Source organism: Odontesthes bonariensis, chromosome 1 (genome assembly GCF_027942865.1).
Source record: "Odontesthes bonariensis isolate fOdoBon6 chromosome 1, fOdoBon6.hap1, whole genome shotgun sequence".
Lineage (NCBI taxonomy): Eukaryota > Metazoa > Chordata > Actinopteri > Atheriniformes > Atherinopsidae > Odontesthes > Odontesthes bonariensis.
The window spans coordinates 25,637,271-25,781,449 of NC_134506.1; the positions used below are offsets into that span (position 1 = coordinate 25,637,271).

Here is a 144,179-nt window from a genome sequence, read left to right on the forward strand (position 1 = left end):
GCTCATGTGCGGTACACAAGATGAGCTGGAATATTCTCCTCCTCTCTTGACTCCGTCCTGAGACTGATTACCAGTGTGATGTTTCCGGAATATCTCCACTGGTCCTGATAACCTTAACAGTGTCCTAGAGCTTTTTCGGGTGAGAATTTTCTGCATGTTCAGTCACAATGTATAAAATTCCTTCAGAAGCACAAAATCATTGCTTTTCAACAGTTTTGGCTCTATCTTGTAAAGTCCACAAAGCTGCATGATCACTAAATAACAGATGCAAGACTCAGGCCACCAAATGGCCATTGGTTTTCTCAAACTGCTATCCACAAAAACAACAGCTTAACTGCATTTTCCTGCAGGGGATGGATTTGTCAGACTCCACATTGAGCAAGAAGGTTTTCTTTCACTTCTAAACCACATTGCCGGTCAGGAGTAAAAGTTCTCAGTAGGATTTGGGAATTGACCCCTTCAATTCAATTCAATTCAGTTTATTTATATAGCACCAAATTACAACAAAATGTCATCACAAGGCCCTTCTGGATCATTAGGACTAAGGCCAAACAAATTTTTCCCTCACTGGCCGTAACTTGTGGCTTAGATTCCCGTATGAGATCCAGGAGCAATGACAACAAAACTACTAAGTTGGAGATTCTTGAACAAATAAGAATGCATCACTAAATCGAGTCACTGATGCTGTGTGAGACGGGATGCCAACAATTACCCCAAACTGTGTTGTACAAAGAAGCTGAATACATTCACACTACAAATGCTTTAAAGACCAAAGTGGAATCTTTGCAGTAACATAAATAATACAAACGTTTTACACTTATATATTTACCCTCATCTAAACACTAATTTAAAGACTGATTGAAATCTACCAAAAAGATTGAGCATTGCAGTCTGTGTAAACTGTGAGTGAACGCCCAGTGAAAGCGTGTCAACAATTTTAGAGGAATGTAAATTATGTTGATGCGATTTTACCCTTTCACTGTTGTACTGTTTTCAGGTCCCCTAAAGTGCTAATTCCCTTTCCTTTAACCCCTAGGTGAGGAACATGTAGCTTTTTTTCAGCATTGGGTCAGGGCTGATATTTTGAGAAGGAATGACTGACAAATGAGTAAAACATGGACCCAATCCTCTAAGCCCCCATCTTAAACTCACGTCTAATTCATAGCCCTGTTGATTACCCAGGGGAATTCTTTTATCTCCCCCATTTCATCCCTGAAGCGCTTGGCGGACATTTTAATGGCTGCACTTTCATCGTCTGTCAGATATTTAAATAGAGAAGCGGGTGTGTGTATGTGAACGTGTGTGTGGCGCGGACTGAGGCAGTGTGGGGGCCAGCTCAGATTCTGCATGTCAATCTTTAATGCCTAGAGATATGGACGTGCTCTGACCTCTCACTCTGTCATTCTGCCTCTCCCTTGCATAAATTGACCTCTTGATACTCATTTCTTACTCCTATCTGCTGTAACGAGTGTTCCAGAGTACTCGACCGTCACGTGATCCGGAGAGAGCCATTAGGGTTGAGAGATTGACCCCACTGCAATGGCTTGGCCATAAAGCCTTCCTCTGACATATGGACTATGGTCGAGACTGTCACGAGAAGTGAATTTCACTCAGACTGTTATGACCATGAATATCACAGAGAGACGTGTAATAGAAGGGGGAACTATTGGTATAATAGGACTGCAAGTTTGAGCCATTTGCCATTATTGCTGTCTGTTGGTAGTTAGAGCTAAAGGAACGCATACCTAAAGAAACTGAGTGAGAGCATAAACGAAGCACAAAAGTGTGGTTTGATTCATTAGAATTTATAAGTTCACGTTGTTTGTATGTTATTGCTGAGGTATTCTGTAATATTTTGGCTAGAGTGCCACATTCCCATTAAGTAATCATCCCCTGATGTTACTGCCTGTTGAGGGCTGCTGCTTACCTACTTTAGCACCAGTTTAATGAGGCACTGGTTTCCTGTCTCCCTCCAAGGCCGCACTGCCACAGCCACGTGCATATGGCTATGCACCTGCTCCACAGCAGTGGCCGGTCACAGATGACCTGACACTTCAGACAATGTTCATGCCAGTGACTCAGCCTTTATTTCCTCTCCTGACAGAAGCCCTCTCATGTCCTTGTGTGCTCTTAGCTGTGCTCCTTTAATTTCATTTGGTTTCACGCGAGTTTTATTTCATTAGAATTTAAGAAAGACAGAAACCTTGACCCCATGGATCCTCTAATTCTTTAAATGTAAACATCCAATCACGTCCAGATGCAAATTCTGCTTAATTGGCGCACTTAATCTTTACAGGAGAAATGGCCACACACCACTGGTCCTTAAATGAGTATTTAATCCTTTTGGGGGCACCTCTAATGTTTTCATATTAAAGATAAATAATCAAATGTGCCTTTTGATCTGATTACACATGGATTTCTCTGGGGAGCTCTGAAAATTAAATGTGTTCCAAATATAGCGTCCAGTTCATATTAATGTCTTGGAGAGTTGATGAAAGTTTTAGTATTAAGCCAGAAAACTTGTTTGGTATTATTTTAGGCTTTGGGGAAATAAATTAAATGTTATATTTAGATTTTTTGACATCCTCTTTATGTTTTGTATTAATTGCTACATTTGAATGATATTTAAAAGAATACATAGATCATTATAAGAAAAAAAGAAACACTTTTGCCTAATCAGTAATGAGGTTTGTATTTGAGTCGACCCCACATAAACTTGTCAGCCATAACAATAAAACCACCAGTCTTACTTTGTGTAAGTTGTCATTGTCCTGTCAAAACATCTCTGACCTCTCAGCCATGAAACACAGGAAACTCACGATTGTCCTGTGTTGTCTCTTACCAGAATGTTCGTGGTGGATCTGTCAGGTGTGGCCTCTGTACGTTGAGCTCGTTCTTGTCTATGATTGCTCGATTGGACTGGTTTCCGGTCTATTTTTCGTGTTCCTTCCATGCTTTTCACAGCTTTCACAGTAATACATGGTAAGATGCCTTGCTAGTGCAGTCTGCTGCCATCAGAGACACCGTGTTGCCGTGAGGGTTGCGCTGGGTATGCGATAATGTTCGCTGGGTGGTACATCCAAAAATATCATGGACCTCATTGTGTTATTTTCTAGTTAATTTAAGTAATGATATTACGAAGTTTCTTTTTGCATGCAATATGGAGAATTTCATAGATTGTGTTTGAAAAAGAAATTTGACTGCATCTCGTTCGGCCACGATTAGTTAGTTGCAATATAAATTATAATCATTGTGCAATTTCTAGGGTGTGACAAAGTGAATCATCCAACGTTTTGTCATAGAAATGAAAAGCTTTGTGCACGTTTTCACTTAAGCAGCAACAAAACAACAAAAAAAATTGAGTACAAATCTCTGAACCCAGTTTGCTTACATTGTGTGTAAAATGATATTGTTGATAATTGATCTATACAGTTGGCACAATGAAACCTGGGGGTTATAAACAGTTGAAAAAGCACTGAGAAAATGTATCAAATTTCTTTCAAAAGTTATTCCTGGTCTTACCACGAGAATGTCAGTCTTCTCAGTCATTTATAGTTGTGTCTTTCACTTTGTTTTATAGTTTGTTTAACAGGTTTTACCGTCTTTCTTTTTCAGACTGCTTCTTTTACCTTTGACCTCATGAGATTATTGTTTTGACATTTGAATAAGAGTGAATTGTAAACTTAGAACGTTTACATCAGATTCATGTTCATAAGGCTCAGTGCGTCCTTCTTCATGTAGAATTTGTTCACATTCTGATACACAAACTTGTATTAATGTGGGACATAGAAATTATGTTTTATTTTAAAGGTAAAGTTAGTTTAACTAAGCCGCAAAATATTTAGTAAATTGAGAAAGGGCCCGTGTTTTGTGCCCTCGGTGGTAAGTGGTGCGCTAGACTGGAAAATGTAATTGGTTTGGTTTATTTTGTGTGGAAATGCAGTTTTGTGCTTATGTAAGTGTAACCTTTTTTTTTTTTGACAAATATGTACCCCAACTTGGGTGGCTCAAAGGAATACCGCAGCTGTGTTTTGAAAAAATAGATGCTTGATAGTCGCTGAGTAAGAAATATGTGGAGGCCAACCTGAAATCTTTTTAGATAACAGAGCAAGAGAGCAGAACACAGCTATTTGTATCAAGTTAGCGACATTAGAGTTTAAAATGAACTCCTTTTTTTTTCTAATTCACAGTCATCAGATCTGATTTTTGTTTCCTGTTATGTTATTAAGTATGTGTTTTTTACTTGTGGTTATCTCAGAGGTGAACTTGTGTGCTGTTATGACTTGTATTATCAAAGAAGACCACAGGGCTGAGGCGTGCTGGGAGTCTGCAAAGATAGAACAAACAGCACTGCGAGAGATATTTAGGTTTGTAGTGAAAGCAGTAAACAACTTTCTTTCTTATTGGCATGACGTCATGCCATATTGATGCTTCTCTATCTGACAACCACACCACTGACAGTTAAACAAAGCCCTGACACACAGCAGCATTGTAGAATCCAGAATATGATACTGATTCTATGGATTTATTTTTTTTTGCTGCAGATTCTGATATACTTGGCAGTTACATACATATTCTACATTTTAATAAAACATTAAAAAAGGCATAAATATACTCAACATATTTTGTATGTTTAAGTTTATTTGAGCAAAATCAATATTATAGGATATTTAGTTTTTTTTAACTGGTAATTGTCTTTTTCATAATACACAGTGGTTAGAAATAAATGAACTGGCATTTTTGACATATTTGGACAATTTGAACCGCTCGTTAAATGTGGCCTGCCGATAAAAGTTCCATGATGTGAAACAACAGTGTAATTTCGGTCATTTTATCCAGGACTAACTGTCTCAGCAAATTTATCTCACAAGCAAAGACTTTGATTTAAGAAATAAGAGGAGGAAATAAAAGAATAAAAAGTCTTTGACCCAAAGATGTCATCGCAGGAGCTGATTCTAACTTTTAAAATCGGGAAGACATTCCACAAATTTTAACTCCACGGGTTGAGGGCCAGGAAAAAGAGCTTCAATTTGCCATGACGGACAAAGACCAGGCCTTTTGAAATACTGTGGACTTTGAAGTGGACAAATGAATCAAGAATAAACTCATTTGGTCACAATAAACACAATAAAAGTAGAAGTGTTTGATGCAGAACATATTGGTTTTGAGGGGAAATTACAAGTTTTTTCTTTGAATCATAGTGGAATTGTTTTGGCTTTGACTTGAGAGAGACCTTGGCAGCAAGCTGTGATTAACAAAACAATTCATTCTGATTCACATGAGAGACTGTTTGATGACAGTGTAAGACTTTCTGTTCGAAAGCTGGACTGACCTGGAAGTGGAAACTCTTTACAGGATAATGATCCTCGACACGCGAACAAGTCCTCAGAGGACTTTATGGGCGTTTATGGAATGGCTCGATCCAAGTGCAGATGTGAATACCATTGAAATGTTGTGGGGTGTTTTGAAACAGGCCGTATTGGCAAGAAGATCCACAAGCATCTTGCATCTGAAATATCTTTGAATTGGAGAGAGGTGATGTCAGAGACAGGTGGAAAATATCCCAAAATAAGTCATTTCTTTTCAAGTGGACACTACTAGCTTTCACATGAGATAAGCTTACTTTTCAGATGATTCTACAGTGACTGTTGTCAGCTGGCCTTGTCATCCACTTGATTCTGTCATAAAAGCCTGAAAATTTGTCACACAGCTTGGTTTACTCTCATGTATAGACATATTGAGATTGCTCAAGTCTTCCATGTCCAAGTCCCACTGTTTGCAGTAATTTTTTCTTCTGTTGACGGCAAGTTAACTCTGAAATAAATGCACTGATAGAAAAAATACTGCAAATTTATTTCCATAAAGTACCAAAATTGAAAGTAAGGCATGCTCTTAAAATAGAATAACGGTTTGCACACTTCATCACCGTGGAGTAAAGTGGATTTTAAATACAGTAAACGCGCTGAAACATACAAACTAGCATGGGCCTTTAAAGACCTCCAGGATGTTGGTTTGGTCTGATGGGAGTTCTGAGAAGTCTGCCACACTTAACTGTTGATTCCTTCTTTGAGCTCTCTGTGCCTGTTAGTGTTATCTCCTTCTCCCTGGTGGGAGGAGACATGCTCCATGGGAAGGGCTATCACCACGGGCTGGTGGGAAATCAGATTCTCCCATCACAGCTCCTGACCCCCCCCTGTTATACCGTATGATAGAATGTGAAAGTTAAGCTGGATCAGTGCCTGGGGACAGTGTCTGACTCTGTTGAAGGAATATGATGTTTCGCTGTGTTTCAAGGCTTCTCTCTCTCACATACACGTTTGGGCTTCCAGGTGTGTGCAGGAGCAGCTACACACATGAAATACTGCTTTCAAAAAGATGGAGGGCCTTTTACAACTACCTCCAGTTGCACTTCTACTTATTTGTTAAGTTACAATTCTTCTTTATCTCTGAGTTTACTCAAAAAAATGGAGATGTTTTGAAAAATGCCCATGGATAAAGAAAACACACATTGCATTAAGTCAAGAAATAGAGAGAAAGAATCTGTGCGTACATGCCTTAAACCGCTTTTTAGTCGACAGTCATGTACTTTTTTGCATTAGTGTTTCAGCTTCCAAGATGGTCACAGCTTGTGTTTCAAACATATGCAATGTTTTTTATGTCTTTATGAAGAAAAAAGTATAGGCGGGATTTTACTTCACAGCTGACTCTTTGACTGTAATTTACCACTTTCTAGATTGCGTAAACTGAATGCAAAAAAACTCGAGCGGCTAACCTTTTCGCCAAAGTATGAAATGAAAAGAAAAAAGAAAAAAAATGTAGCAGATTATCACCTTTAACTCTGAAACTGTGCAGCTGTAACTTTCAGAAGATGTGTGGGAGGACTCATTGCTTATAATCTGCTGGGAGGATCTGAACATGCACTGTTTTGTGTAAAGGTTAATGAAATTACACAGGGGGTTGGTGCCAAAGCTGCAGGTGTACTCTCTCACACACAGGCAACAGAAAGTTGGAAAGCAGAATAAGCTGCCTTTCTGGGCTGCAAATTGAATCCATACACTTTGTATTTTGCAAAATCGCCATATTCAGCGTTTAGTTTTTGCACTACTTTGTACCAGATTACGCTGATCAGTCACAACAATCATGTTAGAGTGGGCCGCTGAATGTTAACTGTATTTGGGGATGTAGTTGGTCAGTTTTTTTTTGGGGGGGGGGTTAGATGCCACTTGGATCCTGTGTCTGCTGTGGGGTTTGCCTCTGTCTGAAAGACTGTTAGTCAGCGCTGTATCTAGAAACACTTTCTCATGCTGGATAGGACAAGGGGGGGGGGGGGGGGAGGAGAGAAAGGAAAAATACCTTCTCATGCAGTGTAACCACCCACCAACCTACTTTGTCACACTGTAAGAGCCACCACATTCTCAGATGACAGAAAAAACTCTTGGCTGTGCACAGCTCTCCTAACTGGAAGAAGCAGGTCTGTTGCAGCATGGAGAAAGTTGAGCCTGCTTGATTTACAGTTAGGTCTAAGACTGTGTAGATCCCCTGCTTTCTGCCAAAGTGAGCCTGTTCCATTCCCAAAAATGATCACACGGGTCATCTCGGGAATTTTTTTATCTATAACTGTTCTCATGTGTCTATGCATGAAATATCTTTTAACTTATCTAGACTGTTGCCTGTTTTTAAATTCATTTAAATGATTTTTTTGTTTCTTTTTATATTCTTTTATGTATTTTTAATGCTTCTTGCACTCCCTGCTGCAATGCTTTTATTTTATGTAAAGCACTTTGAACTGTTTGTACATGAAATGTGCTATATAAATAAATTTGATTTGATTTGATTTATAATTAAGTTTGAAGATTAAGGAAACTCTACTGGTTGTAATTAGAGCAGTGTCAAAATGGCATGCATTCATGTGATGGTAGTGTGGTAGAAATAATCTATTTTAGCCTTGACCATCATTATTCAACAGGCCCAACCAAGAATCGGTATTGAATAAATACAAGCAGATTGCCATTTCATCAAGGCAACCAACAAAGGAACATGCATTGTTGTGCTGTTGTGAATGTATTTCAGCCATGACAATATTAGTTTTAAACCCCTAACTGTGTAGTTTGCATTTCTAGCGCTACCCAAGTCATGCTTTTGCCTTAAGTCGACCACAGAGTGGTGTTTTAGTGAAGTGTTGTCCTTGTTATTGTTTGAACGTAGTCCTGATTTAACCCTTTAGGCGCCAAGATTGTTTTTTGAAAATACTGGATTTTGACATTAATATTTCCAAAGCTGGTGGCTGAAAGGGGGTTAAAGATAGATGCCTACTGTACATTAGAAAAATGTTGCCCATGATCCATAGTTTATGTGGGGTATAAAATTATTGATCTAATTTGCATATTATGACGTCATCAGGTGGCAGCCATTTTGAATCTCATTATGTTCAGGAAATATTGGAATTGAGTGATTATGAACTTGTTTTTTTAAAACTTTTTTTTCTTTTTGTCTATTTATCATCATCTATAATGATCAGGGAACAGGAAAGCAACAATAAAACAGAATAATGTAGTAAAATATTACTATATCATCATTACCATATAGTAGGAAAACACATGCGAAAAGTTGCCTATATTTTTTCAGGAAATGGTCATCTTTTGGTGCTCTTTGTTAGCTGGCACTGGGATGTTAGAGGTGGGTTCTGCAGGTAGCTTGGCGGTGATTTTGTGGATCCAACTGCATCCTGCAGATGCATAATTAAATTAAGAGTCTGCAGTAATGCTTAGATGGGGGGGGGGGTACATTAAAAAAGGAAAGCAACATCAATAGGAATGACCGATTCCAAGGTTTATTTAGCAGAAAATATCACTGAGATGATTAATGTTATACACTTCATCTCTCTGTGGTTTTAATGTTGTGGTTGATCAGTGCAGCTTGACCTGCTATAAATGATATTGTTGCTATAATAGCTTTGTCCATTCTCCTTAGGACCCTCAGACCCCTTCTACTTTTTCTGCACCTCCTCTTGGTCTCTCAGACACTCTCAAGCATTATACGTGTCTGTGTTCTTGGCTCATTAGGAACATGTTTGCCGAGTTGCGTTGCCACAGTTACAGTCTTAAGTGCTGTTTACAACTCCACAAGGAGAACTTGAATGCAGTCATTTTGCAATATTACTGCTTCACATTATGAATTTATAAAGTTATCTGTGATTCATTTACAAAAATACAAGGCAATGGCATTTTGACATTTAGTCTTAGTTTGCTGCAGAAGGTCAAAGGTCACACAGTGATGAATACGTCTGGGGCCCTAGTGGGCAAGAGGGAGCCATGGATTAGAAGGAACTAAAATGCAAAAATGACAGAAGGACAAAGATATCCAGTTTCAATGTCTTCAGTCTGTTCTCTATTCTTACAGCTGTTTACAACTGTGTCTGATCCTACAGAACAGATGGCAGTCTCCTGCACAGCTTTTCTTTTTTTCACATGTATCACCATTTGACAGTGTTCACATGCTTGCATCGGATTTTTTTCACTGTTTTCTCTACATACTTTTTAAAGCTTCTTCCTTTTTTTTACTTACTTTATCTATTTAGAGTTTATCTGGCAAGTTTCTATCATCAGCAACTTTGCAACAAACCATAAACAGCTTTTTATAGTTTTTATAGGTGAATCTCCATGCGTAGTTTATTAGCAAAATAAAAGCATTGCACTTGGCTTCCTGGCGGTCTAAAGACGGTAAGAGTTGCTGGGCAGATGAGTAAAACAGAAAGGTTTGATATCCTACAAGCCAATTTACCAACCACGACATGACCATTAGCATCGATGATGAATTAAAGATAAAGCATGGATAATCATGGCATTGCAAGGGAAAAGAAGAAAAGAAAAGTAAAAACAAATGAGATAGAGTTGCACAGTGACATAGACTTAGAGACAGGGAGGGTTAGAGGGATACAGGCAGTGTTCTAATGACTTCACACCCCATTAGCCACTTAGTCTGATGCGTCACACCTCATTATGCTGCTGGAGCAGCAGTGCATGAACGCGTGAAACCGTCCACTCAGCCAGACCTGTCCACCCGCTCCAAACGCTCACTCACTTACAGCAATTAGAGATTGTGAGTTTGTGTTTTCTGCGTTGGCTGTGAGTGTGTGTGGAGGTACGCTCCTAATGGCCTGTCTGTTTGTGAAAACAAATGTTTGAAATTAATTGTTTTAAAACCCATTGAAGATCTTCTCAACAGAGATGTAGTGCTCCCACTAAGAGGCATTTCGACACAACTTCACCATGGCTACCCTGCAGCTGAAGCTTGAAATGCTGAGAAGAGGCAGGAGCTGCGCTTTCTTTGTAAGCCTTCATCAGAGTAGAGGACTGAGTAGCGTGCTCCAGTGGGCTTCCCTTAATCACTCTCACACAAGGGCACATGCACACTCTCTTGCCCAATGATGAACATGCACACAACCATTCACACACAAGGATAAGGACATGAAAAAGAGGGGTCTCTCCATGCCATTCCCTGCACGGGCAGCCCCAGTTGGCAGAGTATGTAGTGTTCCTCTCCAGGACAAGCCCCGCTAACTCAAATCCCTGGCTGGGAGCCACACTCCTCTCCATTACAAACACTGGACCCATTTATCCCGCTGCCCCCACCTCTTCCCTCTCCAGTCACACTGCTACCCCAGGGGGAATGCCACATAATGGCGCTGTACTGCTGTAACTGACATCTTTATTCAGATAATGTTTATTGTTTTGGTCTGTTTGCCTTGTTGATATTCGACAAAAATGAAAAGCTAAAAAAATTTTTTTTTTTTAAATAAAACAAAATGAGTAAATCATTTATATCATTGTGTCAACATTTATGTACTTCAGGGATCTCAAACAGACAAAAATGTCCCATTCAATTTGAGCAGTCTTCTATTACTGGCAAAGTTTGTCCGTATTATTATTATGCAGGAGATGAAGGAGTTTTATGCTATTTAAATGTCCCGTGACTGGCAATCTGATGTCACCGAACACAGGGATTAACTTTTATCTCAGCAGCTGACCTTTAATGATCTGTTATTTTGTCTTTACATTTATTTCTGTCATTTATTCGCTTTTGTGTGTGTGTTTTGCTCCAAATCTGAACTGTACTCTCAAATGGTTTACTCTTGAGATTTCACTCATTTGCCAATTTGATAATATTTAAGAATTGTTTTGCTGATGTCAGCAGTCTGTGCTTGCTTAGCTCATGCGGTGAGCTGAGGCTCCTTCTTCCTCAAACTCCTTCCAAGGTGACTTTCAATTTTAGCACATAGAGGTTTTGTTTGAGTTTTTATTTCTTCGATTGTTTATTCCAGCTTTTCAGATTCTTGGTGTCTTAAATAGATTATCCCCAAATGACATAGAGTTACAAATTAAATGTTATTTTAACATTTTAAGCAAATTCATTGTCTTTATTTTGATTAAAAAATTAGAAAATTGCATGCACTTAATTGGCATACGTAGCTTGTTGAACAACAGATATTGACAATCACCATTAGAAAAAGCCAGATATTCCAAATTTATAAAAACGTAATAAATCCTCTGAATCCTTCAACCATGCCCAGGCCGTGAGCTCTTCTATTTTACTGCTGAAAACCTTCATGAAGACATAGCAGACTCTGGAGTGGTGTTGGGGCTACACGATGGTTAGCACTGTCGTCTCACAGCAAGAGGGTTCCTGGTTCGGATTCCTAGCTGGGCTCTTTCTGTGTGGAGTTAGGGTTAGGAAAGGCAAGGCAAGACGAGTTTATTTGTAGAGCACAATTCGTACACAAGGCAATTCAAAGTGCAAGGGAACCTGTGTGCATGGTTGTGTGTCTCGTTTTTCTCTGTGTGGCCCTGTGATGGACTGGCGACCCGTCCAGGGTGTTCCCTGCTTCATGTCCACTGGCAGCTGAGATAGGCCCCAGCCCCCCTGTGACCCTGAAATAGATCAAGTGGGTATAAAAGATGGATGGATGGGCGGATGGGGTGGTGGTCAACTGCTATTCTCCCCTCAACTCTTTCCTGCCTCTTCACCAAACAATTAAGCGCTGGAAGTTTGTAAGCTGACATTCAAACAAGCCCGATCCAAACAGGGCCTATAGACAGATGAAATCGAAATTGAACCTTTTGGCCACAATAAGCAAATATAGGTTTTTTTTTAAAAATTATTTAATTCAAAGAACATCCTCAACTGTTTTGGCATTGGACTGATCATACTTTAAGGTTGTGTCGCTGACAATGGCTTGAGAAATAATTGACCAATGAAGGGAAGAATGGATTCAGTTAAATACAGGCAAACTCTGAAAGCATCACACCATCTGTAAAAAGAAGATGAAGCACACATCAACATCCACAGTAAACTACCTTAAAGCCCTTGAGCTGAAGGTTTTACCATTGTGACCTAAACATTTAAAATATGTAGATATACTTTAAGAGAGCAGTGCATGGAAGATGGCCTCTTTATGTGAAGAATGGCCAAAAAGCCTTCAAATAATTACTGAAAGACTCAGAAAAAATTTTCATACTGCCACCCGTCATTATAGACTGTATTCTTACATCTTGTTTTGCCTGATGTGTAGCTCCAAGCTTGAGTTTGGCTCTTGGCATCTTGGATGTTTGCTGCAGTGATATGCAAGTGACCTGTAAACTTGTGTTTTAGATCTTTCATTGGTTCAGTGAAATTAAGGTAAATGTGTGAAATAAAATGGCAGTCTTACTTGAAATATCAAATGAATTTGAACTTTACTTCTGCTTGAAATGAAATCATGTTGGCCTATCACCCAACAAGCTCACCAACTTTGAGAAATGTGATGATCCTGAATGATTGAATTTAAAGTGCTTGGTTTTCCTCTTTTTAGCTGGGGCCTCCTGTGACCTTCAGCAACACACCAAGAGATAATGTAATCATGGTCAGGGAGATGCTGCCGTCAAATACGTCTCCTCTCTGTGATGAACGCATGCTGTGTGAGCATGTCAAACATCACACACCTGAACACCTGTCTGTTGCCGTCACCAGCCCCCCCCCCATCCGCCCATTGTACAGCACAAGCATGGGGAAGGACAAAACTGGGGGAGGGGTGGCTGAAATTCTAGTAGAAAAGGAGAAAACACAGTGGTTCCTCAGAGCAAGCTGATGTCAGCACATAGGAAATTCCATCTCACAATAATTTCATTGTTGAGTTGCTGAAATACGAGTTTAATTGCAGTCTTTATCAATGTGTGGGCCGTGTGTCATCATAATTTGCCAGTGATCACACCAAGCTGATTGGCAGCTGTGTCAGTGGGCACAGCTTGGAGCGTGTTGGCCCCTGCAGTGTCCTGTTACCAGGGTCACTGAGGCCTCGCCGCGAGACCATGCGCTGCAGACAGGGGGTGGCCTTTGGTGTCAGTCTTGTGTGACCTCCCTCTTGCATCCTCCCCTCTATTCACCCTCTTCATCTCTGTGTGCTGTCCTTCTGGGTAAAGAGGGAATACCTCGTATCAGTTGGCATGCAAAACATGGCTCACATGCTGGGGTTAGAGTTCAGAGGGGGTGGAATCATTCTGGAGCATGCATAAGGATGCATGTCTACTGCTGTGCATGTTTGACAGATTGTATGTTTTGTGAGTTTAAAAAGACAAGAGAGTGAGTGATACTGCACTTTGTCATTTCCAGACAAGGGCTAGGCTGAGCACTTTCCAACTGCTGAGCTGCATCAGCAGACAGGTGATGAACATGCCCTTGCGCAACACTGATGTCAAATAATAAACATCTTTATTTTGAGGACACATGCATTGCAGGGGAAGTCTGATGACAAATTATGGTCAAATATTCTCAGTATCTGACCCCAAGCCTGCAATCTCCCTCTCTACCTCCCCGTCACTCTCTTTTGCTTTCTCGTCTCTCTCACTCCCTCATCTCCTTTGGACAGAGGTATGGATGAGATCATAATTATGTTATGACACATGGCGTTAGCCCCTAGAGTGCTAGGATTTTAACTCAAAGTGGGAGTTGTCAGCGCAACAAGCCGTGCTGTTCTTAATTGGAGGGAAGGGCCAAGAGGCCCGCCCACAGACTGAGGTGGCAGTTTTAATGAGGCTATGCTCACACAGAAAGTCAGAGTTGTGACAGGAGGAAACTGTCATTGGCCTGTTAGAGAGCGGCTGACATCTCAAAGCCGCCTGTGTTTGTCAGTGAGAGGGGGAAACCTCTCCACTCCTCTCTCCACAGGTGGAAACAGGCAATTAAAACAGCAAAGAAGAACTTAAAAAACACCCAGCGCAGCCACACCAACTTGAGTATGTCGTTAATAAACACCAATCAGAAGAGGAAAAGCTGCTGAGAGAATAAAAACAGCTAAATGAAAATCTTATTAACCTCCTTGGAGTCATTTCCCCAGGACTGGAAAATGAGCATAATCACCCCAACTAAATGGCAATTAACACGAATCAGCATGAGTATGTGTGTCTCTCTGTCTTTGCCTCAGTGTACGTATGTGTGATCTGTCCATCTTTGCATGTGCATGCACTCTGTGTGTCATTACACATGTATGTGTGTCCCTGGTTTGTGCAAGTGTACACTTAAGAGACTTTTCTCTAATGTGGTTCAGCTCCTTCTTTGGTCTCTGTAAAGGGGGAGCAAAGGTGTTGAAAGCAGAGCTGCAGACTTCTCTAGCCAAAACACTGGGCTCAGTGTTCTCCAGGTGCACCCTGTTGAGAGAGAGTGCTCCTGCCAGAGCAATGTGGCTGTTGGTAGACCGCCCTAACAAACAGGCAGTGCGCAACCTTTGATCTGCACCACCCTCAAAGTGAGTTCCCACTTCTACGAAAAGGCCATTTGCGAAATGTATTCCTTTTCTTTCTCTCTGTTATAACCAAATCCAAAATATTGGTCCAGCATTTGATTTCAAACGGCGTTTATTTGGAGTGGGGGCTGTGTTTATTTTCCTAAGTAGATTTTGAACAGGTTTGAGTTTCGCTGATGCTTTTAAACACACACGCGATGTGTTTCAACGTCCAACGAAAATCATCACAGAGATCGTAGCCATTTCCTGTCGGTGTGTCCCTCCATGGACCTCTGCATGTTTCAGGCACACCAGCTTGTTTTGAAGACTACCTTTGCCGGCCAGGAATTCTGTGGGATGAAGAAAAAGATTCTAATTTAAGAAAAAAAAAAGATGGCTCAGCAGTTTTGAACTTGGCAAAATGCTTCACCTTGTAGGTATTTTGTTGAGCTTAGTTTAATGTGTAAGGGAGATGCTGTCCTTCAGGTGTTTAAGGAAAAAATACATAGTGCGTCTAAACAATTTGTTTACAAATTTGTATGACATGTGTGCCTATGTGTAGAGCTGATGACAGATGGCCTGGCCTCCAGATGTCACCGCCTTTAGTTTGCTTCACCTGGACCTTATAGCATGAGTTTAATAGACTCTCTTTGTCCGCTGTGACAATATGTGGCTTCACACAATTAGAGAGGTCTCCTTGCTGCCATGCTGTAGATAAGCATCACCTGCTGGCTGTATAGATTGGAACAGGCTCTCCAAGGTTGTCTGGAGGTCTTTCTGTGTTCAGCACCTTATTCACACACATACTACTGAGCTGGCTTCTCTGAGGATGTGGGAAGGAGTGAGAGGGGATCTGTCATGACCTTGTGTGGCATGGGGCATGAGGAGTAAGATTGGGATGAGGGAAAGTATTTGGTCCCAAGCAGAGAGAAAAAAGATCAACGTGTTTCGGTGGGCCGGAGGAGGCTATTTAATAAGTTGACAAGGGCCGCAGCAAATGGGCTTATCAGGATATGTGGACACCAAGGTGAGAAGGGGCAAAGTCCCATTTAAATCCAATCTGAATTTAATGCTATGGTAAACATGATTCGTCCCCATGTAGTGCCTCAATGGCTCCTGTTAGGGTTTTCTTGTGATTTGATCTGAAAAACAAGCAGGCAATAAGCTTTTATACTGCAGCTCCATCGGGATTTCTAAGATCTCACAAGTGTAGAGAGTGGCTTCTCTCCTCAGGCGCGCTGATTCATGTGATACCATTCAGCTCATGGCCACTGCTCTGCTGTCAGCCTCATCTGTGAGAACTGTGGAGATGTGACATCTGAGATGAAACTGCTTCTGGAGCAAGAGGCAAGAGGTGGGTTGTGTGTATAAGTTGAACGTGTGTGCGTGTGAAGGTTCGGCTCAAAGCTGAACTCGTCCCACCTACGAGGCATTCGCAAGTCTTCTGTGATCAGGTCTGACTGTAATCTCACCACAGCTCTGGCTCGCTCTGCTTATGTTCACTCGCGGAAAATTGTCATGAGTTTCGGTGGAGAGCACTATTGCCTAACTAATGCGCTTTGTGAGAGCTACCAGATCGTGAGAACTTACATGCTAATGTTGTTGAACATCACTTCCTCAGCATGTTATGGATGGAAACAAACGGGCCTGAAAAGTGCACAGATCACGTGGAAAGTTCTGAATTTATTTCGCAACCTGTGGAAAAAAACCACGATTCTCACCTTTTTCCGTTGCATTTTAATGTTTGCCACAATTAAGAAACATTTTAAAAGGTCATCAAATATGACAAAGTGTCACTAAAGCTTAAAGTTGAATCATAGCACCTTAATTAGTCTGAAGGTTTCCAGGAAATCCTTCTGTCACAATGTCGTAGAATCTCATTGCAGCACTGAAACTTTGCGAGTCTCAACAGCGATCACCTCTGGTTAGACCCAGATTCTGTAATGCTCCGAGGTCCACTTAACTGGGCTTCTCTTGCATTAATAATGCAGAACATTTTCCTAATGAAGGAACACATTTTTTCTTTTCCATTTTTCTTTCAACATGTTGAATAACTGTGTTAATCAAGGCTTTACTTTCAGATTTGCTCTCTAATGGCATATCCAGGGAAGGGAAAAGGTCATGGTGGTAATAGACTGATCTGTAGTCCTCAGGGAGATTCTCGCTTTATACTCAGCCCCAGACAGACAGTCTTAGTCCCAGACATACTCATCTGCCTCCTGCTGCGCTAAGCCCAGGATTTCAATCACAGGGCCAAATGAAATTATTAAGAGGTGTTAAACTTATTAATCATTATATTAGCTAAATGATCCTCCGCATACAGCCCAGATGAATGACATGTCATTCTCTAATGCAATTAAATGCCTCCCCACCTCTCCAGCAGGTGAAGGTCAGGAGAGGGTCAGCAGCACGGCAGTTGATGACTTTTCCCTATTTTATCTCTTTCTTTCTTTGTGTCCTACTTAGAGCTTTCTATTAGCTATGAGAGGGAGACCGAGAATAGCTGGAAAAACTTAAAAGGCTTGAACGATACATGATGTGGCTGCACACAAACTGACGGAAACAAAAAGTAACTTAGCAGAACGATTTGAAGAAAGAAATCAAATTAACCTGACACTTCCTGTCATCATTTCTCCTTTGGTGATAGACACGTACCAAACCCGCGCTCAGGTTTTGGTTTCCTTCCTATCTTGATTTGATTGGTGGGAAAGTAGGTGAGCTTTTATGTGAAACATACCTCCTACATAACACTTAGGTTCTCTGTGCTAAACATGCAGTGACATTCTGTTGATATCATGTGAGAACTAGAGTGCAGATACCACTGGAGTTGATATGAGTTATCTCCATATGGCTGATTCACCTTTCAGGAACTGCTAAGTGTCACAACCCCATGATGTAGGTTTACGTGGTTTTGATAGACAGAAAATATGAACGATTTAAAGACTCACCTACGTATTTTGATCGTCGTGACTTGCATTTTTTTTTCTGGCTCCTTTACCATCCGAGTGTTTGACATTTACGCAGTGAGATAATGTGCCTCTTCTCCTCTCAGTGCCAGCTTTCCTTCCCTCTGATTTATCTTCAGTGGAACATAACAGAGCTGTTTGAAATGCGACAGTGCCAGGTAATCAGTGAGGTTATTACAGGATTTACAGAAGGCTAACAAAGCGTACCTACGGTCCACCAATTATTGCTGTAGTTAAGGTCAGTGCTGTGGATGAGCAAGCTGAGTGGATGGGGGTTTGAGGAGGCAAAGACAAGGTCAAAGCAGCTAGGATTTTCATTTAAAAACCAATGCAACAAATCATAACATTTTTCAGAGTATCCGCTGCAGGCTGGATGTAATTTTCTCTGCACATTCTGATTCTTTGTGATTTTTCTCTGTGATTTGCTCATACACGTTTCTGCCTACCATCGCCATCCATTCCTGTGCAATGTTTGTCGCCATACCTGCACACGTGTGTGTGTGACATATATGCCAGTATTTCAGATTTCAGTCCTTAGGGATTTAAATATCATTTTAATTAATCTGTTCACCTGAATTTAATGAGACATGTCCAGGGGTCTGCATGCATGTTTGAATATGTGCATGCATGTGTCCATATACGAATATGAATGAAGGTGTGTGTGCAGCTTGTGCTTCTGTATGTTCAAGTGTGCATGCCTGTGACTAATGAAGTTGCTTGCGGGATCTCAAATTGTCTTTTTCATCGAGTCCTTCCAGAAATTTGCATAATTATATTAACTGAATTTTAGCCAAAAAGACTGAGACAAGGAGACTTTATCTGTTCACCTTTTAAGTGTGAGTTGCTTCTGTTTTCCAAAAGGCCATCTAGAAATAAACCCCATTTGTTATTAATACAAATATGATCATATAATTAGTCTGTGATCAATAGAACATTGATTCCAATACAAACAAGGGATTAGAGTTCCCTGTGTTCTCTGGACAGTTCAGCAGACATGATGTGGACATGTTCGACAAGCTGACCAACAGGCCAGTGCAACCTTGACCGAGTTTACATCGATATGTGATTGAACAGAACACAGAGGTTATGGGAAAATGCAGAGTTAGTTGTTGCCAAAAGCAAATGTATTTTAACATCATGTCAATATACATTCAGAGTTTGGCATAATCATGTAACTTTTACTGATTGGCTGCCTTCTCATCACACACTCTTTGCAAAAGTGGTCATAACAGGTGAGTAGTGGAGGTTGCAGCTCAGATCAGTGCTTGTATCTGAAAATGATCGTGACTACAAAAATGCAACATTTTAAGATGTGCTTTGTGCTAATGCATAGTTGCAGATCACCACACCATCATTTTTTCACCATAGCATAATGCCAGAGTAACTCTTTTGTAGATACATGTAGCTGGTGTTTTTGAAAATAAAAAGTCATGAAGATAAGTGGTTACCATTTGAAATTTCATCAAGGGTTATGTGAAGCAATAACTTTAATGTGTATGCTGTTTCGTACAGTGTATATAGGTATATATAAAGTGTATTGATGTAAATAATGGGCTGAATTTCCTGTCCTATTTCCATGCCTGACATGCTTTTTCTGCGTGTGCCTCGCTGTTGTCAGAATGTGGTTGTCAGTGTGAGAGACGACAACCAACATGCGAGTGCGTATGCCAGACGTTACACAATAGGCCGACACAAAACGCTCCCTCCCTCTACCACAATTGCCTGTTTCTCTCTGTTCTGCTTTTGTTTTGTCCAGCCTCATTTGTGATGGTATTTATCTCAGTAAAGGATACAAAAAACCCCGCTCTTGTCTGAAAGAAGAGTCATTTACAATCGTTTACATTAACAAAAACTGTATTTTACCATTACAATAACTGCAGACAATGGAATATATCCCCCTCGTTCATTTTACGCAAAAAAAATGAACAGAGGTGCACACACTCCCATTGTTCTGGTTAAAATGTGCCATAGCAGAATAATCTCCCCCTCTGTTGGTATATTAGATAATGAGAAGATGCAGATAAGTTCCCCAATACAATCTACTCCCCGCTGGCTAATCCACATCGTTCGGTATTGTGAGGATCACAATGATGGTTTATCATTGCTCATTCAGAGCTCAACAATGATTTAAATGTTTGCAGTATAGGAAGAAACACACTGCTTCAGATCACTCATCCATTTAAGAGGATGCCAGTTCTGCTTAGTAGCGGCTGTCGGTTTGCTTGGATTGTTTTGTTTGTTGTTATTCTAAAAGCTCCACAGTTGATGCAGTTGAAAAGCTGCACGTTTGACCGAGAGAAAATACACCCAGGGCGGCGGATGTGCACCAGGTTTGCCCATGAAAAGACATTCGGGACACTTAATTATGCACATACAGATAATGTGGGTTTAAAGGGAAAGACTGAAAATGAATCGAGAGTGGAATTTCGCTGTGGCCACAGTAAATGTTCCCATTTCCTCAGGATCTTATAAAGGCGAGGGCATCCTTCTGTTTAGCTCATCTATCCCTCAGCTGCCTGTCAGGCACCTGCAGTGTCGAGTTTCACTGACACTGGCCCTTCATGAGAAGCAGAGTGACACCTTCGTGTTATAGGTAGTGCCCCTACCTCTCTCCATTTCTATGACTTGCTTTAATAAATTACAGTCCAATAAGAACTTTTATGATCTTGGCATATGTTGCCTTTTATAGGTGAAAATAATTGCGTTCCCGGATCCCCCTACCCGTTTTGAACATGAGAATGAGACTACCGGAGCCTACAAAATGAGATAGTTTCACAGTGTCTGCACAAGTCCTTCTCATTTGGGTCGCTGCCCCCTCCCCCTCCTTCTTTCTTGGTTTCCTGGCTTACCTTCACAACCAGCCCCCCCCCCCATTCTTCGCCACTCTCAACTCCACTCATGCCTAAAGAGGCCCGCGCTTGCATGCCAACAGGCACTCTTAAACCCACAGCCCCATCCCCCATTTGACTTCACTCACTCACTGTCACACACACACACACACACACACACACACACACACACACACACACACACACACACAAGGAGTCTTGTTTTTGAGTTCCCACTGAAGTGTGACAGAAGCCACTTGACAGGTGACACACACACTTGATGTTATCGGGTCAGGGCCAGAGACTCAGTCTCTTGAGTGATGAGAGACTGTCACTCGCATTGTTTATCTTTGCTGCTAGAAGGGCGGGAAAAAAACGACAGAGAGAAAGCCTGCACTTCTTTCTGTCTTTGCCATATATCACTCAAGACGAAAGGGGAGCTAAGACAGAGCAATGCTTGCTGCAGAAGACAGAGACTACATGTGGAATTTGTGGCCACAACCACTGACTCAAATAACTCAACATTCTCATGGTATACATGAGAATATGGTCAATTATATGGGTGCCTGCTAAAGTGTCACAGCAAACAAAGACTTACAGGGGCCTGAAATAGAAGTGCTCCTCAGTCATTTAGAGAAATGCGCTGGAGTCGGCTCACAAATTGATGTGGCTTTCTTATCGGCATTGTCAATTGATTACACCTCGGGCGATAATGAAATAACTAATTGAATGTGTCCTCTTGTAAACAATTTGTTGAAATGTGCAAAACACAAACTCGCCTCACTCTGTGCAAGTGGCTTTAATTAATTTCCGTCTGATTCTGATAACCTTCACAGATCTATTAGTCATGCCTTTGGTGGTGGAAGAGGATGGTGTTTGTAAAAAAAAGTCCCTGACATCACAAATTTTATCTGAGTAATAATATGTATTGTGTTATAGTTGGTGGTTTCGTCACAAAAGTCGTCTACAATGACCAATGCTGGTCTTGTTTATCAGGGCTGGGGCAAAGGGAAACTTAACCTTTCTGCTCTATTGTACATGTAGTAGCTGGGAGTCAAAGGTCATTTTGTGTGAGACTTCACTTTGTATGTCATTGAGAATATAGTGAGTAAAAATAAATAGCCAGGCTTCCGGCTCCATTACCGAAAAGAGCAGCTTATCTGGACACAAGTCTTCCGAAACATACTTTAAAACTAAACCCTTTCATTCTCTTGCCATCAGTGATTCTATCCTTTAGGTCTGGATTATATCATCATATTCACAAGGTGAAGACATAGTTCAGAAACTGACACAACTTGACATGATTTCTTGTTACAATATTTATTTATTAAATTTAAAATATCTTTAGCACAGGTTAAAAATTAGACACTTCCATCTACCATGAGCGCCTTGGGATTTAACACGGTTCTAACATGGTTGAAAATAAACACTCTTAGAAATAAACAAACAACAAAAAAAACAAACAAAAGTATTCTCATTTCCTCCATTGCTGCATCCATAAAATGTCACATTAGAGCTGCTAGGGCAGAGGCAAATTTGGCATTTAGATTATTTTTTTTTTCCTTGGATATTGTATTAGAAATGCAGAAAAAAAAAAAGAAAAACTGTTAAACATTTCTGAAATCCCTTTCCCTTGCAAGTCATGGTTTGGAAACTTTTGAATGAGTCAAAATTTTTCTCCAGCTTTCGTAGTATGCATTCATCTATCAGAAACAAATGTGTGCCCTTTTAAAAGGGCGCACGTTAAAGCTGGTGATGCAACTTTTTTTGGTGAGATAACTTAAGTGGCAGCCCAGTTTTGACCACTTTTTTCGCTAAATGGTTTTGCCACAACATTTTATTGGTTGTGTTTCACACTCAGCATGTGTAATTATCATTAAGTGTATGCATGTGAGCGTGCAGTGGCAATGAAAAAGCAGCAAACAGTACAGTTAGACCGCCAGCCTTCTCCTCATCTTCTTATTCCCCCACCCCGACTTTTCCACAGACCTGTGATTAATGGTCATGTTTTGCCTCAGCCCTACCTTATGGAACATAAGAAAGATAACAAGTAACATGAGCAGAGCACTGTAGTAAATGACAGGCCAATGCATTAGTTATCAGTAAGAAAACATGAAGAGCAAAGACTTTTCTTTTCTGTTTTTGAATTTGTTTACAAATCAAATCTTTGCCTCACAATTTATTACATTTTTCGATGTTTTTTCTTTTTTTTTGTTCTTTTTTTTCTTTTTTTAATTTTTCTGTCTTTACATGCCATATGAGAAGTCTGGATTACAAAAGTACCTGAACAAATTGCTTGTATATTAGCATGCATAGCTGTTTGGTATTTACATGCTATTTACAGGCTTGAACTAGGAAGAGAAGGATCTACAACACATTTTCTTTCATGTGTTTCATTTACATTTCTGGGATGGAGAACAAAAAGCAGCCGCATTACGGATTCTCAGAGTACGCAGAACATGCACATAGAATGTTTGCTTGACTGAACAAAGTCTGTTGTTTCATCCCCTATCACTGAAAAAGGAATAGTTCAATTCTGTAACAGGCTAGGCCTCTGACCAGCACAGCCGCATTGCATAACACGGATCTATTTTTTTCCCTTTGTCTGTATTGCACACCAGTCTCTGAGCACAGGGGGGGTTTGGAAAGGTTAATTTACGATGTTAACCGTGCCGTGAAGGGAAAAGCAAATAGGAAAGAGCATGCACAGCACCAGAGAAGGACATTAAGCTGTGGCTACATCTTTCTCTTTTCTTCTCCCTCTATCTGTCCAGTGACAACAGTAGGACCCCCCTGTTGTGTACAAAGACACGGGGCTATCACCATCCATCATTGCAGACATGCTGAGAGGATCTTACACCAATGATCAGGTTGTAAGCAGGCACATTGACACTTTCATTTTTTATGCATTATGCCTTTCATACCCACAGCAAAATGACCATATCAGAATAACGCACGTGCATGGAAATAAAGAAAACACCTGCTGGACATTTTAGCTGATAAAGTCAGTGTAACACAAAGGAGGAAATGGTAAAAGAAGATCCTGTTACTTACAGTATACAACAGTGCAAACAGAATAACTCCAAAATATTACATTACATTGTATTTATAAGGATGTTTCATGAGTTTTTTTTTTTTTTTTTAAAGAATGGAAGACATGGATATATTTCGACTGCCAACAGTATATGTAATTCAGGGGGCAGGTATCCTGCTCATGGGATGTTGCAAGCAGTAAAGATATTGCTCATTTAACGAAAAGAATATCAGCATCACATCCTCAATTGTCCTCACCACTACAAGTCCTTTGTCCACCTTTGGCTCATTTACAGTCAACCTCTAATATAGGCAATCAGCAGCACCATGCCCTCACTGGGGGTCCATAAACACTTGATTTCACAGAACTGCCTTTGATAAAGGAGGGAGGTGACTGCCAGAGCATGTTAATGTGCTTTCCCATAAAGCTTATCTCTGACTGGGGTCAGGAAAGGCCAAGTGGCAAGGGGCTGATCACCATAGCAATAAGACCCTAGAAGCGGTTACTGCGGCTTACGACCCCTCTGACAATAACACAGCCAACCACGGTCTACATTTTGATAATCTAACCCCTCATTCAGGCCCATGTGGGAAATAATGTGGACATTTACTGCAGAACAATTGAAATGAGGGGTGAGCACAAATTAACCTCTGGTAAGAGTAAAGGGTCTCATTGTGATAGGAATCATAAACTTTTAATTGTTCACAGGCAGCAGTATTTTAAAAGCATGTAAAAACACAATGATGATCTGACCCTGGCTACGGGTGCGCACCCACAGTTGAAACAGTTACAAAAAAAAACTTAAAACCCTTTATCGTTCAAACCCAACACATTTCTTAAAATGTATTTTTCATATTTGCCCATTGATCCGCACTTTTATGTTTTTCTCCATTTTTGTCAGGTATGTGTGATGATACTGTATATTTCAGTGAACAAAAAGATGGGAGCTTTAAACATCACTTTGATAGCATATGGTTACCCCCTGCAGTCTCCCACTCTCTGCTCTCTAGGGGGCCCAGAAGGAATGTGTTCATAACTTTCTGGACTCCGCAAACTTTTAACTTCTCTCAGACTGAAGGATTACACCCCGTTCACAGCAGGGAGAACAGCATGCATCCAAGAAAGAACTTTAGCCGTGGTAATCTCCCTTTTAACACCCGAAAGACGAACCCGAATGTCTCTACAAAACATGCCTAGGCTGAGGTGGAAGAGAAAGAGTAAATTAAATCAGTGCTGCTACCTTTTTTATTCATCCCATGTATTTGTCCCTCAGGTAGTGTACACAGTTCACAATCTGCTAAATGCATGATCACAGTAAGCTTGTCACAGATACCTGTAAGTCCATTCTTTGTTTTCCATGTGCATTAGCTACATCAATTGTGTTTCAGAGCAGGCAAATTAGAATCTAGTTAAGCTGCTTTTCTTGCCGTTAGAGTTCTTTCTGCTTCCTGGCTCAGGTGCAGGAGACTAAATCAAGCTGTCAGAAACCAGACTGCACCGTTAAACGGTGCAGTCTGAAATGCCACCTGTCCACAGCTTCTGGCAATTTATTACTTCCCTATTCATTTGTCTCTGGAGTAGCAAATAGAGCATTAGAAGTCCCTACACATTTAAACATTGATATAGAGCGTGTATGTACAGCTTTGAGTGACTTCACGACAGTTAAGAGTTGTGATTACCTACATTCCCTAATCAAAAGTTAAATATTTGGTTGACAGCATTTGTCAGTGGTATCACACTGAGGTCAGCTCAGAGCATTTCTTTCAATTTATAGGCATTTTGGTTAATCCGATTCTCTCCACTCATGCTCCCACCCCAATCTTCTTGGGAACCCATCTTATCTCAGCAAGGGTCTTGGTGGCTAACTGCCCACATAGAGCTCAGGCTTATGTGCAGGGCAGAATGAGGTGGGACAACAGCTTTAAAAGCTCTATTATTCATCCCTGTCATTAGCTCTGTGACATAAGGCGGTTTGCTCTGTCTTTGCTGCGGTCTGGCTATTACAACAGGCCTCATCCCCACTATCTCTACATCAAGATCCATGCCACTTTAAATGTGTCTTTTGAAGCTCTTTTAGCTTAAGTACCCGAATGAGTTAGATTTCTCTGAGTAATGTGGCGACACACCCACACTATGTTGAGCTCGCATTAGTGAATGATTTCTTTTCCAAGTCTCACGTCAGCCTGGAGGTGTGGATTAGAGCAGAGCAGTTCACACTGTAATCTTTTCACCTTTGACCCCACACCCACCACCCCAGCCTTGTGTAGCTCGAGGTCACTGCTAATCATGACACTCAAAAAGAAATAAATACTCAGTCATTGAGCGTGACTGTGTGTCTGAGGGCTTGCATATACGAGTGAAAAAAAACAGTTTGAATGTGTATGTTCCTGTATGTTTTCAAATATTGTATAAATTAATTGTGATGAGCTGCTGTGAAGTCCCTTTTTGTCCCTAGTTACATAATCCTTCTTCAATATGTTTTAACAATATTTGAATTGGTCCTTAGCACAGACAATGCTTGTCATGTTAAAATCTTACAGCAATTCATAAAACTCTCATAAAACATGATTTATTGATTGTCTAACCGTATAGTATATTAAGGATGGACATAGTCATTCAGTGTCAGAAGTAAAAAGTACCACTACATGCAGTAGCAGTGATGGCTGCTAGGCACTGTATGTCTCTGGCTTCAATTGATACTAATTTAAAAGATATGGGAAAAAGAATGGCAATTTCAGTACTAGTACTCTAGCAAACAGTAAAAAAGAGAGAATAAACCATCATCACTGTTCCATTTAGATATGCTCCTGAGCGGCAAAACATTTGACATGGCTGCCACTGCCAGTTGTATGATCAGGAGTGCAACAAGTAAGTATCACCTCAAAATAAAGGTTGTTGGTCTCGAAACAGGGATCCATGTGTCTTATGAGAGAATCAGTGGACCATGGACATGACTGTCTGGCCAAAATTCGGGGTTTCCTAATTTCTCTGTTTTCCTCATTTCTACACTGGGAAAATGAACAAAGCCATCCCTGAAAGCCCGTAAATGTCTGCATACCTGGTTGCACTTAAAAAGTGGGATTTGTACTGGATATGAAGGCAAACAAAGAGCCCGATGGATGCCCTGGTTGTGTACAGGCTGGTTCGTACTAACGGTTTGTATTTTCAGTGAGCCAGCAGCGCTGATTTTTGACTAACACTGTCACGTGGTAGCGTCATCTGGGTTGTGCAGGTCAAATCAAGGTAAAGAGTGAATTGCACAAAGGATCGTCCCTAATTAAGGTGCGTTTTCTGTGGGGTTTTTTTGAGTCTCGACAATGCAAAAACAAATCAAATGCAAGATCTGCTACTCTTGTCATTCTGTCATTGGATTACATGCTTTTGTAATGCAATGTAAATGTAACTGTATCTGAAAATAGTTTTCTGAACCTTCCCTGGTTAAGGATAGCCTACTGTGGTCCTCATTGCCAGTTTGCCTAATCAGAGTTTGAGCCAACAAAATCTCTCTACCCTATTTACTCTATACATGTAAATTCAACATTATCCTGGTATTGAAATGATTCATTTGCATTAAATTTGCATGCTGACTTCAGTTGCCAACTGGTATTGAGCACCTGCTGTTAGAAAGAGATGTGGGTTGGCTGAATACCAGTGACATGCTGCTGTAGAATCGGAGACTTTTTGATGATGGCGCTGTTGATTTTGTATCTGTTCTCTATACAGGAGCCTTTAACCATATCTTAAGTGAGACATCAATGAGGCAGATACTTGCCTGGAGTTTTAAGTGTCTTCCAAATTGTTTTTCTCCCCAGTGTTCTGCTTCCATGTTTACTCTGTCTCCTGGCCCCAGTGTGTGTCAGCCTCAGTGGTCCACAGACACACAAAGTGCACACAAGTTAGCCATTAATGACACTAATGAAGTGTTTTGTTGTGCAGACATGGACTTATTAACCAGTTGAGAGACTGAACTAGATGATAATCAAATAAAGTGGAGATACTGTAAGTTAATAAGCTGTGAGCTTATAGAGTAAGCTATTCACGAATTATCCTGACTGACATGGCACTTGATTGTTGCTACTTGTTGAGACGCACAAGCCCACTTCTTTGAGCGCGGTTAAGTTTAGATCCATCTCTATTAGCTGCTCGGTTTATCAATTTGTTTGTGAAACTATAGATATTAATAGATTTCTCTAAGGTGGCACCACGAAATACTGTCTTTCTGCCTCTACATTGTTCTTTACTCGCTCTTGTTTATGAATTATAGCTGACATGGGTGAAGTAAATCAAATAGCCCAATGTCACTCAGCCCTCTCTTTGCTTAATCCAAAAACAGGATTGTGGAGCTGCTTTACCCTGACACCCCACTGACTACAGAGATGGATTTGCTGAAGCAGATTATATCTGTCCAGAACAGAAGGGAGATGGGAAAGCGGTGAAATGAAATTAAGATGTTTCAGGTGAAGACATAAATGTGGTACTAGAGGAAAGCTATGGTAATAAAAAAAGGGAGAAACCCATTGTCTAGGAAAATGTGGATAAATGGGGCAAGGAGCAAGCGGGGAAAACGGAAGACTGATTAAGTGCGGCCTGAGTAGGGAGGGAGAGGAGAGAAAGGCAGCGGACAAGGCTCAGTAGGGGGTAAATCTGAATCAGTATGGCTCTATATTTCTCATTTCCCTGCCCCCCCCCACGCCTCTCACATATCCATCATGTTAATATACATACAGCGTGGCCCTCTGGGCAATATATCTTTGACCCGTGATTACGCTAACAGCTTATTGTTTGCACACCGAACAATCCCATTATGTCGGCGATCTGTTTACATACAGCCTTGGTATTTAGATTAGTGTGGTCTGCGTGTATGTGTGTATCACAAGGAAAGACCAGGGATGTCCTATGTGTTTGTGTGCACCGACGGCTGTTTTGCATGTAAACACGTGTTCTGATCCCAGTCAGGATTATTACTAGATAAAAAGCTTGATTTCTGTCTGACTGTGAGGGCTGAGCTACTTCGTGCTGTACTTCAGTGCTGCACTCAAACAACATAGAAAAGCAAATCAACCCATAATACATTGCTACATCTGTGAGGATACGGGGCTTTGTTTCACTTCTAAGAGAGTGGAAAGTCTTGAGTCTCAAGGTAGCATTCGCTCGGTGTCTTGTTTATACATCTCCCATTTGAGTGACATCTTCATCCTTTCTGTTTCTTAAATCTTCTTTGACTAATCACTGTTAAGTCCTAAGTCCAAATTTTAAGTTTGTTTACGTGTTGACTCTAAATACCTTCTCGTGATTCAGTGTGCAAAATTTGATTTAAGAAGATTTTCTCATTGGCTGTACAGTCGGGTATCCAAAGCAGGTACCGCATGTATTCTGCCAGAAAATCTTTCAGAATTTGTGCACACAACAGATTTTAATCAGTCTTTAATCATTTTTTGTCTTAGAAGAGAGACATTTGTTTCTCAATACTCAACATCATTTTTCATACGGTGAAGTTGTTCTGCAGCTGTATCCAGAAAGAGTACAGATGCAGTGGGCAGGCATTTAAGTATCACAGAAGGTAACAGGTATTTAACCACAAGGCTGAACATCTGGTCGAGCTGAGGGCTCTGCTCATTAAAACAAAGTTAACCTTAGACAGGACGTGAGGTCATGACAGACCTGAGAGCTGCTTGAGGGTGAAACAGTTTGAGTTCAAGGAGTTATTGAGCTCTCCAAAGAGACCAGAAGAGAAAATATCATGTAGGTCGTCTGACCAGTAAAATACTTTAACATAGGCTTTGTAAATTTTGCTCAAAAGTAGTCTCCTTTTCACTCCATCCTTTCTGCCAAGCCTTGCCTCCTCCCTCCCACTGCTCTCCTCTGCTCTGCTCTTGGATTTCTCTGTCAGTGCGTAGACTCATTGAGATGTGCAAATCCCTTTGACACGGGATGAATGGACAGTTGCTGGCAGGACGCCCCATGCCACTTTGTGTGCTGCCACTTAATTGGAACGCCCCAGTTTTCCTTCCCTTTTCTCTTCTCCTCATTCTTGCTGTGGCCAGGTTCAGTCTGACGGGAGGGTGTGGGTCCCTTCAAAGTAGTGATGCTCCGATCAGCATTTTTTGGACCGATCACCGATCACCAAAATCATGATCTGCCCGATTGCCGATCACTGCCGATCAAGGAAGGAATCTGACATTTCCATGCCTTTCATCTCGCAGAGAGTGCACCATTTATAGAAATTAAACCGCCAGAGATAGCTGGGGACATGTAAAACATGAATCTGGTGGAGTTTGCAGAAAACAATTGTTTTTTTTATTTTCTATTAATATTTTAATCTGCCCATATACACCATTTATTGGGTATGATTTCAACATCAGATTATTAAACAATGATGCAGTGAAATGACTTGAAAATCACCACAGAGGTAGCTGGGGACATGTAGAACATGAATCTGGTGGAGTCGGCAGAGAACATTTTGATTTGGTTCTAAATGAAGTTTTCAAATCTGACTGTGCAGAAATGAGTTTGATTCTGTATATGCTTCAATAATTTTGTTCTATCATTTTGTTTTAATCATTAAAAAGAATGTAGTAAAAAAAAAAAACAAGTGATGACAGGTGTATGTATTCCAACAAATGAAAAATCAACTTCGATATAGATTTCTGAGTTTACGGGGTGCACTTGAATGCACCATTAATCCGCTCACACGCTTTACCGTACACCGCGATGTAAACGGGCACTCGATTTTCAAGTGTAGCTAGCGCGACCGTGCCTCTCCGAAGCGCAGATGGCGTGACCGCAGTAAGTTTGACATCTTTCTGACACACTTTGAAGAAATTCCAGACAGGAGAGGTCATGTTGTCGAGATGCACTGTAGAGGTTTTGCCTGTTCGGTTCTGTACACACGTCACGTACCACATTAGAAAGTGGTCGCTAGTAATTTACGTCAAAAAAAAAAAAAAAAGCTAGTAATTTACGTCACGTGATCGGTTTTTTGATCGGCATATTTTTCAGATCGCCGATCAGGCTATTTTTGGGCATTATCGGCCGATCATGATCGACAGCCGATCGATCGGAGCATCACTACTTCAAAGTCTTTAAACCCTGTAAGCACAGCTGTTTGGCCGAAGACGACCTTTTACAACGAGGGAAATCAACCTGTTTCTATCAAGCCACGGTTACATTTTTAGAAATCAAAGTATGGAAATGTGAAGCGGATAAGGAGCTTGCTTTAGTTTTGAGAGTCAGTCAAATCACTACCTGTATGTCCTCATCTATGAATAGTTGCCATGTTCCACCTACAAGTTTAACATGCAGAGTGTAGCATCTGAGACTATACATACTGGTCATACTGTACATATATACAGCAACAAGCAGAGAGCGTATTTGTTTCAAAATGAGCATTTCTTATGTTTTACCCATTACCATGTAGCTTTCAATGCTGAACTCTCCTCATGAGGCGTGGAAGGGACATGCAGCAGAAAAGTGGACCGTGGGGATAATAGAGGGAGTCACTGATAAGACACTGTCTCAATGCACAGTGCACGCTGAGAGGTAGAGGATGCGCGGTGGTGGAGATGAGGTGTTCGACAAGCTAGTATTTTCCCCGTTGTCCATGCAAAGGTTTTCTGTCTTCACCAGTCCGGGGCCAACCTTTGAAATCGTCTGTTCATTGGCTGGGCCTGTTATCTGTCCGTCCATTTGGTTATTTTTAAAGTCCATGGAAGACGGTCATCATGTCTACATTGCAGTCAATGAGGTGGAGTTCTTCTTTTTTTTCCCCCATGTGTACCAACAACAGCTTTGCTACAGCAGCTAATATGTCTGCATTGAGAGGGTTGGGGTTGTTATTGCAACGGGAAAGACCTGTAATACTGGAAGAATTGTTTAAATAGTGATGTGAAATCATATATAGAATGTTAAAAGTATTTCTTGAGGGTGCTATTTCAAGCTCATGGCTTGTCTGCTTTTCCTGCTCAGTTTGACTGTTCTCAAATAGAACTGAGTGAGAGAAAACAAAGGAATTGCTGTCTTGCCACCCTATCAGGTGGTAAAATAATTAGATCTATAGCTAATGCCTTTATGCATCTATTCAAACACACAGGGGAAATGTCCAGACACCTATGCCTATATCTTTAACTATCATAAAACAAATTAAGAATTTTAAACTTTTCAAAGGTTGCCTGGAATATTAACGTATTGAGATTTGTGGTCTTACAGGGTGGTAAATATACGCTATAGTCTGGTCCATGCTGTTGCCTTCATTCACATATTTACATGAACTAATGTGGATACTGGAGAGGAAGACCAGGCTGTTACATAAAGAGAATAAGAAGTGTAAGAAGTACAATTTTTACAGTTGAAATAACTCCATAGCTACAGAAATGGTCTTTGAAATGATCATTTTATGGGTCCTGAATATTTAAGAATACTGACATGTAAAATACTGAACCATGACTTTTTTATCCACGGAAACGAGGGTTTATGAATTTTGGTGATAGCAACTTGGTATGTTTCCATATTAGGAATAAGAATAGGGCATTATAATGATCTATTTACAGAAGCATGCATAATTGATCTTCCCGCCAAAGACAAAATAGTCTCTCCAATGTGTCTATCTGGTATTGTCAATCATCTCGTGAATAAGAGTCTTTTTTTTTTCTTCTTTTTTTCTCATGTTTTGTAGAAAAAAGCTGGAGGTAAAGTACCAAGGAAGGAAACTGGAGTAATAAGAGGCTTTCAGGAATTTCACTGTGGGGATTTTGAGGGATTCTAGCGGATCTTGTCTGTTGTTCTTCATTTTGAATGTTGTGCTTTGTAGGTATCTTGGTTCAACTGGTCGGCCGCTCTGATGTCACCGCTGCTCAGTCGGTAGCTTATCTGTTAAACAAAAAGTAAAAGAGAAGGAAGAGAATAGGAGGGGGAGGGACAAGGAAGGAGAAATAGTCATTAAAGTGTGACTCAGACCACAACTCTCTCATGCACTTTAATACCGTCCTTCCATGTGTACATATATGTACACACTCATGAAATGATCCGTGAGACTGTGGGTGAGGACTACATTGTGAGCTATGCAGGACCCTTGTCTAAACTCTGTGTCCTTGTCCAGGGTTTATGGTGACACACAGTGAGTCACATTCCGTATATTTGGAGAGTGGGGTGGGATCTGCTGTCACGGGTGCCAGTTTAAAAACAAAGACAGAGTGACCACCCTGTGAGTGTACACGGCAAGCCTACTTGGCAGAGATTCAGACTGACAGTAGAGTCAGCATGGGGGGTGACTCTATAATCAGCTTCAATTAAGGCCAAGGGGAGATGAGCAAATTCACAACCAGCACGTCTACTTCATGTCTTCTCCATGTTATTCAATCTGTTTGTGGTAGAACCATTATAACACAAAAATACTGCTCTTTATTCTGTTTCATGTCTGGAACCACACAAAGTTTGGTGAGACCCATCGTGCACTATGTGAGAATGAATAATGTTGCAAGGAGGAGCGCTTTGTGGGTGGGCCATTAGACACAAAGACTACTGTGGAATTCAGCTTCTATCTACTGGAGATCCAATTACATGACCCAACTTTAAAGGTGCTGCCTGTACCCATTATAAATCACCATAAACAAAGGAACTATTGACATTGCATTGCATGCTGTTACAACACCTCACATTTCTGCAAAACATTACGGTTTACACTTGTATATTATGCATGTTGTATACATGCATAATATACCCATACATTTTGTTTTTTGGCAATTGATTTCTTTTATTTGATAATTTCTTATGTTTAGTTGTTCCACGCACTTAACATTACTGTTTTCACATGAATTAAGCAGAAGATTTGTATATGCCTGTATACAGCTGTTTCTTATTTAGCTGTTTCTGTATTTGTTGTCATACATTAGGGTTGAGTTATTGGTCTCTTGTAAGGATTATTTGGTTGATTTTTTTTTTTCCCCCCATTTTACTTTAAAAGTATTCCTTCTTGAGAAGGAACTGTACCCTTGCTGTACAGTACAATTCAAAGCGTACACTAATAAGAATTGAATGACTTGCTGCTACCTGTTCTGTTTTGCCTTTGTGTGCTCTGTCAGTGTCCTTTTTCTGAATCACAAATCCATTTATCACTGCATGAGAATATGAATTTGTGGCATAAGAACATGTGAAAAAAATCAATTACTCGCATCCCCCACTTAATGCAAGTGCAACCTGATCTCATGAGACTGTGAAATTGGTACATTGGTCCACACTACAAAACATTGTAGTTTCACAAAAGCGGCAAAAAAAATTGTGTAATTTATACAAATTCATAACTCTGTTCGCGACACAGATAAGGCTTGAGTTTTGATCTATCAGCAGGTCAATGTCCTATGTCTCCATACATGTTCCTACGTGATGATGCAAACTTCCAATGCCTTACTAAGCAGTCCCTCCGTGCATTAGATCCCTGGTTTGAGACCTATTCAGGACAATGTTTTCAACAGTGATTGTACTTTTCTACTTCGTTCCATTTGCAATTCCTCACTTTTCTACCACGCTCTCATCCATGAACTGTTTTTTTTCGGCTTTAAATTTACATGGTTAGAGCTTGAATTGATGTGTATGGTTAAGTCCACAAAACACATGGTCTGACATGGTTACAAAATATTTCTTAAAAGCTGTCAGGCAGAGATAAACAGCCTAGGGATATCTGGATACATTGACAATTGTATGCATTGCATGGTTTCTGGTGAGAGTGGGTTGGCAAGAGAGTTGGCAGCCCAATGGCAAATATAACCGCACCTGTTTGTTCATGGAAGCTCCAAGTGGAGGCATTCTTCATTTGATGCTATCTGATTCTGTAGTCAGAAGTATAACCTTAGATTAGGCAATTTTCTATTCCTCAGTACAACAAGCTCTTCTATGACTGAATTTGTAGAAAATAAAATGTGGGGCACCCTCAGGATTTGCACTGCCTACAGACCTCCTACAACATATCAGCCATTGGGCAGTTGTTGGATAGAGTGGCTGTTAGAAAAATTTTACATATCGTCCAACACTAACAGATATACAGAGAAGTGCACAAGATTCAGATGTTGTATCTGTTGGGTGTCCTTATGCCTTTTGTCCACCTTTTCTACACAGCATTGGACCGCGTTCTGTTAGCTATTTTCTTCCCAACTGAGATCAGAGCCATCGCCCCTGGGCATGTTACATCCACTCTCAACAGCAACTGTCAAAGACTCCAGCCCTTCAAGTCAGAATGTGGTCCCAGGGTGTGTGATAACAGTGTGATGGGAATGCAGGGCCATTTGGACCTCCAAAGCCAGGTGTTAGCACTTCAGCACACTGCCTCATCAATAATTGACAGAGGCAAACCAATCAGAACAATTTGCTCCCCACAGCGAAGTGCTAGAGCAGCCTAACACCAGTGAATCATTAATGAGGCAATTAGCTGAAATGGTTAGACAGTTAGCCCTCACTGGCAGCACTCCTGTGACTTTACTGCGATGGTTCTCCTTATACGGGGACTGTGCGAGATGAAGTGATGTACAGGCCAACACAAGCTGAGAGAGAGAGAGAGAGAGAGAGAGAGAGAGAGAGAGAGAGAGAGAGAGAGAGAGAGAGAGAGAGAGAGAGAGAGAGAGAGATGGGGAAAGGGAGAGAGAGAGAGAGAGAGAGAGAGAGAGAGAGAAGTCACACAGCAGTGCTTGGATACAGAGCTCAGTCTCCTTAAGGCTGGAGTGCAGTTTGGTTCAGTGATGCCAGCTCTCCATCTGTTGACCACAACTCAGAGGGCCAATAATGGGAACAAACCCAATTGGCCATTACCATGGGAGATTGACCTTTATTGGTTGTTGTTACCATTGCACAGACCGACAGAAGCTGTCTCCTGGGTGATTCAAGTGTGGGAGAGCCTTTATGGACATGGATGAAATCGACCTCAGTGACATCACTCAAACATGGGGAAAGCAACAACAATAACAGCAAAGATGGAGTTTGCCTTTGAAGAGCAGAGATCTTGGATTGTTGTTTGAGAGGAAAATCAAAGCCTCAAGGGAGCTGCTCACAAAGCCTCATCGATTGGTCATATTGGAACCATTTCATAGTTTATCGATGCTCCTCTGCCTGCTCTCCCAGCCCTGGGTACAGTACAGGCTCAATTAAACCAGCCACCTTGATCTCAGGAACAAACCAAGCACATACTACATTGTGCATGGATTGTTCCCAAACACACACTCTTCCACCCTCCCTTTGAAAGTAAATCTTTTTTTCACACTGTCCATTTAATTTAAAATGAGTAGGATTAAAATGATGTTATTTACTGATCCTTTTCCACAGTTTTTTCCTACAAAAACCTCACTGTTCCCCTCTAATTTTTCAGCTGCCCAATTATCCTAATGCACTCCAAGTTTCAATATATCTTTGTGATGGACAGATCTGGAATGAAAGTAAAAGAAGCAGAAGAACAGGAGGGAGGAAGAATGACAGAGAGAAGAGGCAAAAATGCATAAAACCCTTTTAAGGTTCATTGCGCTGTTATTGCCAAATAGGAGGCAGTAGGGGTGTGCAGGGGTGGCCAAAAAACATGCAATTTTCATTTAAAAAAAGAATATAAAGTTTTATTTTACCAAATGCATCACTGATAATATTTAGTCAGACATGATAGTAATGTGCAGATGAATTACACATGTAATATTGCTGTTACTATTTCTTCATATCTCTCAATGAAACATTGGAGATTTCTCAAAGAGCACATGATATTTTAGTGCAGATTCATATTGTTTTCTTTAAAACTGCAAAATAGTGCATCATCTTTGGTGGAGAACTACTCTGTCTGAGCTTTCATTGGAGTTTTTCTACCTCGGTCCGGTTATTTTTTTTATTTCATTACTGCGCACTTAAATTAGTTAAAATAACAGTAAAGTGAGTTCTAAGTAACAATGGGGGCAACTGCCTCATGCAGTCTTTTGATGGAGTGAAATCCTGCAAAATCCGGAGCCTGGTCATACTTCCCACCTTTTAAATGCCTCCGGTGTCAGAGTGTAAAGCTGGGCATACACTGTGCGATTTTTTCAATCGCGTGATTCAGCTGCTGCTCATACTGTACGAGTGAATCGCAAGGGATAAAACGTCACAGCTCACGATTCCTGTTCTCACACTGTACGACCCGATGGTCTGATGCGATCTGGCTGCTCACACTACACGACACGTCGGACTCGGTCGCCGGTCGCTGCCATGCTGTTCTGTTGTCTTTTTCTTCTTCTGTTGACATTTTTCTCTTCCGTACCTATGTGCGCGCATGCGTAGTGTGACAGGATGAGGTCAATCGGCTCGTCCAGCTGCTTCAACTGTGCGAGAGCCTCACGAGGAGAGACCAGGATTTCAAACAAGTTTGATTTTCATCCGATCGATCGGGAGGTGGTCGGGAGGGCTTAATCGTTTGTCGTTACCCCATGTATACTACACGATGCGAGACGCACGATTGAGCCAAAACTCGGCCCGATCTCCAAATTAGTCGCACGAGTAAAAATCTTGTCGAAATCGGGCCAGAAATCGCACAGTGTATGTCCAGCTTAAGTCATTTTGTATATAGCGTCTCTTTCAACATACGGGATTAACATGTAAAAGCACATATTTCAAGCCAAGCTGGCAACATTTTTTAAAACAAACTAATTAGAAAAAAAAACAACCCCCCCCCAAAAAAAAAACGGTCTCACACAGGAGATGAAGTCAGGACAAAAGTTCTGTGCTGTAATCTACCGCCACTACTCCTGCCGTCTAATGTGCCCTTTGTCACTCCTTCATAGGAGGCTTTACCTCCTATCACATATTGCTGTCGCAGAATGACACCAACATCCAAGTGCACTTTGTGCATATCTCCGAAAGACCGCGATATTTGACAAAACTTTAGGATTTGATATGTTGGTTCTGAGACTTTGTTGAGTTTTAAGTGTTTATGTCAACACAGTTTGTCCAGAGAGATCTTTTTTAAAAAAAAAGGCTTATTACTTTGCTCTTTGGTATTCTGCCATCTAATTAGTTTAGCTTTAATGACATATTTTAAAATAAGGCCACAGAGAGATAAAAATAGCTCCACTGCACACCATTATTTGCCCCCATTTCAATTTCCTATATAGTCTGAGGAATTCCCTGCGGTGACATAGCACTGTAAGTCATGCTTCACAAAGCAATCAGTTTAGAAAATAATTCAATTTGGTGATAGCAAAAATTCCAATGCCGCTTTAGAGCATAGCTAACAGACGTACCATAAGTTTGGATACACCTTTTATCCCCCCTATGGCCACTATTATATATCAACCAGAATTTTTCTCAAAACATTGTTGAAATGATTCTTAATTCTCTAAGTGGCTAGATTAATAAAAAAAATTGCCAATTTTCAACAGCTTGTCAAGAAAAGTTTTGTTCAGGCAAAAGAGAAAGATGCATGAAATAGTTTTTCTAATTTCAGAGCAGATAAAAACAGTGTGTATGTGTGTTCCCTGTTAGGTGTTGCTTATGGGGAAAAGCTGGATCAGCCTGCGTTTCAGATATTGACACTTGTGCAGATAGCTATTCTCTGTTTAATGATTGCTATTCACTTTTATAGCCCTCTCAGGACGCCATCCTCAATAAATATTTGCAAACAGGAAATTTGCAGTGCTGCTTGGGAGAGTCATAACCCTGGCACCTCTGTGTTTTGCGATTAACATGTAATTAAAATAGTAAATCAATATTTATTAAGCAGTAATGCAAACAAATAGGAGACGTAGTCAGGCCATATACTGTAATGTGTCACTGAGCAGAGGAAGAACCCTTTAAAGTACATTTCTGCAATGCAAGGATTTATATGTAGGCCTTCAGACTTTTTTTAATCATGAAAGACACACACATATCGTACACACTATCACACCTAAGTTGAGACCCCCTTCCTTTCCTGACCACATTTTTTTAATGTAGAGTCTACACTTCTTCCTTTGCTCACCACAGGTTCCCCACAGGTATTATTTAAAGAGTATTGTAATCACAGTAGCTACAACTACACACATAGCTTCACCTGAAAGCACCTATTGCTCACATCGTTGCGCACAAAGAGCGAAACAGGCCACAGGCCACCATCCATACTTTCCACCATCTTCAGGAGTGGGAACAAGAGAAGATGTTAAAAGCTTAATGGACTACTCTGATTATTGTTTAAGAATTGCTCATCATAAAAATGGCTTAAGAAAGAAAGAGCAACCATCATTGGTTTGCCTCAATTATGCATTGAAAATAAAGTTATGAGCTAGTGGCTGAATTATTGATGCTGGCACCGGGAACAAGAGCATGTTGGCAGTGTGTCACGGCTTTTTTTTTTTTTGCTGATGCTTCATCTTGTATTGATAATTTTTCATCTAAAAAGCCCATGAAGTCTTGATCTGTGAAAGATGGAAAAACACACCGTGAATATTGGAAATTTAATGCAATTTTCCTGGAAGAAGGAAACGGATAACATCGAGTAACATTATGGAAAAATACACACAACAAAATGTACCTTTAAGACTTTTTTTATCTTATAGTTTTCTCCAGTTTCAGACTCGAGACCAATCATTTCATCTCATCTGTGAAAGAGGTGTTGAGTTGACGTCACAATTTCTCAACAGTTTGTCCTTATACTGCCTCATTACAAAAAAAGGCGAAAAAGTTGTAATGCTCAAGATCCAGGGACTGTCCCTTATATGGATGACACATTTTCCGAAATGCAAATGTTTGCGGTTCATCTGCCAATAGCCTCTCTCTATCCTATATGTCTCACTGAGTCACTCAGGTATGCTGCGCGCACTCACACGTGCAAGAACATCAAAAAAGAACATGACGAAAAAGTGCTCTCATAGTCATATCTATTTTTCGAGTACAAGTTCGAAATAATTGTGAAAATGAAGCTTTTCTCTTGTTGACTCCAGCACATTTAAAAAAAAGAGGAAAAAAGACAAAGGCTGTGGAGTAATGAGAAACAAAAAAAGATGTATGTGGACTCGTTTATTTTTCTCTGGAAAATCAATAACATCCGTTTTCAGCCAGGTTAGATAAGAAGATTATCTGAAGTGCGAAAAAGTTCAAATTATCTTCCACTTATAATCTCACTCAAATGCAGTTGTCCACGTCGATGCGCTTCTTTTTTTTTTTTTATCCAACTCTGCATGGAGATAACTATAATGCTGTATGTTGTGGTTTCAAATTTGGTAAAGAGAAAAGTGTTCTTATTTTCAGGTCTGATAGCAGTTTTGCAGTTCATGAGGTCAGTAGAGGGTTACTTCACAACACTGCCGTGAGCAGGGCCTGACAATCGCCATTTTTCTAAGAACGCCATCCTTCTTTCACTTCAGAGTGAAGCATATTGTCAGACAAAACTCTCCTCATACTCACAAATCAGAAGCGGTTATAATTACTTATCATGATGGACTTTAGCGTGGAAATTCCCCATTAATATTAGTAATGAGTCAAGGAGCACTTAGCTCTTATCGCAGTAGATGTTTTCAGCATCATCCTTGCAAGCACTCTGTAGTTTAAAGATAGTTGAGTAGAGACAAAGATTACTCAATCGGATGATGCGTTTTAGGAGGAATAAGCCGAAAATGAGAGCAACGCTGCACTGATGAAAGGGTTTCACAATCTGTGGCTGGCCAGAGCTGAAGAGCTCAAACACGACTAATATTTTGTCTATTTTTGTGCTTTTGCTTGGTTGCATTCCGTTTTTTTGTTTTGTTTTGTGTAAAATTTGACTCAATATGGCTTTTTTTTGTGTTTTCTTTTTTTTTTTTTTTTACTAAAGAAATCACATACTTTTTCCAGTTTATCTGGTAATTATGTATATAACAAAAACCACTCTTTTCTTTCGGTTCAGTTTAAAAATGTACTGGGCAGATATCAATCTATTGTCAAAAAGTCCACTTTAATTCACAAGAATAAGTGTTATCTGCAAATTAAGAAAAATCTTACTTTTTTTTGTTTTTATTTTTTTTTGGGGGGGGGTTCTTGTGCATCAATGTTAATACTGTGAAAATTCAGTCAAAAATATTCCAGGAAACATTCACCAGGAGTATAATATTTTAAACATAGTTTTGTTTTAAAAATATTTTTGAGTCAAAAAACTTTGTGTTATTTCTAGAAAAACAGACATTATATATATATATATATATATGTATATATTATATTAGATATATATTAGACATTGTATAGGTGGCTGACATTTTCAGCAGGTATTTAAAAATCTCAATGAATCATCTGTCACCGTTTTCACACATAGTGTGAGGGAGGTTGATGAAGAGATCAAAAGAACAAAAACACAGAATTGAAACTCAGCTAAGAGGCAAGTGCCTGTGATATTTCTCACAAGGCATTCTAACTGACCTGAGCCCACAGCCGAGTTTAGGCCAGTTACAATCTCCCTGCATGATTCATTGAGCAGCTACGGAGAAAAACTTGTTGTAGTGGATGTTTGAGTCAAATAACCACAGGTCACGTCCACACTTCAGTTATGCATGGCTGTATCTCTCCAGCCTACTCACGAGGGCCTTTGGGTGTGCAACACAGGCTTAAAAGAGGGCATGTGGACGTTTTTTTTTCAACTATGCTGCCGTGACTCAGCTTCTGTGGTGCTTCGGTCTTTCATATCCGCAGCAGCAACTGCTGAGATGCTCTTACTTTTATTTCCGATAAATGACTGATTTTATGTTAAAAAGGCTGTCAGAGGCCACCGTTAACCTTCCCACACCTCCACAACGAGGGTTTTTTCACCTCATTTGTGAGGTGTGAGATAGGATGTTCAGTCTGTTCCCTTCCAAGCTGCTGTAATGTTAACCTGTGGTGGAGCCATTGAGGAAATCAATACCCATCAGACTGCTAAAATAAATACATTTATCACACCCTGATACTAGCTACGCCATGCTTCCACAGCCTGTTACATCTGATTGGAGGCAGAGATACTGAGGATTATCCACCAGCTGCACAAGCTACTATCAAATGGTGCTTTACTGCTTCTTTTCCAAACCAAAAGCAAATTTACACATTTTTATTTTCTAAGGTTTTAAACAGAAAGGTGAGTGGCTCAAAAAGAAACAATACTTGGGACCTTCATCTTTTGCTTTTGGTTGAGAAAGCTCTGTGGGTTTTAAAATCTCATCTGAGGAAAATGATCCTTCTGTCCTCCCTCTGCTGCAGATAAAGAACAGGCGTTTGAGTAATTATGGTGCATTATCGCCAAGGAACATTTCATTGCTACATTTTAAGCTGTGTAGTGAGCGGTGACAAACGAACGACCATTTTAATTTCTATCAGGAGGATAAACACATGGCTGGAGCCAATGAAGTCAGCTCTCTCATTCTGCCACTGACTGAGACCATCTGGACCGAATAAAGTTTTTCTCTTTGAATCAACAGCTGTTGGAAATTACATGGGGAACGTTCCCTGTCTTTATATCCGTGTTGTTTTTTCTTTTTTCTTTTTTCTTTGCGCTCTCTTTAAAACCCAACAATGTTTGTTTTATGGTTTTAGTGCAGTGCCAGATTTGATCTGTGCTCAAAGAAGAAAGAAAATAAAACATGACTTTTCTAAATGCACCTGTTTCCTTTGATTTTTTCCTAATTTCCGCATTTCTTTTGCTCTGCATCTTTTTCCTCTTCGACCCAGCCTGCTCTGTGGTGGTAATCGAAGGGTTGACCGTGTCAGTCAATCTGTCAGCAACTGACAGTTTTACAGCATAGGCACTACACTGATGGGTACCATCACTCAAGTAACGATTGCCCTCCATGTGGAAATCAAAAGACAAGATAAAGTGAGAGGGTTGGAGAGGACTGAACAAACGGAAGTAAAGGCAGCTGAGTAAAACCAACGGTTTACACAATCACTTACACAATCAGTGAGAGAAAAAAAGTTAAAAAAAAGTGTTTTATCTCAGTTTCATCTATGAAACTGTATAGTCTTCTGTTTGTCTGTCAAGATTTTGAACTGTGCTGCAGAGATGGAATCGTGGTGGTTTTCTCTTTCCATTGGCCAGAGATGACTTTGTTCCACTCTACTGGCAGATAGGACTTTTTTTAACACTTAATTTTGTACTGGCCAAGTCATTAACAAAGTTTTTCTTTCTTCTTCTTCTTATTTTCTAATTAAACCATCAGATATGTGTTCCCATTACCAAAGAACGCTTTTGTTATGCACAGGGAAAATATGCTCAAACATTAACTATATTTCCATTCACATGTAAATGTACTTTATTTATACAGCCCTTTACAGACAATCCTTACGGTGTACCAAAGTGCTTTACAGCAGGTAATAAATAAAGAGAAGAATAAGTAAAAACAAATAAAAACAATAAAAGAACAGTGAAAGCAATAAAATATAACAAAATCAATTAAGATAAAATAAGATAAAAGTGCCATTATACTACTGGGTATTAAACACATTTCAACAGTAATTTGAACCTTTCTTTTCACATTCTTGTCAACATAAACAGTCGCAGGAAACACAAGCAAAAAGTTCTTGAAATGAACAAGAATAAACCTGGGCGGCACACAAATATGCACCTTTGAGCCTGGAGTTTTACTTACAATTTAGCCAATTAGAAGATAAAAATGACCTGGCAGTTTCAGTCAAAACATGAGCAGAACAGTTTATAGATTGATTTTTTTAATTACAAAAATCAACATTTAATATGCTCAAGAGAGGAAACACACCTATTTAAAGAGAAATTCTTTATCTAAACATGTTTTATTTCAGTTTATTAGTTTCAGTTACAGCTACTAATACACTAAACAGGGTTAAGATGTTCTTTGAAACAGGACTTACTTTTGACAGAGTTCTTGATCAATTAAAAGAATACTGTAATTTGAAACAGAGCACAGGCAGTTGTCTGTCTGGAGGCCCATGGGGGAGGGAACGTCCTAAGTGTTCCCCTGAAAGCAGGATGCACAAGCTGCCCAGAGGAGAGAGGCAATTGTGCCAATCTGTTTGTCTGTTTATGGGGAAAGAAGCAGAAGCATCTTGCCACTCCACACTGTCATATGGGAGCCAGGCTCCCACAACCACATGCTTAATGACTCGATTTATTCACTCCGTCACCATCTCTTTCTGTCTTTTCTAATGATTTGGCCCGTATGTGCTTCCACTTTTCTGTCCCCACTGGTATATTCAGGTTATGGGTGAAAATCTAACATCTCGCATCTATTCTGAAAGCGTTGCGTTGGCAACCATTTAACCAGTCACCAGTAAAGTAAAACAATGCCATTTTACATTTTTGAAAATCTGTCTACAGTTCAACATTATGGTTCTTAGCAATTTCTTTTCTCCCTCTCTCTGTCCAAGTGTTGAAAGACTGTATACATGATTATTGCGTTTTCACAACTCTAATCAGGGCTGTCAATTCTCATGAACTGAGCATAAGACACGTGCAGTTCATACCGAAAACAAATTCAAAGCTGAAAATATGATATGACACCGCCAGCGTTTCCAACTTTGTGATTTTCGTCACCAGATTTAGCAACTTTTCAGAGCATTTCAACAACTGTTTTCAAAACCATGCTCATATAAAATCAGATTTTTATCAGAGCAGTCTAGAAATATCACATTGGTGATTGCAGGCTGAAATGTAGTCTTTACAGGCAGCTTTGCAGTCAGAATTTCAGACTTATTTCACTATCTGACAGCAGAAACAGACAGATCTGAATGAAACTAGCTCCATTGGGAATTTGCCACATTAGTCCACAGTTTATGCGAGCACAGCAAGTAAGAGAGAAGCTAACAGATGTAAAAGGCTAGAACAAAGCAGAACACAAATGTGAGGACTCTCACCAAGCTGCTGCGGTCAACATGAGAGCTCTGCTTGAATCAATCATTTTAAACTTTCCAGTTTAGTGGCAACAAACAAAACCAAACAGTGACTTAGAGTTGATGTATTGTTTGAAAAAAACTCAACACAATCTCTCTCCAGAGGAAAAAAACGATGGTAAAACTTCATGATCCTCAGAAAATTCATGGATATCTTTTCATCTGTGAAGCTCTTACTGGGTGCTTACCATGTTACTTGTCAGCATTACACAATGATGGATTTTATCAGACTTGCTTGACTGACTTGCTTTTTACTTAATAGTGAAGCAATAGTAGACTGATTGGACATATACAACATAAATGACCTGTAGAATAAGTGCTACATTCTATTACCAACTTGGAGTAGGGGTAGAGGGATAGTACCCAGTCATTTGGCCACGAAGGGTCAATTGTGTTTTGAGAGAGCGTGCGATGCAAGTCAGTGACATCTGGGCCAACACTGCCAGGACATTGATCAGACAGTATCTCTGGAAGGTCTCTCAAAAGCTTTATTCCTAAATCTATGCTGACAGGCGATGACATGATGGAGATGGGGTTGCTGAATTGATTGTGTGCCCTCTCTCCTTCCCTTGCCTCTTTGTCCCATCTCTCTGCCGCTCTACCGCTTCCGTTTTTTGCTTTATATGTTGAACACAAGATGTCAGATTATTTCCCAGCAGGCACTGGGTTGTGTGACAGAGGACCGGAGCTGCATCCCCCTCTCTCTGCAGACAACATCAACAATCGCCAAGCTTTTTTGATCACTTAAAAGGCTCGTATTAAGAAAGGAGTTGGTGCTTAAACAAAAGCAAACAACGTGTTTCATCTGTTGTGTTTGCCAGTGGGCCATATGTGCGGTGTGACAGTTTTTCTTGTCAGAAAGGTAGTAAACCACACAACATTAAAAACGGTTAAACTCAGCTCAGATACTCGGCAATGCCAAAAGAGGCAGGATGGCCGTGCTTTTGTGAGCACCAATGTGCAAAGTTTTCTGAAATACAGCTAAAACCTAAATTTCTAAATAGTTCATTTGTTTGAACCTTTATTCAAGAGACACGTTTTTAAAAGGAAATTATTTTCATTGTCCAACTTCAATGTATTTAGAAAATATATGGAAAGGCCAGGTTAGAAGAGAGGCCAAGGAAGACAGAAAATATTATGGAATGTATAACTAACACTGTTCCAGAAGATTCTACAATCGGCAGGTGAATTGGAGACAGGTGAGGGTGGCAGGACTGCCTATACATGGAACATCCACCAAAGACCAACTCAACTAATTTATAAGTTCATGAGAGACTATCATGTCGCCATGATTAATATAATCACACTCGGTCAGGAGTATCTTGGAAAACCTTGGAAAATTAACTTGAACAATGGACAGATGCCAGTCCTTTATATCTTTTATTACAACTGACTTTAAAAGTCCTGTGTTTCCCTGTTTCACCTTTTTTGAAACCTGTTGCTGGCATCACATTAAAAATATGCACATATTAAAAGTTAAAAAGGAACATTTTCCATTTTAAACTTATAATGTTACCTTTATACTATTATCAAGTAAAGATGGAAACAGAAATGTGTAATATATGTCATTTCACATTTTAAGCAGCATCCTAACTGGGTTTCATATAAAGCAGAAAAGCCTTTTGAAAAGCTATTCTTCAGTCTTAACTTGTTGGATAAAACATAAAATGATCCCTTTCATTGTCATTTAAAAAAAAAAAAAAAAAAAGTTTTCTAAGCTGGGTTTCAGTTCACATTTTGCAGCTTTAATTGGATGCAGTGAAGGCTTTTTCACAGGTGGTGTCAACCCAGTATCCGAGTCAGTTGCTCAGCATTTTCTTTCTGTGACATCTGCCCCCCCCCCCCCCCCCCGCCCCTACCCTCACACACACACACACACACACACACACACACAGATTAATAACTTCAAGGTCTGTTCTGGGCGAAGCATGCATGGATACCAGAAATTACAATACTAATTCAGCACTAGGGATTTATACACCAGCCTCTCTCAGGATTTATGATGAAAGAGAGCTGGGCAGAGAGGAAGAGGAAGAGAGACTAATAATGCTGGCAAAAGTGATTAGCTCAATGGGAGAAATCGTGCATTTGTAGTTCTGCTATTATTGTTGTGTTTCTCATCACATAATGAGTTTGAACAATGCAGTTAATGGTATAATTGGCAGGCCACCAGAAACAGGGTGTATATAAGCTTGATAGCACTTTTTCATCGGTAAATCACTCCAGTGCACATGGCAATATTTAAATCTATGTTATTAAAATTGTTGGAACAACACTATCAGATTTCTTGTTGTGTTATTTTATTATAGATTGATTATCATCATCGCAGGCATATCTGATTTGCGTGGAGGCAGCTGGAGCGTGGTTGGTTTTATCCATTTTGATTGCTCTGCAGAGGAATACAACTGCTGTGCTTGAGTGGACAATGACTTGCTGTGTACCCCTGATGATTAGCTGAGAGTCTTTTTCCTTCTCTTTTTTGTTCCTTCGTGTTTGCTGCATTTGTTTCCACAAACAGTTATGTTAACCTGATATAAAAAGAAAACCTGTAATATCTCTGCTCTTTGTCTTGTAACCAACTCCAGAAAAATAAATGAAAACATGAAAAAAACAAGGAGCATCATCTGCTATTATTACTTCCTCTTTTACTGTATTCCAGATCATTTATCTTGGTAAGGCTTCAGACGCAGGGAGTGTTTAGGATCATTACTAGTTTGATGAAGGCATTATGAATCACTTCAATCTAAAAGCCAATTGTATTTTGAGGATGAAGACAAATGAAAAAGAGTTTCATAAAAGGCATACTGAATTGTGAGGTAATTTTAGATGCACTGAAATGGAAAAGAGACGGGGAGGAAATGTGTTAAACCAAACGGAGGGGATCAGGACTGTGACCGCTTTATAGACACAAACCCTGCTCTCTGTTTGCAAAATAGCCTGATGTGAGTCTAATTATAATCAGGTTGTTTACTTGATTCAAGATGAATGTAAAGTCAGGCTGCACGGTGAGAGAAGGTATTAGTTTTCAGCACAGAAAAGCAGTCTTGTACATGACCTCACTGGTATGGCAGCAGAATTATGGGCTCTCAGAACTGTGACAGCCATGAAATTAGAATTGAGATTCACTCTTTCCTGCCATCACACCTTCCTTGTTCTCCCTCCTCAAATCTCTTTTTCTCACTCTTTCTTTCTCTGACGGCTCAATAACAGGTGCCACGCTAAGAGAGCTGTTACAGCCGTCCCTGAGTGGTTGTGTCAGCAGCAATGTTCGGGCTGTGCTTTCCAACCTGCTCACCATGCAGGAAAAAGGAAAGAAAGAATGAGGGGGAAAAAAAATCCCTGGTCCCCAAATGATGCCCGCTGGGAGCCATGGTGTGCTAAATTTCACCGGGTGGTTCTCCCTTTTCTGTCTTGTGGCCCCCGGACTCCGATTTACAGACAGAGCCATATTGGGGCTTTCTGCATGGCAGGGCCCAAGCAGCTGCGATCAGCAGGAAAAAAAAATGACAGCGACAAAATAAAGAAATAAAGAAAGAAATCAACAAACACATAAAAAAGCTTATTTCTTTGCTAATGCTCGAATAAGGGCTTTTTTGTGTGCCATCTGCAGAAAATTAACCATATAGTTGGATTCGGACTGCTGTTAGACAGGTTTGGTCTTGCTATTTCAAGAAAAAAGGAAAAGTTGTTGGAAATCCTCCCCTACACTTCAAAACAGTTTCACAAAGACTTGTTTGCACTCCCTGATTTCAAGAGCCAATTTACTGTATGCACCTGAGCTGATACTGATATTGCCTTAATCGAACACAAACTAGGTGATCTGTCATCATGATTGCTCTTCCGTAAGCACACTCCTAAAGATTTGAGAGGTTCTTGGCAAAATCTATGCAAATGGAGCTGCTTAGTGAAAAGACGCATCGCTGTGGATGAAGCCTGAAGCGGGCAATAATCACAGACGGATTGTGTGCAAACAAGAGATGCTAAGCACCTCAAACCTAGGCAAGCGACAGAAACACAGAGATGAAAACACACTACAGAGTGAAAGAGATAAGTCAAAGACTCAACTGATTGTTCTTTTTTTTCTGCTGATGAGCAACAAATCAGTTTCATGTTTAAAACTTTCTGTTTCAGCGCATTTACTTTTAAACAAACGTGCATGATTTTGCTTTTGAAATTTAAAATTCACTCCTATATACTGAGAAAAATAGGATGTCAAGTTTCTGAGATCGTACCTTTTGAAACCACATGTATACAGTATTGGTATATGTATGGTCTCAGCATAATTCATAAGCCTTTTTTTCTTTCTTTTTTTTTTCTTTTTGAGGGGAAGGAGGGGCAGAGATATGTTAGCATATAGGTAATCTAAATTTAGCTTCCATACCATCAAGGGGAGTTTCATTTTACGCAGACAAAAAATGATAAATTTCAAAGGTGACCTGATGGGTTTCATTACAGCTGATTGATCGGCTTATGTGAGGGTGTCACGAAATGGACAGGGCAGACATAGTACACCTTCAGGATCCAACATAGGACACATAGGCCATCAAACATTGGCACCTATGTAAGCCAGTGATATACAGTGAATCATCTAAATAAGATGTCTGACAGCTGACATTTTACTGTTCAAAAAGGCTTGAACTGAAAGTTCAACCGATATTTTAAAATGATCGTAAGAATTTAAAGCGTTCGAAAATTAGAAAAACCTAAAATGTTCATCACAAGTCAGGGAAAATAACAGTACAGAACAGAGTAGATCTTTATTCAAAATCTGTTATAACGGCATGAATTCTTACATGCTTGTTTTTTTATGACAACACTTATTCCTTTAGACCTTTCAAAAAGAGCGAATTTATGACAAGATGATAAATTTGAATAGGTTTAGCATTTTTCACCAGCATTCGTGCTATTTAGAAAAAAAAAAAAAACTACTTTTCCAATTAGGAAAGTTCCAGAGCAGTTACGTTTATGGATGTCTCTGCATTCCTTGTGATTGTTTGGGAACAAAGCAGGGATCTGTGCTTCTCTCCTATGAACTAGTAAATAACCCCGGCAATTCATCATAAGAACAAGAATGAAATGTCAAGGGCACAGGAGTCCCGTTTTTTTGTCGAGGTCACACACACACACACACACACACACACACACACACACATAACGTAAACAGTGGCACATATGCAAAAAACACGCTCATATTCACATGCTGCATTATGACCACACTGCGCCACATAGAAGTTGAGGCATTGACAAATCACTGAAACCTGAAAGTGGGGCCGAGGTGGGACTAATTGAAATGAACTTTAGAAAGGGAGGGGGGGGGTACCTAATTAAAGATGAACTTTCTTGTCTGTTTTTGTGTTGATATCATGGGGCCTAAATTTAATCTCATCTTTGTTTGGCCGAACCTTGCGATGAAGGCAAACTGTGTGTGAACATGGGAGAAGGAATAAGGTCATTGCTTTTCCTCAGTGGAAACATATTTTCCTTCAAGTCACATGCGACACTTTTCTGGAATGTGTGAGGGGCCCATTCATTATCTACTGCTTTTCCTCAGAGAGACTGTAGCGCATCTGGTATCTCTGGCTGTGTGAGTTTACGTGTTCATCTGTGCCGGTTTGAGACTGCTGTCCAGAGTTCTGTGCTTATTGGTATACATACTTTACAGCATGTCTTCATGCACCTGTGTATGTGTGAGTGACTGTGGGTGTACCGGTGGTATTGCTGCACATAAGCACGCTTGAATTTGTTTGTTGCTGTTTATTGCCTGCTCTATTTTCTGTATAACTCAGTCGGGGACATGGTCCAGTACAAAAGCTGTGAAGTTTTCCAGTAACAGGCCAATTCCTCAGTGGCTGTTTAGAGTATCTCAAGCAGGGCTTAGTGTCCCCCTCTCTGTGCCTGATCAGAAAACAGGACCACTTTAGTTAGTTTGGTTCGGGTCCCCCGAGAAGGCTCCCATGTCCTCCCACTACTCACCCCTTCCTTTTCCCTCCACCGTCTCTCTCACACACAGACAAACACACATAGTGTCCCTTTCACACTCCCTAAATTACATTAACTTCAACTTGACATCGATTGATCATGTTTTCCAAGTGTGGGCACATTTTATTATTATCCTTAATTCTTGAAAGTATTTTAGTTAAGCATTTAAGTTTCTTTTTTTAAATAAATACAGTAGATGTGAGGAAGCTGACCATGATTATTCAGTTGACTTGCATACAGATGGTGCATCCTCAAAAAGGACCGATCTCGGCACTAATGGAAAGCCATGAATAAGCACTGTGTGTTTGTGAAAATAAGAAATCCAAGTATGAGGTTACATATGAACAGACTGCAGCTAAAATTTATGCTGACGATAAATGTTTATGTTGGGTATATTAAACATTACATAAAATAATGCAGAAACCTTTTTTTTCTACTCAGTGAATTATACTCTACAGGTGCTTCTTTAACATAAATGTACCGTTAAGATGAGTTACCGTTTTGCCTCCTGTTATTGCTGCCAATTGGAGCCCAACTGCAAAACCTCATATAGAAACATTACAGTGAAGAACATTAAATGTGTCCTCCTGGCACATGTGCACGATTCTGGCGTCCCCCCCCCTCACAGATCATGCAGGATTTGTTTTTTTCAAAAATGGCTGATTTCAGGTCGTGATGAATCACGAAAAAAAGGGTTTTGTTTTTTTTTGTTCCACCTTGCAGTTTGATTAGAAATGATGCAGATCATTTTGTGAGTCTCATTGCAGCTCCTTTACATACAGTTGCTGGCTTTCATGTACGCAAAGCAACTTGTAAAATTAAATCATAATAATTGCAAATACTAATATTGCAATAATATTTATTCATTGTTTGTGCAGCATATATTGTTAATTTATTCAAACTCCTTTTTGGTTGACAGCTGAGACTGTTTCCACTACAGATTCTAGGGTAAATTCTGCATTTTCTTATTCTTTCTTTTGGAATTGAGAACAGAATATATTTGCAAGGGAAATTCTTTGCATAAGGAATTTCTCTCACAACACCAATACATATTCTATGTGTTTTCTATGGTCTGGCCTGTTCTGCTACCCTTGTGTAAAGGTGAAGTTTCTTCACGAGAGCTGACAAGTGTGAAATTACGATAGGAAGTGCTTCATACCCTGCCATTTACCTTCATTCATTACCACGCCATACACACCCACAAACCTACACATCCCCTGCAGACTGGCTGATATGGCAGCCATTTCTCTAACCAGAAGTCTACAGTAGAAATCTCCTCTGCAAAAATTGTTCAAACTTTGTTGAGCCCTCACAGGCTCCAACTTGCTTTTTGAAAGGTATTGAATGTAGAGGTACAAAGGTATAGGAAAGGAGGTTTTAGTTAGAGATGGAACTACATGGATTATAGCTCATCTATACATCTATACCACCAGCCTCCAGCCCCTGTACTAGATCCATATGATGTTCAAAGGAAAACTGGAATACAGTGTTTTTTTTGTTTTGTTTTTAAAGAGAGGTGAGGCAGGTCACAGGGCCTGCTTTGTCTTTTCAGAAAACGCTCACAGTTTTTGTCTTTCAATACACGTGATTTAATTGCAAAATTAGCTACAAAAACACAAGTGGTATTATTGGAAGGACAGGATAAAGAAAATACGACATGTATCGAGACTGATGTAAAATGTGTACCTCAGGTTCAACGTTCACCACAGTCAATTTGAAACTTCATATGATAAAACAACATTAAAATACAAATCTTGGCAAATGACAAATCTTTGAATAAGTTTACATTGATATTAAAAAAAAAAAATGTTAGAAAGATGAAGCTTAAAAAGCTTAAAATATGCTTCTTTGTCTCTATCCCCCCCACTGTAGTTAGTGTGTTCTGTCTGAAGGTTATGGCCAGAGGAAGTAAGACACCAGGCGGTCATAAGTCTTTGTCTTTGAAGACCGCACGCTGTGTCCGTATCGCTGTTGCAGCGTAATTGATACAGGCTCACGCTGTTGAGCTTAACTGAGCCCCATCATGGCCTTACGCTCAGATCTCTCACAGCTGTAAGGCTCAGAGTACTGAGCTCTCACAAAATCACACACACACATAACACCCAGCTGGCTTCTGGCGAGATCACAGCTACAGAGATCCACAGCAGAGCTGGTTAGATTAACACTAATGGAGATGAGCTGCCTGGTTAGCGCAATGGAAAATTGAGCAGTGTTGATGCTTATTTCATCCCAGCAGTGGTCCGTCCCTCGGGGAATGTACAGTCAACTTAAACTGATTTTGAATCTTCCTGAAACAAAAGAAGAAAAAAAAAGTGGTTTTCTGGTGGATCTAGTTGGCCCAGGACAGAAAAAGCTTTGTATTCTGAAGCATATGAGAAGCCACTTGTGATGGATGATTTTCTTCTAAGTAGCATGCACAAAGGATACATTTGTAAGAGCATGCTGTGCTCAATCAGTGTTCCTCCACTGACAAGAAGCTCTTCTCACTTGGCTCCTTAGTAGCAAGTGCATTAAATCATGTCACCAGTCGGCCTGATGAAATCTGGGCCACACCTGAGTGCATACGTCCTGCCCGGCAGCACTGTTGCATAGTAAAAACCACCGAGGATCACTGGCAAGCAGGAGGAGGTCCTCTGCTTTTATCCCTCTGCCTGACATTCTGTGACATTTAAGAAGTCGTTAAAGGTGTGAGCATGTGAAGAGGGAGAGCGAACCTCCTCAGGCAGAGAGAGACCCTCAGCGCTGTCACAGAATAGAAACTTGTTGGATGAAATGATTATGCTGTCCAAAAAAAGTCAGAGCATTACATGACGCTCTACTCAAAATATAATTTATTGTGTTGACAAATCACATGCAGTGGTTTGTGCTATGAAGGCAGATAGATAGTCATGGTAGTAAAGTATTGCAATTCTGCTCTGTGGCCTTTGCAGATAAGAGGATGCACTGCAATTATCAGATGGAGTGCAGTCCAGCTCTGGCCAGGACTGGCCTGGATGTGTTTCACAGTGGTCAGTCTTGGCTGTGACACTAACTCACAGGGTCCGCAGAAGAAAGGAGTCTCCTCTTTTATGAGCTTCTTCCCTTCCACAAACAAACAGCTATTAAAGTGCGTCCAGATCTGGCTCCCGCTGGTGCTGCTGACAGCTAATGTCCTGCTATTTGTCCATCTCTGGCATCCATCCCCGTAAAGGCCCGTGCTGTAAAAAAAATCCCAGCTGACCTAAATCGTTAGGGGCCAACCCTCTCTTTACAGCAGTAAATGTTTTTTTTTAGGAGCAGTCCCCCACTCTGAAGTAGCGATTAGCCTCTGGTACAGAGAGGAGCCCCCAGATTCAAAGCCCCTTCCTCCACTCAGAGGCTGTCAGTTCCAATACCAACAAAAAACACAGACAGAGAAATGCAGCGGCAGAGACAGGACAGTGATTACGAAGCCTCAGCTTTCTGCTCAGGGCCCTGTTCTGCTTCTCTTGCGGAAAAAAAAACATTGCTTTCCTCAACCCAATGAACTGACAACTGGATGTGTTCAGGCTCTGAGTGGAAGTGAAAAGAATTCTACTAGTAGAGAAGGTTGGTTTGTTTACATAAAAGCACACACTTGTGCAAGTAATGAGCATGCTGTTGAATATTTAAGATAATCTTTATGAAAAATGTTAACAGAACACAAATGTGTCACATTTTTCTCGCAACAACACAGTGGTTTGACTGCATTTCAAAGTGAAATAACTTGAACTATGAAATGTCAGACTCCCGTTTTGGGTCTTCGGTTTATCTTAAAGATATTTTTACCTCCCCTTTTCAGTACATTTTAAATCATTGTGCTCATTATATGCTTGTAAATCAGTCATCTCTGCCCCAACTTCCAAGGGACTGTGTACTCCTCTCAACTGGATTTGAGTGTTGAGAGTGAAAGTCAACTAGGTCACTGTTAGATCTCTGCACTACAATCCGACACGATATCCACACAGGAAAGTCCTGACATACCCACAACACACACAGAACCGATGGAGGCCCAGAGATGCCTGAGGGGGCACAAGTTAGAGAGAAGAGATATTGACCGGGTGACAGACAGTCTTGCTACAGATGGGTTCCCTCGGCCTCAAGCACAGGAGGTCGCTCCAGTCCCCAACCCTTCATGGTATCCAGTAATGGTGTGCTCTCAGCCACATTTCTCTTTACAACTTGAACTTAAATATGGATGTTACAAAGTTCAAAGCAGGTGGTCTGGGAGCGCAACTGTAAAATCCTGTGGGGTGAGGTCTTTCAGCTGCTATAGTACCATTTGAAATCTTTCAGCGTCTCCAGGATGACGGCTACAGGCCTACACACTGTTCTCTGAACAACGACAGATCAATCTGAGCTGCTCTCTCCCACAAAACATATATTGAAGACAGAAACCTGAAGAGACTGCGCCTCTTCACATACACTTTACTCCTTGAGACTACAGATTCAATAGTATCTTTGTACATAGCTCATACGCAGCGACACATGCTCAATAAATATCCATTGTTTCGACAGTGAAAAACTTAAAAAGAGAAATGTTAAAAAAGGACATTTAAAACAGCCATACTGAGAGCTTCCCTTGGTTTTATAGCCACTTTGAATAATAAGTAAGGTATTCATTTAAATTATTTGCATAAACTTTGTGTCATTCTGCAAAAAAAAAAATTGCCTGTTAGTGTAGCAATGTGTTAAAGTTTTATTCCCATGTTAACCAATGCTATCGTACATGCCCTCACTGTTGTCATGTTATGGTTTTCATTACTCTAACTATCTGCACCTGGGGACACTGTGACTTCCAATAGAACAAGTTGCACAATTTTCAGGAAGATAAATTTTCTTTTTTTTTTCAGGGAAATCACTCTGGCCGTCAGCCTGACCTGAACCTATTTGGGCTAAAGCCAACACTAAACAGACAGGCATCTGGTCCCTCTAATCCTCTTACAACCACCCCCCATCCCCACCTACACATAGTCCTCAATGGGATGTCTGTGACATTGTGACATGGCAATTAACTTTAACTTATGTTTATTGATTATACAAAAGTAGCTTACCCCAGCAAGGGTCAGGGAACAGACTTAGACTCTTAACACTCTACTACACTGGTAAACAGAGGGGGGGTGACTCTCATCTAAGTCGTGAGTGTGTGTCTCTGCTGTATATGTTGGTTCCTGCAATATATAATCTTTTGTACAGCAAATATTCTTCTAAAAGTAAATAAACAGAGGCCAATGAGCCAAATATGGCAAAACAAACAAACAAAAAAACATACTGACAGGGCTAGGTCAGAGTCAGGTATTTCAATCAATGCTGTGACAGTTAAATGAGAATGGGTTTACTGTTTCATTGAAAGAACAGGAATATACTGTAAGATCTGCTCCTCGGGACACTTTTTACCAAAGAAGCCAGAAAACAACTTGTTGATGCTCATTGGGCTGGTAAAAGTTATAAAAGCATCTCTGAGAAATTCAGACAGTTCCAGTCAACAGTAAGATTGACTTTGATAATTGTGACCATTGCTACGCATTGAGAGTGTGACCATCAAAGATCACTCCAAGAGTTTGTAATAGTCTGTGAGCTCACAAATGAGTTAACCACCATCAGGAGAACACTGGACAATAATGGTGTGTATGGCAGGGATGCAAGTAGAAAGCATCAGCTGTTCCATCGACTGGAAAATTCTGGAAAATGAGCTTTTTTGTTTGAATTAGATCCATTCTATTTACAGAATGTATCTCACCATCACTTCTGTGAAATCCAGCTTCTAAATCCAGCACAAACTGGGTGTTGGATGCAACAAGACCGGCCTAATTGCACATTGTTCTGCCATGGGATGGTTAAAAAAAAGCTAAAGTTCAAGATTTTGAATTACCAGGTCAAATGTTGACAGTAATATTAACCGGAGCAGGCAGTATGTTTAAAAAAATCACCATCACCACAGACTTGAAGCTGCTCTGTAGGGATAAGAGTTGGCTAAGAATTCCCCCAAGCTGATGTGAAGAACTGATTAAAAAAAAGTCACTGGACATATTTAGTTGTAGTTCTCACTGTAGAACATACTTATATCATTTGTTTTTATATGGTATTGGATAATTTTCCTCATTCGGTAAGTAAATAATTTTTGGCCCATTTGTTTAATTTGGTTTCCCCTATCTGCTTTTACAACTTGATTCACTGCCCTAAAATGATGTTCCCAAGTGAGTCTGAGCGTGAATATTTTATTTTATTTAATCATAAATGTGGTAGAAAGTGTTATTGAACTTTGAGACACAATGCCAATAAGCTGCCCGGCCTAGTCCTGTTTGGTTTCGACAAGTGATTTGTCTGCATCAAAGACTGGGTGAAAGCTTTTATTGCCAGTAATGTTACATATATAAACTGTGCAGCATAATGGAATTTCTGTAGTGAACATAATGGCCCTCACCCCTACACTGCATTTATTTCCCCACAGTATTTATAAAGAAGGGGCACAGTTGTTTCCAGTGTGAAGGAACAAGAAGGAAGAAGGTTGAGAGCAACAGGAAAGCTCAAGTAAGGGCTTTGAGATAACAAGAGGAAACTGCAGTGTCACTGCCACAGTACACGGCCCCGCTGTCAGCACTCAAGTAACATCCTCACCAAAGTTTGCATCTCGTTGATCTTAATTTATTATATGTTCCACGTGTTAAGTGCACGGACCTCCGGGGAGCAATTTCAGCTGCAGCAACCCAAAACTAACAACAAATCTTTGTTTCTGCCCCTGGCATAGTGCTTAGCAGAAGCAATAAAAGCTTTTTTGAGAGAAACAGACTGGAACAATGGTGGGGACTTTAAACGGCTTCCTGTTGAGCTGCAGCGCAAGATTGAGCACTGCTTCAGAGAGTGAGCGAGAGAGGCAGGCATTTCATACCATGAGCAAAGAGAGCTATGCGAGTGATAGTAAGGGTGAATGAAAGTGAGAGAAACAAGCAGTTTATCGACTCCGCTGGGGAGAGCTTGTGTGAAGTGAGAGTCATGCAAAGATGCATTTATGTCTACAGAGGCATATCTTTTAGTCTTCAAGTCTCTCCAAGTCCCCTCAGCCACTTAACACTGTGCCCGAGGGAGCTCAAGTAGCTGTTGTTCCAACGTCTCTGGGGTAAAAAATATGAAAGATTCAGAGGCTTTGAAAATGAAGAGAAGAATTCTTTCTTCATAGGGATCTCTATCCTTATATCAAAAGAGAAAACACACAGTTTTGCAACTGTGCCTCTTTAAGTGTTAGTTCACTCCCTATTTGTCGACACATCCATTGAGGTTAAAACTCGAAAAGATGAGAGGCAGCTGTGAAGACTTGCTAAGAAGATATCAAATCACTGCTTCCAAATACCAAGAATAATTCTTCTCTCAAACTCCCTCTTTTTGGGTTTTTAAGCACAAAACGAACTCAGGCCTTACATTGATTCTCAGATATCAAAAATATTCTTGCAGATGGTCTCCCCTAGATCTATGCAGGGCAGCGCATCTTCGAGTGCAGTCGAGCGTCCCTGTGCAGTCACATAGCCAGTCGCTGCTGCTGTGGGAGGTTATAGTAGGAAAACAAGGAGCTTCTGTTTTGACGCACCTCATTTAATGGCAGTGTGTTCTGGCCTTCGCAGATTTACATTGAAACATGCCATATCTTTGCAAGAATTTTTATCATCAGTCTGTAAAAGTATTACTATTCATCTGTTTAAAAGAATGCAGTGCGGAGGTATGAAAAATGATATAACGATATAACCAAATGTGATAAGTTAAATACAAAATATAGATCGAGCTTTTCCTATGATAAGGAGAACAAGAAATACAGCAGACAGATCTGTTGCTTAAACCAACAATGCTCTAAAAACACATCTCTTCTCCATGTCCTACTCTTCTTAAAACCCACCCCTCCGGCCCTACCCTTCCCCCCTTCTTTTCTTTTGTTAAAGCGACCTTGGGTACCTTGAAAGGCGCTATATAAGTCCAAGTTATTATTATCATTATTATTAATGCTATTGCCAGCATATTCCGCAATGCCAGCTTGTAAGCACATACTGATGTGGTGCTAGGGCTGTCACATTTGACAAAAATCAGCTGTGAAGAAATTTGAAGAAACACACAATTCTCTGATTGCATTTGAATGTCACCCACTTTCCCAGACACACACTCATGCACACACACGAATTCACAAATCTCTAAACCTAGTCCGTGGAGACAGCTATGACTGCTTCAAATGAGATGTTTAAATCTTTCAATGGACTGCTGATGCTATCTGCAACATGAACAGCTGTGTGTCTTCCTCTCAGCTCCTCACCACACCTTACTGTGAGTTATATTAGTGCTCCAGTCCTATTATAGTTTTTCCAAACCCCTTTTTCGAAAGATACCAATGGGTTGTACATTGTTAAACTGAAATTGTCCAGCATTTAAATGGTGCGTACGCTCCCTCACTGTGGCGGATGGCAAGTTAGCAGTTGAGTCCACAGATTTGTTGTCTTTGTAGAGTAAGTTTGAAAAGTCAACAAACAGCCTTTGCCAGCTACTATAGCATTTAAAGAGTAAAATCCAAAATACTTCTGAAAAGAGACCGAATGTTTGTCTGAAGTAATACAACTGCGTAATGCTTATGCCCATGGCTGCATGGACTACAGACTACCTCACCAACAGACCACAGTATGTGAGGCTACATAACTGTGTGTCTGACGTGGTGCTCTGCAGCACAGGTGCCCCTCAGGGTACGGTGCTCTCTCCTTTCCTCTTCACCCTGTATACATCGGACTTCACACACAACACCACACACTGCCACATTCAGAAGTTTTCCGATGACACAGCCATTGTTGGATGTGTTTCTGAGGATAACGAACTGGAATACAGGACGGTCATCAAGGACTTTGTCAGCTGGTGTGAGCTGAACCATCTTCAGCTTAATACCAGCAAAACAAAGGAGATGGTCGTCAACTTCAGGAGGAAAACACCCCACTTCACACCAGTGAACATCCAGGGATTGGACATTGAGATGGTGGAGAACTACAAATTCCTGGGTGTTCAACTAAACAATAAACTGGACTGGACTGACCACACACAAGCCCTCTACAAGAAGGGCCAGAGTCGCCTCCACCTGCTGAGGAGACTGAGGTCCGGTGTGTGCAGGGCTCTCCTCAGGACTTTCTACGACTGTCCCCTGGACTCCATAGAGGATGTGGGTGAGAGGAGGATGTTAGCTAAGCTGACATCCATCATGGACAACTCCTCTCACCCCCTCCATGACACTGTGGGATCCCTGTACAGCTCCTTCAGCAGCAGACTTTTACATCCACGGTGCAAGAAGGAGAGGTTCCGCAGGTCTTTCATCCTGGCAGCTGTCAGACTTTTCAACACATGATCATGTTGTTGCTTTTCCATGACAATCCAACACTCACATAGACATTTTTCTTTATCCGTATTTATTTTCATTTTATTCATTTCAACTTCATAATGTGCAATATTATTTATACTAGGTCACTTTACTTTTTGGTCACTTTACTTTTTAGTACTTGCTTTTTCTCTTTTTTTAATTTCTCTTTTTTAAATTTCTTGTTCATGTCTGTTGTTGCGTTTCTTGCTGTGTTGCTGCTGTGGCAGTATAATCTAATCTAATCTAATCTAATTTAATTTAAACATTATAAACTGCTGGTCACCGGTGTGTGTGTGTGTGTGTGTGTGTGTGTGTGTGTGTGTGTGTGTGAAAATTATTGTTTGGTTGCCCAGCCAACTACCACAAACTCCACAAATGACGTATGAAGACTTGTCACACTTGCACGACATTGGATAAAAAAACAGTGTCAGTAAAGACTATGCAAGCATTTATTATGTTTTTCCCCAAATGTTTTTAGTAAATTAGTAGTGCACAAATATTTTTTGTGGTAGACAGGGTTGAGATTAATTCTGTATAGATGTACAATAAGTAATCTAGACCCTTCCTACACACTCCCCAGACCAATTACATGTGGCAGCAGTTGCTTTGATATATTCTAACCTTGATATCTCATCCCAGTCTGGCAGTGTTCCCATGAAGGCACCCATAACTTCAAACCAAAACCTTAGTGGGGCCTCACCCAGATTTAACATTTGGTGTTCCTTATTAGAAAAAGATAGGATCATGTATGCTGGATAGGTGAGAACCCCTTCGGGCGAAAGGGGAAGGATAGATGACACTTTGGCTCTTTCCCAGGCCTATTTTGACTTTGTAGCACTTTGTCACTGTCTTGACTTGCAGATATAAAAATGGAGCTAACACGAAGAGGGCTCTATACAGCACATTTGGTTAAGGAATAAAGACAGTGCAAAATAAGAGCAAGAAAATATCAGTGTAACTTAAATCATACCCAGACACATAAACAGAAGTCTGAGCTGTAGTAATGGTAATCAGAAACAGAGTAGTCCCATCAGGAGCCAATTCACTCCCTGTTTTTCATTAAAATTCTGGCCACTGCTTCTCACATCTTGGTGTGCATCTAAATAGTTAATGGACTGCCCATCCGCTTGGCTACTGTAAGATGGGGGGTTCGAGGAGGCAGGGTGGAGTTCTTAAAAAGTTTCTCTTTCAGATCAGAAAGAGTAACTTTACAATCTTGCAATATTCATGATGTGTTTAGGAACTCTATACCCTTTCCTGGCTTTGAAGTTTAACCAATACCAGATTGCATCAGTTTCTCAGAAACCTTTGGTCCCTTGGTTAGTAATTGGGCACCAATGTAAATACACATAGTACATCTCTTTTTTTTCTCACTGTTTTTCTTCTTTGGAGTAAGGGTGGACCTTCATGTTTCTCATCATTTTCCTCATGAGAAATTTGCTTTTTGTTACACTGATCGTGTTACATTGCATGCCTGTTTGTTCGTGCCAGTGTGACTAAAACGTTTTAATGTGCTTTTCTCATATTCTATCATCTAACCCAGCTTTATGTCCGCTAAATGTGAAACGCTGGATTTCTCCTCACAAGTTCAGGTGAAATGTGCAGTCACTATTTTTGAGGAAATAGAGTAAATACTGTGAGGAAGGAGATCAGTAAAGGAGAAAAGGTAATTCTACACAAGTCCGGAATACCAGTTAGGAAGTCTGAATTCTTGCTCTGAACCCATACAGAGACTTTAGCATGGACAACAGAGTCTCTTTGAAGGAAACCATAAAATATTAAGGGGAAGTGGATACCCCACTTGGCTTAATGCGGACATGAGTCAGGCCACACACAGGCTCATAAGATAAGTCCTCTTTTTCTCTCTACCTCTTTAAGAAAAGTGTCACGGAGCCTTGAGCTACACAGACTTGAGGTGTATCTTTCTTCCATAGGTAGTGTTCCTGCAGGGATGAGTTCCTCTGCCGCTCCACTCCTCAAACATCAGCTCCACCTGCAGTTATTTGTCTCCACCTCAGCACGACCAAATATAGCTGTTTTTAAACTTAGGTATGCAATAAATAACTATTTTAACCTCTCGGTATCTACAAATCAGGTGGAATTTCTGATTTTATGTTTTTATTCTCAACTTCAACAAATGAAATAAAAGTCATAAATAATGCAAAATGTATTTCCAATAATTTTAAATAACAGCAGTCTATCACCCTTTTCCCAAAGGTTGTGTAAAATAAAAATAATAATAATAAAAAAAGAAATTGTTTTAAAGTCTTTTAAAGCCACTTTTACTTGAAAATTGAATGAAGACAACATTTCAAAAGCTGAAACTGAAAAAAAAAAACAGATTGTTCATACACTTTGTTTAGGGTTTTGACAAATTAGGCCAGAACAATTCTCCACTATTTATTTTGATATTGGAATGTGATAACAAAGTGTGGTCACATACAATTTGACATTGGTTTTCAGAAATGCCTTTTCCATTGTACACATTAATAATACTGTTAATTGTAGATAATGCAAACCTCAAATCATTTAACACTCACAGCTCTTCAGGACCCCTCTCTATGGCCCCTTTCAAACATGCACTGCTTTCCATTCATCGGGTGTCAACTGAACATGTCATTGTCACTTGTCAATTACCCCCCTGGTGCTTTTACGTAGCATTTTGGGGCAGAAATGTGTACAGGTCATAGCTAGTAACTAATCATTTTCAACATGGCACAAGTTTGCACAGCTGCAGTTACATTAATAAACATGGTTTAAAATGATCTGTGATTAGCTGTTCAGAGAAATCCAACAGTCGCTTTATTAAGTGAATACAAAAAATAAAGTGTCGTCCAAAATTTCACCTACAATAGTTAGCCGCAGCACTGAGTCATATGTTTGACATTATCTAAACCAACTAAACCAGAGAAAATGTTTAAAAATGTGTGAGCTACAGCTGAAGCTTCTGCTCTCTGTCTAACCGCATATCAATATTTTTAACAACTTCCGTGTTCTGCTGTTTTGTAAAACAAAATGCAGTGTTTGACTGGAATTTTTTTACAACATGTTGAGAGAACTCTAACTATATGAGTGCATCTAAAGCTTTATGTTGTGTTGCAGCTTCTTATCTGACAAACAGCGGTGACAGTGCAGATATAGTTTCCTCAGTTGAAGTAAAAGGTCGCGCTTTATACAGTAACTGTTCGCTTGACACGCTTATATGAATTGTTTTAGCAACAAGACATGTTGTGAGAAAACTGTGACTCTATTACACACACACAAGTTCAGCTGTTTCAGCTTCTGAAATGTTACCGAGTTCATCCATGACTAAGTTTTCGGGTTGGACAGCACCAATAAGTGACTATGATGGGAATTATTTACTCATTTATGTTGTATTCTGTGGAAAAAAATAAAAAATAAAATACTTTAATCATGAATAGAAAAGGTAATTAATCCCCAAAGAAAATTATTACTTGTGGCAATGAAATTGTGTGCTTCACCGGAAGTTGGCGTTCTTTTTTTCTATAAAAAGTACCCACTCTTAAAAAGTGTGCAGACCCTGGCCCTGTGAAACTGGCAAGTTTTACTTCACAACGCAGCAAAAGATAAAGACAGAATGAGCGAGAGCGACGGAAAGACGAGAGGATGCAGGACACATCCATCAAATTGGTGCCAATGTTCTCTGGCTGCTTTTAACCCTACAGCTATCTTCCCCTCCGTCTTCATCCATCCATCTCCCCTCTCTCTTGCAGGACTGCTCAAAGTTACTGATACACAGTATGCCAAGCCAGATGGTTAGCCGCACGGTCGAAGCATGTACCACTCGGTTTCAACACCCCTCTAACAAACCCTCCTCCTAACTCCAGATGGCATGCCATGCCTGATTCTAGTGCCATAGGGAGACTGCGACAGTAGTGGTGTGACTCAACTGCCTTGGGGCACGGTCTGTGTGAATGTCTGTGCGTATACGGGTTTGTTTCAGTATGCGTACACAAGAGTGTGTGCCTGTCCCTTAAGTGCTCTTGTTTGGGTGTGTGTTTTAGAGTGCCACAATAAAATGATTTTGTCTCATGGACTGCTGATTTCTCCCCTTTGGCCAAATTTGTCTGCTGTGGTTCAATATGTAGTTCCATCTCTAATAATTTTCCCAACTGAGCCTCACTGTTTAAGTATGTGATTTCACAGAGGAAATAAGGACCTGTGACATTGGCATTTAACACATAGATTTTGCCTAATTTTTCTGACACAAGCCAGTTTCCATCTCGGCAGGACACCAAAGTTGTGTTTCTTTTAGCCATTTAAGCTTTACAATCAGCAGCATCCTCTATCAGTTGACGAGTGGGACTGTCATGTTTTTATAAGCATATTTCACAGGGTCAGTGTCAGCCTACAGAAGTGTTTCATTTGGCTGTGTGCCACATACACTCACATTTGGGAAAAACGCATGATCTCTAGCCTTACATGAAGCAGAAACACACCAAAGTAGATGCGCTGTGGTGCTTGTGCTCTCTCCTGCTGTGTTTTTTTCCTCCTGCTTCCCACTACGTATATCAGGAGGCTTTGAAGCACAATTGAAATGGAAACCAGAGGACGGACTTTGCCTCTGATCGGGGAATATTCCCGCTGATCACCCTTCTAAATTAAAAAGCAGTTATGAATAATCCTCACTGGAGACTCTACTTAAATTAATGCCTCAATTAGATTGGGAACATTAAAGGTAGTAATGATTCCACTCCTCTGTATTGTAATTTAAGGCCTGCTTGCTCTTCCCCGGGAAAGCAGCTCTTTGCAGTGAATATATGAGAGTAGATTAATGAGGGGAGGATACGGAGGTGGCTCGTACTGCAAGCCAGGCCACCCTGCATCCACTCTTTTCACGAAACCTTAATGGCATGAGAAGAGGAGATCTATCAATCGCGCATTCTTTGTCAGTCAGTGATTGTGGGACACAACTCTTAAATGAAATTTTACATAAATGCCAACTCTACTAAACAACAGCATTGGATTAAAAAAAAAAAGACTTCCATCTGGGCAAGGGCACAATTCAGCGATGACCATCACCTCTCTGTAGTACTGTGAGTCATCCCGTGGCTCCACCTGAATGCTGGGGTGGGGTTGTAACGATCGCTGCGTGTAAGTGATCCATCCCTAATCGATCCAGACTGTCAGCATGGACTAGACATTCACCTCTGCCTGTTATCTCTATCTGTAAGGAAGCCTGCCTCAGCCACGTCAGTGACCACAGCCTAACCTCGCTAGTCAGATACAGTCACAACCTGCTGTTGTGCATATGAGTCACCTGACTTCCAGCCAGGTTCTCCGGGTTAGGATCCAGGACCCAATTCTAGTTTAACTCTGATGAAATTAACAGCAGGGGGGTGTTGGCTGGCTTATATTGTATTAATAGGTTTAATCTACGGTGTCCTTATTTTTGGTAAGGGAGCATGATAATTGGAAGTCCTGCACAACACTGGGGATTACCATGTTTATCCTCCTATAATCCCCATAAACATTAAGACACAACGAGCTACATGCTGATTAGCTTCGGGCAAAAGCAATCAATCAGACAGAGAAAAATAGCCCCCTGGCTTTCTATGCACATGGAACAAGGGTAAGTAAACAGTACTTTCTGTAGTTTTACCATGATCGCGTCTCAAATGCCCCCTTACCAGCTCTTGAAGAGGGCCAATGCATTTTTCTAATACTGCAGTAATGATTCGAATGAAGTCTGTAACTTTAAATTAAAGTGAAAAAATTCCATGGAAATAATTCTACAAATGGGCAATTATTTCCGTAACTCCCGACTGACAATCAAAAGTGTAAACATTTATCACTTGCCCCAGGCCTGGGAGAGGGATGACTCTTTTGGCAGACAGGAGGCCACTTTGCCGTGCTGCATATTTGCCTTTTCACACGGGGAATGGGCAGAACCCCTCAAGCAGAACATATTCAAGAGGTGCGTTTTGAGGACTTCATGTTTGCAAATGACTTGCAGGTACACACATAAAACCCCCTACCTGCTCTCGATAAAGAGACTTGTTGAAACCCAGACAAGCACGGCCGCTCAGCTACTCTAAGCAGATGCAGGCTGGAAGAGACAGGTTGTGTGGTGAGATGGAAGGAGGAGGGGGAAGGGGGGCATACACTCTTTCCTTGTCCGTGCGACGCCACGATAAGGAGACACTAGAGCTTGTTTACATGCAGCAATGGGGAAAACAAATTGAAAATCCCTGCCGGGATGCAGATGCATATCAAAACAGGATTATTTTAGAAATAATCGCCCATGCCACAAACTGTCACCAGCTAATCTCCACTTTGTTAGAATTCAAATTACTTTCCCATGTTTACATTGCCATTACTGCAAGGGCAGGGACTAGGGACTCTATGGGGGCCTATTTGCACAAGAGTAGCAATAAAAAAGCTGATAAAATAAACTTTCCATAAATATTCCAGACCAGAGAAAATGCTCAGGTCCCATTGGTGCAATATGAATGTTGAATAGGACAAGCTTTTGGAATAATAGAGACTGAAAGGCCTCGTTATAAAGAGTAGGCAGCAGACAGATAGAAATTCTGATGGTTCGTCTATCTGCTGTAAAAGGAAAGAGCCATTTAGAAGTGGACAAAGAAAAAAATTTCGTAATAGCCCCCACTGACCTCCACCTGGCCGGATTGTGTTAGGCTCAGCAGGAGTGAGCCAAGCATTTCTGGACTTGGCTAAGAAGAACAGAAGTGCATTAAGTTTGAGCTCTGTCGGAGGCAGAGGCGTCTCTTGTCTCTGGATCAGGTTGCTGGTGTTTATCACTTCTAGCTGCGCTGGCACTGAGGGCAGTCACACTATCCCTTATCCAGTCCTGTCAGTCATTGGGCCGAGCCATCTCAGTCATAGCAGCCACGAGCATCAGCCTGCTTCAGCGCTGGAGGGATTCATGGAAAAACACACAAGGCTTATTGCCCCGTATCCCAACCGATCAATGGGGCTTGTCCTTAAGTGAGAACGGAAGTGCAGAGCTGGGTGAAACAGTTCTCATGTGTCAGAGGCCTTGCCAAGTCATTACATTGTTAATTCTGAATATGCAGATAAAAAGACAAATACTTTACACCTCTCAAACTTAAAGGCGGGGTAGGGGATCTTTTTCTGGAACATTTTTTTACATATTGCTTGAAATACTCTTCACACCCTCATTGCAACCAATTAATTAAAAGTTTTGACACAAATATGAAAAGTTTTAGTGGCCTCTAGAACGTACAATCTAGGAAAAACAGTATCCAATCATTGTGAACGGACCGTTCACAATGATTGGATACTGATGCCGTCTATCAAACTGCAATCTGCTCCTCCCTCCCCCTCCTTCCCCCTGTGCGCGTACCCTGCTCCGTGAACGAAGCTTGGCAGGAAGCTAAACTAGAGCCAGCTTGGCTAGCACCTAGCATTATTAAACGTATAGTTAGCATAAACTAAATACTAAATACGGCAACGATCGATGCTTGCTGTCAGAACAGCGCTCGTGCACCTTCGTGCTCGTGCGCGTTCATGTACTCTAGAGGCGTGCCTTCGGGGGAAAAGTGAAGAAAAGGGTTGGGACTTTTTACCTGTGTATTTTCAAAATGCAGCTTCGCTGGACTCAAAATCCAGGATCTCCTACCCTACCTTTAACTGATTTTTAAGAAAAAGTCACCCGAAAAAAGAAGGAGTGGATGTTGACAGAAGCAGTCCCTTCTTAAGCAGAATAAGAAATACTATTTTTCTTGAGAAAAACTCCTTTCTGGTGGTCAGAGTCTCGTTGCTATTCATTTGGTGCTTTGCCGTGCTGTCACAGAGGTTTGCCTTATGGTTCCCAGAAGGATAAGAGATGTGTCTTGTGGTGAATACCACACTGTGTGACAGACACAGAGGAGACACGAGAAAAGCAGTTCTCATCCATGTTCACTGCAGCAGTGGTCACATCAAAGACTATTAACTTGTTTTCCTTTGGTTTTCCAAAAGGCTCCGACATTCTTGTTGTGAAAATCTTGACAAATTCACAAACAAATTCATTTTTAGGCCTAATTATTGGGTGACCGAACACACATTGGCAAGTTAGCTCAAAGTTTTGAGCCTGCCTTTGTGAAACAAAGCATGCAGTCTGAGAGACACTGTGGTGATGACTTGAATCTGTGACTCTGCTCTGACTTTGCTCTTATGTTCCCAGCCCTTGCCCGAGGCAGCGAACGGCTTTGCCTAGCTAAAGAAGGGAGGATTGAGAGTGTGGAGCAGGATGGGAGGGGGGAGCAGACATAGGTAAGTTAGATTAGGTTTGACAGGGTAATGCTTTGAAAAGGCCCCTCTTAGATGATTTATTCTCAAACACCTATCCATAATGGGTTGGTGCATGTTTCTATTAAGGCTGATGGAGATGGTGTCACACTCAAATTCTTAGACACTCAGTGGTCTACCATGCTGCGTGTCCTTCCTTAAATCTTCAGCCCCTTCATCTCTTCAGATGGCCCGTATGCACTCCCACTGAGATGCACTCATTAAAGTTCTTGCCACTTCTCTCTTCTCTTCTCTTCTTTCAGATGTAGCACTGACTGTCCTCGTAACTAAACCAAGAGAGGTCTGACTTTTTTACTTGACATCTTACCCTCCTGCTCTCTGGCTGCAGCACATTATGTGGGAGTGTAGCGGTTTAGAGTATGCCAGTAATGGAGTAATGGAGACTTCAAAAGTGATGGAAACCTCCAGTTGTTTGTTTAATCAACATGAGAAAAGCACTGCAATACTCTGACTGCACAGTAAAATATCAACAAAAAAGCTCTTTATTTTTTGTAATGCAAGTTGCAAGTTTCATCAACCAAAAGTATTTCCAAAATGTCTGTTCGTATGAACTTTTGACTTTTTAAAAATCTTTTTTAAACCATCTCTGAGGCCATGAGTTCAGCGCAGTTCCGACTGAAGCAAATCAAGCTAAGAATAGTGGTTTCAGTCAAGTTGGGTCAAATTTGAGTAGGAACAGATCTGTCCGTAAAAGTGTTGACATTGCTTGGACAAACCAAACAGGAAGCAGCATTTTACTCTGCGAGGTTGACAAAGATACGGGCCGAGAGAAAACTATGATGAGGTTATGGTAAGATATGGATGCCTGCTCTAAGCCGTGGCAGGAAGGAGCCGAAATAGACACCACTCACTTCACAGTGCTGTGAAGGTGCACCTCGTATCGGTTTAATCACATTACAAAAAAAGCAAACGCAAATGTAAGACAAGAAATTACACATTTGATGAGGCACTGTTGTGTCACAATAAGATATGCAACATGTTCTTCATAGAGGAATTGGACATAAAAACACTTCCTTTAAAAGTGAGCATATATTTATCTTTATCTCTGAGGCCTGTGACAGATGAAGTCCAGCAGCAGAGACTGAGTCTGTAGTCGTCATTGGCCATCTGCTGTAATATTTGGGAGTGGGGGTCCTAATTTATTCCATGTGAATTGATGTTTGATTTTACAGATATTTGGCCAGTCTTCTCTGTCTTTGTTATTTTGTTTTCGTCCATCACACTTGTGTATTTCCTCATCTCTCACTCACCTTCACACATATTCCTGTTAACTGGTACTTAACCGCAGTTGCTACTGGATGAAATGCGTTGGAACAGCATTAGTGTACACGGTGCCAAAATTGACTTTTTTCCCACAAGTACAACACTCCATCCTAATTCCGATGTATCAACATGTTTATGGGCTTGGAAATTATGTCACTGAGGCAATTTAGTACACATTTTTCACAAAAAATACCTTTTTTTTTTCCTTTAGAAATATCAGACATCATAACATTCAGCCGAAGCCTAAATAGATAAAACACACAGACATACACAGACAAACAAACCTGGTACATCTACAGAACTGGCAGCATTTCTGTTGTGTCTCTAGCAGCAGAGAGCCTGGGTCACCATGTACCACTGCAATAAATCCAGCTAATTCATTGTCAAGACAGTTTGCTGAAAACCAACATTCATTATGTAAGCTCGCTCAGCGGAACATGTCAGCGGGCATTTTAGAGTTTCAGAGTCTGTAAGTGTTTTTTTTTTCAGGCGCACAGCAGTGGCAGAAGCTGCAGCAGTCTCGCGTTCCGGTGACTTTTGAGGTGGTGAGAAATGATATGCTATCTGTGCAACAGAAACTTCACTGCCTGTCTCTTTCTCCATTTCCTCGGCCCCCCACGGATGTTGGTTTGCGCCTGTAGCTGCGCCCAAGTTCACATTAACACAATACAGCATTCACAGACATCCGTTAACCTCAGTGTGACCACCTTTACCACAGGATCTCTTTGGAACCCCCACCCCACTCTGAGCTTCAGGAGAGTTAAGACGCCAGGTAGAGGAGCTGTGGTTTCTCTTCTTGTGTGAGCCAAATCTGTCAACCCTGCTCCACACTGTAGTGTAATCAAATAATACTTCAAGTTCAAATCTTGCTTGAGAGGACAGACTTTCAAAATAAAGTGCTGTTGAGTAAAATGTGCCCTTTTTATATGCTTGGTGTAAATGCCATACACTTTTATATTTTTTGTTGTAGAATAACCATCTTGAATAATGAACATAAGACGAAGCAACTTCCTTCTTCAGTGGAGAGCTTGACGGAAGGAGAAAACCGGAGGGGCGGTTTAAGGAAACGCAGAGAAGGGAGTATAAAGCACTTGTCTTAGTTGGCTCACATATTATTAGAAAACAAGGCCACAGCGGTCACAACCTGCATACTATGTTCCTGAGGGAGGAGTGTGATGACAATGAAACAACTGATGATTCACTCTTTACTGTCAAAGGATGTCAAGAGAGCGCTCGCTCACACATGGGCAGACAGCATGCAATACCGGCGATGCTGCCGCCATTGACTCATATCTTCACAGTCTTTCAGCTAGTCGCATTTAGTCACATTAAAAGAGAAGGCCTGGCTGTTTTTAGAATAACAGTACAGGAAGATATCATATATTGTTTTGATACTTGTCTGTACTCCTAGCGTTGTTTTTTTTTTTTTTTTTATTGCCTCCGTCTCAACCTGGGGTCAAATGCATTCAATTGTATACTGCCATGACTAAAACTGTGTACAAACAAAAGTAGAAATGTGCGAATGCATAATTTTCACTAGATTCACAAAGCTGTTCACACGTATGGGTCTCTTTTCTAAACCTGAATCATCTTGAAACGATACACTCATTTAGACAGTAAATGATATATTGAAACAACGCATGAAACTGATTTCAGACCCAATTTTCAGCCATGCATGAAAGGAGACACTCTCCCAATTAATCATTTGCATATAAAAATATTGTCTTAATAGACACGATAATGCAAACATAAGTAAAGAAACACAGTTTCACTAAATGTGAAAATTGAAACAGTAAAGTGCTTCTACTTTATTTTGAGATCTCATTTCTGGAATTACAGAAGAAAAACGGCTGAATGTTAAAATAGAGGTAATCAGTTCAAAAAGAAATTGTTGGATTACAAACGAGAAGAAACATGCATTAACTCACACAAAGACAGCATCAGAGCTAAAGGCAGACGACCGACAACTCCTCCAAAATCTGAAACGGATGTACCCATAGCCACTAAACATTGTTGGCTAGATATGTTCTAGATATATATATAGCCCCCACAACTAAATTAGAATATATCTAAAAAATTAACGATAAGAAAAAAAAAAAGACTAAATCAACTACCATTGTCATTTTTGTTTTATAGTAAATCCCTTCACTATTTTTTTCCATTTCATATCAGGGTTGCATGAGGGACAATGAGAATTACTTTATTAAAGGCCATTACCCCTCCTGCCAAGTGGCCCACTTCCAATTGCAAAGAAAGCTTGAAAAACATGTGCAAACACTGTAAAAACAATCACAGGCCATGTCTCAACATCCCTAATGGTTTTTGACACATCAAATCATCGAACATTATGAATTGACTAATGGTCATATTTTATATCCATTCCTTTCCACCGTGAGAAGTATCCCCAAGGCCTAAGGGCAGAGTGTGTGTCTGTCAGGCTCAGGGGTATCTGTCTAAACACTGATAGAGCTCTTCCAGAGCTTCCTTCTGTCATCTAAAGACCTGGCTGCTAAAACAAACACTGACCCTTGCATCTGTCAGTGACATGCAACAGGTATGTGAATAGCAGGAAATAATCTTTTCTTCTTCCAGTGTGTTCTTGCACTGTTTGCATGAAATGTAGTTGCACATTATTCACTCTTAGAGAAATATACAGTGTGTACAGTGTGTGTGTGTGTGTGTGTGTGTGTGTGTGTGTGTGTGTGTGTGTGTTTTTTGGGGGGGGGGGGTTACTTTTAGAAATCCAAGCCTTGGCAGATTAAAAAGAATGTTGCTTTCACTTTTGCAAATGTGGATGGGAATACCTTTCTTAGATAAGACTTAACTGTGACCAAACAAGCATCCTGCCCCTGTCCCCAATGCTTTTCTAACCCTAACTCAGGGATCAACTGAGGGTCTGGAAGCCTCTATCTTTATGGTCCCTCTGGACTCATAAAGCTGCCAGGCCCAGGATGCAGCACACTCCACCGACCACATCACTCCCAGGTTCCTACACATCAGTACAGTCTGCTCATGTCAAGTGTGACGCGAGATGTTTGATGGTTGTCTTTTGCATGCCGTGGGGTGTTAAGATAACAAAAGCAGGTAGTTTTTCACCCCTTCACTCTGCAGCACCTTCTAAGAAGCCATTTACTATCAGTCATTGTGTGACAGAAAGGCAGGGAGGAGGCAGAATAAACAGGATCGTAAAAAATTTTAAAGTAGGCGGACAGCGAGCGGGTAATGTCTCTCTTAAATGTCTTCCAGAGTGCTCCAGTGCGCACCTTCTACCTGCAATGACTTCCATTTGGCTATTTTGTTTTTTAACTTCCTCGTTTTCTCTTTTTAATATTCTCCTTGGTCTTTTTAAGAAACCGTTGCAGTTAGAAAGCAGTGTTATGGCCACGCAAAGAGCTTGCAAACTCTGATAAAGTGTTGAACACTTGAAAGCCAAGAGGCAAGAGCCCAGAACAAACTCCCAGAGACTAGCTTAAGTTACAACACAACTGGCGAGAGGCCTCCGAACTTTCATCACACACACATACACATGCAATGATAAAATGCAGGCAAGCCTCATGACCACAAATGAAATACATGGGTGGGGCTTTAATGAGTGTACCAGGTTAAAGCTTAAGCTGGAATGCTGTTGACTGGCCAACTGAGTAAGGGATCCTTTTGATAGAGATCTGGGTTGGATTGCTCTTTAATTAGCAAACGGGAGGAAGTTGTTTTGCACAAGAACAGTGTGCATCCTGATTCTCATCATGTTGTTAAGTGGACAACATGAAATCTACATTTTAAGTCAGAGGTCAGAGGCTAATCTTTTCAATGAATACACCGAGCCACATAAGACACTTCTGTGTATCTAATGATATTACTTTTTCAGTACCAGAGAGGAGTTGAAATAAGCACAGATGCATCACATAATAAATATTTGTGAACCTAAGATATAGTTGACAAAAGTGTAAATGCACTTGTCTAAAACATGACACACTTCAATGTAAAAGTGAGATTTATTTTTTCTCAAAACAGGAGTGTGCATCAATTAAAGAATTGAAACAAGAGAATAAGTAAGAGAAAGTGAGAAGAAAAAATCTGAAATAGTGTGCATTTTAAGCAAAGCCTTTATTCTGAGCCTGAGCTTGGCAGCAAGTGTGATCAATATAAATAGCACGAAATGGGTTGTTATAAAATTGTCAAGAGTTGTAAATGGTACGTTAAGACAAAAGTGAAAGATAAAAGAGCACCAACTCTTATGCACAAGTACAGACATGTTGCCAAGAATATATTTTCAGAATGTGCATGTGTACAGTAACCCCTTCCCAAAACCACTCAAGACACACACACACACACACACACACATACACATGCAGCTGATTTTTTTATTGGCTGAGCAATCAGAAACACTATTACTGACCTGTGTGTGGAAAAACTGAAGTCAACAAAATATGTTTTTTTAAGCAAATTACTTCTGTACAGGCAAAAGGCGCACAAGGAAGTGAACATGTATTTTTAAGATTGCATATGGGAGAAACACACACACACACACCCACACACACATCAATGGTTAAAGCTGACCTAAGGCAATGCTTTTCCTTCAATAATGCAAACAAACATCTTTATTGCTTTGTTTGGTGGATAGCATGATTTATGAGAAAAACTTCCGTTCAGCAGTATTTCAGCTGCTGCATGCCAGGGGACAGTGGAAGGGCTGACTGTAAGGGAGAGGAGAAGGAGACAAGGCAGCCCAGTACCTGAGGGAGACATGCTGCGCATGCTGCCCCTTGTGGTCAGAAGTAGCACGTGTAGTTGTAAAACTAAAAATCATGGTGTTTTACAATGCAGCTTATTTCATCATGATTAATTTCAGGTTTGCATAATTTTGTTTTCTCCCCTATTTCATCTACCCCTGTTTACCTCTCTCACCCCAGTCATTCATCCCAGGTAAGTCGAGAGAAAGAGATCCAATGATTATAGGGACTTACTGTATTATAACTCAGTCAAAGATTAAAGGGAGAAACAGGGGTAGAGGGATGAGGGAATGTTAAAGTGCTGTGCTGGCATTTTACACACACAAAGACTTTTTAATGCATATGCATCCCCCAATTCTTCTTCACAAATGGGTGCACCTTGAGCGAATATATTCCAGGATATCTTTCCAACTAACTTTTGAGGTAAAACAAAAAAGGAAAGAAAAAAAAAAAGGAGTCGGATTCCGGGTGACAACAGTGTAGCATAACCAGTCGATGCACTCTCTTCACCAGAGTGCTCCCGGTGATGGTCGCAAACGGTAGCCGTGATCTGGCGGATATCACACAGACTGACTAATGAGCATTAGCATTATAGCAAAAAGACACACAGGTAGAAACACAGAGGAAGGAAACTCCTGAGGATATGTCTAACTTTTTTTAAATCCCCCCTTTTTTCCCTCTTCTTAATTTCCCCCCTATGGACCATTAGCCAGTAGATCCCTCCCACCTCCCCGCTGCGCCTCCCTCCCTCTTTTCTTTCTTTCAGCACGGTGCAATTAGCACTCTCATTGAATATTGAAGGTATGAAGAAGAATGGGGCTTTTTAGCCGTTTCTCTTCCGCTAAGACCATAGCTCCACTGAGGGATGGCTGAGGGCTTCGACTAAATCAGGATGCTGAGCTACAGCAGCAGCACTTAGAGCCAAACAATCACTGATCATTTATTTAGTCAGCCTTATTTATTCATCCCCTCTTTGCTGTTGCTCAGAGCTGTGATTATTTCACTTAGGATTATTCTCATGTGATTCTTTCTTCTTAAAGCAGACAAGTCCTCTGAGATCCACAAATTAATAAGAATCCTGAAGGTCAGTTTTTGCCAGTTTATATGATTTTAAAACTGAAAAGTGATGTGATAGTTCTAAGTACAAGTCTTGTATCATCAGCTGATGTTATTAGTCATACCCTCTTTTGTCTCCTCTCCTTTTTCTACTATGCAAAGTGGGTTGCTCTTTTGTTGCACAGTGCTTGCCAGACATATCATATCTCTGTTTTGTGTAATTCAGAACAGAGAATAGCCCTACTGTACCTAGATGTGTTGCCTGGACGTTTGCCTAAGGGCTGTGTTGCAGGTTACTGGCAGAGGGACCACTTTAGATATGCCGATAGACTTTCTCAGTAAACCAATGTACAAAGTCTGCCAGCACAAATCACTAGCATTGTCTGTAAATCTTTTATGCCCTGTAGCCACATAATCAGACACGATCCTGACAAATTCAGACTTTCTCTGGCCATGTATCAGCATCCACACATGCGTGAACACGCACACAAATTAGCACATGCTTTCTCTTAGACTTCCCACACACAAACGCCAGACATTTATTCTCACTCATGATAGATTACTTCTCATTCTTTCACAGTCTAATACCCAAACCCCAGCTCACGTTGCATGCTATAGATATATTTACGGTTTTAACAGGGCTGAGTATCATGTCTGGTATGCTTCTGAACTTCACCACTTGTTGGTTGTGGGGCAAATCTCACACGGCAAGGCTCTGCTGGATGAATGAACGAGAAAGTCTGAGTAAACAAAATCCCTTGTATATTCGATGTGTTGGAGACAGGTCAGTGTGTCATTCTGCCAGCCTTGTGAATTAGTCGATTTACTTGTCTTTACTGATAATTAGCGTATTAACTATTTTCTACCAAATATTAGTTGTTTTATCTGTTAAAGTGAGCTAACTTCTCTTCACATTCTGAGAAAATAAGATGATAACAGGCCTAACATCATGTTCTGTTGTTAGGTAGCAGCACTGGAACACACACACACACACAATCACACCGATAAAGGAAGGAAAGTATCACCATCTTGTGTCTCCTACCACTTCCTTTCATATAGCAGTGCTCTGTGGTAAGAGTCATAATGCATAACATAAATGCACCGCACATAGATGGTGATGCAAATACAGGAATCAAATACACACACAGAGTCATTTCCAGGAAGTCATGTCTTAGTGCTGTGCAAGTGGCCACAGGCAGCAGCAGACAGTTATCACTCTCATTTCTTGAGATTTGATGTGCCTCCTTAAAGTGAGCAGCGCTTGCTGCAGACCCATTCCACCACATTCAAATAACCACAGCAGTAGCGAATATTATCAAGTCGCAGGAGGGAAAAAGTTGAAAGGAGACAGATTGCAGCCAGAGAGGAGACTTGCTATAGGCAAAGGCCAGACCACAGTAGGAGACAGGCTCCAGCCTTCCCTTACAGCTCCATCAATGTTTAATGCAGTGGGGTAGAGAAGGGGCCGAGCCTGGGCTGACACCCTCATAGAGGAGGTCATCTCTGGAGTCGGCTGGCTTGAGGGCGACCACAGTGATTTAAAGAGTGTGACGGGAGACAAGCGTCTGTCGACCCCTGTCTCCAAAAAAGTTTTGGACTTTTTTTAAAACTTCATTTTAAAATTTCAATTCGAAAATGTGCTTTGCTGGTAGTGTATTACCGCAAGAAGTTTTTTCTGTCTGCAGTCTGTTTACTGATAACATATCCCTTTTGTTTTTCTTGTGTCTATGGCCAACTTGCACAGATGTATTTAGACCACATCTAAGAAAAAAAAGGCCTCCACGTTCACACTGGGTCACAGTGAAACAGCATATTAATAACATCCAGCTTGGATCTTTGTCAGGTCAGACTCTTGTTTAACCTGCACCCATATTCACAATATAATGAACCTCACCAGAAAAAGAAGGCCCATGCGGTGCCAGTTGTGGTCTGATTTTCAAAAGTACCATGGGATAGAAAACTCCAAAAGCCATTTATTATTACATTTTTATGTGTGAATATTTTGCATACAGTTAGGCAGTTCAAAGCATTCCGTATTTTTTTCAAAAATTGCATTGATGTCATTGCATTTTCTTTTTTTTTTATGTTTTTTTTTCTTGTTCAAAGTATGTCTGAAACACAACTGCTACAAATAGGTGAATAAGGTGCTGGTTGAACTTTAAAAAACAAACAAATATGTTTTTTATCTTTTAGGCAGAGCTATACAGTCTCTGAAAGCCATCTATGTGACAGCAATACATATGAAATAGTTTCCCATCAACCCTTACTGCAAGAAAGTACATCACAGATGTGCAGCATTTACCCTGCAGACAAGATCATAACAATACAGAGGATAATACTTCATGAGTTCGCAAAGTTTAAGCCTGTTTTTGAAAGGATATCCTGCAATGATAAACACACATCATCAAGCTATGGCTAGCCCGACACCCGCTCTGTGATCAGGGCAGGAAGAGGCCTGCTTTCCTCAGGTCCACTCTTACTCAGTGGGATGCACTTCACAGCCATCTTCTCCCGCAGCGTGAGAGGCCGAAACGCACTCACAGAGGAGGCATCTGTGCACATTCTAGAGCCCAGACATTTATAAGCTGTGATTACCTGGACTAGAGTCTACCTTGCCTGTCATTGGGGCCAGTCGGCTGAAAGAGTGTCGTTGCATGTTTAAGGGGACATAGACAAAGTAACATGGTGACCTTTGTCTACTGTAGCCATGAAGAGGGCTGTGGGTTGAAGCAGATATAAACGACAGAAGGAGACGATGAGGGATAAGATTGTAAGTATAGATGTGCGTATTAGCCCTCAGGTGGATGCTATAGGATAATTTCATTTTAAAACCTAATTTCTTTCATACTATGTTTTATGATTTTGACAACTGTTTGGACTTATTTGTTAAACTAGCAGTAGTAGGGCGGCGCCTACATTCTTTGACAACTCACATATACCCAGCAATGCACATATTAGCTCAAGCATGTGTCCTGAAGGGATGTCAAACTTGCGGCATCTGTGGCAGGGAGGAATGGAGGAAAGAGAAAAGGAGGGGGAATAAGGGGGTAAAGTGCTGACTCTGACAGCGTCTCTGTGTGCCGCGAACACAGGAACCAATTAGCTTGGAGCCAGTTTCCGTTATAGGACCTCCTCTCTGAGTCCCCAGGGGCTGACTGCAGCTCCAGGGCTACGGTGGCACATATGCTGTATACAGCAGACAAGCTATAGGAGAGACACAGACACTCTGTAGACATGGCAAAGACAGGGATGTGGCCTTTCAGACAGAAGGTGGACATGACAGGTCACACAGGTAGAAGGCGTGTTGCAGAGTTGGGGTGATAACATGCAGGAAAATGGGCTGTGGTCAAATTCTTACATCAAATGTAACACTTGCACACAACACCATCTTCACCTCACTTCCTTCATCATCACAAACATATTTTACCATTTCAGTAGACTGACATTTTCAAGAATATAAACCAAGAAATGAATCTCATCTATGTATCACAGTCATGAGGGGTATTTCCAGAATGACCACTTCTTGTGACCTCACACCTCATTTTATCATATCAGTGAGCATGCAGTCACACTCAAATGTCCCTTTGATAAAACAGACTCGTGCACAGAAACATCTTTGCTCACACACCTCTACACAGCCAACAATTTACATTTGCACATGCGCAGCCACACATGCACACAGATCTTCTTAACCTTACACACACCTCCGTACTGTCCTGCTCAAACAGGGCACTGGGGGACGCAGTCTTTTTATGCCGATTATTGATCCTCTGGAGCACAGTAAAAACTATCCCCAGACAGACAACAAAAATAACTGTAACCATATAACAGCTTCCTGCCTGGGGAACAGATCCCACAGAGCGGCCACGTGACCACACTATTCCTGGAGCATACTGTAGACCCCTAGGAGGCCCAGGGCACTGACCAGGCGTACTCTCAAATACAGGACACAGGCAGGAGAAGGTTATAGAAAAGTGTGTATTCAGATTTTGTCAGTTCTTGGGGCTGAAAAATGAGCATTTCGTGTTTTTTCTGCTCACTGAGAGGCTTTCAGTTTGATTGTTTATGTGCAGCTCCTCTCCCTCACCATATGGTGCAGCTCACTTTTAATTATGATAATATCAAAGTCTTTGTCTTGCATAGTCCATTTATGTAATAACATTTTCTCGATGCAGTGCCCGCGACATGCGCCGCCCTTCATGCCCAAACACTCTGCACATTTCCTCTCATCCCTCCTTTATGAGACCTTTAGAGAAGAACAAGTTATTTCACGTGTAAAAGTGGGCCTTTGTACTCATCCCTCTGAGTTTGTACCACACAGACAATAAGCAAGATAAGTATTTTTTCCAAAGAACAGTTTGGCTCAATTCAGCTAAAACTCAATTCCTGCAGGGGCAGTGACAGTCTGAGATGTATTAAACAATGACAGAGGCAGACAGTAAGAAAAAGAGCCTAAAAGTTTGATGTTTGACTAATTACTGCTGATATAGACCGTGGCACAGCTTCCCAATTTTTGTCATGCAGTTCTAACAGATGGACTTGAATACTTCATAAGGGTTTTTTCCACCACTATGGCAGCTACATGGAGTATGCTTGAAATAATTTCCCAGCAGACACATTCATTTTTTTTGGTACATGTGAATCCTTTCAGGAGGACACAGCAATCCTCAAATTAATGCAGATATCTCAGAAGAGACGAGAGAAATCGAACCTGTATTTGAGGCACAAACGACTAAGCAGCATGGCAGAGGAGGTCTGAATGTGATCTGGGCTCAGCTACACACTGGCCATCAGAAGAGCAGAATTCAGTCTTGTCAAACTCCAACACTCGGCAGTCTACATTGGGATCTGGCTCTTAGCCAGCCCAGTGACAGAAACCTCTCATCAATGCCATTCTTCATCTGTCCTCAGAGGCCAATTGTCAACTGTGTTTGGGCCACTTCAGCTCTGATCTCAGTTCAGACCAACATATAAAACAGTCACTGACTTATTGTGATCATTGTTCCTTATTTACCCATTTTACTCACACGTTATACCATTAAATATGCCACTAAACACTACACAAGGGTATCCAGAGTAACAGGGAGAGAGAGAGCAAAGAAAACTTAACAGACCTCATTTCATCTTCCTAATAACTTATCGTATGTATGTGTTATCACCTCGTTAGCAATTGTGGTGCTGGCTGTGGCTCAGTGGTTAGAGTCGGTCGTCCAATAACCGGAAGGTTGGCGGTTCGATTCCCACTCTCACCACTCGGAAAAAAGATTGGTGGAACTGATAGCTGGAGGGGTGTCAGTCCACCTCCTTGTCACGGCTGAGGTGCCCTTGAGCAAGGCACTGACCCCCATGCTCCCCGGGTGCCTTCTGGCTACTTCATGGCTGCCCACCGCTCCAGGTTGGCATCTGTCTCTGATTGTGTGACCCTGTGCATGTGCATGTGTGTCAAACAGGTGCCAACCTGGATGGGTTAAAAGCGGAGGACAAATTTCGTGTGTACATATGTACGCATGACAATAAATCTGAAAAAAAAAAAAAAAAAAAAAGAAATGAGACATTCACTGACGAGCCCTCTGCAGCCCCCCTGCCCCTCTAGAGGAGCTTTCGACTTCGGGAAGGTCTGTTTGATCTCAACACTTATCTGCTTCATTTCTGTTCTCTTATGTGGTACTCACCAACCATCACTTTGATTTGTGGTAAGGCTCAAGTCAAGTGCATTAACCACGTACTGCACAGATGTGCACATTTAGCTGCATAAACAAACACTCAAAAACTCCCACCATAAAAAAGGTCCTCTTGCAGAACTCAGGCAGAGTGAATTGAGTCTTACCAGGTTTTTTAGAGCATTTCACAAACTGTTTGTTTAGACTTTATTCATGTAGCACTGAATAAAATACCAGCAGGGTGTACTGCCGGTGCTGTGTTAGGTATTTCAACAAGTCCAGAACCAAATCTTTTTTGTTTTCGCTGGCACAATGACTCATTGGCTAAGTATTTACTCACAGACAAATCTGTAAATTGCTTCCTTTCTTGCAACCAGAGGTCCAATCCAACAATTATTCTAAAATTAAAGCAAATTCCTGTCTCAGAACTTCTACCGATCTCCAGGATTAAAAAAATGCACCACTCACAGAGTGATTAAGTTTCCCCTTTAACACATACATGCCAAGCACTAACAACCTGATCTCATGACAGAATAACATCCACTTTCCATATCTCACTGAAGTTCTCTTCCTTTTACTTCCCTCCCACTTGTGATTCTGTGCTTTTCTACTGAGCTCTCATACGTGAATGATTTGGATTCGGCAAAAAAAAAGTACTTGGGTTGGACTAGAATTGATTTATTAGGTCTACTTGTTAAAAAATGCATGGCTGGAGAGTTACAGAAATACAGACGATTACAGCTTACACATTTGTGCATTCATGCGCGAGCGCTGCCCAACAAAACAATAGTCTTGGGATGCTAAACGAGACTGTCCAAAAAATGTCCCAATGAGAAATTTATTCAATTAAGTAGATGCGACCTATGACTATGTTTTAGAATATGCAACCTCTAGTGGTTGTGAGATCAACTGCATTTGAAGGGTAAAAAGGAGGAATTGCTGATTTAGTTCCATTGATTTGGACATTACTGCATATTGGGCAAGTGGGCAAACTCATGGGCAAAATTGGATGGAGAGGAACGCTACTTATTATCTCAACTCATGATGGTTACTACAACAGCCACCTTTACAATCACACTTTTGTTGCACTACATGTCTGTGGATGTTAACAGTATCTCTTTTTCTACAAGGGGCCTGTACAATGGCATGGAATTTGTTTTAATTGTCTGAAAGTTGCATTCTTACTTGGATAACATCACCATGGTAACTTAAACTGGAATTTGAGATTAAAGCTTCGCACATTGCAACGTTCTGAAAAGACATCAGTGTGTGGATCATGAGATGATCTGTCTCAAATCGGAGCCTCTTTGCAATAACAGAGACTGATATAGGCATTGAAGCTTTGTAGTACTGTGACTTTTTTTTCCACTTAAATCAAAGAACTTTGAATAAGTTATTTTGCAAAGATTTCTTAAAAGTATGATTATTTACTGGTTTCAGTTGTTTTTTAAAAAAAAAGTGTGTTCTTTATTAGGCGAACAGTGGTCAAAGCTGAAATAATAACACAGTTTGACCTGCCACAAGAAAGGATATGTTGAAATCGCTGTCATTTATTACACATTACCTTCCTCCATCACTTCATGCAGTACTAAAAGGTAGTGGTTACTTCACCTATATCTGCTTGGTTTAGATCAGCTGCATTGATATAAAGGAGGAAATAAAGAAAAGTTTAGTGGCCATGCCATTTTTTTCCTGTTGTTTAATGTGTCATGCTCCTCCTCTCTAAGCAAAGCTGGAAAGCAGTCGAAAAAACAAAGCACTGACCTAAACCTCCCAGAGAGTGAAGGAACACTGAGATGAATAGATCAAGACAGTGGGTAAGCATGGCACAACATAAAAGATGGCAAGTCAAACTGAAAGAATACTATTTCCTTACTCTGTATCCTATTTCTGTATGCTCGCCCTGGGCAGCTGTTGTGAAATAGATTCCTATGCCACCCAAAGTCCTTCACACTACTTGGTAGCAACGGTCCTAAATACAAAGGAAGGTAAGTACGCATGTAGATTAGGTTGAGCACGGGAGATGCATGCCTAGAAACAGTTGGCCTGTTTTAGTTCAGAAAACTATTTTCTGCTGGAGAAATAGAAGCACTGGAGGGAGAGCTTTTCTGCAGTGTCTGCAGTAAAAAAAAATTCATTTTTGGGGGTATCTCCTTGTGTGGGGGGTTGTTGTTAAAGACTAGAAGGCAATAAGGGGAGTTGGTAGGTTTTGGGGATGCTGGAGGCTTCTAGTAGCAGGTTATCTGTTTAAATAAAGCCTTGCAGAGCTGTGCGATTGGGGAGGAAAAAACACACAATGAACGAAAAAAAATTGAAGGTCTCTCTCTGCAGATACGGTCTCAAGCGCATACCGGTACATAAAAGACAAAACATTTCAGAGGTCGCACACAAGCAAGGACAAAATAATAATAATATTGTTTCTAACCTTTAAGGATACTATGTTCGCGGTCTGTGTAAAACGTGTTTTATAGAGAACTGAACAATTGTAAAAGACTGAATTTCTGTAAGAATAGACAGAAGCTTGCAGTTGTGGGAAAGAGATAAATTAGGACAATAATTATACATTTACCATCACATATTACATTGCCACGTAAGAAAACTGTGCAGTAGGTCTCAAACACTACAGTAAAAAAACAATACAATCTTTTTTAACTTGTTTGATTTCTCCATGTGTGAGAAAACATGAAGTAATTGAGTCTGTGTTTTCTCATTAACCACTCACTTATCTTTACTTTTTCAAGAAGCACAGCAACAGGAAGAAAGAGAGGAAGAGACATTGACAGACACACAAAGAATTAGTGTGAAAGCGCTTTAGATAAGGACTGGAGATTTCAGATATAGCCTTTAGCAGTTCAGCCATGATGGTGGTTGAACACAGCTGTCAGACCCAGATGGCGAGGTGTTAATAACATTCAGAGTTTTGCAGCGCACCATTTATTTTCTAATAATAAAACTGTTAGCGCTTGCTAATAGCATAGCCACTGCCTGCCAAGCACACATTCCAGCACACCACTTCACTGCCATTTACAGAGCTGAATGGGTCCTCACTCTCCATGATACGTGGACGCACACTGACCAGATATGTGTTAGGTGTAACCATGCAAACGATAATTGTCAGGTCGATGTGACAGTTATAAGCATGAATAACTGAAAATAATTAGGATTATGATTTTCTAATTATGAAATCCTTCAAACATAACCCGACATTGTGAAGTTTGGCTTTGGCAGTGGTATAAATCAAATTTAAAAGAGTGGCCTTTGCATATGACTTAAAGTCAATACAACCCCTGTTACTCTGGACTTTCAGAGGGAGCAAAGGCAGCCTAATCATTAGACTGTTAAGCTCGAGATCAGAGGGTTTATCTTTGAATCCTTTTATTTCCAGTGACGATTGAAGAATTTATTCAACCTATAAGAGATGCTGCTGAAGAGTTGTTAAGCAGTGAATTTGTTCCAACATATATAGCTAGCATTATTATCGGAGATACATGGTGTTGGATAATTACTAATATCTGATCTGATAAGCGGCCACTTTCCAACTTATTTTGGTGAAACCAAATACCAATGTACTAAAGCAAGAGGTGGGGTTCAAACTGGACAGGCTGCCAATCAATCATCTGGCTAACACTAAGACAAGCAAACAATTAAGCAAACAACAAATCTGGATTAAGCAGCTATAGAAGATGGATGGATGGATGGATGGATGCTTTTTGGACTGTGGGAGGATGTAAAAGTACCTAGAGAATAGCACAAGGAAAACACAGAAAGAAAAGAAAACTCTTCACAAAAAGAGCCCAAGCTTGATTTGAACTACAAATTTTCTTGCTCAAAACAGCATACCAGCATGCAGCTCCCATGCCACATCATATAACTGCGTGAGACTGGATTTTTGCTGGTATCTGTAGCGCTAATTGTTGCTTTTTGAAGCTTTCATCAGCCAAAACTGTTGATATCAGTGTGCATTCATAAAGTATCATTTTCTTTGTGCTTTTAGATAGTAAATAGAATGGATTTTTAACAGCTTGCAGGTCACAGAGAAATGTAATTAACAATTGATTTTGAATTTGATTTAAAGTTCCACGATGTAATACTTGGGGATTTGATGTCAGAAGTGTGATAACCTATTATGAATTATGTTTTTTCTGTGCAGAATAGCATAAAAATTAAAAAAATGGATTTGTTACCATTAAAGGCCAGCATAGTCTACATGACGTTGGCTTTCATCCTCTTGGTCCACAGTGTTTCACCTCCATTTTTCCACACTTGCTCAGAAGGGACAAGCTGCACCATGTCTGCAGAAGAGGGCTTTTGTGTGCTTTTGCAGGCACCACAGTTATCTACATACTGGACCTCTGAAAGTAACTTGTGCTGTAAGTGTGCTTGTGCGATTTTTATAAAAAAAATGTAATTCGTGTATGGTTTGTGTTTGAGCAATAGTTCTGGGCAGATCACCCAGACTCCCAGGGACAAAAACAAAAGGTGCTATTCCGCAATAGTGCTGACTCATCGCAGCGCGCCCTACAATAGAGAGCTACTGTGGCATAACACAGTATGTCACTGACCCTAAAAGTCTACTGTTTCCTTTTATAGACTTTCCCATTTTAGGTAAGATGGATAGTGTGCTGACATATCTAATTCAAAGGGATTTTTTTCTGCTCAGTTTTTAGTATATTAAATAGTTTAAAAATGTGTTTATTCAGATATTTGTGACAGAAAAATGAGAGAATGCAAGGGGTGCTATGTAAAAAATGTCCAGTGTTGAACATGTGACATGGTGTGCATCTTTGAAGAGTTAGCTCACGTGACGATTACAATGAAGTGAAGTGTATTTGAAAAAACAAAATTCAAGAATATGCTTGTCATATCAAGGTTGTTTCACCTCCAAAATTACAACGGGAACCGATTTCCCCTCAAGTGCCATTAAAATGTTTCTGTACACACGCACGCCTGGAAGCTGCCACAATTAATTGGACTTCATTTCTGTGAAATCATTTCCGACTGTTAGGCACACATCACCACACACATTATAACACATAAGGGTTGGAGCAGAAATAAGAGAGGATGATGCGACAGCCTTTGAAGAGGCCTTTATATCTGTAACGCTAACAGTCTCTAAATGAGGAAGCACTGTCATATCACTAAGATGCAGCTTCATTTAGATTCAGACTCACTGAGTGTGCTCTTCTGTATCACAACGTCTCTCAAAGTATTTGCAGAACGACTGAATTACAAAGATGTTGAATTAAATGGCATGTGAATAAAAGAAAAAGAAAGATTTTACGGGATAGAAACAATAAACTAGAATATCACAAAAAGTAAACTACATGAATTAACTCTAAATTAACTCGGTACACACAGTGGGTCTCCAGCTGTTTCTTGTAACTGAGAGCAGAAACCTGTGTCTTGGGTAATTGAGCTCCCATCTGCCAGAGTTATCATTATGCCTTGAAATGTAACAGAGAAAAGCAGCTAAATTCCTCTCTGGTCTGTGTTGCAAGAAACTGGCAAAATTAACCCATTAAAACTTGATGTGGCACCTTTACCTTTCGAGTGGCAAACATTTTCAATAATACACCAACTATGATGTAAATATATATAAATATGTACTTACTGAAAATGTATATGCATACTTACAAACATCAAGGCAGTCAGAAAAACGTAATAAAAATAGAATTAATCACAGGAATGTTTTTTATTTAATGTTTTTAAGGAGCTAAGAAATTAAATGAGGATATCTTTAAGTTTCAGGTTCTAGAAGACTAAAACAGAGCTTCTGGTTGTGATGGGTAAAGACAAAATGGAAGAGTTTTGTAGGACAGGAGACCAGCAAGTGTCACAGCAGGGGGCTTTTGTGAAAGGTCTTTCCATTCAGCATATGCGGAGAGCCGAAAAAGAACAGATGGGTGAACAAAATACGGTTTGACTTAAAAAGAAAATGAAATTATTCGTGGAAGTCTATGAGGTGTACTGGTAGATTGTTAACATGGAAAAATCTTGTCTGTCTGTACGCCTGTTTGTGTCTGTTTGTGTGAGTGCACGTGCATGGGTGTGTGTGTGACAGAAGGTTCCGGGGCTGCTGTGTGCAGTACCGGCTGGCAGGGTGGCTGTCAGAATGGCCCTGTTTCCTGTGTCAGCTCTAAAATAGGTCCAAACACAGCAGAGATGCACGACACACTCTGGCTATTTACAGCACTCACACAGTGTGTGCTCAGGATGCTGCCAAGTGTGTGGAACCAGACGTACTGTATCTTCTCGCAGATAGAAAAAAAATATATAAATTGACTTTAAATAGCATACAATGTAACATTGCAAACAAAAGGTGCAAGAAAAACAAATGGAAGACCTGTATAGTAAGCCTTCATGCGTGGAATGTTTACAGCTCACGATAAAATGTGTGTGTGAGAACAGTGTTCGCCCTTGACCCCTCCATATGTAGGTGTTGTGAGAGTATTGTGTATGGTTGGGGCACTGCGTCCTGCTTATGTCACTGCAGCCACCTCCTGTGCGCTGGAACGTCGCCCTCTGTGTGTCCGTGACAACCAACAACCTCCCAAAAGATTCAGAAGCACTGCCTCAATTTGGGCATAATCTTTCCATGTGTGCACACAGTTTAACAGATCCACCTCAAAGCAGGCATTCGATTAACTTTTTGTTCACATTATCTTTTTATCTTTTGTCCTCATTGATCCTTAAGAATGCATGCCACGTTTCTTTTGATTTTAATAGTTGTTCTTTGAAAGCACTTGTTCTCTAGAAGCCCTTTGTATATATATATATATATATATTTTTTTAATATATATATATATCTTTCCATCTTTCAAAGAACATACACATATGCTTATTCTGGCAATTTTTGAGCCATATGTGAATAACGGTAGAAGATCACTGTTTCACACTTGACCCAGTGCTTTAAGAGCAGGTTACCCAATATAAGGTGTCATATATGCCATGACTGCCATTGACCCTTTCCTGCCACAATTGTTTTTGCAAAGCAGCAGAAAGTCTGTAGTCGGTTGTCGCTTCATAACAGCTTGACCACAACAAGCCAGCTGTAGACTGTACATGAGGAAGTTGGAAATTATCTCAAGTGAGATTCTTGTCTCTCAAGGGGGATACTCTATCTGTCCATAGCCGTTCTCACACAAAGATCACACCATGATGCCACAAAATACCCCCTTGTCATACTTCCATTACACACCTTTGCCTATTTACAATGAGCTGAAAGAAGAGGCATTGAGCCATACAAATACTAAAAAATCCTCCAACTTATATATTCATGTGAGCTGTTAGTTTGTACCCTTAATGCGACCCTTCACAGCCTCCTGTGAAGTATTGCTCATATAAGCAGCATGATGGAGTTATGACTCATGAGCAGCACCACATTGAAGCAGACATCATTTTCAAGTCATTCGTTTAAGGATCCACAAAGTCCTCAAAAAAGGAAGGAATGCGGATGTGAACCATATGACATGAGATGAAGACCAACATATGACAACTGTTTTTCCACTTCTGAGTTACTTTGTCACTACAACTTTGGGTTTATACAATAGTATTAGTCCATTAGGGTAAGGAAATGATCATAGTTTGGGATAAAATCCGTTACTTTAAACTTAAACACAATGCGTGAAGATGAAACTGTCATTTCCTATTTGGCTTAGAAATCAAAACTAATTGTTTAGCGTTAAAATTGGTTATGGTTTGAGCTAAAATACGTTATTGTTCCAACATGGGTGCTAGTCTTACACTTCACATGCAGTTTCTCTTACGACCACATGTGATCGCATATTCTTCAAATGTAATTATGGGTTGTGTCTGCCTGCATGAGCATATGACGCATGGGCATGCTTTAGAGAGAAGGACAGTCTGGCATATCGTCAAAGCCAGAATCAGAGGATTCACTACTGCTCTCCCTTAGACACTCGTACACTGATTCTTCGACTACCGACTCAGATGTGAATCCAACTACCCATTTTCTCCTCTGTACCTTATAAATACAACAGCAAGGTGAAAGAACAGCTCAGCAGTCCTACCTTGAACACTCAGTGTAAGAGTGGCTTCTGTTTAATCATCTCTCTGACAACGGAATCCTTAGTTGCTGGTTTCCCAAAGACATATCTTGTTAGGGGAGGCACCTCTTTAACCACAAGACTGACTCAAGTCAGGTTTGACACAGTCCAAGTTGTATTGTCATTTGGGAGTGCCTTGTCGCCACTTGTGTCTTGAGCACAACCTCCCCCACCGTTCCCAAGCAACATGACTCAAGTCTGTTCAAAAAAGCTTAAATATTTGCAGGATGCCTCAGCTTTCATATCAATCGAGCCTGCAACACTTTAGAATTTCTTTTTATTTGAACGTTTGCCCACATTAGTATTGTGAGTTTTTATCTGCTTCTATTTTTAGGTTTGAAAGTAACCCCCATAAACAGAGGTAGCGTTAAGTTTCAGGATGTTTAGTTTCACTTTGCAGGCCGCCCACACTTTCTCTGTGCATGTGCGTCTCTGCTTTACTTAGTATTTCTTTGAAGTAAAAATTTCCATTCCTAGTTTCTATTAAAAAAAACAAAAGTTTAACGATTTTTTTGCAGTTGAGGTCCAAAACAGAATGGGAGAGGGCACCATAAAATAAAGAGATTTTTTTAAGAAATGCTATTGCTAATGATAAAAAGTCCATACACACTTAGAGATGCACGCACACAAGTTAATTTTTCTCATCATATTGGGAAACAAAACTAGAAAGGGGATCCGCTCACCGCTGAGATGGTGCTCAAACTAAGCTCAGACTAAAATGTAGCTTCTGACCTGAAGTACAGTCTTCATGTGCATGAGTTTGTGCAAGAGGAAGAGCTGAAACTGAACTGAGTGGGGGAGGCAGCCATATGGTAGCAGCTATCAGTGTACACTGTTAGTTTTCAGTCATCACGGCCTCATGCATTCGGTTGAGAAGGAGGGGAAGCAGGAGGAGGAGAAATAGCTGGGAACTGATAAGGCAGCTCAGACCGTTAAATTATACAGAAATAATTCTAATTGCCACTGAGAGCAGCAGTGCTTTGAATTGTATCTCTTTGTTTCTGTTTGCCCGCATCAGTTTTTTTTGTCTTCCCCAATCCCGCCCCATATGGCTCTTCTCCACTTCCCTTGTGACTTACTTCACCTCATTGTCTATTAAGTTTCCCCCAAAATATTTTTTTATGCACGTGCAACTGTCAGCCTCCATCTGGGGCTGCTGAGAAGAGAGTGCAAGTACTTATTTTCTGTCAGTCTTTTATTTGTCTGTACCTGTGTGTGCAGACTCAGGGCATCTTAATACACAGGCCATGATGTCAGTGTTAAACATCCAGGCCCAATACAGCCAAGCTTTGAACCAGAAAAGTGAACCAGTGTTGTAGTTGAGCATGCTTGCTCGTCTCGCTTATGCTTGTGTTCTGTGAACCAGAGAGCTCAGGTCAGATGCTTCAAGTGTTGGACTTAACGCTGCTTTGAATGGGCCCGGCTGTGCTCATCTTATGTCTAATCTTCCTGCTCTGGTGAGTGTAGGGAGGAGGAGAAAAAATCCATAGTCTTTTCATCCTCTTGTGACCACTGTGCCTGTGAGACAGCAGCCGTGGGAATGGAGATGGATACAGGCGGCCCTGCCTCTGACCTCCCTCTACTCCAACACAAGGGTGGAGATAAACAGGGCCACAAAGATCGCTAACATCTTTCTTTCTCAGGCACACACAGATGTAACGGCACACACGCAGAAAACAGTACAGACAGCTCATTAAAGCAATAGTAGGGGAATGTTGCAACAGCAGTGTGCTACTGGGAGAGAGGTCTATTAGGGATACTATCAAGAGATAGGAGAAGGAAATGAGAGTCAGTGCACCGCTCCTGTCTGCATCTAATTCTGGTTTGACATATGTGTTTGACATATGTCTCATTTTGACTCAAGGGATGCAGCCTAGGAGCCAGTATGTATACCTATTGGCTAAATCTTTCTGATAATGTTTTGACTACAGAGTTGATAAAATAACTCTTACAGTAAAGATCTATTTCTCAAAGTAGTTGTGTGTGTGTGTGTGTGTGTGTGTGTGTGTGTGTGTGTGTGTGTCAGAGTGAAAAAGACTTCACATGAGATTCTGTGTCTAAAAGTGAGAAAGACAACAGAGGCAAACTGCCTTAGAGAGCATACTGCAGACAGTTCATCCTAAATTACTCTTTCCTCCTCTCTGTTTCCTGGGGATTTTGGAGTGATACTCCCCTTCTGCTCCCTTGCTCCCTCAGCTGTCACAAACCGTCACCACAACTATTCCACTTCAGCCACAGGGATGTGGGGTGAGGTGGGGAGGGGTGGGAGTGTATTGGGGGGGGTGGGGGGAGCTACATTGTCCCTCTCCACCATCCTCCTTTCACATCCCTTCCACTGATAGAAATTGTGGTATGCTGAGTTTTACAGTATGTTGCATTAGCTTTAATCCCTAAGTGTTATTTTACTCACAATGACCTACTCGTTTAAGGATGCAGCACAAAACCAATTATGTTTTAGCTTCTCATTGAAGTTGCAGCCATTCCTTTGGTTATGGCTCAAATCCATAGATATGCTTGTGTCTTATTAAGGTTTGTCAGGGGTCATTAGTGTAATCCAAGCAGACAGAAGTTTATATTGAGAGATGTACGCCATAGTATTCTCTTTCTTTTTGTGTCTTTATTTATTTATAATTTTTTTTGTCTTAGCATCTATATGCAGCCACTTCCGATAATGTCATCCTATACTGTTCTCCGCTCTTTGCAACCAGACACTATCAGCTGTGAACTCCTCACTCTCCTTTAAAGACCAGGTCACAGGGAAAAACACAAAGAGTACTGGAAGCGAAGACAATGTTGTATATGTTCGATAAAGGGGCTGCTCACTGCTGTATAATGGAGACGAAGCCGTTGAAAAAGAATAAACAAACTAAGACTGTGGGACAGTGACTGAGGGATGCTAATGCTTTGCGGCATTGAAAAACACATCCCAATAGACACACAACTTTCCATTTCTATAAAATACCGCTATATTGTCAAAATCTGTAGCTGTAGCAAAAGTCAGACCACAAGAAAAAAACAATTTGCAGTTCTGAGGTTATACTTCTGAAGAAATAAAAAGGTCTTAATAAAGGTCTAAAAGGAGCTACATGCTACGTAATTCTAGACTTTCAGATGAAAATGACCAGCATTAAAGAATAGTGGAGGTGTCTTTGGCCATGGCTAAAAATTTTTGAGAATGTCAGATGTTTCGTATGATCATCCTGCAGTGTGACTCCTGCTTCAACCTACATTCACTAACAAAACTTGATGTGACTTGATGATTTGACTTAATGATCTATGTGTGATGCCATTTAATTGATGTCCGTGAATGGCTAGTTTATATATGTTTTTTTTTTACAGTGGCTAAGGACACACTGTCATGCCTGATAGTGCTGACATGAGTTGATATCATGTATTTATGCATGTTATCTGTCATAAAAGCCTGGGCATCCAGTGTTCAATATACTGCAGTAAACACAAACGTTACAAAGCTATTCCTGATACAAAAACAGTCTAGCTCTATAAATAGATGTGGATAGTTACTCTACTGGGAAATTGTTTAGCAATGTAGCACTGTAAGCTAGCTACACATGCTAGTAAACAATGCTTTCTTATCAATAATAATGAACCAAGCTGTAGATGTACACACCTTAACTTGTATAATACATGTGCACCACTAATTAATGTGTTTAAAGCTGCATGGTTGTGTGTCTCATTTGTCTCTGTGTGGCTGGCGACCTGTCCAGGGTGTACCTTGCCTCTTGCCCAATGACAGCTGAGATAGGCTCGAGACCCCCCCCCCCACGACCCTAAATTGCATTAAGCGAATATAGAAAATGGATGGATTGGACAACATAATCAAATAATTGTAATTGGATGCCTAAATCTTTATCAAAAACATGCAGATAATGCAGTGATAACATAACGATAGTGCAGAGAGTACAGTGCTACACTGAATTTAATGTAGCAAATGAGAGGGTCATTCACAGGAAATAAAAACAAAGTCACAAGGCATTGAAAAAGAGTTAACAGTTGTGTAGCATTTTTTGGTTGGTAGCCCCTTTAAAAGTTGGCTGAATTCCCTAAATGCTAATGAAAGGAGCTTTAGTGCTTGCTTTCTCATCTCTTTTAGCGTAGAATACACTGGATCACCATTTATGAAAGCAAAAGACATTAACACATTTAACACCATTGACACCTTTAATACCATTAACACAGCTTCGTTTTTACAATTTCTTCTGAAAGCAACAGAAGAGCACTAAATTATATTAGTGCAATAATACTTATTGGTGTTCATGTAGATGATAAAAAGTTAGAACCAGAATATTTCACTTTTGTAATTTTCCATTTTTTTTAACAGTATCTTAAAGACAAACCTTGCACAGGGCAAAGAGTCTCATTTTCATGTTATTATTTCTGTTTGTAGTCAAATTCTCTTTGTTGCATGGTTCTCGGAAGTGCCTGTGAATTTCCTTTGTAGTATCAAACTGATGAAGATGGTATCTCAAACTGTGTGCGTTTTTTCGACTTGCATGTTTTTTCTTATGTTGCATTGTGGTCAAAGCATTTGGCCACCATAATGTGTGTCTTTATACATTTCCCTTTTTCCTTTCTGCCACAAAGAGTCTCACATCCTTAAGCTTATAAAAAGAAAAGAAATAGAAAACACTGCAGTGACCAACGAAGTTCACAGCTTGGTCTAAGCCTAGTGTGTCTGTTTTTTTTTTCAGAGTGCACCCCTGGCAGATGGTCATTTACTGAGTGTTCCACTATGACAGTAGTGACATGTAGAGGTGTGCTCCAGAGCCTCCACACTTTATAGTTCACTATCATTGTCGTGTCTACAGAAAGCCCTCCTCTGTCAGGTCTCTGAGGCCATGTACTGTCCAAGGGTGACACTACCACCAACTCTATAATTATAAAACCCAAAGAACATTCCTCAGCCTGGTTAACCAGAACTATGAGGGAGAGGGACAAATATTTACTCCCCCTGCCCGTTCATTTTGTTCCTCCTCCTTTAACACGCCCCCACCTCAATAACTTAACATTAAGAGCAACTCAGCCTTGTAAACACAATGGTTATGTCTGCACTCACAGAGCCATGAAGCAGACATACAGGCTCCACTGCCCCTGCAGCTACAACTACAGTTATACTGGCTCCCCTCTGCTCTACTCTCTACTCTTTTCCCTCTTTACCTCATCATGTTTATGTATGCTACACGACATGAAGCAAAAGTGTATTTATTCTATTTTCATTTTCTCTGAAACTGGATATGAAATCTTTCAAAAGTTTGTCAAACCAATTGCCATTCAATTTCTTCCAAATATTGACATGTTAAACATGCCACATCACAAGGCACAAGGCACATCACCTGCTGCAAATAATACTTTACACAAGTTGAAAGAAATAAAGGGCTGAAACTATGTTAGAAATAAAGCACACTAGGTCCTACACACTGACGTCAGTTAATCTGTTTTGATACTTTTTGACTTCAGCTAAAGATTTAAACATTTTTAAAGTAATGAAATAAGATTTGTTTTAATTTTGTGTTTTTCTTTCAAAAAGTGAAATTCAATTGAAAAGAGGTTGGTTGACCTCATGTAAACTAATATTTCTCTTTATGAATTCAGTTGATATGATAGCTTCAAACTAATTGTAAAATGTATTCAGTTCAGGCATACCAAGCTTAGAAAGTACTTTCCCCTAGCATTTAGACAATTCAACCAGCTCTTATATAAACTACCACTCATATATATTCACGGGTCATTTCTATTAAGGAAACCGTGCCAAGAATTCAGTTAAGACTTTCGACACAGCTGTATGCAATGCAACTATAACTCTGGGAATTTTCCAGACTATTTGCTCCCATATTTGCACATTGATGCATTCACTGGTTTTGCAGAACCACTAACTAAGCGCCTGACAGAGATATCGACAAGTTCATGAACAGATTTTGAGGACATTTGTGTTCTTACATGAAGCCCCTTTCTAAAGCTACTTGGATTATGCACTGGAGACCAGAAATGGTCAAGAGATGTTCTGCAGTGGTGATTTGTGAGAACGTGAATGTTGAGGACATCTGGACTTTTCGTGGAGATTTTCCACCCAGCCCCCTTTTAAAATCTCCGGAACATCAGAGAGTGGGACAATATACAAATGTGTTGGCAAATATTACGTATAATATTATGTAAGTATTTGCTACCGCAATGTGAGTGAGCATGTGTCTCTGCGCTGTTGAGAGTTTGTTCTTTCAGCTGACCTGTATGCTGCTTTCTGCTTGGTCCCTGCAAATGTGGATGCATACATATGTAGTACTCATGTCAACACAATTAGGAGCCTCATCTGCTATTCTTAATGTGTTGTAAAAGAAAATATGACAGTTGCCAATACATCATTTCTACATCACATGCTGCCTCCTGTGCCCCTGCCCTCCCTCCAATTCATTTCCAGCTGGTAGAGCGTATTTTGAGTTGCTGGGCATTGGTGAAAATATCTTCAATTAGTAATCTTCTTAAGCTAAACAAACCCTCTACTACAACCCAAGTCATAATCAAAGTCAGAAGATATCAAGTCTGAGACAAGACCAAGACCAAGACCGAGGCAGAGAAAAGGTATGAGTCTGGATTTGGTCATTTGTCTACTGTCATATCATAAATCACCCAATTTAGAGAGCAGTGGCATGTTGCAAGTATGCAGGACGTAACATTAGCTAATGTTGATATATAACACTGGATGATAAATTTACTATTGCATTATATGGTGGGCTATAGCTTTATATCGTACAATAAAGGTCAACTAAACCAGGTGGCTTGTTCACCAAACTGGTGGTAAGCAACTAACACTTGTGCCCTGAAGTATTATGTATACACAGAAATATTTGTTTAATTTAGTTGACAAGATTTATGAAGAGTTTTAGCACAGAGCCAGGTCACTAGCATTAGCTTTGCTAGCATAACTTCACACGCAAAAAGTTCCACATGGATCCAGTTGTCTGAGTTACTCCACCTGTAAATAAAAGCCCTACATATTTTCTGCCTAAGACTGAAACAAGATTGAGAAAAATGCACTCTTTTTTGAGACAAGATGTTAAAATGTCTTGAGTATTTCGACATTAGCGCTCTCCCATCATGAGGTTCTTCCTGTCTATTACAATTGAAAAAAGCATTCCGTTACAGTGCTTGTAGTGATGCTTACAATTATTGATATTGAACTATGATATTATTATTTTGGTATTTGATTTCTTTTTATGTCAGTTTTTGTCTCGTGTCGTGAGGCACATTCCCTCCCCAAAACGGCTTCACAGACATGTTCTGTACATTTATATAGCACAGCCCTACATAGCTGGAATCAATACATCAGAGAGGTGTCACGAAAATAACAAAAAATTGAAGAGGTGTGTATGCATTAATGTGATTCCAAATATTGTTTTAATTGCAATTGAGAAACATAAGCCTTTTAACTGCTGAGCAAAGGATACTCCAGCAGACTGTTTTGTTTTAACACTTCGTAGGCAGTGTGACAATATCTTACGCTTTAAATTCTCTGTCAATGCATATATTCTGTTGATCCTAGTTTGATAGAATTTCCCTGCATTTTAATTAAATACATGAAATAACGAATAACAGCTTTTGTTTCAAATGCCCCTGTCTGACAACAAGAAATTGAGAGAATTTTATTGTTCTCAGAGGCTATTTGTGTCCAGTGTTAACAGGCAAGCACAATGCATTAAGCCTGGAATGTAAGTAATGCATACTTAGACTTTAAGCCCCATCTACACTGCATAGACAGCATTGTTTAATGTTTAGCAATAACTGTGTTATGCTTTTGCTTCTCTTTGCGTCTCTTTCTCTTTGCTTCTTTCCCTTCCCATTGTCATTCTCTGTATACATCTCTTAACTACTACTACTAGTACTAGTGTGAAAGATGAAAGATGAGAGAGGACACTGTCAGTGTCCTCAGAGCAATTTGCTTTGCACAGTTCTGTCTCTTTATAGTCATGTTTGTGTGAAGAAAGACACTGAAAATACCCATAAAACATCTGATATGATGCAGTGGTACTGGATGACTTGTATTCTCTTTAGAATACATGAAAGCATGTTTGAATTCATGAGTCAGAGTGGAGCTGAACTCTATCAATGTAGATGCAGACTCGGCCTTCAATGACGACCTACACTTTGGGTGAATGACTGTGAGAGCAGCTGTATGGCAGGATGAAGTGTGTTCATTTCCTTATTTATTGACTCAATTGCTTTTCTCAGAGTGTTTGAAATTAATAACAGCCAGCAGAAATCAGACAGAGGGATAAAAATCAGCACTTTTCCTGCAGTGAAGTCATTCATCAAGCTAACGAGGGGGAGAATAGAAGGAGGAGGAGAGGTGGGGAAAAGTGACGTTTGGAGAGGGAGCAGAGAGCAGGAGGGAAGCAGGTGCAAAGTGAGGCAGAGGGAGGGAGGGATATGGAAAGTGATGCTGGGAACGGAGCAGGAACATAGGCGAAGCAAAGGAAGCTAAGTTTGTTTGGGAGACGAGTCATTTGGAGGATAATGGGGCACACTGAGGAAAAGGAGCTGTGTCACTCTGAAAGGATCGTTAGAGATGTAAAGAAGGGCAAGTTTGATATTGTAGTATAAAGAGAGTAGGAAGGGAGAAAGAGAATGCAAACAATTTCCTCTGAACTTAATATTTATTTAATTTTCTGGCCCCGCAATAGGCATCTGGACTCCTTCAACAATCAGCAAACAACCAAACCAATCTAATAGCACTGTTGAGCAATGTTTGATGGTGCAGAATGAGACCAATACTGAAGAGAGATCTTGGTTTCCCCAGTAGTAATATTTAAGCCTGCCTCCGTTGACTGATGGGGGATGATGGGCCTGCCCTCACCTCAAAGACTTCACCTTGTGATGGCTTTGGTCCCATGCTGCTCTGCCTCCCCGACAGTCCACCAGAGACCCAGCAGTATCACACCCAGAGTAGGGCTGACTAAGCACTTGCCACAGAGCCTCTCTTCTCCGAGCAAGAAAGGAGCGCCATGCTGAGATCTCTGCCACAGGAAAATAATTAGCAAAGTGGGGCTCTGCACGAAGACACCAGACTAAATCTCGTACCACTCCACAGTCAAATAGAGCCATAAATTTCACTTTTGGTTCTTAGTTAGATTATCTCCATTTTTTTTGAACAAAGAAAATTGTATTCTGACAGGAACTCAAATTTCAGTTTAAATTTTTATTGTTCGTATCACATATATTAATTTGATGGTTTGAAGTAGCAATACAGCATAAATGTGGGATAGCTCAGTGAATGTGGCTACCAGTGAAAGAGCCTCGTGAAAGCTTTGCACTCAAGTTTCTCAGCCTGAATTGGTCCATGCTGAGAAACTTGTACTCTGTGTCCTGTGATGGCACAAACTGCGCCATCTTACTGTACATGGATATCTGTATTTTTAACTTTAAAGTTAGACCACAGCGTCTTTGGTCACCAAGGCTAAATATAGTCAGCTCTTGAGCAGTCTTCAGTTTCTCACTCCTTTCCAAGAGGCAGGTGGAGCAGAGAGGAGGAGGGGAAAAAGGAGGGTCAACACCCAGTCTTGAATAAATCATCCCTCGACTTTTGACCCATATGGAGCACAAGGTTGTTTTTATACTTCTGTACTGCCCCTTTCTCTCCATGGCCCCTGCACCCCTCCTCCATCTCATTCATTTTCTCCTCCACATGACAGGTCAATCTGGATCGATTTCATATGCCCTCGATGACTGAGACCAACATCCTGGCACCCAGAAATAGAGCACTTTGTGATAAAAGAGCCTTCGAGCAGCCATTATCGTTAGCATGCAGCTGTGAAAGGGAGTTTTTGAAAACATTCAGAAGACTTAATCTACACCACAGATGAACTGCAGTAACACAGAGGCACAAAAGACACTTTTTAGGATGAGAAATCGCTTGCTGTGATGAGATGTGGTGTGTGGGTGATGCTGCTTCAGTACCTCCCTGCCATACACTTGCCACATGGTTAGTTGCCTCGCATACATGTTACCGTATGTCCATGGGATCGCATACGTTCACATTCACACATTTGCACACATCTCTTTTTCTCACAGCTTCTTTCTCACACTTACAGTGCACATTATGTACACACACCTGGTGTTTTATCTTTGTCAACATATTCTGGGTCCTTCAACTCCCTGCTGGGCTCTGAACTGCTGTGTCACTTTGCATGGCAAACCCTTGAGGTGTGCATGCCTTTGTACCACACATTCACTAGTTATTGGTGGAACACGCTGGCAGCTTCTCACCAGTTTTAGAATAGCAATAATAGTTCTAAAAGTTAACTCTCTTTTTTCTCTAACTCTAACTCCACATTTTGCAGAGTAAATACATTTGTGTTTAAAGAAATCTTTTTCCCTGGGATTGGTGTGTTATAAGCACAGTGACACAGTGTCCCGGTGGTGTCTCGGCAGTCCAGGCTGGAGTCAGGACAATCTTTCCCCAGGCAAGGACACCAAGACCTGGCTCTCCGTCTCCATCACTCAGCTTGTCCTCCTGGAGCTACGTGGCCAGACTGCTCATCGCCCCCCACCACACCTCATATGCATGGATTTGCATAAAACAAAGACATTGCTCTGCCTGCAGTCCCTGCTTCAGTTGAAACCGCTACCAATGGGATCGACCAGACCACACGGCATGCATCCCCTCTGAGCTTGCTGGCAGTTTGTCAGAGCGCAACATCAGTATAGTGCAGCAGCATGGCAAGGGAACTGAGATTTACGAGGCTGACTAAGATAGACACCCTCATGGTTTTCCACTTTCATTCGTTTAACTTCCATTCCCTTGGCATTGTTTATATTTGACACCCCTTAGCAGTGTGCAGAGGGCACCTAATTCACAGCAATGACGTGGGAGGAGAATCAAAGCACTTAAAACACTTCATCTAAAGATGATTTGTCCTTGTCTTCCTTGATGGCTTTTGTCCTGCTTCCTTTCCTGAAGTTAAGTGGATCTGGAAAAAGGCCAGCCACTGATTCCATAACCCACTTAGATACAATCAAGTAAATAACGGTCAGTACAAATACATGTACACATATATTCGCACACATGCATGTACACGACTTCTGCTTTATGTTGGTGGGCAGAAGGGGTGTAACAGCTTGGAAAGAGAGGCAAAATCTGCAATAATAACGTGCACAGCTTTGTGTAGCAGCTCATGACATTACAAACAGAGGTGCTGATAGCATAGAACAATGTAAAAGAGAAGTTCTAAAAATCGAGTAACGTGCATGACCGCAAACATTGTATCTCAGTTTGGATTTTCAGAAGTACAAATGCAAATGTAGATTGTTTGCATTATGTTTACAAATATTTATCGAGTGCATGCTTTTGGTTGTAGGAGTGTTGTAATATATCAAAAGATTGCATTTATTCATTTAAAGCAATTTCCCAGTGTGAGAGCTCAACTAGCTGCTGAATTTTGGGAAAATGTAGAACTTGTCAAGCCTCAAGCCATATGTCTAATGTGACCATAAAGATGACACTAGCGAGCATAAACACCAAACATCACTGCAACACACGTAATGTCAGTTCCTGAAAAAACTTGTCGCTGTCAGCTGGCAAACTATCATTAGCTTCGCCATTTGCTTTTACATGACCTACTACTCCTAAATAACTACAAAATGAAGCAAACGTGGCAACAGTTGAGGGTGAAAAGTGTGCAGCGTATAAAACTGTGTATAGATTATTGATTAAAACTGTTTATGGACAAAAACTGCGTACACTTTCCCTTTCTCCAGATTTTAAAAGCATACTTGTGGTTCTCTTTTATAAATTTCAAACACGATGAAATCATAAGAATGTGAACAAGCCTGATTGCAACCCCCATTTTTTGCCATGAATAGCAAGTGCATGAATCATTTTCATCTAAAAATAATTAGACTTGACAATTCAATCAACAGCAACGAAGAACTGCAATTTTCCATCATGTTTTATTTGATGGTCAGATGTGGAGGAAAAACTGCTGAATGGAAAAAAAAGCATCAAAAGCGGTCAGCTCTTAAAGTTCAGAGCAAATGACTTTGTCCAAGTAAATAAATAAATGGTCAGATTACAAATGTAAGACAAATCAAAATTGCCTCAGCTCATGAAAAAGATGAGCAGGCTACAGCAAGCCCATCTCCTCAAAAAAATTAGGGAGATTAGCTCTTGGAAACCTAATGTATTACACAAGTCAGCAATCATCTTGTGTCAGAAAATCAGAACAACGATCTCTAAATACTTGTTATTGCATTTGCAAGATGTCTAACACCACGATAGCAGCCATCCTTGCGTATGACTATTACACACGAGAAAATAGAATCACTATCAACCTATGAAACAAATGTTTTTTTGGGTTTTTTTCCGAGGGCAGTATAATTCTGTTGCATTTTCTTGCTTATTTTGACTGTACCATATTAGACTTAAAGACCACTAAAAACATGTAAATGCACGATCTGAAGAATATATGAAATACACACATTATCACAGCACACGCTTTATAAATACCAGTTTTTGTTTAGGAAAATGCTAATGTTACATGTGCAACTGCGCACACAATTTGGTACGTACGCATTCTCTTATGCATCTGGTCCCTGATGCTCATTGTGTTCCGCATGTTGCCATTCTTGTTGGTCTACATGTGCTCAAAGTAGCAAGTGTATGAATGGAAGTATGATTTGAGAAACATCCACACACACATGATGGAGAGGAGGGACAAATTCATCACTTTAGCAAATTGCAAGGATGCTAATTAAATTTTAGCTAAGCTTTGCGGTGAGTTTATCTGAATCTGAATTATTTAAAAGCATTTTTTTGAATTCCCGTCAAGAGTGAGACATTTTTGTGTGCAATGAATAGTTGAAAAATAGCAGTTAGGAAATAGTTGTGGTGTTCTGAATTGCTAAATATATGTTAATTAGCTTCAGGCTTGTGCTTACACTAATTATCTATGTGGACCCAAAAGCACGTTAGTCTATCAATGTTTGAGATTGTTCAGATCAATAGCCGTAAAGGTTTTAACTAATATATTGTATTTTGCCAGTTTATTACTTTCATCAATGTTGATATTTGTTTATTTATTGAATTACAAAAATCCTACCAAAATCAAAAACACTATCCCCAAGGAAAAAAAAATCAATTCCACTGTGTTCCTTCCATGAATACAATGTTTTACAGCTTATACTGTGAATGAAACACGGTAAACGGTTTTGTAACAACCCTTCAAAATATAGACAGGAATAGCTTAAAACTGGAGAGTTCAGTTTGAGTGAATGCCACTGAACTGGAAATGTATGGCTCAGAGTTGAAGAAAACAGATTTAATAATCCCTATCCATCCAAAACTTCTAAATAGTTATTGATGGACTGATCACCATGAAACCTCCCAGAAAAATCAAGAGCCGAACCATACTTCAAATATGTAGAACTGTTACACCCCAAGAGGAGAGTCGTGCATATAAGCTCAGAGACTCTCTCATTCTCATGTGTCATGACCAAATGAAATCATTAGTTAAAAATAAGGTTTGCAATATATGTCTGGTCAGGCTCCTGTCTGTCGCTGTGCATTGATTTCAGTGCTAGAAGTGTATTCTTTACACTTCCTCTCTCCTGTTGTCTGAGAGAAAATATAACATCTGAGCATATGATTTCTATTTGAATGGGTGGTTATGATATACTGTTTGTGTTTTACAAATGTGTTGTGTGTTCTTGTGAATGTATGGGAAGTGTATGGAAACGATACAGGTACAATACCTGCGTGATACAGAGGGATGTGAAGGAGAAAACATTTAACAACATCCAGAAAGCGTGTGGTCTTTAGCATACGAATAGGAATTCACAAACCATGGTTCATTCTGTATATGCTATAGAATCCTCACAGACATGTGTCTTATGCTTTAAAACACTAAAAGATATCAAAGAAATTGTGTCCCCTTTCTATTTAATATGCTTGCGTTGCTTTTATCCTTTAACTGTGACGTAATATTATGGCAAAACAAACATATTTTCCGAGGATTATCTGTTGTTTACTTTACAAATTGTTTTATAAGTCAATTCGTCAAATTGAACTCACTTCCTAAAAAAAAAAAAAAAGAAGACAAAAGAAGTTGAAAAAGATTAAGTTTTACCTCAAGGATCCGAGGGCACGGAGGAAGGGGGCGTGAAATCACAGATGGAGGAATTTTCTTGATGACCTAAAGAAGCAGATAAGATTGGACGTAACATATCAGAATGGATAAATTGATATAAAGCCAAATATGCATGGTGTCACCCTCTGCCGCTCTTCTGCTCCTTCTCTGTGTGTTTGTGACTGTGTGTGTGTCACTGTATGCCACCCTGTCAGACACACACGAAGACCCACTGAAACAATCACAAAGGAACAAGTGGACCTATTCGGCGTGAGAGTCACTCTCATCCCGTCGGTACGCTGAAATACAGTGCATGTATCATAGGAAGGGTTTGATGTGGAGGGAAATGTAAAAAATTTGCATGCAAATAGATTCTACAAGCAGAACCCATGCATCAAAACACTGTAAGTACAAAAGACCAAACTAAAATATCAAAACGTAGTGTGCCACCACCAAGAAAATTTAAAAAAGGCCTTTATTCCTGCTCATTTTGTGAGACATAGTTAATTGTTCTAGAAATTAGGGGATTTATCATGCAGACATAGTGGGGGAGGATAAGCTCTGCCTTTTCTTTAAAGTCATTACTGAAACTTTCGTAAGCCCTGCCTCGTAAAAACACACAGAAATAAGCATGTTGTTCAAAGCAGGCCCAAAGCGAGTTATTCATATCTCCAATAAATGTTGCTACAAAAAGAGCGAAAGCAATGACGCAGCTCTTAGCTCCTTGTGCTCTGATGCCAAGCAAGGTTCCTTTAAAGCGCTGTGCAGATTGACAGTTGTGGAAATACTGGTGCCAATACATTGCAGTGAAGGAAATTTTAAATCATTGGATTTTCAAATAAATGCCACATAACTCACATCCACGGAGTATACAGAAGCTGCAGGAAAGCAGCAGTCATGCAGCATAATATTACTACTGCAGCAGAAAACACACCATCCCGTCTAAATCATAGTGTAGAGTGATAAGATGCAAAAATGTGTTTTCAGAAACAATTATCAGAGACCCAATACCTTAGACACATTTAGAAATGCCTTTTTTTTTTTTTAAGTTTCAAGGTATGCTTTATTTGCCTTGTTACTTTTGCTCTTCCCTAATCTGGCATTACTGATTTAATTGGACTGCAGGTGCTAATGAAAGAATAATAACATTCATCCAATAGAATGTGGCAAAAATCAATAATTTTTGCTCTTTATATGACTTTCTGTTGTGGATCTGTAACATTTATGTGTACTGATCATGCTGCAGCCCCATATTTCATAACAATATGCTTTAAAAGTTATAGATGTGGAACTAAATGGCTCAAATTTCAGGCAAAAGTTAACATTTTTAAGTGAAAGTGGAATTGAATTCAAATATCAGGATTTTTCTTTTTATTTGTAGAAATTTGACAACTGTACTTCACTTTGAAAAACTACTTTTTTTTAAATATCTCTCAGAAACATTCAAAAGTGAGTGGGATTATTTATTTTTGTCTCTGTGCTTGCTATGAATCTGGGCAGACCATAGACAGATGTGGCTGCCACCTGGTTGTATTGAAACACCCGACTTTGTTGGTGATTTCATTTTATTTCATTTCAGCTTCCAAGTTGTTTTGGAGTATGATCAAAGTAACAAAGTATTGACAGGCTACAAAGAAAAAACAGAGGAGAAAAAAAATGAACGAATCGAAAAATATTTCTAAAGCTTTTCTGCATTTGGATTAGGAGTTGCAGCGACGCTCCTCTCTGTCTTTTGAATGACAAACTGGAATTGTTTTGTATGTATGATATGGTCTAGCATGGATGGTTCGTGATTAACTTCAATAAAAGTTTTAAATCAAGAGTGACACCGAAAGTCAGAGTCATTCCAAGTTTAAGAGAAGGAGCGATGGATTTGAAGAACTACTGGCTGCTTTGTTGTGCCTTTACAACACCCACAGTACAATACTTGAAAGATGGTGGGCGTGAGAATAAAACTAACTGTTCATTATGGGTACCACAAAGTTGCAGCCTTATGCTGGTGTGACTAGTTAAACTATACATGGGCTGCCTTGTTTTTTTTGGCATCTCTTAATCCACTTGACAAAGATCCTTTTCTCTGTTGAGACATATGTAGAGACAAGGAAGCATAAACGGTAGCATGAAAGTCACCAGTGTTGAATGCCACCTTTGCCCTGTTCAAAAGTTTACAGAAACACACGTGCTGCAAGCTGAATTTAAACACCCTTTTTGTCTCTGAATAAATTCCATCCCCTCGCAGCCAAGTTACACATTAGCTGTAATACTGTTTTTACACTCTCAAAAAAAACAAGCAATTTTTTTTCTCAAAATATTATGCCTTTAAATATTACATACTGTTAACACCCCCAAAAGTACAGCTACAGCTACAAGAGTGTGACTCGCTAAGTTATCACTGAAATGCAGGAAATTGTTTTTTTTTTTTTTAAAAGTGAGTGGCAGTGAGCAGTCTTGAATTTATTGTGAACTGTACCATGTCGGATGTGCATGTTCATCTCATTCTGTGGGTTCTGGCAGAGGAAATGAGCATGAGCATCCCCAGGGCAGGGATTACTCTAATGACTTTGAGAGCAGCCTTGTACACTATAACTTCTGACCTCTGCTCATCCTTTTCTCCAAAAGAGAGACACGTGTAAGCATGCACAGGCACACACTGTAAATCTTCCCCATACGTGCGCACATTTTATCTACGCTGATCGACCTCTAACACAGGCCGGCTCGAGTTAGAAGCACCGGAACCGAAAACAAACAGCAAGAAAAATGTCCTCTCCAGCCCTTCCTCCGGCGCCATCTAAAGCCGGCAAGAAGTCAGACCTCTAACCAGGCCTCGTTTTTGAGTCTGTCAGCTGGCATGCTGCTACTTGACTGAACATTGCATTGCATCTCATGGAGTCAGCCTGCATAGCGCCAACGTTCCACACGGGTGCATCACTGGAAGATCGATGAATTTATCACTTACATAACCATTGCACACTGGTGCCACGGATATGAGGGGCAACAGCTTTTTATTCAAATTTGATACGTCTTCACTCAAATATAATTTCAGCTTTGAGTATTGCAACAGAACACAATAAATGTCATGCTAAGAATCAAAAGGATTTGGGGCATAACTCTGCCAGGTCACTCACACAGCTTGTGTTTGTGCTGTTGTCTGTAAGCTGGTGTGTACATTTTCAGTTCTATTGCACTGACTTTCGAGGTCTAACTGATACATTCCAATAAGGAAACAATCAAAAATAAACACAAGTCCAACAAGGCAGCCCTAACCAGAAAGCAATATTCATTTTTTGCATACCACTCAAAACACTTCAAAAGCTCCACCACACAAAAACATGAGCAAAGCCGAACTTCTTAGCACAGAAGAAATAATCTTCTCTTTGAAATGGCAAGTACAGAAACATGTTCCTTAAAGAGGGAAAAAGCAAACAGTTATCCTCCCTAAAGTAATTCCACACATTGTTGTGGTTAATATGGAATATCAAAATATAGCAACACCACTGCTTAGATCAAATAGATGTAATTAGATAAATTGAGGAAGAAGGAGAGCGGCTTGGCTGTAAATTGCATGGTGTGTGCATGCTAAGATCCAACACTGGCACAGCTGCACTGAGCTGCACTCACGATTTATCATCTCTACATCGCAGGAGCCCGTGGCCCACACCACTATTAATCATCAGCAAAATCATTTAATTCAGCCCAGGCCCGACTATTGTCTCAGTCTCTCCCCTCACTCTGGGTGAATCAGCCACCACAGCAGCAGCGCACACACCTCAGATGGGATACAAGTGTTAGGTTAAAAATGCCTTTTTCTCTCTTTTGGGGGGGACAGCTGTGTAAATGCGTCATCAGTGGCAGATGGTACAGAGGATTGCTTTGTTTATTTATGTATTCATTTATACATTTAGTAATGAATTCATAACTGCTACAGTATGTGGTGTCGAATAAGAGTTGATAACTTGGAGCTTTTTCAACCACACTGACTGACAGTGTGGTTGATTTTTTTTGTAAGCTGTCCTTTATGGATGTCCTTAGCACACAGCCGCTAAACTGCAAAAAGCTGACAAACCAAGATCGAATCTGTCCTCCGAAACCTTAGTGTTTCTTCAGTGTATTTTGGCACGTTGGTCTTCCTGTTTCAACAAACAGATTGTTCTGGAACAGTGAAACAAGATGCCCCACAAAGCTACTCCTTGTCCCAGAACTTTTAAAAGAACTTTTTTCCACGGTATTTCCATTGTGCTTCAGAAAAGTGGCCTGTTCAGTTAACACCCCAGTGCAGTAAAATACTCAGGCTGAAAGAAGTCGACCTAAGATGTCTCAACAACAGCCTAAAATGCAAGATTTGGTTGAGCAGCACAGAGCCTCTCCTGCTCACCACAGCGGCTGACTAGAACCGCTACCTTCTCCAGCGCCCCCTCACATGCCTATCGTAGCTGCGCCCTCATTGCACCCTTGTCGCCCTGAGCAAGTTTGCTTCAGGCCAACATCCAGACTCATTGACAGAAAGGATACGGCTGAGTGAAACTGGGAAAGCCAAATGATGACATGCAAATGATAGTGAGCACTTGGTGTCCGAGAAAACACAGAGAGCGGGTACACCCCACATGAACACACTGGGAAGTGAAAACCATGAGAAACGGCTAATGAGAGGTGCAATACGGAACATGAAAGACCACAAGAAGCTCACATATAGAGATGTAATCTTCACATACTGTCATTCAGGGAAATACGATTTTGATTCGAACCTATTTCAACTCACAGACATGGTTGCACACACCTACAAACATGAGCACCATAAAAGGAGACAGAAAGACCAACACAAACAAACACACACACACAGACACACTAATCACGGGACACAGTTTACAATAAAATTGACATCATGTAGTTGTCAGATGTAAAACTATAGACGGCTATGAGACAAATGCGCGTGCAGTGAATGTACCCACAATAAGAAGATAATATTTCATGAAACATAATAATTTGATTTAGTGGTTAAAATAATGGCACAGAAATTGCAACAGCTAAGATGTCAGCCTGACATTATGCAGTGAGAAGATTTTTTTTGCAGTTAAATTAAGGAGAGGGGAGGAAAAAATATGAAGTCTACTGTACGATAACACTTTCAAATTGAGGCCAAAAGCATGTCTTAATATTTTCTTTGATTCCATTAACTTACCTGGAACACTCACCTGCATCTCAATATTCTAACATGCAGGATCCATGTGTCAAAATGCATCAGCCCTGAGTTCATTTTAAATTCTTTTACTTAGTTAGTTTCTTTAAGTGTTTCAAATGAATGTTTCTGCTGACTTTTGGGTGGCCCCTTAATAAACTGGTGTTGGAATAAAATCTATTAAAAGGGAGCAACAGCAGCCAAAAGAAACAAAGCTGAAAAGTCAATGTGACTCTAGATTCATTTCACGCTTCAATCACAAAAGCAAAAGAAGTGAAAGAAAAAATTCTCCAGATAAGTAAAAAGAAAAATGAGAAACTTTTTGAAGACAGTTACATACATTTATTGCATATCATTTAATTGTATGAAATGAAAAACGAGCACATATGAACATCACATATGGTTAGTGAGTGGTATAATTTTGCACAGCAAAATATATATATATATATTTATATATATACTATGTATAAGATGAAAGATTAATTAACATATATTCAAGATTTATTGGTGAATGGTACTCTCTCTTTTTTGTACATGCAGGGTGACAATCCCTGAAGATCTAACAATGTCCAGACATTATTGGTTATAATAATTAGTTATTGCTTTGCAAATATTGACTTCAACACAAAACAATAGTCTCTCCTGAACTGATCATTAAATCTCAAGATGTTACGATTAAGTCGTAGCAGAAGGTCAAAGTTATCTTAATGAATGGGGGAGATGAACTTTTTCTACCCTCCACATGACACCAGGCAAGAGGATGATTTCTTTCTTTTTTTTTTTTTGTGCACTTTCAGGTCAAAATATTCATGTTGCTGAAGAAACACATCTCCAAAAAGTGTGGCAATTCACTTCGACTTCAGCAGTGGGGGTTATCTTGTCCAACAATCTTATTTTTTTTTTCATTCTTTTTTTTTTTTTCCCATTCTTATTTTACTTTCTATTTTCTAACACAATAATTAAATGTTTTGGCGACCAGAGCTTCCACACCTCGGTTTGAAGAACATGCTGCAAAAGCGCTGTTTATGCACTGCACAATACTGCTCACTGTATAAATTGGAGCCAAGCCAATTTCTCTAAATCAATGTTAAAAAAATACCTCTGTGCAGCAGTCTCCTTATTTCTAGTAACCTATGCTTCGACCTGTAGCACATGTTATCTGTTTGCAACTTAGATTATAAAACTTTGTATTTAAATTACGTTGTAAAAATCACTCAGAGTTTGACAAATGCACAATGGAATATCTTTAAATAACAACATAGGCTTATAGCAACAGACTAAACTTCCAGGAAATGGCTTCGTGGTTTCCTTAATAGTGAAGTCTTTTCGTTTCCCCTCGAACCAGGATCCCCGCCGACAAACTTCCATCAGGAATGCACAGCGCATTCACTGCAGCCAAATGACGGCCGATGGTGGTGCACTTCAACACAGTTGAAATGCACTAGCACAGATTACAAGGGGGTGGGAAGTCCTGTCACTTTTTTGTCGCTGTCCCAAAAAAGTGAGGAGGCCTAAATGAAGTTATGAATGCCATGCTGGAGTCACAAAAAGGACATCGTCAAGCACAGAAAGGAAAAAAATAAAGACAAAGAAAAAGAAGAAAAACAAAAAAAAAACCATACATGTCCAGCATGCAGGGCATTTCAATAGCACATATCTTTAAAAAACAATGGATAGTTTGTAATGAATACAGTCTTTTGTTGTTCAACACAATAACAAGCAAACGTATGAGATGAGGTGGCGTCAAACGGCAGGCTTGCAATCCTCCAGGTTTGGTAGAAAAAAGAAGAAAAAAAAGGACCAAAAACACATTGTCGATGGATGCAGTTTTTTTTTTTTTTTTTTTTTTTTTTTTTACAGGAATCTGTACACTGAGTCAAAAGTAAAATGGTGTAAAAGGGCACGTTGATGAACTTCAAAGGAGTATACTTAGTTCTCGCATGCACACTATACTGCGGCGTGAAGTTGGATCAACTTTAAAAAAAATGAAAAAAATCACACTGCAAATCTAACGATCAGAGGTGAAAAGGTCTTGACAAACAGGCTATGCAGAATATACTGAGTATGATAGCAAAAAAAAAGTAGATGAAAGTTTTCTGAATATGCCTCTTCAAAATTAAAAACGCAGATGACAGCCCTCCAAATCTAAAACAGTCGCAGACTTGAGGAACATTTTGTTTTCCAAAACTGTATGAAATAAAAAAAAAAGAAACAAAAAAAGTCTAGTGGACTTTGCGCCAAAATAACAACAATGATAAAAAAAAAAAGAAAGTTTCATATTGAAAACTTCTTAAGCGGAGTGAGTAACTCATCTGATTTTTCTTTCTTTTTTTTTTCGCGATAATGTCGAGACTCACATGAAAAACTCCGGAGATGAAGGGTTGTTGTCACTGCTGGATCCATTTTCTCTGAAGCCGTTGCTGATGAGCTTCTCATACTTTTCTTTGTACGCGTCCCTCTCCCGGACCAGCCTGGAGATCTCCTGCTTTAGGTGCTCGACCTGCTGCAAGAGTTGCGTCTTCTCTCCCTCCAGGACGTGCCGCTGCTGGACCCGCTTGTACCGGCAGGACTGAGCGTAGCCTCTGTTCTTTAGGGTCCTCCTCTTCTGTTTCAACCTGATCACCTCTTCCTTGCTGACCCCCCGTAGCTGCCGGTTGAGCTCCCGCACTGACATGGACACCAGCTGGTCATCTGAAAACCGGTCATCCAGGCGCATGTGTGGGTGATTTGTCCCCGAGGTGCCGTTGGACTGGACGCCAGGTACCTGGTGGTGGCTGCTGCTGTGGTGGTGATGGTGGTGGTGATGGTGTTGCCCTCCGTTCTGAGCGGCCGCCGCAGCGATGACTGCCGATACCACCGCCGCGGCGGACCCCATCTCTTCCCCGGCCATGGTGCCTCCTGCTCCGGCTGCGCCAGCAAATTGCTGGCCCCTGGCGTAGCCATCGAAAGACTGGAGCTGGTGACTGCTGTTGATCAGCGCCTCGACTGCATCTTCGGGGCTGAAGCCCAGCGCCTCTGGATTCAACTGCTGTTGATAACCGGACATCCAGTAGAAATCCTCTATGTGTGTCTTCTGTTCGCTCCCCGAGCCCGGACTGGGCGCCGAGAAGCTTGGGGAAGGGGGCACCGAGCTGCAAGGCGTGCTCATCGGGGTGGAAGACAAGGATCCCCCGGCGATAAGGCGACTGCACTGGCTGATGTTGCGATCGGGCTCCACCGGCTCCTTTTTCACTTCAAACTTCATCAGATCGAAGTCATTAACATATTCCATGGCCAGGGGACTGGTGGGCAGGTCGGAGTTGCTCATTGCCAGCTCTGATGCCATCCTCTTGCTGCTGACAGTCCTCCAACTGGGGTGAAGAGCAGCTGTCAAACCGGGCTGGTTTGGAAGAACTTGAGCCAGTTTGATTTTTAAGCGTTTGTCTTGAAACTGAAAAATGAGGTTTTCAGCGTCCTTTTTGCAGCCACGGACTTGCAGGCGCGTGAGAGTAGTTTTTCTTTGCAGAGTCTATTGCACAGACACAGTAGTGCCGCGCGCACGAGTAGCGGAGTCCTTTTTCAACATGTGAAACACGGCGGTTTTGTATTTCAAACATTTAACACTTTACGGCTTCTTCAGGAATACATTACGCAAACGGAGAGGGAAACAAGCCGAGACTTTGGGAGTGAATGCAGCCTCGCACGTTGGAAGCCGCTGACTGGTGTTGCGATTTTTTACTGGGATCACACAGCAGATGAGTTTAAAAGCATTGTAGCTGCCCTGACGTCAGGGCTCGAAATGGGAAATTGACTCGGACGAGGAGCCAATAGGGTCGCACATTCAGAGAGCTAATTAACATATCAGTAGCCTACAGAAACACAACTTTCCTCTAGTGTCAGAAGCCAGCAGCTGACTGTCAGCTGGGACACAGGTTGTACTGGCCCAGTGGTCGTAATTGTAATGACTCGAATCAACTATATTATCATTTTTCATCATTAGAATTCAACGTGATATCTGTGGGAAGAAGTAAATGCCACAAATTGATTGACACGGGAGTTACAGAACATTTAGAGGAGATAAATAAAGCAGATAGATAGATAGATGGATATATATATATATATATATAGATAGATAGCCTAGATAGAAAGATGCATAGATAGATAGCATTTTACTATTTTCTCATGTACCCTATACATATTAGCCTGTATTTTAATATGACATGTACATTTGTCCCCTCTGCTAAAGTAAATTAGAATTATTTCACCATACAGCTTTTTATTTCATTATTAAATTCAGTTAACTCTTTACAAACAGCATGAACTATATATGAAACTATAGAGACTTGAAGACTCCACACCGAGCATTGATAAAACTACATGAAAAGCGTGTTGAAGAGGTCTCATGTGCCACTGCAAAGCATTATAAAACTCAACACTGCCACCTTTTGGTCATGTCACTTAAGGAAATCCCCTTCCTCCCCACCAGTCTATGCATTATCCAAAGAGAATAAAAGTAGTTGTAAAGCGATTAAAAATCTGCTGTTTGTAAAACACACACAAGCACTGTAACTGTGTATTTGCTCTCTGTCTTTCCTAAAGGAATATGTACGGATATCCCCTGTGAATCCTAACAAAAGATTAGATTTTTGTAATGTGGAAGACATCATATCAGTGAATGGCAGTGAACCCAATGTTCTTCTCCAAACAGTTATTATGTACTGCAGCCATAAAAAAAACACTTTATCTGAGCTCTGGCCCAGTCGTTGCTTTAGGGGTCATATAAACCTCCCTCGTACATTGCACTTTATCTCAGTTCAGAGGTCTCCTCCTTTTAATTGACTCTTGTACAACAGTATTGTACAGAGACAGTCTGGGTTCTCCTGCGTCCCACTGTGTGTCCTGTATAGCTAAGGTACCATAAGGGCCTTTTTGTCAAGAATTTTAGAATATGTTTACTCCATTTAATTTAGATGCCTTAAACTTGAATTCATAAAAAAGAGGATGATATAACTTTAAGGAAGAAACATTTCAGCTCTTCATTGTGTATTGGCAAAATGCCACCAACTGATGACCCACAACAATTTACACACTGAATGGTAATGCAGTTGGTAGGGGAAAATAGTGACGTAAACCATACTAACTGGCCAGTCAGAGTGTTGATTTCTTTTGTGGCCTCTTCTTGACATGGTGCTGACAAATAACCATTTCTTTCCTGTAACAAAAGCCTATAATCATAGTTTGTCTCTGTCTCCAAGTGTATGATCTCATCTGTGAGTATATTTAGATTTTTTTGTCTAAACTATTTAATGATAGGCTAAATAAGTCGTGTCCATACAGCCAAAGGCTATGGAAGAGGACCCTGACAGCCGATCAGATATTTCATGGAGTTAACAAGTTCAACAGTCCTCTGTGGTCGTCTAAAAGTGTAACTCAGGTTGTGTCTTTCAGTTTTTTTGTTTTGAATTTACTGCAAACTATTCTGATTATAGATATTATGGAATTCCCATGGGTCTTTTAATAACGGCATGTAGACGAAAAAAAAAGCAGCATACTCTTCATGGAACAAACATTAAGGCACCAAACATAAAACCATTATTAGCACTTACTGAATGTTTCAGAAAAGGGGTAAATATATGTATCAGGATATGTGTTTAATACATCACTGCGCATGTGGCAAAACTTAAACAAAACCCTATTGTTTCTTTTTCCATTCTGTTGCCTTGTCATCTGTTTGGGCTTACCTGTTCATGGGAAGGCACAGCAGTGGCCCATTCCCTGGGGTATGGCTACAGCAGAGCGAGACTAATATACAAACGAAGGGAGAGCTCATTAGTCATGACAGAAGAAAGTGGCGGACCTAATTTAGCTGCTTTTGTGCCTTTGAAGTTATTGATGATACAGAGCTGAGAGAGATCTACGTGGAAGGAGATGGGGCCGCAGTGACCAGAACTTCTCAAACCAGGAGGGAGGATGTGATGAGAGGGGAAAGCAAGGAGAGTTGTCTTGCAAAGATGTGTAACGGCACCATTAAAAGGGTGAATCCAATTTTCAGGCTTTTTACTAATTTGTAAAACAGGAACAAATTTGAATCCATGGCAACCACATGAAAACTGAGGAGTGCGTTTTGTTAGGAGGCTGTCCTCCTCCTCAAAATGTGCCTGTGCGGTATTTTTGTTCATGGAGGCAGATACGTCAATGATTACGTTAAAAGAATATGCTACCTCTAGAGGTCATAAAGAAAAAACTGTATGTGAAGAAAAAAAAAATGACGTCTATGATGGTAAGTACGGTTTTTGTTTTTAACCGTAACCAAGAGATGTTATTTTCTAAAGCCAACGAGTAAGTGACACTTGCTGTGTTTACATGTAAACAAGCCGAATATATGAATTTCCTAAATCCAACCAGGATGTGTCGGAGAGGTTTTAGAAAAACGTTGTCCAGTCATTGTCAACATTAGGTCCCAATCTCACGTGACACAAAGGCCCACTGTTGAAAATGCAACGTTTAGCTGATCCATCCAACCCCATCTGCTTCCTCCATGTGAGGACTTTGTGGCTTCTTAAATGAAAGAATAGCCTCTGCTCTGATGTGGAAACGCTCATGTATGTTCTAATACCCATGTGCCATTTGTAGGGGAGGTGCTTTACAGGGCAAAGTTATGGGACATCCTGTGGGGTATGATCAAATGGCCTTTACGACCATTTCAGTTGGAAGACTTGTTGTTTGTTAGAATACTGTGGAAAATTTGGCATTTCTGTCACTAATGTTCATGGGGTTTGGTGAATTCCACTAGTTAAACTTAAAATCATTAGACAAGGTGATTAAGGTGTACTTTTGACTTTGCTCAAAGCTCAAACAGATTTGACTTAAAACTGCTGTGTTGTGCCTGACCATTAAATATCATTTGATTTACCAGTGAGTGGATTTAGATTTGCAAAAAAAGTGACATCCTCGATGAGTTTGCTTTGGAAATCGTATTGCTTTTGGTCAGAACCACTAGGAAATGAGCAAATCAGTGAAAACTGTAGAGTGCTTTGCAGTGTGATGTCACTTTTACACACTGAGATGACCTGTAGTTTAATTACTTAATAATGCATGGACATCTAATGTGGTGACCCCAGATTCAAATCTTTTGGCAAACATTAAGTGTATAATGTCAATTTTACTCTAAGGTTTTAATGGTAGGTTCTACAGTCCTACGGTAAAACAGTGTTTCAGGAGTTCTGAAATACATGGAAAGAGATGGCAATTTATATTCGCTTTCAATTATAAACTCACACGTTGTCAAGAAGCACTTATTAGTCTTGTGAAGGCCATGCAGTCATATCCAAAGTTGTCGTTTAACAGAATATTGCACAATGTTCTTAAAAATGCCATTGTACAGATAAGTGCTCAGAGTGTGGAGCACTTATCACATTTGCACTCATGCAGGCAAACATACAAGAAATTCGAATCACTGACGTTTAAAAACACCCCTTTTCGAAGTCAAGTTCAGGCTACTGTCTGAAAAATATGCTGCGTGTCGTGCATGAAAGAAACTAACACAGGAGGAATTCAGCTTCTGTTTGCAGTGACAACTCTTTAATTTATGCTACAAAGCAAGCAATTCTTAAACTGTATCAATAACATGAAGAGCGGCATTTAGATTATAGACCTGAAATCCTCTGGCACTGGAGAGCATGCAACTGATTAGAAAGATCAGAGGTCAGGGAATTGTTTTCTGTGTCTTTTAGACAGTGTTTGTGAGTGTGGAGGCTGTGGGGGTTACACAGTTCCAGACAGAACTCAATAAGTCCATTTAATCAGGCTCTTTGCATTCCAGCACTTTGTGAGCCTTCCTTAACCTGAATATGTTACTGTAACCGTGTCGACGCCATGTGAAAACCTGACAGCTGATAGCACCTGAAAACACAGGGGTTTTGTTCTTGAAAGTATGGACTCACACAGCCTCTCGTATGATGGAGAAACATGCCGTCTGATGTTTCTAACTTTGAAATTAAGAGGAAACTCTATCCGTGTTTTACATCGCTCTAAACGTGAAGAGATTGGGATCCTCTGGGGGCAATGCAATTTCATCAACAGTGTGGTGAGAACAGCAAAGCTGGAATATCAATTTTCACCCCACCAACAGAATGTGGGCACAGCCATGTCATAATTACCTTAATCCATTTGTCAGGAAGAGGGCGAGGCTGAAAGGGGTGCGATGGAGGACTGAGCAGACAAAACAAGGTCAGGAGGAGAGCACATCTGTTGTCTGAGGGGCATTTTGGATGGCCTCTCTGACACCAGTGGGAAATATTTAGGAGCTTTCAGCCAGAGGCCAAATGCATAAACAGAGGGCTTTATTTGAGCAGAGAACTCTGGCGTATGACCCTGAGCTATCAGCTCTGTGGCTTGATGGTGAGGGGCCGACAGGGAACCAGTGAATGTGTTGCAGTGCTGTGAACAGTGGAGTCACACATTTCCTACACCGTCTCGGTGTCACACTACGCCCGGGTGACACAGAGTTTTCAAGTTTAATCTCATTCCCCTTAGTTAAATAACTCCACTGCAAATAAATGCTGTGTGGTCTCTAAATGTAGGCTATTCTGTTGACCCCACGCTGAGTAATCGAAGAAAACTAGTCAATATTGCACAAGAGTTGGCAGTGTCGTTTGCATATAAGCCATAATTACATTCATAAGAACATAATATATTGGATTACTGTCATGTGTAAGGTTAATGTGTATCGCAAATAAATTATATATTAACTGTTAGATAGCTTTCCAGGGTTATCTCATTGTTTCACACGATTTAGACTTTCATATTTAACTCTGTGCGCGTGTGTGTGATGCCTGAGTGTGTCCCTCTAACTATGTTAATGTGATTAAAGTTTTATATGGTTTCATGTAATATATATATATATATTACATGAAACCATATAAAACTATATATATATATATATATATATAACTCCACTATATATATATATAGTTTTATATGGTTTATATATCTATATATATAGATATATTTGTAGTAAATTATGAAAAAACAGACATCATGTTTTAAAATGGAAAATAAATTCCCTTCTTTAATGTAGTGATGTGCAAAATATTACAGTAGGGTTAGCAATACTTGTCTCTAACACTAAATTCCTTTAAAAAGCAGAGATCAGTGTGAGCATGTTTCATGGATCTATTATTTTTCATGACTTAAGACCTTATGACATTAGACATTATCAACACAAAGGAAAGAGCAACAATGTTTGAAGGACTTGTCACCCCCCTACACAAGTTTCTGGCAAGTCTCTTGCCTCCACCCCTATCTCATAGCTGCTATGCCCTCCAACCACTGTAGCCTGGAACTGACAGTAACAATTAAGGACAGTTTGCACAATTACAGAGAGGCAGCAAACTAATAAGGGCAGAGACACGGAAGCCAGAGAAGGATCAGAGGAAAAGAGCTCTAAGCATTCTTAGCTGATATATGAAATGTTTTTTGCCTTGTGGCTCTTTGTTGAGCAGATAATGGTTGTAGTTGTTGAAGTTAATACCTAAACGCCCTTTCTGACACGTACTTCTCTCCAATAATCTGATGGCAAGAGTCAGTTTCATGTCTGAATGGACACTTTGGGTTGGATTTTCTAAGCCAGGCCAATTGGTGTCTGATCAAATAACAGCACCTATGGGAACGTTCAATTCTGCAGGTGGGGTCCTGAAAGTATGATGATTTACAAACACAGGCACAATTAGCTCATTCCATGGTAGCCGTAGATTTCTTCCAATTAAAAAAGATTGCAGCTCGGTACCTTTGTCTTTATTTGGTAATCTTAATAGATCTACTTGAATGGAAAATCTTTTGATTCACACCCTCTTCTCCCACTGATGTTCCACATTACTTGTGCATTCTCCATTCAGCAGCAATTGCTGCCATATCAGGTGGAAATATTTATTTATTTTTTATTTTTTTGGTAAGCAGTGGTCGGTGAGCAAAAAGCTTTTTAAAAAAGCTAAAAGTAAGCTACTCTGCATGATTCATTACCTCAACAAATTCTGAATTGTGAAAGGGAAACTTCAATTTATACATATGCTAAAAAATCATGCCCATGCCTTTCAGATACTAAGTTACCGATACGCCTCATTGGTAAAAATAGGACAGTATATTTGTACTGTTTTTTGGCTATGCTATGATGCTATGTTGGCTACACACCAAAACTACAGGGAAAGTTGTACTGTTGTTGATATGAGATCAATATGACGACCAACAAATGTTTTAGCTTTATATTTTTGGTTGAGAACCGCTTACCTGATATGAACCTTGCATAAAAAAATAGGCAGTAAGCCAAAACTTTACATGGCATTCAGCCAAAGTGTGACAGGAGTGGCGCATAAAATGAGCCTTTCACCGCTGAACTGAAAGTCTTGACACTCTGCACATGCAACATACATACACACACCAGAAGATGTAAAGCATTGCAGCATTGCACAGCTATACATCTACAAGCGCATTAAAACTTTGGTGAGTTAAAGAATGATAATTGTTTTATTACGACACCTGCTCAACTACCTCAAACATGTCAAAAAGTGATATTTCCTGCGGCCTGCGTCCACTGTCGGCATGCTTTACACATCCACAGTATGCTTATAGGCTAATAAACATTTTCAGGGCAGCATGACATTTCAATTGTAATTGCCATGTTATAGTTAGAAAGCTCTTGCCTTGTGGTCAAAGTAAGCATTATTCCTCACATGATGTAGTATCTGATCTGCATGTATGAGCAAATATCAGGTACATAGTGGCTATATCTTTCACAGTTGTGGGACATGTCATGGATTCACTTAAAAAAAATGAGTTTTCCTCAACATTTGATTCTTTGGCCACATAATATATGAACATCTACAAATGCAGCAATTTTCATGACAAAAAAAGAAATGTGTCTGCGATAAAAATCGTGGCATAAAAAAATTAATTTTTCCTCCCTTTTTCAGACCCATTGCACCTCAGCGATGAAAGATGTCTGCATATTTGTGTATGAGAGATCAGGAAGCCACGTGCCCCTCTTGTGTGACATTCGTCCGTCCCCATCTTATTTACAGGTAAACAGAAACATACAAGCAGACACAAAGACGGAAACGATTTCCTAAATGCATCCATGCCTACAAAAATGCACATAGGGGTACAAACCTGCGCATGCTCATAGCCTAATGAGAGATATTCTGACCTTTCTTTATGTACCCCTGGAGAATATTGATGAATCCCCTTTTAAAAATAACTCTCTCTTGTAGGGTCATTAAATGATTTACAGTTACTTCACCAACACATAATTATTGCATTTATTATGTTGGACTGTACAGGGTTGGGCCACTGTGGTAAAGAGGTGGTCCTTTTAACACACAATAAATGATTAAAAGTTCTGTGGGTACACAGAACTTGTGTTCTACTCTGAAGTTTACATGAGAAGAAAACAGTTTACAGCTTCTGTAGTGGTGCGTTAGCCATTATAAAAACCAAACCTGTAGTTTTTATGGTGTGTTGTCCAATTAGTGATAAAAAAAGAACCTTTTTCGAAGAGATTGAGAGAGCAAGACGTTTTAGTGTTGACCATGTCTCATCATATTTGACCTTTCTATAACATCCTGTTACTTTAAAACTCAGTTCTTGCATTAAAGCTATATCTAATCAAAGGATTTCCGATGGCATTTCACTCTTTTACTGTCATACAGGGAAAACCTCTGTCACATTGAAACGTGCATGGATGAGTTTTTTCCCCTCTCAGATCATACCTATTGCCCATGTCAAATCAGACATAATCCAACACAATGAGCTAACTAATCACAGGTAGTGGTCCACATTAGGATTACTATGTTATTGAATTGCATCTGACCACTTCAGATGTGCAAATTTGCATGACTTCACTTTGTTTCCAACATTATCCAGGTCTTTCTATGTTTGAATACTCCTGTCCTGATCTCTTTCGAATAATGACTGCCTCTCAATTGTTACATTGCTAAGCTGGTTAAAATGTCATCTGACTGTGATTGTGAGCACGTCCCTTCTAAGGCTCCCAGTGGGTGAAGCGTTTAATGTTCATTTGAGCTCTGTGCCGAACACACGGCATTAAAAACCCAACTGAAGCTCAAATTAAGATGATTTAAATGAACTCATTTGAGGAACATTTAATTACAAGTAGAGCGTAATTGAATGTTTCTCCGTAGTGCTGAGTGATTCTTAATGAAATGAGAAAGACTGGGGAGGCTGATAGTCAGACTAATGCTCAGTCTACAGGTTTGATAGAAAAAACAGAGAAGCACCTGCTCGATAAATGAACAGACTGCTGCTAGATTATCCTCAAAAAATTGCACAAAGGAAAGTGGACTATCAGATTTGTTCTTGTTACTGTAGAAATTGCCACTATCGTGCCATGATGACACACACAAGAAAGCTGAAAGGGAAGAGATGGATATCTGAGACAGTTACATATAACTAAGTTAAGGATGAGACAGTGTTTACATGGCAGGTGTGTTGTGTGGCCAATAAAAAGCCCCTCCTATGAAATCCACATTGTTAAGCAAGAGCTACTATTGGTCTGTAGCCGGCATATTTCACGGTCCTTGCAAATTCCCAAACTGCAACATCCTCACACCTGTACCATCCATTACAGGGAGTCTCATCTTCACTGCAGTCACTAAATATCTATTTGTATATGTGATTGAGAGGAAGAGAGAAAAGATGAGTGCCTTCACATATATATGCAAGTGCAAGTGAATGTGTGTCAGTCTTTACGAGTGGCAGAATCAGCAGCTGCACTCTCCGTGGCCCTCTCAGTGACTGGAAGCCCTAAGGCCTCAAGGCAGAAGATGCCAAACCAGTCTAGCTTTCAGTTTTTTGAATGCTGGGTGAGATTCTGTCAGACAAAAATACAAATGTAATATCTAAAAAAAAACACGCTTGTTTCTGTTCTCCATTTTCTATTTCACACTCTGTTTGGGGTTTTCTTAAAAAATCTTGTCAAAATCCCTATTTGTATTTGGATATGGGGCTTCAGTGTAAAGCAAACAGGAGCTGGTTGGTTAAATGTCGATGAAGCTATTATAAGGTTAAATCTAGAGTATACAAGGCAACTGTCTGTATGGTGAGAGCATTTCCTGGCGAACAATGAGTCTCCAAGCATGTCTGACAGAGACATAGAGGGGGAGAGATAGAACGACAAAAGTCAAAAACAGAGATTATCATTGCTCAGTATGTGCATTTACATCTAAGCTACCAAGCAACAAATCTGATAAAGATACAATTTCCTTCTTCTAAAAGACGTTGACTCTTTCAATGTAATGATATTTTTTTCACACTGCCTTGATATGCTTTTTGTTTTCACATACAAAAATTAATCACACACAAATATAAACTTTTTAGAAACTCAGAAGGAAGTCAAACTGTGTTAAATTTATTCCCTTTACAAGATCACTTTACAGAATGTTTCCTCAGGTGCTGACTCCACTTGCATGTTTCAGGCCCTTAACCAAATTTGTGTGGTTGGCAGCTAGACTCTCGTGAGATTCGTGAGGTCATGATCAGGAGGGAATTGATCTGTTAGGTTCAGAGCCAACCATCTTTGGCCATGAGACAACATTTATATGATGTACCTATAGCTACAGGTGGGTTTCAATCAACGATAGTGACTCATATTCATTGACTGGTTCCAGGTATTTCTGCTTGGTTGGTTTATCTGATTGGTTTAAGTTTGCTTGTGACTTTGATCGCCTCTCCGTTTTCCGAACAGCTCCTACAGTGGACTCCCTAAATGGTTCTGTGAAAAAAGCCATCTGGTGCATCTTGAATTATCTTGTCATTTGGATCCACCGGTAGAGGTTTGTTGATATGATTAGTTTACTCGTGATGGAGAGCTGGATTGTGCAATCACATGCCACGTACTTTTTTTGACTGTCCCTACCTTTTCATTGACAACTTCTCAGATGGTTATGTGTAACAGACCATTTAGGGTGTTGTTTTAGGTTGAGGCCTTTTTTTTAAATTATTATTGCACATAAGAATGAAGAATGGTAAAGGATTTGCTTTTGTAGCAAACATGGGAGTAGTCAGCACTATTATCACAGCAGCTTGGAGTCTGGCCAGCTACTGTATTGATCCATGGTAGCCTGTTCTGCTCCATTCAGAGCTCAGGATGAAAGAAGGGACATTAAAGAGTACGTCATACACAGTCACAGCATATTAGCAGTAGTTTGATTCACCTTTGTAAATATAATACCCTTGCCAACAACAACTCAATAAATGACCATAACAAGGACTTTCACCTGTCAGGCCAGCCTTTGATAAATGTCCAGTGGTTGGCTAGTTAAATGCTCAAAAGGGAAACAAATAACTGACATTATTTCAGTTTAAAATGTTCGTAACTCTATGGTCACTGAAATAAAATTTCTTATTACTATTAGGTTTTGTCACAAGTTGAAATGACACATGCATGTATTAGGTATTGTCTCCATAAACCGTGGCAAGTACTCAACTTCCTCTTAATGCACAATTGCATACATACCCTTAGCCCCCCTCCTGTATGCAATGGACGTATACAACAAGAATTAGCTTAATTCTTAAGATAGATATCACATGGGTGTTGTACATTCAGACCAGTCAGAGGAGTTGGTCAATTGTTTCACTGTGTTCTTGATGCACTTCCCATGGCGACATAGGAAATAAATTGGCTAATAAAAGCTCATAAACTAAATTGGAGTTGTGACTCCGGAGTTCTGGTCTTGGAGTGCCCACGGACAATGACACCCAGTAGTCCAAGCTCATCCTCGAACCAAGCTCACATTCCAATAGACAATTACAGCATCAGGCCCACCAATCCAGACCAAAACACCTACTCTCAAAAACAATGGCATCAGTGTTCACTCACAAGAGCAACGCTCAGTATTCCGTCTCCTCTTCCTCTCTGCTCTGTCCAATCTTGCTATTAATTTTAACTCGTTCGTTAGGAGAATCCTCAGTCATTGCATGTTCTCACAATAATTTAATGACCATGACAGCAGGTCAAGTACTCAGTGGTTATTGATGTGATTTTCAAATTAATTTAAAATGGCTTGCCTACAGCTCCACATTTTCATGACTGATTTCGGTTTCTTTTGGTTTTCATAATAAAGACATATATAGCAAAAAGCACATCTGTCAAGTTTTTTTCATTTGTCAGAGGTCTTAAGTAGCTACATCTGTAGCTACATGGAAAATCTCAATATGTGTAAGTAAGGCATAGAACTGTAGCTTTTTCGTCTGAATAAACAAAAATATTTGCCCGCTCAAGTGTGCAGCTACCTCAACCTAACATGATGTGTTAATTTCCTCAGTTTCTTTAAGGCACATAAAACAAAAACGAGTTAATACTCCTAAAATGCTTCTCTTTCATACCCACAGCCATTATAAACACCACATAATTATGTGTCAATGGCTTTCTCTCCAATTCTGTGTGCAAAATCTGGTTTGTAATTCAGTGCTGGATGAAATAGCTCAGATGTAATGGAAATAGCATCAGTCCAACTGAAGCCTTCAATGTTTCTTTAAAAACAGCACATGTTGACCAGACACAGAGGTGCTAGCATCCATTTCTGACAGACACTCATTTTGCAGGGTGTTGATTTATTCCAAATGAAAACACAACATAAAACCCACCAACAACAACAGCTTGTACCATTGAGTTTGGACAATGATGTTGAAATATTGAGGCTGATTAGTTCTCTGTTAAGTAGGCCATTTCTAAGTTTCGATGGTCAATACTAGTCAATCTGTAAAATGATATTGCAAGTACTGACCGACAAACAAAGAGAAAAATGCAATAAAGCAAACACGCTTCATAGTTGTCTTGACTCACAAATCAATGGAAGAAGTCATGCTTGCCGCAAGCATGTTTGTTGGTGGCTGCTTTTCAAACCATCTGCAGCAAAGCGAGCTCACTGCTGGGCTGAGCATGAACCCAGTCTTGTGCAACGCTCCCTCAAAAGAACATTTGTTCACCATCTGTGGCTGCTGCTCCCACTCCATGTAAAGTTGAAGTGAAGACGCGGTACTGCTCACTTTTTTACAAGGCAGAGTATGTTGCCACTGGATTGTTTTTAACCTTCTCATTTCTACAAAAATATTAAATAAAAACTAAAAGTCAGTTTGTGGCCATGGGTTGCCAGCCTTCTCAGGGATCATGAAACATAGCCACTGCATAAATCAAACCCCTTTTTTATCACATAGACCCCTGGCCAGAAGAGTATGTTTTGATGACAGCTATGTGTTTCCTGTTGCACCCCATTCAAGCTGCAGCTGGCTGTAAAATACATTAGTCCAGCCTGGAAATATTGCAAGGGTGCCAGTTAAAACGCACGTGTCCTCACTGAGGCTCATAGATGAACCTCAACTACAGAAAGGCAGGAGAATGGATCTATCAGAGACCACTTTACTATAATTAATATGTATGTTATTGTGATTAAATGCCTGGTGGAGCAAATATCGATTTCATCTGCTGGTGTTTGCAACATTATGGACAAAATGAAATTATAGGTTTTTACTTACCAGATGCTAAATTGTAAAGCCTTTTCTATTAGTGCTTGGGAAAAAAAATCCACTGGTAGGATATTGAGTTTACTCTGGTGAATGGTTAGAACTCAGGCTGGATGACCTGTTTGTGACTCAGACTCGTGTGACTTTGCAGTAATATCAACACAAAGAGCTAATACAGGCATGCCTCGCTTCTGTTCCAGCATACTCGCTTACACACATGTCCAATCTACACTGTGTCATTGTCCAACATTGTGGGATCTTTCAGCTTTTTTTCTTTTTCTCCTCTTTTGTTTGGTTAAGCGGGGGCCAGAGGTTTGGCCCAGTCTGTGTAGGTGGAGTTTTGAGAAATCTGACTGGTTTAAACTGCCTAGTGACAGTTTGCTGAACACCAATTGGGCACCTTGCTTGAACTGAACGCATAACTTATCCTAGGCCTGTTGGCTCTGCCTGCTTGAAAATTGTGGTGTCATCCACTGAGCTGTTGGGTCAGAGAGGATGTGATGTATATTTCTTGTAAGTTTTGTCTGCTGGATCGTACACATCCATTTACAGTCATACTTGCTGATAACTGAATTAACAAAGCAAACAACCAAAGTTCAGTCATGCTTGAATATATTGATAATTTGATTATGTGAGTTTAGCTATGTACTTTGATACTGATGGAAAAAACAAGTGATAGCCTCCTTCATTGGTAGTTGTAAACATGTATGTATTAAAGTGTGACCATCAACTTAAGAGCAGTTGTCCAGTTTGGGTTCTCCCATTGAAAGGAATCTTTCTGTTTGTCTTTTTATTAGGTATAATTTATTTTATTTTTTTCCAATGTAAATCAGAATTAACTAAGAATGTAGTCACTGGAGCCTAGCACTGTCACCGGTGCAAGATTTTAGATCCAGTTGTAAAAATGTAAAAATAAATAGCTCTCATTTGTACTGGATGGATTTTTTTTCGTATAGAGCCGTGATTGTTTTAGATGTAACTGTATGTTGATGCTGATTTGTCCCGGTACTGGCAGTTGTCAGAAAAACCCATGTCAACACTGGTCAAACACTGACATCTTTTACTCTGTTCAAATGTTTTTCAGAGTAGGTTATACACTATATGTCTTTTTATACTTGCACTGTATATAAACAGGTAGGAATTGTTTTAATATTGCGCCGTACACAGTATATCATCTACTTTAAATGGCTATTAACCCCCAAAAAACTGTAAATGAACATACTCAGTACTGACTGACATTTACAGTCAATCCTGTGCCATGTGAAGTTTTGCACGAGAGAAAGGATACAATCAAAAGAAACAAAGTCTGAAATCTGGGTCACAGGGGCTTGGAAAGAAAACCCAAACTGCTTTAATGGGGGTTAAAGGTCATTCTGGGTCAAGTACTTTGCCTGGAGACTACATGTTAAACAGACTCCCCAGAGGAAAAAGAGGGACAGCATAGTGTCTGACAAAATCAGCAATGCTGGCCTAATTAGAGCCAACACTGACGCCAGGGTCCATCCATTCTTCCAAAGTGCGAAAGACGCAAAAAGAATCTCCTTGTGTTGCTGTTATTGTTCTGAAATAAAACTTATTTTCTTAAATTATGCTCTTTTTTCCAGTTAGTGCTGTATTTTTCAACACCAACGAGGATTTACCGTCTTGAGTGCAATTTGGAGAGGCTCCTTGAGGAAACAGCCTCCTCAGGGGGAAAGACAATTAGTCCTTCAACAAACAACACGGATCAGTCGCTTTAATTAAACACCCTCCCCCATCATTGCCTTGTCCTTCTTCCCTCCCATTCCCTCCCCACCCTTTCATCTCTACTTTTTTTTTCTTTCTTCTTTTGCGAAGGATCCTGGATTTTAATCCAGGTCCAGATGACACCCTAATAATTTGTTGTGTGGCTTGGTGAGCTCCTAACCAGTGGATTAGATGGATATTGGTTGGTGGGATAGTTTGTGGAGTTAGCGCTAACAGGATTTACCATCTACTGAGTATATCAAAGACAGAGTCCTTCGCGAAGCACTAAGCACTTCACCAAATTAAAAAGTGACCCACAGGTGGCCTCTCTCCACTGTTTGTGCCGATGGGCCATGACGCTAATTGCTTTCTAACTCTGTTACGAGTGCCATCAAATTAAACTTGTCAATTAGAATGAAGAGGAGTGTATCGAAGGTCTAAGAGCTTAATCCACAGATCAGGGTTGTGTGTTTCACTTCTGTCAGTATTGCACAGTGGGCATCAAGTCAGACACAGGCACTCTAAAACTGAGCCCTCTTTTTCTGGATAAAGTTATTTTTTGTCAGAAAATGGTGCAGTGCTCTTTAACGAGACTGTTTGATTTAAGTTTCGAGTGCTGTTATCTTTTTATCACACTTTGGGTCAACTGGAGGAAAAACATGATGCACATTACACAATTTTCAGAGATCAGAAGGACATTAAAGACGGTAAGCTGCAAATACAAAGAAAAAAGCCTAGAAAGTAGGTGAAGCCCAGTAGAGGAGAAAACAAAACTGAAACACCACAAGAAACTACTCAACTCATACTTGATGTGGGAATACTCTGTCAAGTTTTAGTGTGTATGTTGTCTTTGTGCATGCGTATGCCTTTTCTTTAATGTGATGCGGTAAAGCAGTGAGAGGAAGGCAGGATGTGATGCTTCATGTTCGCACATAACATCCTGTGATGTTGGGGATCCCCACCCTGGTCTTACACCTATAGCTGAAGTCTGGTAAGACACTTGAGTATTTCCTGTGTGCTTATCTGTCAAACCGTCATCTGCAAGGAGCAGACCTCACTGAGAATTTTTGTTCCCCCAAAGTGCTATAAAGCATCAAACCGCATTGTGCCTTCTCAAGAGCAGAGGGGCATGATCTGCAGTTCCAAAGAACATGGAGCATAAAAAGAAGCATTTCCAAATGACTTCATATCACCACAACATCTAGCATTTCACTCAGCCTCATTAAAATATAACAAGCTAATTGTCTTAACTGTGTTGTATATATGGTTTTTTTTTTGTTTGGTTCAGCATACCTTGTATCACATTTGTTTGCACAATGCTGACACAGAGCGTTCTAGGGAAGTTTTCTAAGCCAGTGAACCGTAACCTCAGTTCAGTGAGTGACATGAGCTGGGTCAGTGGATGGGGGTGTGACATCTGTACAGGATTCTTTACTGGCATTGCAAGGCGTACCTTTCCTGGAAGAGACAAAATAATGGGGGAAGAGAACAAAGAGAGATCTGACTCCCTCAGACATCCAGATCAGACAACACACCTGTAGCGATAGATGAGCGAGTCGAGTGGCATGGTCAGGGTAGTAATTCCACCTATACTTTACCCCCTGCGGGCTCAAACTAATCCCGGCAGTCTTCACTAGTGAGAAGCAACAAGTAAGTGATAAAGATATGTAGCTCTATCATTGCTGGTGTCAGAGATTTAACAAGCGGCAAGCAATAACGCAGTTAAGTCCCTCATATTTATACTACATTGAAAACCTGGTGACAACCTCTGCTCAGTTTCACCCCGGCAAGCTGTATGCAAAACAGCTGTTTCTCTCTGCCACTTTCAAGTGCTGAGATTTTCATTTACTTGACTGCTTCAGGGAACCACACCTCAGTGTGGCATACCGCATGTCTGGGATAGCGAGACTTGAGTAAACAAAAGACCCCTGTAATACACTGTGCAACACATCATTCACATTTGGAAAGGAAAAGACAGAGGAAGGGGGGAGAAAATAAATCTGTCACCTAGGTTAGCAGATCAGTGGAACTAACCACTCAGTGGTATGTGGAGTTACTTTTTCATGCAGCTGTTACCAATGTCTTCTACCAATGTCACACTATGATGAGATGCACAACCTTCCTATGTTTTTGGAGTCTTTACTCGTAACAGTAAGTGTAACTCAAACATTAAGCAGGTCAACTTTAAAGCCTCAACATGAATAGGTGCTTCAGTTTCCTAAACCAACCTCTCAAAAATTAAAGCAAAAATTAAACTTTAAAAAAAGAAAGTAACTGTATTGCCACACCCTTCGGCTTTCACACTCTTTCAACAGGTTATCTCTACAAGTCCCCCAATTGAAACGGCCATGAACGAAATTCGTTCATACCCTTAATTACGACTCATAATGGCGTACCTGTAAAGTACCATCTACAAGTGCCAGGAGGGAGACACCACACGACACAAGTGTTTTCACATCAGAGTGGACATCCACGAGTCTTTCCTTTAACAAACCACAAAATCTTCTTTTGGCAGCGAAATTAGGAGTTAGATGGGGTCTACTACTTGATTACAGTTAGAAGATGATCATGGTTATGGCTTGAATAAGAATTCTTTTAACAACGTGCCTGTTACCTTCATGGACACTCTTTCTACACTCTACATATAGCTGTTCTCACAAACATTAGAGGTTGAATATATTTTTAAATTATATTTATAGGTAGTTTTTCCAGGAATGAACAAATGCTCCTCAGGGCTCGTATTTGGAAGGAGGACGATCTGCTTTCAAGACAAACTGTGAGTTTACTGGAAAGCCTTCCCACTGCATATGCTATTAATCACATATCCAACACTGAAGTAAATTTTGTGTCCATGTAAAAGGAAACATCATGCCCTGGAAGAAGAATCAATAGATCATGTTTTGTGACTTGCAGTGAGATTATGCTGAAGTATAATGGAAAGTAAATGGAAAGTAAAACGTGTTACGGGTAATCGAACGATAATTCTTTTCAGCACGGTTTTTTATAAGTTTTATTCTCAAAAGCAATTATTATCATAATATAAGATGAAGATGTTCATAAGCACCTCTAAGATAATTGTTCACAGTTCATAGACTGTTGAGGAATGTTTTCAAAATCCTTGGGTTTATCACAGTTGTTTAATTGCATTACAAACATTCACTTTAACTCATCTATTACACAACTGTCAATCTTCAATAGGCTTTCTATTTTGCTTAAATAAAACTATTAAATTAATTGAAAATGTTTGCGGCCACGGCATCTAAGATGCAAACAGTGCCTTATTAACATAAGAAATAACTGTTATGCACTTATTAACATTTTATTACTTTTGTTGCAGCTCGATCGCCTAAAAATAGAACAGTGCCTTATTCTGTGTAAAATGTCATTCATTATACATATTAACCATATTAAAATATATGTGCATAAGCATCTTGTAAGGACTTTTAATTGTCGAGTTATCTATTTAAGTACACTTTGTATGTTCCCAGTGTGACTTCTCTTTTTGAGTCATCCTGACAGTGAAAACAGAAAATCCAGCTCTACTGCTGAAGGAAACAGATGAACAAGAGTGTCTGGAAATAAAACAGTTACGTGAGAATGAATATGTTATTATTTGTGACTTTTAGTGGTGCATTTGAGACATCATTATTTCAAGAAGGGAACTGAAATGCAAGCAAATATCTAATTTGCCCACGTAAATCCCCGCTCTAATTAAATTAGAGCCACATCATTTTATCTACGTGTGTTCTACAGCAGAACTGTTAGAAAGTGATGAGTCAAACAAAAGATGCTATCGTAGTAGCTTGGCATCTAAAAAAAGACAAGTAAGAAAAGGATTTGTGGGGGTGTTTTTGCACATACAGTATTTTAAAATGCGTGCAGTCTTATGCGCATGTGCCACCACCATGCTGCTATACAGATGTTTTGCAGTCTGCACCGCTACGTGCAGAGGCATGTCCTGGTCTGGGACTGATGCCAAGACAGGAAGTCTCGTGTTAACCCATTGGTTTCAGGAGACACTAGTGGGAGAAATATATCAAATAGCTCTTCAACAGGGAAGGATGAAGAGAAAAAATATTTTCAGTGTGAATTGGAAGGGTTAATTCTACAGGATCTACAAAATTGACAGATCTGATGTTTCTTCTTTGTGCATGTTGCAAAGAATTAGAATGTACAGCAGATGTGATTGTCTGGAGAATTACTAGAAGTGGCATAACATTTGTGAAATGCTTTGGTTTAATTGACACTGTCTGACATTCAGACACATGGAATTGTACATTGTTAACTACACATTTGTACTAAGTTGGTTGCTGAAATTATGTATGTTGTCTGTACTGTAATATCTCATCAGTGGGCTGCATGGTGGTGTGGTGGTTAGCGCCCTCGCCTCACAGCAAGAGGGTTCCTGTGTAGTCTGTCTTCCTCCCTCCGGATCTGTGCTGTAACAACATCTTGTGTTGTTCTTTTCTTTTTTTGATTATTACATTTTTTTTTCAAACTCATGAGACTCTTATTGTGCCTGTCATCGGGCACTGATTATGTGGACGTAGGGATATGATACATGATTAGAAGAATGCATTTAATTTTTAAATGAATTTGACATTTTAATTCAAAATTCTTCATGATAATAATTTACCAGATTTTCCACAACTCTTCTGTAGTTAATTAACATAGGACCACTATGGCAACACTTTCCTAAAACTACTTAGTAAGGCTTAGAAAATGCAAACTGTTGCCCTGATGGATGCCATTTTTGCTATTCACACGCAGTTGCTTCCTAGACATCAGAGGTCTCACATTCTTCAATCGTAATTATAGATTGACTGCCCGCATGAATAGATGACCAATGGATACACTTTGAAGAGGAGGACAGTCTCGCTTGAGTCATCTGCTCTGTGCAAGTTGACAAGACTTCTCTCAAAAATAGACTGCTGTCTGATGGAATCGCAAGCTTTGCCTAGAGTGGCCTGAACCAACGCTGCTGACCATGTTATAGCCAGTACTCAGCAACAGGCGATCACAATCTTTTGGTACCAGGACTTAAACCATCAACAAGTTTCCCCTAAAACTTACCTCAATGTATCTCTCACCCCTTTCACACTGCGACCCGCTACCTTAGCGGGTCCAAATTGCACCTTTGACCCGCGTCGAGCAATGTGAACGCTTGGCGTGTTAGGTGACCCGTGTCGCCTGAAGCCGAGTTCAGGGGGCGTTGCCTAGTAGCAGAGCATCACACGAAACACATAAAATGCTGGGCGTGTACAATGACGTAAGCACAAGCCATGCGTCGGAGGTAGGGTTAAATACACCTTGAGGACTCGTTTTTGCAATTGTATATGCAGTTCATGGAGATGTTATTTTACGGGGTGTGGATGGTTACAACGTGGGATGCCGCCGAAGAACATATGCGGAGAATACAAGAGCACTATTGTCCCCGAAATGTGGCGGTAAATAACGTCCTCTGCTCGGAGGCTGAGGAGCTCGCGGACCTCCTTGTCTCCCCAGTTGGCCATATTAAAAAATGTCTCGAACTTGATGTAGGCTAAAACAGAGTAAAACTTGTCCTCACCTGTCGCTGTTGTTCTGAATCAGCTGTCCACTCTGTCTTTTAAACTCCTCACGTCACGCCCGCGTCGATTGTGTTCACATCAAACTCGGCTCGGCAAAAAGACTAGGGTCCGACGCGGGTCGAAAGGCGAGTCGAGTTGACGCGGCAGCCCGGGTCGGCAGTGTGAATGCAACAGCGGACACGCTAAATTCGCGGATTAAACGCGGGTTATTTGGCAGTGTGAAAGGGGCTTCTGTCACCTTAAACACAACAGTCACTGATATCTCTCTCCTATACGTCTGGCACCAGTTGGAGCTTTGAAGGTCTTATTCTACCTCCAATGGGCACCATAACATGAATATGAAACTCTGCTCTATCAACAGCCCTTATGGCTTTCAAGTGTCTGCTTTCACAGTGGTGTGCAACACTGAAAAAGACAACTCATAAGATTTACTTATAAAACCCTTTGTAAGTATTTGCACTCAAATGATTTAAGTCATATTTAATGCTAGCCTGGCTGATGCGTCCACATCTCTATGAGATGGTGGTCTGGGAACTAGGTGTGCATTTTCTCGTATTTGAGGCGTGGTTTACGAATGCCTAGAGCCGTTTATTGGGCGCTACGAATGTCTATCAAATGGCGTCTGGTTCTTCCCATGCTGCTTTGTGCCTGATTCATAGCCAATTGTATCACTTATACCAGATGACGTATGTAGAGCGACAGAAATTCGACGAGGAAATACATCCTTCTTGGCAATGAAATCTTTCAACGCCAAACGTTGCTCTTTTTTAAAAGTAATCTTGCGTTCTAGGCTACTTAAAACGCTTTCTAAGGCTGCATCGAACGGAAACGTTGTGTCCGCTGCCATGTTGGATTAACACTCTACAAGCTTCGGTGTCGCGCATAGACGTCGTCATCGTCTTGCTGCCCCCCCCCCGTTCTGTGATTGGTTCCCTAACTCAGGCAAAAATAAGGGCGGTGGTTTCCAGGCTGCCTTTGCAGTGTGAATGAAATCGTGCGCAATGCAACATGGGAACTCCCAGGCAAATTTAATGCTGCAATATCAAGTAAATTTTACTTACCATAAAACATAACAGTTTTGAAGATATTAAGTAACATTTACTTAATTACATCTAAGTTTTAAGTTGTATTTATTTAAACAAATTAACCCTTAGATGTATAAGTGTGCACATTGAGTTGCCTTTGGTATGAAATGCGCTATATAAATAAAGATGCCTTGCCTTGCCTTGCCAAAGTGGGGTCAAAAATTACCCTGAGGGTTGTTATTCTTCAAAATCTCTGAAATTAAAAGTTTTTACAATTCCATATTCCAGGTATTCCTCATAAAACTTGTTTGTGACTTGAGGCCATTTGATTTTTTTTAAATGTTTTTATACATTTAAAAGAAATTGCAGTTTTTGTGTCACTACCCCAGTTTTTCATAAGCGGGGTCAAAAATGACCCCAAGCCTTTCCTATAGAATCTCAAGGGTTTGCCTTGGGGACCTTTGATTCTTACCAACTGTGAAAGGAAGATGCAAGAGTTTCTATGCTCTCTTTGTTACGTGGGGTAGAAGAAGTCAAAGAGGAAAGATATAGAAATACTATCCTCAAGTTAAAATTCAGGGTCTGCATATAAAAAAGAACACAACCTGAGAGCAAGCAAGGAAACAATATGGCATTGAGATAAACTGACGTTGGGGTCAAAGAGGAAGGAGACAAGTCCTGCTGATATCTGATTGGATCAGTCAACTTGGGGGCAGAGTCTGACTGTGGCTGAAACCTGATTGGTTCTAAACAAAAGTTATAAGAAATGATAACGACTGTCTAGATATAACAATGCAGTAAAATGAAACAAAATAAGAACAATCAGAAGGATAGAAATAAAAGGCTTCCTGCCTGGAAGAAAATATGCATACTCCTGTTAGGGAAAATCTGTCACAAATCACACAAAACTAAAAACCAAAAACAATTCTGAAGCGGCCCACAAAACTCTTCTTATGTCACACACTTGCATCCAAAACTTGTTTTTTTTATGACATACCCTGACACTGTACGGTCACGGTCAAAATTCTTGGCACACCAGATTTTCAAGTGTGTCATTCAGACGTTCTTTAGAAATAGATGTAAACATTTCCCAGTTTTGTGTAATCAGAATAGTCTACTTATAGGGCCAAGTTTGTTAAAATAAGGAAAAAAGTACTTGCATGAAATATACCTCCGAAACAATTACACACGCTGCTCATCAATATTTATTGGCTGAACATTCTATTCTTTTCTTTTTTTCTTCAATCATTTATCTTTGAATATAAAATACTGTTGGATGGAAACACTGATAATTCAGTAATAAAACGTGTTTGGTAGAAGGGGAAAACAGTCTGTGGAAAAAAGGTGAATATGATAAAATGCAATTGAAATATCAAATCAAATGACCTACAAATACACAAACAATGTTACATAAAACTCTTTCAAGAGCTCATATTTGTGTTATTAATTGACCAAAGATGACTGTAAAGCTGTCATCAGGTATTCCATCATGTCAGTTTCATTTCTATTAATTTCTTGTTATGTCATTGGCTTATTTCTAATATTTTTTTTAAGGTTTTTGATGTTATTTCTTGTAAAAGAAAAGTTATAAATGAACTTGTTAAATGTAAAATCAGTTTTTTGTTAACTCAAATATAATAAATATAATCACCTTTAACCACATTGAAAGATTCAATTTTAAATTCATTGCAAAAACACATTGATTCTAATTGGGGTCATTTTTGACCCACTCATGGAAGAGTGTAGGTATTGGTCGTTCATGCATCCAAGGGTTAAGTAAAGTCGACTTGTTTTTCATAGGCAGGAACATCATTTTACTCAAAATTTTAAGTAAATTTTATATATCTGTAGTATTTGCTGTTATGAAGTAACTTGGTAGATTTTAACGATGCACTTTCAGAGTAAAGTTTATGTAGTATTTCTAGGTTTATGTACATACAACTATTAAACATTTAAATTGTATAAGGAAACCTAAGTAAAACTTACTCTTCCCCCATAATTCATGTATTACGTTAATAAAATGTTTAATTTTACTTAAGAAGCTCTAGTTCTTACTGAATCTCAACTCAACTCAACTCAACTTTATTTATAAAGCCCTTTAAAACAGCTGTGGCTGAAACAAAGTGCTTTACATGAGTAACAACACGAAATATAAGGCATAAAACATAAGAATCATGTAAAAACAATAACAATATTAAAACAATAAAAACAGAAACAGAGTCTCATGCTGGGTTAAAAGCCAGGGAATAAAAATGGGTTTTAAGACGGGTTTTAAAAATGGGCAGTGAAGGGGCTTGTCTTATGTAAAATGGGAGGATCTTAAATTATTTTTAATCTTAAAAATACAAGGTAGAAATGATGACAGTTACTCTAATAGAGTTTACTTCACCAAAAAGTCATTTTTTTCAGTGAATGATGCAATTTTTATGCATACATCCCAACAAACCCTCTTTTCATGGGGGAGATTTCCTCATGGCACCATTCAGCCAGTGTTTACGCTGCTCATTGCAACATAGAGATGAAGACAAATTCTAATTGTTGGGGTGGTTTTACCTGTTGCCTGTCTTTAGTTAATTCCAGCATATATGACTGGATCACATACAATGGGATTGAACACAATAATTAATCTTTTTGTGGGGTCATTTTGACATAAGAAAAAAGGGAGATACCAAATTATGAATGAATGAATGATAAATAAAGAGAGACAGGTAGATGGATGAACGTGTGTATGCAAGTGAGAGCTGACAAATGACCTCAGTAATCATATTTGGACTTAGTCACCAGATTGGCTGTTGAAAGACGCTGTGGGATGTTTTCAAACTCCAGAGAATCTGGAATAATTCCTACAACAATACTGTTCAAAAGCAGAGGAAGCTGGTTGTAATTAACAGTACATATTCAATGAACAAATCGTTATAAAAGAAAAACAAAATAGCAAATTCTTAGGCATGTGAAAACTGGCACGGCACTGCTGTCTTTACGCAGCTGTAATTTTTTTGGCAGGCAGAAAAGTGAATTCATTTGCACTTTCACTGCAAGAAAAACACTGTCAGGGAAATGAAAATGTTACACAGAGGCAGGGGATGTCAACTGGACTTTAGACAAGAGAAAATTTTCATTTCCAAGGATAGGCATTGAATTTGCAGCCAGATGTGCTACACGCCACAGAGACGAATTCATCTCACACCTTCGCCCGCTGCCAGGGAGAAACAGGAGACTAGGAAAGTGTGAGATGATGTTGGATAGTCCAGCAGTCAGTTTGACACTTCATGACTTCACAAAAGACATTTGCCCATATTGAAAATCAAGGTCAAAAGTCCCTTTTTGCCTTCCAGGACCCAAAATGGGAAGTGCCAACAGTTGTATATAAACTGTATTTCCAACCATACACACAAAGACCACACTTAAGATAACAACAATACAATTACACAAATAAATTAAGCTCACTCTGCCTCTATTTCTTGCTCTCCAGACTTATACACTTAGGCCCAGGAGATTCTTTGAAATTTCCACCTGAAAAAACTCAGTCTGTAACATCCGTACAACTTTATCCAATAACATCCGATATTTTTATGAATAACCTTTGGCTCAATGGAGAAGAGACAGTTTTAGAAAAGATACAACTGCTGTCTTTGTCCCCAAAGACTCTCCCCAAAGTGAGATTTGAACAAGCAATGAATCAGTAACACTGATGTCCCTGAACCTGTTTAACAGATTGTCATAATGCTCCCAACTTTGATTCAACAGACACGAAAAGAAACAAATGCTACCTCATGAGTCATAGTAACTCTAGGTGGCATCTTCAGTGAATGTGCCAAGCTTGGTATCTGTTGGGAAATGATGCGGGTCGTGTTTTTACACACATAAGACACACGATCCGAGACATGGAACTCAAGGTTGGATGAGATTAAATCACATTTTTTTTGAGTAAACAGCTTGTCCACTTGTCCAAAAAAAAAAAAAAAACTCCTTGCTCTGCCTGCACCGAGACAAATGTGTTTAATTGAGGAAGATGGGATGTGTGTCCTCATGATTTGGTCTGCTGCCAAATGTTGAGCATCAGGGGGCACGCTCCTCCAGGCCATGAAGGCTCTAAGATTACCACCCTCTGCTAGCTTACATCTTCGCTAGATTTGAAGCCCTCCCCCTAACTTCCCTCTTTCATTTCTCTCTACATGAAGCCAATTTGTTGTGGCAGGCATGCGTCTCAAGGTCCAGATCTTGTTACACAAATTTAGTTTTTTTCTGTAAGATTTTGAACATGGTCCACACCGGATAAACGAGGCAGTGTGTATCTCCAAGGAGTGCCAGACAGAAAAGACATGATATGGGCTGTTATGTTTGATGAGATCTAATAAGGTGGTCTTGTGTGGTGTGCAAATAGCATAATCTGCAAGCTATAATGTTACAAATCACTTACTAAGTGCCATCTGAAGTGCATTTTTCCGCTGTGTTCCACTTCATGGATCAAATAACCAAAGGAACCAAAACAACTGTGCACATACGATGCAAAAATGAATCTGTCTAAACTTTAAACTGTAGATAGTCTTGCTGTCATTTCAGCTCTCTTCATGTTAGATCCGTGGTGCTCTTTTGCAGCACTGTCAAGCTTGTCCCACAATGGCCACAGAACAAGGATTAGCTAAGAGAATACTCATCCTTTCCTGGATGAAATCCTACTGCAATCTCTGACACAGCAAGCGGTGGCAATAGGTTTTGTGTACAAGAGGAAGAGGAGCTGCTGTGGTTTACACAGCACTGTTTTTTATCTCCCCTATTGTTGTTTTAGGGATTGTTTGGTTGATGACGTTGAGCTGGGGTTAAAGTGTTGAACAGGGATGTCCGGCAGTGATAACCATCTCTCAGTAGTATATTGCTAAGTTTGGTGATGGTGCTAAGGCCTTTACAGATGAGATTACATGTCTTTCATGGTTCAGTAGCAAAGACAGCTTGTGTAAGCTGCACTCTTGTCTGGGGCCATATTAATGAAGCTTCCAATGCAAAGCCTTGCCCTGCAGTGTCAAAATTCAAAGAAAATTCTTAGTCATTCGGATGTTTTCTAAGAAGTTTCCTCACAGTTAAGACCTAGGACCTGGTAAAATTAAATGTTTTTCAAGAATCTTTGATCTTAAGAGAGTTTAAATAACTGAGGAGAAGAAATTAGATATTTCAAAAGTCTTACGATTTTATTAAGCAGAGTGGCTATTACTGTAAGGAAAAAAAAATGTAAATAAAAATTCTAGAAACTGAATGGCAGTGAGTTTATGACAGAGTACAAATCTGATCATCTAGAGATAATGTTATTATCGATCTGATTAGAAATGCACTTACATCTCCCACCCAACACAGTAACACTAAAATGTTTAAAATACTAAGATATTTGAAATCTGGAAAACAAAGAAAGGACAAACAGAACAACACAGCGGCACAATAGTGGTTTTTCAAAGATAAAAAAAAAAAGGCTTGTAAGTTAATAGTAGGCTTGCTTGTTCAGTCATCATGCCAACGAATGCCACGAATTAAATAAATCACAAAAAAGTACTTAAAGCTTTTCTTTATTGATATTAATTTGATTAAGTACTGGTATTTACAGCATCCAATGTATGCAGAGGAAGAAGCCCAATCCCTGGGAGATCATGCCTCCCTGCAACCCACGGGATTTAGAAGGTCTGCTGCCAGTGTGTTGTTGCCAGACACCACGGGTCACTGCCACGGGTCCCGGTGTCCATACCCAGATGGGTCAGTATTAATCATGTGGTTTTAATATTATGGCTGATTGTATTTTCCATGCTGCAGGGCTTATCTCAAGAATGTTTGTTTCTGCCTGTGCTGCAGCATACAAGACTTAAAACAAAATATTCTGAATTATATTGAACTACCTTGGTTAAGGCTTTATATAATCTTTAAAATAATATGTTGCAGCTCTTTTAATTGCATAGGGTCCAAATTGCATTACAAAAGAAACTGGACAATCACACAGTCATATTCAATATTATGTGAAAAATCCTTTGTAGTGAATACCTGCTTAAAACCTACAGACCTTACCAGACAAAGGTTTTTCTTCTAAATTTCTTCATTTTTGTCATGTTTGCTGCATGTTGTCCAGTTGAATGCTGAGTGAGTTCATATGAATTTTGCTGAAACTCTCTGAGCCATCCAGTTTTTTTGCACGTGAACTAAAAAACGACAACATTTAGTAGCCAAGAGCCATATAACTTTTGAATCCAGCCATTTGGGTACACTGTACAAAAAATTGCCTCTCAAAATCCAACCCTAACGTCCTCGCCGTGAGAGGTGGAAACAGGTAAAGCTGGCCAATAGGGCAATGGTAAAACTCATGGGCCAATCACCCGTGTAGTGGATAAGTTGATTACAGAAACATTGATGAAGAACAAGAAACCCCACAACCTAGGAGAGGAAGACTCTTCAAGCATACAAGCGGAAGAGAGAATGAAGTCGCACACCGAAAACCGTCCGGAGAGGGTGCGGCGGAATCTTCTATCCCCTAGGAAACTGACCAACATCGCAACCTGGAATATCAGGACCATGTTCACAGCAGGGAAAACAACAGTCATTGCTAAAGAGATGAGCAGATACAAGGTTTCCATTCTTGGCCTGTGCGAAACCAGATGGACCCAGACAGGTGAAGTCAAACTAGCCAGTGGTGAGTCCATACTCTACTCTGGACATGCAGAGGAAGCAGCACCACACACAGAAGGAGTGGCACTCATGCTCTCCAAAGAAGCACAAAGGGCCCTCATCAGCTGGGAGCCCATCAGCTCAAGAATCATCACGGCAAGATTCAAAACCACCCATAAAAAAATCAACCTTCAAATCATACAGTGCTATGCACCTACCAACAATACCGAGGAGGAAAGAAAGGATAATTTCTATAACCAACTACAACATCTACTCCAGTCCAGGAAGGAAAAAGACCTAACCTTACTCATAGGCGACATGAATGCCAAGGTGGGAAATAACAACAATGGATACGAGCTGACCATGGGAAGACACGGACTTGGCACCATGAACGAAAATGGGAAAAGATTTGCTGACACTTGTGCTGACAACAACCTTGTCATAGGAGGCACCGTATTCCCCCATAAACCCATTCATAAAGCCACCTGGATATCTCCCGACCACACTACTGAAAACCAGATTGACCACATATGTATCAACCGAAAGTTCAGACGGTCTCTCTTGGACGTAAGAGTGAAGAGGGGGGCAGACGCCGGGTCAGACCACCACCTAGTGGCTGCAAAACTCCAACTCAAGCTAAAGCGCTGCAATACCCCCTCTGGGAACAGAACAAAGTTCAACATCCAGCTGTTCCAGGACATTGGAACAACTGAGCTGTATAAAACCACCCTTCAGAACAGGTTGAACAGCGTGAAAAGCATATGGAAGGAGACTTGTCTGGAAGTTATTGGGAAAAGGACTACAAACCACAAACCTTGGCTGTCAACAGAAACCTTGAAGAGAATAGAAGAAAGGAGGGCCAAAAAGGACACACTCAACAAATGCAAAACACGAGCAAGGAAAGCAGCAGCCCAAAAAGACTATGAAGAAGCAAACAAGGAAGTGAGGAAAAGCGCCAAACTGGACAAGAAAAACTACATTGAGGCTTTGGCAAGAGTAGCACAGGAAGCAGCAGCACAAAACAACCTCAAGGAACTCTACATGACCACCAGGAAACTAGCGGGGAAATTCAGACAGAACAACATACAAATCCGGGATAATGAGGGACGACTCCTTACCACTAAGGAGGAACAACACCAAAGATGGACAGAACATTTCAGCGAGCTGTTGAATAGACCACCGCCCGACCAAGTCATCGAGATTCCACCAGCAGCACACATACTCGAGATCAACTGTGCCCCCCCAACAAGATCTGAAGTAAGGATGGCTATCAAGATGCTACGACGTGGCAAAGCAGCGGGGCCAGATGAAATTCCAGCAGAGGCCCTACAGGCTGATGTCGAAACTGCAACCACCATGCTCCACACACTCATCAGGAAAATATGGGAGGAGGAGGAAAACATACCGGCAGACTGGAAAGATGGGCTCATAGCCATCATCCCCAAAAAAGGAGACCTTAGAGACTGCAACAACTACAGGGGGATCATGCTACTATCAACACCAGGAAAAGTGTTAAACCGCATCATCTTAGAAAGACTGCGAAAAGGTGTTGACGATGAGCTGAGAGAACACCAAGCGGGTTTCAGAAATGGAAGATCATGCAGTGACCAAATTGCTACCCTCAGGATCATCATAGAACAATCGATAGAATGGAACACCTCTGTCTACGTCAATTTTATCGACTTTGAAAAGGCATTTGACAGTGTAGACCGTAAGCTGTTATGGAGTTTAATGGCACACTATGGAATACCCACTAAATACATAAACATCATCAAGAGCTCATATCAGGACATGCAGTGCCAAGTGCTCCACCAGGGACAAACACAGAAAACATTCACCGTGCTCACTGGAGTGAAACAGGGATGCTTACTTTCTCCTTTCCTATTCCTCCTATGCATTGACTGGATCATGAAACAAACAACCCACAATAAAAAGACAGGCATCCAATGGAGTCTGACAGAACAACTAGAAGACCTGGATTTCGCCGATGACATTGCTCTACTCTCACACAATCACCAACAGATGCAGGAGAAAACCCAACTGCTTGAAAAGAACGCAGCAGGACTGGGGCTCAAAATAAATGGAGGGAAAACCAAAATAATGCGAGTAAACAACAAAAGCACAAGTCCCATAAACATCAGGGACAGCCCATTAGAAGAGGTAGACAAATTCACATACCTAGGAAGTGTAATTGCAGTGGATGGTGGAACAGAAGAAGATGTGAAATCAAGAATAGGGAAGGCAAGAACAGCATTCAACATATTAAATAAGATCTGGAAAGCCAAAAACATTTCACTCAACACCAAGCTCAAAATCTTCAACTCCAACGTCAAAACAGTGCTGCTATATGGATCAGAAACCTGGAGGACCACCAAACAAATCACCAATAAGCTGCAGACCTTCACCAACCACTGCCTAAGACGCATCCTCAGGATCTTCTGGCCCAACTGCATCAGCAACACCAGCCTGTGGGAACGCACCAAGCAGGAAAAAATAGAGGCACAGCTCATGAGGAGGAAGTGGAGCTGGATTGGACATACCCTGCGAAAAAACAACACAGCTATAACCAAACAGGCATTAACATGGAACCCACAAGGCAAAAGAAGCAGAGGGAGACCCAAGAACAACTGGAGAAGGAGCACAGAGATGGATGTAAAGAAGAGGGGACTGTCGTGGAAACAGCTGGAGAAAATAGCACAAGACAGACGAGGGTGGAAAGTCTTCATCAATGGCCTATGTTCCGAAAGGAATATAAAGGCCTAAGAAAGATAAGAAGAAGTACAAAAAATGTTGTACAGTTTATTTAATAGTAATGCAAATCTTCTCAGATTAGACAAAACACTTTTTCATGCAACACATATTATATTTCTTTTCTAACCGAACATGCTTATGCACACAACATAAAGGAAAAGGAGGATAACTGTCCAACAACTTATGGACTGAAATGTACTGTATCTCTTTAAGCACGGGCCCTAGCATCATCGAGGGGTCACACAGCTATTATAGTCTCCATTCCTCTCCTACAGAACTGTGGGGAGCAGGACTGAGAACAGAGGGCAGAGAGAGCTCTTTGGAAAGTAAACAGACATAGAATTGAAGAAACAAGGAAAAAGAAGGCATCTGCAACACGTGGGCATTATGGGAATGTTAGATTGGATGGACAAAGGCTAACTGTGACTGGTGAAAAGTATGGGATTGTCCCTCCTTGTTTGGAAACGATTACAAAATTCTGACCCAAGTCATTTTCCCACAGACTTTAGGTAAAGCATTGCGAGTCCAATTCACTGACAGGCCTTTCAGTGTTCAGACAGGGAGTGGGAAGACTGTTGATATACTGGTGGTCTATTGTGAATGAACTTGCTGTCTCAGTAGTGATCAGTTTACTGTCACTGAACTTTTTCTTTCAGTTTTGGGGCTTCTTCAAACTGTATCAAAATCTTTCATGTAGATCCAACCTTTAGCCTGACACCACCAGTTACATATGTCAAGTAAGCTCTTTCTCAAAACAGCTGAAGACTTCCCTTGGACACGGAGTTAAAACAAAGTCTACTCAAAATGTGACAAATTAGTGTCATCATTACCAGCATTATCATACTGGACTTTACTGACAATACCGTTGCACTGGCTGACAAGCAGAGGATTTAAAGAGAGCTGTATTTCTTTGCCAGACTCTTAAACATCTCATTTTCCATTAACATGAAACCCAGAACAGCATGTGTCACAGAAGGACATAAATCTCCTCTTGCCCTTCCCCCTCCCTGGCCCCGCACAGTGAGGAGGAAGAGAATACAATCCAGGCAGAGCAGCTCTCTGGTTAACCCTGTTGTGTGCTACTGAAAAGAGAAGGAATAGTCACTAAAATTTAGACCTCTTTTCTTTACGCTCACACTTGGTGCATATTATGGCTGAATGCAAAATTACTATCATTTAACCATAGTTAGTCACGCAGTCAACATCATGTCAAGTCCACTCATTTTAATAAAGGAAAGTCCTGATACACCCCAGTACTCCATCTCCAACCCTCGCAAAGCAGACATTCACTCCTCACTCTCTTGCAAAAGGACTTCACAGAAGCATTGATGGATGACTCCTCACAGTCGTCTCTCTTGTGGCAGAAGGGAGCATGCTGCTCCACCAAAGACCCTGCTGCCTGCTGTCTAATCTACTCCAGAGATGACACACAATTGGCCAGAAAAGAGCCCATTTAATGCACTATCCTTTGCTCTTAAAGGGGTGTAGGATCCTGGCAAATGGTCATCCAGGGCCTTTTTAATGGGTGTCTGGTGCTAAGCTCTCATGGGGATATCAAGCACTCTAAAGAGTAGGAGAAAGGGATTTTTGGGGGTCCATTTAATTCTGGCTTGGGACTGACTTCCATGTTTCTAATTTTGAACAGATCTAAAGAGATCCTCTTGGGATGAGATAAACATTGCAGAGTGAAAAAGAGGGAGACCGAGATCAGAGTGAACTCCTGTACCCGACTATCCCTTCTCTTCAACACACACACGCTCGTTTCAGTTCCCTTTTCATGAACATTGTCTTTATTTTTTTTTCCACACAAGATCATCCTTTTGGCTGCCG

The 144,179-nt window shown here is 40.4% G+C and overlaps 1 protein-coding gene across 1 annotated transcript; it reads right to left on the reverse strand.

Moving 5' to 3' along the window:
• Positions 1–21,898: 21,898 nt before the first annotated feature.
• mafa (MAF bZIP transcription factor a) lies at positions 21,899–111,843 on the reverse strand. Its single transcript, XM_075462117.1, has 3 exons — positions 110,485–111,843; positions 102,955–103,020; positions 21,899–32,445 (listed from the first exon to the last, which is right to left on the reverse strand). Exons 1-2 carry the CDS (start codon positions 111,450–111,452, stop codon positions 102,993–102,995), a joined length of 996 nt encoding a protein of 331 aa, XP_075318232.1. The 5' UTR covers positions 111,453–111,843; the 3' UTR covers positions 21,899–32,445; positions 102,955–102,992.
• Between the last annotated feature and the right edge of the window lie 32,336 nt (positions 111,844–144,179).

Coding starts and splice junctions, on each gene's coding strand:
- mafa (XM_075462117.1), bottom strand. CDS start 111,452: ATGGCATCAGAGCTGGCAATGAGCAACTCCGACCTGCCCACCAGTCCC. Junction 103,021..110,484: donor TCATCTCCGGAGTTTTTCAT/GTGAGTCTCGAC, acceptor CTGCTTCTTTAG/GTCATCAAGAAAATTCCTCC.